This window comes from Bubalus kerabau, chromosome 17 (assembly GCF_029407905.1).
Source record: "Bubalus kerabau isolate K-KA32 ecotype Philippines breed swamp buffalo chromosome 17, PCC_UOA_SB_1v2, whole genome shotgun sequence".
Classification (NCBI taxonomy): domain Eukaryota; kingdom Metazoa; phylum Chordata; class Mammalia; order Artiodactyla; family Bovidae; genus Bubalus; species Bubalus kerabau.
The window spans coordinates 55,168,645-55,283,603 of record NC_073640.1 but is presented as its reverse complement, the minus strand read 5'-3'; the positions used below and the strand labels follow the sequence as shown (position 1 = coordinate 55,283,603).

Sequence of the window (114,959 nt, the reverse complement as noted above, 5' to 3'; positions counted from 1 at the left end):
CAGGATTTCTTTTTAAGATCTTCTCAAATCATATATCCAGGCTTCCCAGATGTCTCAGCAGTAAAGAAGCCACCTGCCAATACAGGAGACGCAAGAGACGAGGGTTTGATCCCTGCATCAGGAAGATCTGCAGTAGGAAATGGCAGCCTTCTACAGTATTCTTGCCTGGGAAATCCCATGGACAGAGAAGCCTGGTGGGCTACAGTCCATGGGGTTGCAAAGAGTTGGACATGACTGAGCACATTCACACACAAATCATATATCACCGTCATTGTGGTGGCCTAGAAGGATGGGGTCAATATCACCTCTCGGACTTCCCTGGTGATCCCGTGGTTAAGACTACATGCTCCCAATGCAGGGGACCCGGGTTTGATCCCAGCTCAGGTAACTAGATCTCACATGTTGCAACTAAGAGTTCGAATGTCACAACTAAGACCCAGCACAGTCAAATAATAATACATTTTACAAAACTAGAATGTGGTGGAAGTGGCACCATGGGAAGCCGATTGCCATGTCAAAGTCCTCCTGCTGCAAGACTGCCATGCTCTGAAGATACCCAAGCTACTCGTGCATGGATGCCACATGTAGAGAGAGCCCCAGAGGTTCCAGCCATCTCAGCCCAGGCACCAGCCAAGAGAACAAAGGAGCTACCCTGGACGTGGCAACCCAGCAGGTGCAAGGTGCAGGAGACCTGAGAAACCCAGCTGATTTCATTTCCTAGGACTGCCATGATAAGTGACTACGAACTTACCAACGAGGTGGCTTCAAACAACAGAAATTCTGGATGTTAGAAACAAAAAAAATAAGGTGTTAGCAGAATTATGCTCCTTCTAAAGCTCTGAGGAAGAATCCTTTGTGGCCTCTTCCTTGCTTCTGGGTTGTCACTCAGTCATGTCCAACTCTTTGAAACCCCATGGACTGCAGCACACCAGGCTTCCCTGTCCTTCACTATCTCCTGGAGTTTGCTCAAACTTGTGTCCATTGAGTCGATGATGCCATCCAACCATCTTATCCTCTGTCACTCCCTTCTCCTCCTGCCCTCAATCTTTCCCAGCATCAGGGTCTTTTCTAATTTTGGCTGCATTAGGCAGCCAAAATGTTGGAGCTTCAGCTTTAGCATCAGTCTTTCCAATGAATAGTCAGGGTTGATTCCTTTAGGATTGACAGGTTTGATCTCCTTGCAGTCCAAGGGACTCTCAAGAGTCTTCTCCAGCACCACAGTTTGAAAGCATCAACTCTTCAGCACTCAGCCTTCTTTTCCGGCAGTCCTCAACAGTCCTTGGCTTGTGGCTGCATCACTCCAGTCTCCGCCTGTCATCACATGACTTTCTTTCCTGTCAATATGGCTATGAGTCTCCAAATCTCTCTCTTTGTATGAGGACACCCTTCATTGGATTTAGGGGCTCACCCTAATCCAGTTTGACCTCATCTTAATATACCAATATACCTTTCTTTCCTTTATTTTTTTTTACTTTTTGTCTGTACCCCTCAGCATGTGGAATATTAGTTCCCCAACCAGGGATCAAACATGCACCCTATGCCTGGAAGTCCCCCTATTTCCATATAAGGTCACATTCATAGAATCTGGGAGTTAGGATTTCAACATATTTTGGGGGGACACAATTCAACCCACACAGAACCAAAGTTTCCAATATATGGCTCCAGATGAAGCAGCTCATCCATCTCTGGCTGTTGGCTCCAATCCATTGACGAGTCAATCCACACTGACCTCACCGTGCCTTGCTCAAATTCCTGACCCACAGAATCACAAAATAAAGAGGCTGTGGCTTTACATGGCTGAGTTTTGGGGTATTTTGTTATGCTGCAATGGTTGGCTAGAATAATCACTTGTTTGTCTGGTTTTTGCTAACTCTCCCCACAAGACTCTCCATAAAGAGTAAATCCTTTTATTTGCTCACTACTGTATTCCCAGTTTCTAGATTAGAGCCCAGGACATGAACAAAGGAGGAAGGGAGGGAAGGAAAGAGGACATCTTGGGTGGTACCCTACAACAAAACCTGGCCTAAGGCTATATTTCCCATGATACCCTTAAGCAGAGATGAGGCTAAGATGACATTTTCTGAGATGCTTCATAATTAAAATTGAGGCTACTTTCACCATTCTGCTGTGATTCTCTACAGCAGCAGAAACTTACTGAAAAGCAACCTCCACTTCCTGCTCCACCCCACCCCCCTACCCCCAATCCCCTCACCCTCCCACACCGGTGAATCCAGAAGTTTGTTGCAAGGCAGATTTTTATTCAGTGGTCCAGGAATGGAGAAGGGGTCAGTTCAGTTCAGTCGCTCAGTCATGTCTGACTCTTGGGGATCCAATGGACTGCAGCCCGCGAGGCTTCCCTGTCCATCACCAACTCCTGGAGCTTGCTTAAACTCATGTCCATCCAATCAGTGATGCCATCCAACCATCTCATCCTCTGTCATCCCCTTCTCCTCCTGCCTTCAATCTTTCCCAGTATCAGGGTTTTTTCTAATAAGTCAGTTCTTCGCATCAGGTGGCCAAAGTGTTGGAGTTTCAGCTTCAACATCAGTCCTTCCAATGAATATTCAGGACTGACTTCCTTTAGGATTGACTAGTTGGATATTCTATGCTCTAAAGATACCTTCTTCCAGATTACAAGTGGGGGACAAGCTTTTTATAGAAAAGGGTGAAAAAGAGCTATTGGGGGCGGGTCTCATGTCACCCTGATTTGTGGAAATAGGTACTGATTTCCTGGAATGAACTCCTCTTTTCTGCCCTTAAATGACTCTTTGGTGGCTGGACAGGAATTGGATTGTACCAATATGGCGCCGGGGGCAGAGATCTTAATATTACAATGAGATGGTAATGAGCTGCAGAGCAACCCTTGTCCCAATTTTGAAGTCCAGTCAGCTTATACCGGTGTCTTGTGGTTAAGGCTCTCTTGTTCCTGTCTTGTAAAAAAAAAAGAAAGAAAAGAAAAAGCAGCTAGAAGGTATAGTCAATTGTGGGGTGTTTTTTTTTTTTTTTTTTGCAAGTTTGCCCGGAGTGAGGTTTTTCTTAGAAATGAGGGGGAGGATGGCTTCCTTACCTTTTTGTCTAAGGGAGGTGTACTTGTTTTATTGAGACAGTTGAGGTGTGGGTTAGGGACCCTCAGGTTGCTCCCCTGTGTGATAACTGGAGACTAGGATTGCATTCATCATGATACCCCCACAGCAGAGACTGGAGGCTAGGAATACATTTCCCACGATGACTTAGAGCTGAAATTGAGGCTAGGACTGCATTTCCCATGAGACCCTGTGGCAGAGACTGGAGGGTAGGATTGAGTCTCCCATGATGCCCTACAGTGGGGATCAAAGGATAGAAATACATGTCCCATGGTGCAGCTATTGAGGCTAGAGATAAATTTCTCATAATGTTCTACACCAGACCTTGTGATCAGGACCTCATCATTAATGGCTCCCAAGTTTTTGTTCAGGGATCTCAGTTGCAAGAAATAAAATCTGTTAGAGCTGACTCAAGCAAAAAACGACAGCATTATTGGAAGTTTAGAATCCAGGCAAGAGCTAGGTCTCTGGGCTGCACCAGGGACAAGAAACAGAATTGAAAAGCTGGGCGAAATCAATGTTGTCTCCCTTTTGCAAAATCTGCCTCTCTGTGTCACTCTCTCTTACTCTGAGTGTGTGGCTTCCTTCATGGACTGGGCTTTCACCTTATTTTTGTCTCCTCACAGACTACCTCCAGCCTCAAACACAGTAGCCAAACATGCCCTTGAAATGTCAAGTACCAAGAACTACTGTGTCTGGTTATACTATTTTGATGAACAGACTCTTCTCACTCTTCTCTGGTGGAGTCCAGTTTGGGTCAGGACGCTGCCGACAACCTCCTCTGCTACGGCCAGGGAAGTTTATATCAAAGCCATGACATACAGTTGTGCACATTGAAAACAAGCATCTGCCACTCAGGCAGTTCTCATGGTAGGCAACCCACTCAGGCAGAGCTGAGAAAACCACCTCTATGAGAGAGATCTCATCACAAGGATGGGCGAGCAACTGAAAAAGAAAACTACCACTTAAAATGTTTTACTCTGTAAGCAGGGATGCCTCCATGTATTCTATCTGAATTGCAGGTAATATGGTGGTCAGGGCTGTATTTACAAGGATACCCAACTCAAAATGGTTGAAACAAAGAGGAAATTGATGATCTCACAGAAGAGATCATGAGTTAGGGCAGTTCCTGGCTTGACTTATTCAATGTTTCCATTATGCCCTAAAGGATCCATTCAAGCATATCTGCCTCATGGCCTCAAGAAGGCCACTGCAGTTCCAGGCATCACACCCACATTCAGAAGCAATAACAAAGGGCCATCTCTTCTCTTCTTTTTTAAAACAAAGAAAGCTTATCCCAAAACTTCCAGGGTGACTTGCCTTTCCCGCGTTTTATTTGCCTGATTTGTTTCTTGCCTCACCCCTTGCACTAGAAGGGGGCATGGAACCACAGTATTTAACAAAGTATAATCAGACCCTACTCCTAGGACTTCCCACACATCAGCTGACTATTAAAGAAAAGTTGATGCCTGAACAAAATCAGGATTCTCTTAGGAAAGAACAAAGGAGGAGGGAATGTGTGTTGGGGGAAAATGCCCACCCAGTCTTCTTTCTATAGAAGGAACAACTCAGTTTTTCCCTACTGTGTCTTTCTCCTGTGCGTCTCCTCTACTCTCACACTAGCATCACACTCATAACACTTCAGGTCATCAAATGTGGGGAGTGCTTCCCCACACCAGGCAATTTTCTGTGACCCTGGCTGGCTGTTCTGTGACTTAATTCTGACACTATCTACCCGGAAATAGCCTCAGATCCCACAGATTAAGGACTCAGGTCCATTCTTCCCACTTCCAATGACAATCAGAAGTCCAGATTGTGCTTCTGACCAATCGGCTACAAACCAGAGCTTCCCCCATGAGGATCCCCCTCTTCAGATCTGATTAACCCACCAGAGTGGCTCACAGAATTCAGGAAAACAGTGACTTCCTTTTGTTTTATTTTTTTTCTTTTTTTTTTTCTTCCTTTTATTTTAAAAGAATATGATAGAGAATACAGATGAACAGTCAGATGGAAGAGATGCACAGGGCAAGGTCTGTGCCCAGGGGCACACAATTTCCATTCTCTTTTCAGGCATGTCACTGTCCCAGCCCCTGCATGTGTTCGTTAGCCCACAAGCTCCCTGAACCCCATACTATTGGGATTTTTACAGAGGCTTCATCACAAAGGCATCATGGATCCTTCACTCCAATTTCAGCCCTTCTCCCTTCTCAAGAGAATGGGGAGTGCGGCTGAAAATCTCAAGTTTGTTATCATAGTTGGGTCTTTTTGGGGACCAGACCTCATCCAGGAGCCCACCAGAAGTCACCTATTAGAACAAAAGACACTCTTATCACCCAAGAAATGACAAGGACTTCCGGAGACCTGAGTTAGGAGCTAAGGTCAAAGACTAAATATTAGAACAAAGCTGTTCCTGGTGTTCTTATCACTTAGGTAATTACAAGGGTTTCAGGAGCTCTGTGTCAGGAACCAGGGGCAGAGACCAATATATTTTCTATTATCTTGCAGAACGATGCTGAGAAAACAAATAACAAACTCTAAACCATCCCAAGACTTCAAAAACCCAAGAATGGTCAGCCCACCCCGTCACCCAAAATAGCGGGGATAGCAACTGTCTCCCTAATATCTACTTCTGTTTGAGAAATCTAATTTCACCTCTGACCTGGGGGTAGAGGGAGCCTGTGGCTCATATCTAATTTAATCAGTTTCGTCTCATCTCCTGGCCATTGATGTTGGTTCAGTGATAGGCAGGTGGCATGATCTGGACCAATTTCAAGGAGGGTTCTAAGGAAAAAAAAGTATTTCCTCATTCTGCTGAAGGAGCTTCTTCAAGTCTCTTATCTCTGCTCAGGCTCCCACAGCCTGGCTTTCTCAGTTTGTCTGTCTTTTTCTCTCTCTGTGCTGTGTGCTATGCTAAGTCGCTTCAGTCATGTCCAACTCTTTGCAACCCTATGACCCATAGCCTGCCAGGCTCCTCTGTCCACGGGATTCTCCAGGCAAGAATACTGAAGAATACTGCTATTTCCTACTCCAGGGGATCTTCACAACCCAGGGATTGAACCCACATCTCTTGCATCTCCTGCATTGGCAGGCGGATTATTTACCACCAGCACCACCCAGGAAGCTCAGATATATACCTATGTGAGTGTATGTTAAGTGGTTTCATTTATGTCTGACTCTATGCAACCCCATGGACTGTAGCCTGCCAGGCTCAGAGATCCATGAGATTCTCCAGGCATAAATACTGGAGTGGGTTGCCATGCCCTCCTCCAGGGGATCTTCTTGACCCAGGGATCAAACAGGCATCTCTTGCATTGGCAGGTACTAGTGCCACCTGGGAAGCCCTTTTCTCTCTCTCTACGCCTCTGCAAATATGAAGCCCCAAATATGTGGTCTCAGGGGTATTGACCAGTCATACTACTACGTAAGGGGACCATTTATCCTTAGGACAGATAATGCTGGAGTCAGTCATACCCAAGACTTTTTTATACGTGAAACAATCCTCTTTTTCTTAAGCCAGTTGGGTTGGATTTTCCGTCACTTGCATGAAAATCCCAATGGATACAGTAACTTGGAGTAGGACTGGGACAGGACAACCTCATGTGGAAGAAAAAGTGGGGCCCAAAATAGATAGATGAGAGCCAAACCAACATCCTCCAGGGTGCCCTGGAGCTGGAGCAGGAGACACTGGTTAAAGCCATGAGTGGGGGACCTATAGATTCTTGAGAGGAAAGACAATCCTTAGCTACTCCCTAACCCAGTATCCCAAATCCAGGTTGGACACCTCTCTCCCACCTATCTCAATACACAGACTGTGAGCTCTAGGAGGACTGGAGATTATCCAACCCCACACCTCTCTCCAGTTTACAGAAAGATAAACTGAGAATTGAAAAGGGAAGAAGTCACTTGGAGCTGTGGTCCTGGGCACGTAGAGACTGATGGGAGCTTGGATCCCAAGGACAGAGAGGATGCTGGGAACTGAGAACAGAAAGGGTACCAGGAGCTGAAGTCCGATGGAGGACCTGAATGGAGGAGTTTTGGGTAGTGATGGAGATAAAGGATTTTCATAGTTGGCATATCCCAGTTTCCCTGATTGTCAAATGATGGTAGAAGAGGTTGAAGTCTCCTACCTTCCATGGTTTCTCACTCTTCCTGGCTCATAAAGGTGATAACCCTGCACCAGGTCTACAAAGTCCCACAGAAGGGGGCTCGGGGAGACTCACCTCCCAGGAGGGAAAAGGGACCCAAGTCTGGAGGAGTGAGTCAGCACCAACGATGGGAGAGAAGTGGGGAGAGCGCATAGACAGTCAGGGACGAAAAGAGAGGCTGGGGCCAGAAGAGTAGGGACGCAGGGTGGGGAGGCTAGACGCTTGGGCGTCCAACCAGAGCCTCTCCCACCCCAGGAATGATGCAGAAACACGGAGTTTCCGGGTGAGGACCGGGGGAAGGGTGAGACCTGACCCCAGTCCAGCCTAGCCCTGCCCTGGGAGGTCCTAGACCTGCCCAGATACCAGGCTGTTGCCTTCCCTCTCAAAGTGGCTCAGCTCACAGCCTGTCACATGACACTGTCAACCTCACACTCACCTGTCCACAGACTACCTCTCACTGTCACCTTTCCTATACCCCACTCCATGCTCACACCTTCACCTTCACTCCCCCTCTAGAATACGTTCACTTCTCCTCTGGAATATGTGCACCCCCCTTCACCTTCACCCACGGAATAACTCCACCTGTCCGGGGAACACTTCTCCCACTCACTTTCCCCACCAAACTCCCCCTCCCTGGACGCTCACAGCCTCACACACATCCTCACTCAACTCCCTCCCCTCCGCACCCACCCGCACCTTGGCGCATCCTTGCAACAGCACCCTCGCCTTTCCTATGACACGCTGCCCCTCACAGCACCTGCCCGCGCTTCCCTCCGCATCATAGCCCACCACTTCTGCCCTCACCCAGCGCCTGCACTCTCCGGCCGCGGGTCCCCCCGGCACACGCCCCCTGCTCGCCCCCGCCCCCGGGCCCCCAAGCTTTCGGGCACATCCCCTCCTCCGATTCCCCGCATCCTCTAGAGGTGCCCTCTCCCCGGTTGCCCGGGGCCTCCCCGCGTCTCCCCGCCCCTGCCCCCGCGCCGGCCCCGCCCCGGCCTCGGCGCCCCGCCCCCCGGGCGGGCAGGGGGCGGGGCGCGGGGGGCGGGGCGGGCGGCGCGGGCGGTGCAGGTGCCGGGCCGGGAGCGAGCGGCGGCGGCGGCGGCGGCGGCACCATGGGCCGGGCCCGGCGCTTCCAGTGGCCGCTGCTGCTGCTGTGGGCGGCCGCGGCGGGGCCAGGTAGGGTCGGGGGCCGGGGTCGGCCGGCTGGCCGGGGCGGGGCGGGGGGCGCGCCGCGGTGACAGCCGGGCGGTCGCGGGGCCGCAGAGGCCGAACAATGCGCGCGGGGCCGGGCCGGGCCCCCCTCCCCGGGACAAAGCGCAGCGCGGGCCGGGAGCCGCGAGCCGGGAGCCGCGAGCGGGGGAGGGGGCGCAGGCCCGGCCACCGTGCCGCAGCCCCCCCATCCCCGCACAGGCCCTGATCGCGGCAGGGACAAAGGGCCTGAGACCCCCCCTCCAGCCCCAAGTCGGCCTTCTCGAGGCGGCCCCTCTGTCCTGTCCGGTCCCTGCGCCCCTCTGTGCGCCCGCCTCTGAGTCCCTCAGTCTCTCTCCTTGTCCCCCTACCCTTGTCCTCTGTCCCTCTGTCTCCAAGACTGCCCGTCTCTCTGCCTGTCCCCCTTTCTCCTTGCCTCCCTGTCCCCCGGCTCTCTAGCCTGTCTTTGTCCCCCATCTCTGTCCCTTGGTCTCTGTCCCTTTTCACTGGGTCACTCTGCCCGCCCCCCAGCATGCTCTCCATTCCCTTCTCTGTACCCCTATATTTCTGCCCCGTCTCTCTGTCACCTCTGTTTCTCTGTCCCCCACCTGTCCCATTCCCTTGTCCCCTCTCTTTCTGTCATTCCTGGTTCTCTGGCCCTCCCTGTCATCTGTCTCCCCCATTCCCCACTCTCTCCTGTCTGTCTGTCTGTCCCACTGTGTCCCTGTCCCCCGTCTCTTTGCCTCCCCTATCTACTGTCACATCCTCCATCCTGGGCTTCCTCATTACCATCCTTCATTTCTGCATCTCTCTGTCCCTCTGTGCCCCTGGAGAGGAACTGAGTCGGGCAGGGCATCCTGAAGGGCCCTGGAGGGAAATGTGTGCGTGTGTGTGTGTGTGTGTGTGTGTGTGTGTGTGAAGTGTGTGGGGAACCTTGGCGTGTGGGCACACACGTGGATCCAACAGATGCCTTCCAAATGCTGCCCCTCCCCACCCATTCACACACCCAGGCCACTATCTACAGAGAAGCCCCCTCCAGGACATCCAGGGAGCCCTCCATGTTCCCTTATCACACACTGTGAAAAGCTGGAGTCCTCCAAGACAGGGTGACCCTGAGACCCAGGACAAGGTCAGGAAATGTCACCCCCACACTCACACTCTCACATTGTGTGTGCCTGGTACCTGCCACCAGTCACCCCCTCCCTGGCAGGGAAAGCCACTCAGGGTCAGGGGGAACAGATAACAGGGAGGTAGCTGAGCCGGAGTGGGAGGGCCGGATGTCCTGTAGAAATTTGGGAGCTGTGACCAGATGGCACAGGGTTGGGGACCTGCCTGTGTTTAAATTTTGGCTCGTGCCATTTGCCAGTGTAGCCAATGGCAAGCACCCTTCTCTCTCGAGGCCTCTGTTTCCCTTTCTGTAAAGTGAGGGTGTTGAACTCAGTGACCTGAAAGGAAAGGAACTCCAGCTTGGACACCTGAAGGGGTTTCTGGCTAGCTGGGTGCAGTGACACCTTCCCCACTCCAGAGCTGAAGCAAAGTGTGCTTCCTGTCTCCTCAGGGCAAAGTGACAGGCTGAGAGTGGGCCTGTCACCCTCCACCTTGCTTTAGTCTATAGTCTTCTGTCATCGCTTCAGAACTTTCACCATTACGTCCTTTCTTTGTGGCAGACAAGCCACAATTTCCCAGATGAGCGCTTTAGTACTTAAGCTACATCTCTATCCACTTTTGTTTCTCTTTCTTTGTTAGGCCAGCTCATAGACTCCTAGAACCAATGAATCCAGTGAACAGAGAACCTGAGGGTGTTTTAGAACCACTGGCTTCCAGAAGCCCAAAGTCTTTAGACTCTTGACACCTTTAAAATTCTAGAACCTCGCTGGCGTTTGCATTCTAGCCTCCTGACACCTTCAAAATTCTGAAACCTTTACCTCTCCAAGATTCCGAATCTTGACACCTCTGAGGTCTAGAATCGTGGGAGTTTGGATTCTCAGAATCAGAATACTGCCTAAGAGGACCAACTCCCCAGTTTGAGAATCTTTTCGCCAGCACTTCTGGGAAGGAGCTCTCCAGGCTTGTCCCTCCTGCGGTTTTAAAGTCTCTGCTCCCTGGTGCCCTAATCCCTTCTGTAAACTTTCTCTAGATGAAATGACGGGGGACTTTACCAGTTGGGAGAGAGCTAGGTGTCAAGGGAAGCACTCTGGAACCAGGGCTCTCAGGTGTAGTTCTGGGTCCGCCCCTTCCCCATCCCCTTCTGAGCCTCACTTCCCCTTCTGTAAGGTGTGGGCTAGGCAGCTGAAGTATCTGATCCCAGGGGGCCCTCCTTGCTTTCCTTTTCATTGGCTATTTCTGAATGGCTTTGGCCACCGGATTCTTGGAGTTGTCCATGGCCCCGCCTTCCACTCTTTGTCACTCCCCTTCCCCTCTCACCTTGCCCAGCCAGCAGGAGTAGGGACAGGAGCTGGGGTTCATTTACACCAGGAATATCAGAAAAGGATGATGAGATGTATGCCAACAGAAAGAAGGGTCCAGGGTGGGTGGGCGAAAGGGATTTAGAGAGGGATGGGTTGCCTGCCCAGAGATGCAGGCAGGCAGAAACAGACCCACAGGCCAGGCACTGAATGGCCCAGAAGGGAGCATGGAAAACAGACCTCCAGATCCAAAGAAAAGATGAAGAGGCTATTAAGAGTGGGGCTGGGGGGCCCTGAAGGAGGGAGAGTTTGTTAATCCAGAATAATGTTTCCCTCCCTAGGGACTGACTCTTCCTTCCTTCTAGAGTTTGGGCCGGCCACTCTGAGAAGCAGGGTTCTGCCTCTGGCCCTCACCCACCCATGAGCCAGATGCCTGCGTCCCCAGAGCAGGGGGTCAGGTTCCCCAAGGGATTCCAAGACCTTAGACGCAGCAGGGCTGGGGCCTGGGGTGGGTTAATGTCGTGCGAGCCTGGCCTGTCCCCATCTTGGGGAACACAAAGGCAGCTTTCTCTCTCTGGGTGGGGTGGGGGTGGGAGGCCCGGACTCGCCAGCGCCCAGTGGCCTGTGGCACCACGACCCGAGCACCCACTGGTTCCTGCCTGTGCAGACCCCAGGCCCCTAGGTCCTCTAGGAACCAGGCACGGAGGCGCCTCAGCAGACACCCAGTGGGGCAAGAGGGTGGCTGCAGAGCCCAGGTTCTTCTGGAAGGTGGTGAATATAGAGGACGCTGGGGGTGGAAGAGAAGACAGCAAGGGCTCAGTGCACCCTTCCCGGAGCAGGAGTTCTTTCCCTGACCCCACACCCAGGGGGAACCTCTGGAGGACTCCCCCACCCCCTGACTGGGCTCAAGGCCCGGAATCCAGGGAGTTTTGAATATCCCAGGAACGTGGGGGACACAGGGGGAACTTTGTATGCGAGGCTGCTGACTCACCCCGACGCCCCCACCTGATGCTTGCCTCACAGACAGGAGGGGGACAAGAGGGCTGGGGAGACAGGGCTGTGGTTCTGGGGGGCTGATGGCTGTGGCCCTGGAGCCAAAAGTTCCTGGGAGATCCTGGAGCCGGGGGGCCTAGAGTCCTGGGTCTGAGGGAGCAGAAGTCTAGGGGGTTCCGTGTTAGGGCTAGGAGGGGCTGGGGTCTTGGACTCTGGGTCTGAGGGAGGAGAGGGCTGGGGGGCTTGAACTCCTGGGTCCAGAGGGAGAAGGGCACTGGGATCCCAGACTCCTGGGTCTTGACGGAGGGTGGGGTGCAGGTGCAGACTCCTGAGTCCTGAGAGAGGAAGTCCTGGGCGGGGGTCCCACTCCAGGTTTCTGAGGGAGGAGGGGCTGGGACCCTGATGCCTAGGTCCTGCGAATACAGGCGCCTTCACAAGGCTGAGCTGGGGAAGAATTGATGCTTTGTGTGAGGATGTTCGGACTCCGCCATTGATGGGGGGCTGGGGGGGGGGATTCGGTCAGGATGCAGGGATGTACCACCTCCCTAGGGGAGGATAGGGGGGGAGGAGGCAGGATGCCATGAGCCCCCTGGAGAGAGGATATGGAGGGGGTGGCTGTGACCTTCCCGGAACTGTGACCTTGAGACTCCCTTGGGTATTCGCTGACTCAGGACCCAGGAAGTGCTCCCCCCACTCCCTTTAGTCTCCGTGGAAACATCCACCAGCTGTGTAGTCTGGACCCCTGGTTCCTGAAGGAAGAGGGGGGTGATGGCCCAGAATCCTGGATTTGAGGAGGGAGAAGGCTGGGGGCTTGCGACTTCTGGATTTGAGAGAAGATGCTGAGAACGTAGATTCCTGATCCTGATGGAGAAGGAAGCTAGGAACCGTTGCTCCTGGATCCTGGGATAGGAGGCAGCTGGGGGGCTGGATTCCTGGGTCTAAAGGAGGAGAGTGTTGGATTCTGGGTCTCTACACATCACCTGCTCAGCCACTCTTTCCCAAACCCTCCCTAGTCCCTTTTTCCAGGCAGTTTAAAGGGCCAGTGCCCCAGTCACCAAAGCTCAACCCCTCGCTGACCAGAAAGTCCTGCCTCACCACCCCCCAACCCCGAAACAAAAGCTCCTGGGACATTAATATTCCAGGCACAGACACTGTTGGTTACTGACTCCTCAGGAGGGGGAGGGAATAAAACAAAAGCCCCCCACCCTTACCCCATGTGCTCCCTCAAGCAGAGAGCAGGGGATATGTTTGGGGGCGGTGCAGACCCAGAGGTCCTGAGGGCACCCAAGAGATGTTGCGTTTCTGCCACTGACTGGCCTGGGACCCCTGAGCCTCATTCTCCACATCTGTAAAATGGGGGGCTAGCCCTTGGGCTTGTCGAGGACCAGGATCCACAGATAGCCTTCAAGATGTTTTTTTTTTTAAAAGTGCCCGGATGTGCAAACAGGCCAGTTCAGTTTTCACAGGAATAAGCATGTTTCTGGAGGTTGTAATAACAGCAGCGCAGAGGGCTCCCTGAGCCTCAGGTTCTGATTCTTGTGAATCAGGCCCTGGCATCATCCCCACTTTACAGACGGGGCATCTGAGGCTCAGGAAGGTTAAGCCATTTGTCCCAGGTCACACAGATGGCAAGTGGTCCAGCTGGGATCAACCCAAGTGTTTAAGATGAGAATAATGCCATGTCACAAAGTTGTCGTGAGGCTGAAATGCCTAGCACTTGAGATTCAGGCATCTGTCTCCCCAGACATTTATCAAGGGTCAAGCACACATCCACGCTCTAGAGTGCAGCAACAAACCCGAGAGATTGCAATCCTGCCTTCATGAGGTGTATATTTGAGTAATGGGGGACGGACAACCAACAAGTGTGCAAATGAATAAAATAATTTCAGTGAAAGTTCCATACAGGAAATAAAACAGTGGTGATGAAATAGAAAGAGTTCTGGGGACTTCCCTGGTGGTCCAGTGGCTAATGGTGGTCCACGCTCCCAGTGCAGGAGGTCTGGGTCTGAGCCCTGGTCTAAGTGAAGGTCCCACATGCCTCGGGGCAACTAAGCCCATGAGCTGTGACTACTGAGCCTGCGCACTATAGAGCCTGTGCTCCACCACAGGAAAAGCCCACGCACTGCAACTGTCCAGCTGATGTGTTAAGACTGGTCTTGTGGGGAGGCAGGTGTGGAAGTAGGGAGACTCACGAGTAGCTCTTGAAGGACCAAGTCAGAGATAGTGTCACTGGATGATGTGACAAAGGTGAACAGGTTTGGGATATATTTTAGAAGCAGAATGGATAGATCTTGCTGATGGAGTGGGTGTTAGAGGTGAGGGAAAGGGTGAAAACGTGGATGATTTTTAGGTGTTTTGGCCTGAGCAACCGGGTTGTGACATTTACTGAGACTGAGAAAACATGGGAAGGAAAATGTTTGGTGCCAGGATTGGACATATTAAGATTGCTATTCAGGAAAGTGCTAGATAAACCCCTAGTTCAGTTCAGTTCAGTCGCTCAGTTGTGTCCGACTCTGTGCGACCCTGTGAATCGCAGCACACCAGGCCTCCCTGTCCATCACCAACTCCCGGAGTTCACCCAAAATCATGTCCATCGAATCAGTGATGCCATCCAGCCATCTCATCCTCTGTCATCCCCTTCTCGAGATAAACCCCTAAGAGGGGCTTAAATTCACAAAACATTATATTCAAAGATAAAAGAAGCCAGAAGTTGGTGTCGAAGGCTTTTATGACAATTCCACATCATCACCAGAGACCCAGGCATCTTCCAGGTCTCAGTTCCCGAACTCCATCACATCCTAGTTTCAGGCAGCACAAAGGTGACCAGGTGGAAAAAGGACTTGTCCCCTTTCTTTAAGAAGTCCCCTTCGACTTCCATGGTGATCCAGTGGCTAGGACTCCGTGCTCCTGATGCAGGGAGCCTGGGTTTGATCCCTGGTCAGGGAACTAGATCCCACATGCCACAACTAAGAGTTGATGTGCTGCAACTAAGACTTGGCATAGCAAAATTTAAAAAAAGAAGTCCCCTCAGACGGTCACATGACACTTTTCCTGATATCTAGTCAGACAAAACTTTATCACGTGGCCTCACTTAGCTGCAAGGGAGTCTGGGGAATTTCTCTTTCTGCGGAATGTAGGGCAACCGTAAGGGCTACCCGGGTGGCTCAGTGGTAAAGAATCCACCGGCCAATGCAGGAGACACAGGAGATGTGGGTTCAATCCCTGGGTCGGGAATATCACCTGGAGGAGGAAATGGCAACCCACTCCAGTATTTCTAGTCTGGAAAATCCCATGGACTGAGGAGCCTGGTGGGCTGGACAGTCCATGGTGTGGGGCTGCAAGGAGTTCAACATGACTTAGCTGATGAGCACATCACAGGGCAACCATAAAACACAATCAGGATTCTTTTACTAAAGAGAAAAGGAAGAGTATATACTGAGTAGGAAGCTAGCTGTCTCTGCTTACCCCCCTCCTTCAGAATTAATCTTTTCCACCCTTCAGCCCCCAAATCAGGTTACCTATTCCTCTTAGAGGGACTGAAACACTTCTCATGGGATTTTACAATGATTTATGTCTACCTCCCCATAAATCTTGAAGGCCTTCCAGGACAGGGACCTCATCTGACTCATCCCTGGGCACCCAGCCCCTGAAAACCTCCCTGCAGCACAAATGAATGAATGAGACTGAATGTAAGAGATATGAAAAAATAGTTATCCAGAATTTAAAGGTGAATAACCAGGGACTTCCCTGGTGGTCTGGTGATTAAGACTCCCTGCTTCCAGTGCAGGGGGATATGAGTTTGATCCCTGGTCAAGGAACTAAGATCCCATGTGCTACATGGCATGGCCAAAAAAAAAAAAAAGTGAATAATCAAATCTGATCATGGCTCTTTCCTGCTTCAGTTCCTGGCCTTCAGGATAAAAGCTGATCTTGTACCTTGGCTGAGACCCTTCACAAGCACATGCCACAGTCCTCACCAATGCTGGACACCTTTCACCCAGACAACCAGGAGTGGATGTGGGTGTAGGATACAGAACTGGGAGACCTCGAGGCAGATCCTGCCTCTGCCACTCTCAGGCTGTGACCTTGGCCAAGTCATTTTCTTGCTGTGGAACAAATTTTCTCATCTAAAAAATGAGAACTGGAAAAAGAAAACTGGGGATTGATAATAGTGCCTCCCTTATTCAGGTATTGTGATGATTAAATGGAAATTATATGGGTAATGCCCTTAGCACAAAGCCTGGAATAGAAATTGCCTAATAAACAGTAGCTATGATGGTTATTGTTATTTTGAAGATGACAGTGACATTGATGAGGCTGATGATGATTAATCTCAGCTTTGAGCTTTACTCTGCACTGTTTACTTGGCTGGAAACGCCCCCTTACTAATCCCTTACTTCATTCCTCTGATGGATTAATCAGGGTAAGTTAACTGCTATAACAACAGCCCTGAAATCTCAATGGCTTAACCAAAAAATGTTTTTCTCACTCATGCTACAGTCCTGTGCAGGCAGGTAACCCGGGACAGAAAGTTAGGGCCCCAGACTCCTTCAAAATCCTGTTCTCCTCTGGGCTCCTAGGAGTCCTCTCCATTCTGCCAGCATGAAGGATTGCGGGTGAGATGAACCAGGCTGGAGGAGGTGTTTCTCTCTTCTGCCCACAGCCCATTGGCCAGAAATCAGTCATGGGGCCCCATGTAAGCACAAGGGATCCTCGGAAATGTAGCCTAATAGTGTGTTGTCCCTTGAGGGCTTCCCTGGTGGCTTAGCTGGAAAAGAATCTGCCTGCGATGCGGGAGACCTGAGTTTGATCCCTGGGTTGGGAAGATCCCCTGGAGTGAGTGGGTACGGCTACCCACTCCAGTATTCTGGCCTGGAGAATTCAATTCTGTACAGTTCATGGGGTCGCAAAGAGTCGGACATGACTGAGTGCCTTTCACTTCAGTGTGTTGTACCAGTTAACTTTAGCCGTGTTAAGACACCCTCCAAAGCATTGTGGCTTTGAACAGCAATTATGTTTTTTGCTCATGACTCTGGGAGTCAGCAGTTTGGATAGGATCAATTGGGCACTTCTCTTGGTCTCAACTGGGGTCACTCATGTGGCTGCAGTCACCTGGTGGTGCCACAGGGGCTGGATAGTCCAGAATGGTCTGATTCCCGTGGCTGGCATTTGGTGCTGGCTTTTGGCTGGGCTTCTCTCCCTCCGTGTGGTCTCATCCTCAAGGAGGCTGGCCCGGGCGTCTTCACCCAACTGTGTCAGAGCAGCAAAAGGGCATGAGTGGAAGCTGTGAGGTCTCTTGAGATCTAGGCTCCAGAACTCATTCAATATCACTTCTAGCAAATTCTGTTGATCAAAGCAAGTCACAAGCCCTCCCCAGATTCACAGGGTCAGAGTGCTCCATTAATGGGAAGAGCAGCAGGAATTTCCCTGGTGGTTCAATGGTTGTGGTGAAGACTCTGCACTTCCACTGCAGGGGGTAGGGGTTCAGTCCCTGTTTGGGGAACTAAGATCCCACAAGCTGTGCTACACAGCCTTAAAAAAACCCAACAACACCCAAAACAGGAAAAGCAGCAAACTCAACTCTACAGGGATGAGAAGAATATCTCGCCCATCTCTGCAGACAAGTTAAAACATGTGCTCAGGTGTGAAAGATGGGGTTTGGTGAACACACAACAGTTTCCCATACCCTGTGTATTGCTCACTCTTTAAAATATGGATCCAATGGAGCTTTCTTCTAGAATCTTCTCTGACCACTCATCTCCCTGGGTGGTCTTAGTCTCCACTTCCTCTGGGCTCCCAGTGTGACCTGTGCTGCCCCACCCACCCACTCCTTAGATCCACTGGATCTTGATTGCAGCTCCTCTAGAGCAGGGGTCAGGTTTTATCCATCTCCGGGATTCCAGCCCACAGGAAATGTTGGGTGTACTGAACTGCATGAAAGGGGAAGGAGAGGTATTGGAAGTTTGGATGGGTGAGGACCCGAGGGAGAGAGCAAAGACTGAATTGTACCCCTCAATGAGTCTCTTATCCTGTTTCTCTGTCTACTGGTCCAGGGGCAGGACAGGAAGTACAGACGGAGAATGTGACAGTGGCTGAGGGTGGGGTGGCCGAGATAACCTGCCGACTGCACCAGTATGATGGATCCATAGTTGTCATTCAGAACCCCGCCCGGCAGACCCTCTTCTTCAATGGTACCCGTGGTGCGTGCTGGGGGGTCCAGAGCCTGAGTCTTGGAAGAGGAGAGGGCCGGGGACTGACTGAAGACAGAGCTGAGGCTCTAGTCTCCTGCATCTGAGGGAGGAGGGGGCTGGGGCCTGGACTCCTGGTCGTGTGAGAGGCCCTGAAACATTCTGGGTACCCAGGAGAGTGACTAGGTGGGCACCTTAGACACCTGGGTGTGGTTGGAGAAAAGAGAGGGCCGAACTCTAAGCTCCTGGAAGAAAGGTGGGACTTCTGAGCTACGGATTCCCCAAGTTCACTCCCGCCTCTTCACTCTCTAGCCCTGAAGGATGAGCGTTTCCAGCTTGAGGAGTTCTCCCCGCGCCGGGTACGGATCCGGCTCTCAGATGCTCGCCTGGAGGATGAGGGGGGCTACTTCTGCCAGCTCTACACAGAGGACACCCACCACCAGATTGCCACGCTCACTGTACTGGGTAACAGCCTCCCCTTCCTCAGATCTATCCTGTCTCCTTTCTCCTTTGCTCATCCCTTATCCTGAGACTTGACCCTGGCTGTTTTTAACCTCCTGGACATCTGCTCCCAGTAAATATGGCCGGTTTCCCTGACCTCTTGCCTCTGTGTTTGACCCTTTGTTCCCCCGGTTCCCTGGAATCCTGCAGTTTGGTTACTCTGAGCCCACCTTGGTCCCTCTCTTGACCTCCCTCTTGTCCCCTTCTCCCTGTGGCAGTGGCCCCGGAGAATCCTATAGTGGAGGTCCGGGAACAGGCGGTGGAGGGCGGCGAGGTGGAGCTCAGCTGTCTTGTTCCACGGTCCCGCCCGGCTGCCGTCCTGCGCTGGTACCGGGACCGAAAGGAACTGAAAGGTATAACCTGGGGGCGGGGATGGGAGTGGGCTGGAGAGGTGCCTGCGAAGGGCCAGACTTAAGAGACGGGGCTCCAGGAGGTGTGGCTTGGGAAAGGCTGGTTTATATATGGATGGAGCTTGAGGAAGAGTGCATGGGTTTGGCGGACACTACTACTCAATATATTGGGCTTCCCTGGTGGCTCAGTCGGTAAAGAATTTGCCTGCAACACAGGAGACAATCTACAGCTCAGGAGACCCAGGTTCAGTCCCTGGGTTGGGAAGATCTCCTGGAGAAGGAGATGGCAACCTACTCCATTATTCTTGCCTGGAAAATCCCATGGACAGAGAAGTCTGGCGGGTTAACAGTCCATGGGGTCGCAAGAGTCGGACATGACTTAGCGACTAAACCACCACTCAGTATATACTTATTGAATGAATTGTTAGATGAGAGGACATGGGGTGAAAGATCGAGGAGCTTTGGGAAGAGACACGGGGTTGTGGGCCTGGTTTGGATAGGGGCGTGGTTTGGAGGACTAGAGGCGAGGCTGTGGGTAAGGGGTGGAGCTTGGCAAATAGCCTGCTTTGGGATTGGCCAGGTGGGAGGGTGTGCCTTCAGTGGGCGGAGCCATAGCCCTGCCTTGACAGTTTCTGGGCGGGGCTTGGCAGGAGTGACCAGCGGCCAGGAAAATGGCAAGGTCTGGAGCGTGGCAAGCACAGTGCGGTTTCGTGTAGACCGCAAGGACGATGGCGGTATCGTCACCTGCGAGGCGCAGAACCAGGCGCTACCCTCCGGACACAGCAAGCAGACGCAGTACGTGCTGGACGTGCAGTGTAAGTGCCTGGCAGGCCAGCGCCCGGCGGGGAAGGAGGGTTCCAATGCGCCTGCCACCTGCCCCCGGGAGAATTCCTAGTCCTGCATAACCCAGATAACCACTCTCCCATCTTACTCCTGCCCACAGACTCCCCCACGGCCCGGATCCATGCCTCCCAAGCTGTGGTGAGGGAGGGAGACACATTGGTGCTGACATGTGCTGTGACGGGGAACCCCAGGTGAGCTTTGGGGTCCTAGATTCCTGGGTCCTGGGGAGAATAGGTGACCCGGAAACCTGAAGCTGGAAGAACAGAGAGGGCTGAGACCCAGCCTTCTGAATCCTGAGAAAGAAGGGATCTGGGGCTAGATGATGAGGAAGGAGGCTGTGGGTCCCTGGTCTCCTGGATTCTGAGGAAGGGGCTGAGGGTGGGGGTGAGGGGCTAGGATTCCTGAGATCCTGCTGATGGGTGGAAGTTGGGCCCGGGACTCTTGGTTTTCAAGGAAGGAAAGGAAGGTCTAGTAAGGATTCTCTTATTTGGAGATGTCGCATATCTAGATTTCTGAGACGTCAGAATTGGGTGCTGACACCTGCGTCCCTAACTCTCATTATATCCCCGCCCAGGCCAAACCAGATCCGCTGGAACCGGGGTAATGAGTCTTTGCCAGAGCGGGCGGAAGCAGTCGGGGAGACGCTTACGCTGCCCGGCCTGGTATCCGCGGATAATGGCACCTACACCTGCGAGGCGTCGAACAAGCACGGCCACGCGAGGGCGCTCTATGTGCTCGTGGTCTACGGTGAGGACCTAGGGGCAGTCCTCCCCGTCCTGGGTGGAACTGGGCCTTGGGGACAGGAAGGAAGGATTGGAACGTGTTTGAGGCGTCGATCTATGCAAAGAATGATTCCGGGGGGTCAAAAGCCCACAGAGTTCTTATAGTTCTGGGACCAGACTGATTGTCTGGATTCAGATTCAGTTCTGCAGCGTCCTGTTGCAGGTAACTTTGTGCCTTAGTTTCCTCATCGGTAAAGTGGAAATAAACAACAGCACCTACCTCATAGGGTTGTTGTAAAAATTATGAGCTAAATATAGAAAGCAGTTGGAGGTCGCTAGCACAAAGAAGTGTTATGTGTTTAGCTCCTATGACGGTGGGGCAGGAATTTTGGAGTGGCTGGGCCCTAGATCAGCGGTTTAAATACCTGGAGCGTTTTAAACAAGATGGGAAGGGATTTAGGTCTGAAGTCAAAGAAAAAGGATGTGCTATTTCTGTTCTCTGGGGAATGAAGTGGGGGGGAGAAGGCAGGTAGGTATTAGCGAAATGACTGGGGGCCAAGTCAGGCAGTGTACAAACCAACAAGCGTTCCTTGAAGAAGTGGAACATCAAGAATGGCGCCAGGAGCTTTGCTCAGTGGCAGTGTCGTAGCCAATGAGGTTTTTCCAAGGCGCAATTATTGCTAATTGGGGGGGGGGGAGGCGCCAGGGGAAGGGCCCACCAGGTGGCGGTAATTTGCGAGGCGTGGAACGTTAAGGGGGCGCGATTGGACGTGGCTGCAGAATGGTTTAAGACATTGCCAGCTATGGGCCCGGGCTGGGACCGTCCTCTGATGACCTGGGCCTGCGCCCTGTCCCTCTGGCAGACCCTGGTGCGGTGGTAGAGGCTCAGACGTCGGTGCCCTACGCCATTGTGGGCGGCATCCTGGCGCTACTGGTGTTTCTGATCATCTGTGTGCTGGTGGGCATGGTCTGGTGCTCGGTACGGCAGAAGGGTGAGTGGGGGCGGGGTCAAATTCAGCGACGGGTGTGGTTGGTTGTGGCGTCCAGAAGAGGGTGGGGCCTAGAACCCGATTTGACAGAGGGCGGGCGTAGATCCAGGATTGGAAACTTGAGGCCCAGATCCCGAAAGGGGCGGGTCTTTCGGTCCAGTATCCTAAAAGGGGTTAAGGGTTGGAGCTGAATAAAGGACTTTTACGTTTGAATTCCTAATTGGCGAATTCGTTGGGAGCGGATCAAGGGGATACTACCTAGAGAACGGATAAGGGTTGATCTTTCAGTGAACTTGTGAAGTACTCCTAATTCTGCTTTTCTCTCTTTCTCTGCCCCTGTTTTGCTCTTCCCTGGACTTGACTCTCTCCCTGTATGTTCCATCTCTCCCTCTTCATCTGATGTGTTTTGTCTGCCTCCCCGTCCAACTCCTGGGTCCACACGTATCTGTGGCCTCTGCCGGGGGGGGGTCTGTCACCCCTCAGGCTCCTATCTGACCCATGAGGCCAGTGGCCTGGATGAGCAGGGAGAAGCGAGAGAAGCCTTTCTCAATGGCAGCGATGGACACAAGAGAAAAGAAGAATTCTTCATCTGACCCCACCTCCACCCCAGGCCTGGGCCTGGGCTGGGGTCCACCCCACTGCCAGCTGCAAAGACATTTACCAGAGTCTGGGATGGTGGGCTTCTCCCCCCACCACTAACACCTCAGACGCTTGGACAGGGATGGGGGTGTTGGCTGCCTGGGTCTCTACAAGGGCCAGAAGCAAGGGCCCAGAGCTCTGGGTCCCCCGATGGGGGGGCAAGGGCCAAAGGTCCAGACCCCCTAAGTCCAGGGAGGGCGGTAGGGATTGGGTTGGGGTAAGATAACTGGGGGAAGGCCAAGGCCCCTAGGCTGCAGTCCCAGGTCTTGTGGGGAGGGGTCAGATTCTGGGAAGGGTGGGGTGGGCAGGGAAGGGGAACAGAGATTTCTTTGGGGGTCCCAGACCCCATGCCAGCCATTGTAGGAGTTCCACAGAGCTCTGGGCACCTCTTTGCAAAGCCATGTTTGCACGGTGGGGGTAAGGGTGGGGGGAGGGCGTGGAAACAGGGATTCTGTGTCTTTGTGTCATAACTTTGATGGGGGCGGTGAGGGAGACAGCCCCAACTTTGCTCCAGTCCCCTTTCCCCAGCTCCTGGGCTCTCCTCCCCTCCCCCCTCCCCCCACATCTGTCCCATCCATCTTTGTCTCTCTGTCCACCCACTCCTGGGGGGGCCTTCCCCATCTCTCCTCCAGGCCCCCCGGGGAGGGGGAAAGGAGTCTGGGGGGAGGGTGCATTGCTCTCTATGGTTTTATATATAATATATTAAAAAAATAAAAAATCTGTATGAAAATATCAGATTGCACCCCCTCCCCCCCATTCCTGGCTTTTGCCCCCTTTTTCTTGTTTAAAAAACAAAACAAAACACATTTTGTACGGGGCGGGGAGGGGAATGGGGAGGGGGTTTGGCAATCCCACTAACCACCATTAAACTGAGGAGAGAACAAGTTTTTGGGGTGGCTGTGTGTCTGTCCCTCTGCCCAGACCTGCACCATGTTGGGAGGGGGAGGGAGGATGATGATTGCTGGTGGACTGTATAGGTCAGGAAAGGGTCCTTACATCGCCAAGGACACCTCCACCCTCCCAAGAAACCTGGGCTTTTTCTGGTCAGTCTTTAAGCCAAAAAGCACTGTCTTGTCCTTTCAGTAGCCACTGAGCTACCCTATCCCCACCCAGTAGCCTGGACACTTCCCCTGCCTTATCCCCAGCCCTGACATCAATCTCCAGAGGACCTTTCAATTACTCACATTTTGCATTGTCAAAACCTGTCCCTGCCAGCTGAAAAATCTTTCCCTTGCTCTCCGTTTACCTCTAGACCAAGTCAAAGCTCCTGAGCCTGGCATTCCTGGCCCCTCATTCATTCATCTAAATTTTAAGCAAGTGATTTTTATTTTCAAGTAAAAAATATATTAACCTTACTTTGTACAAGGTGCTGCTCAAAGGGCTGGAGATGCCATGGTGAATAAAACAGGCAAAAGCTAGGTATTCCAGACAGCTTAGTGCTGACCGCAGACTTGATCCTGTTCTAGGCACTGAGCATCCAAAGCGGAAAAGAGTGACTCCATTCTTGCCTTCTTTCCTTTTATGAGGAAAACATTACAGCAAGGAAGCAAAACAAACAAAACTCAAATTTCAGATTGCCATAAGTACTGCTGGGTTTCCTAGGTGGCGCAATGGTAAAGAATGCCTGCAGGAGATGCCAAGAGGTGGGGGTTAGATCTTTGGGTCGGGAAGATCCCCTGGAGTAGGAAATGGCAACCCACTCTAGTAGTCTTGCCTGGAAAATTCCATGGACAGAGAAGCCTGGTGGGGTTACAGTCAAAGGGGGTGGCAAAGAGTTGAACATGGCTGAGCGCGCGCGCGCGCGCGCACACACACGTACTATTAAGATAAAAAGCAGAGTAAGGGGATATGGGGTACTATTTTCTTTTAACTTCTTACTATAGAAAACATCAAACATACAAAAGTGGAAGAGGACAATAAAGCCCCGTGCATCTGTCAATCCCAGCTTCAACAATCATCTCACTGGCTCTAAGAGCCAATCCTGCTTTATTCATAAGCCATTCACTTCTCTAGAGTCAATCTGGAGGTGCTATCTCAGAAACATCAGAGAAAACCTCTCAGATTGACACCTCTGCCAGGATATGAATGGCAAGCAAACAGTTATTTGAAGATCAGAGAATAAAGCATTTTCAGGCAAAGGGAACAGCAACGGCAAGTGCCTAAGACGATAAGGCTCAGGTAGACAGCACCCCAGTGGATAGAGGAGGGGATGGGGGTGAAGTCAGAATGAGTGGGTTAGACCAGGTGTATAGCCCCTGAAAAGTGAAAACTGCTCAGTTCTGTCAGACTCTTTGCGACCCCACTCCATGGAATTCTCCAGCCATTTCTACTCCAGGGATTCTTCCCAACCCAGGGATCGAACCCAGGTCTCCCACATTGCAGGCAGATTCTTTACCAGCTGAGCCACCAGGGAAGCCCAAGAATATTGGAGTGGGTTGCCTATCCCTTCTCCAGGGGATCTTCCCGACCCAAAAATCGAACCGGGGTCTCCTGCAATGTAGGTGTATTCTTAAACAGCTGAGCTACCAGGGAAGTGAAAGTGTTTGTGGCTCAGTCCGTCCTACTGTTTGCGATGCTATGGACTGAAGCCCAAAAGGCTCCTCTGTCCATGGAATTCTCTAGGCACGAATACTGGAGTGGGTTTTCATTCCCTTCTCCAGGGGATCTTCCTGACCTTGGGATCGAACCCAGGTCTCCTGCATTACATGCAGATTCTTTACCGTCTGAGCCACTAGGGAAGCCCCAGGGACCTGATAAAGCCTTTGATTTTCTTTCCAGGTGTAATGGGATCTCATTGGAGAGTTTTCAATTGGAAAGTGAGTCATTTCCAGGAAGACTAAGAATGCTGCAATAGCTTCCTATACTCTCATCTTAAAGTCTGAGCTCTTAACTTCACCTGGAGGAACTTCCCCTCCCTTTGTTCCAGGCATACTAAACTGCTTTCACTTCCTCAAACCATTCAACTTTTTAAAAAATCTGCCTCGAGGCCTTTGTCCTTGCTCTTCCCGGTGCCAAAGACTCCCTGGGGCATGCGCCTCCTGTGACTCCCACAGCTTCCTCTGCTGTACTCATCCCAAGTCTAAGCACTCAGTTGTGGTCCTGATTATAAGTGAATCTCCTTCCTTTGATTGGGAGGCCAGCAGCATAGATGCTGGCTATGCTCGCTGCGGAAACCATAGTGCCCTCTAGCACAAGAGAACAATAAATGTTTATCCTGCTTGTGGGAAGGGAGGGTTGTGAGGGTTGGTAAGGGTCTCGTCCCTTGTGCCCAGACACCAAATGCAAACAGATCCCAATTACACCGAGGATGCCCGCTTCGCGCTAGTCCGCAGTCCCTCTGCGCACGCGCTAGTCAGTCGCCCCCCCCCCCCCCGCCCCCCTCGCCCCATGCCCACCCCAGTACGCCCCGCATATGCTAATCTCTGCGCTCTGGAGTATGGCCCCTCAGGGGAATATGCAAATCAACCCCTCCAGCGCCCTAGGCCTCCCATTGTCCCGCGCTAAGATTATGCAAATGAGCAGGCATCAGGTCCAGGATCCGGGCCGAGCTGACACCCCCACCCCACTCTCGGAGCAGCCTATTATCCGTTGGCGCGTTCATGCGAGCGCTCATGCACGCGCGAGCCTTGCCGTTTCTTGTTCGGTCCGGTTGCGGACTGTACCAAGTAAACCGGACAGCGAGGGGCAAAGCCCGGAACCCCCTGCGCGAGCCTCATCGATGGCCCGACCCAGAGAGCCCCTTTTCCCACTCCGCGACAGGAATGGTCTATCTCGTCGCGCAAGCGCCCTAGGCTCTTCACGCCCCTCGCACTCCCTCCTACCCTACTTGCAGCGCAGGCGCAGAGCCTGGGCGTGCAACCGCTGCCGCCGAGCCAGAACTGGGGCCGCCAGCGCCGGTGAGTGTCCGGGATGGAGGTGCGCGGGGCATGCTGGGAAGCGGGCACTACGGCAGCGCTGCATGATGGGAGTGACGGCTCCCGTCACCGAGGAGTCGGCAGCGGTCTTGGGCTGTGATGACTCGAAAGCGAGACCCAGGCTCCCTTTTCTCCCCCAACGCGGCTCTATGCCGCTCTGGGGGCATCCGGGGAAAACTGGACTCCCTGCCCTAAAGCATTGTGGGAGTCTGGCTACTAGTCGTTAATGGGTCTGGAGCATTCTGGGATTATCCTAGCTTCTTGCGGGGAACCGTCTCTTTTGTCACACACACCTTCCGCTCAGCGTCCTGGAAGCTTGGAGTGCTTTGACGAAGAGCGCCTTGGAAGGTGGTCGTTACAGGCCCAAGGCATCCTGGGAGAAATTGCAGTACCAGGGCACTGTGGGCACTGGTCCTTATAGTCCTAGGATTTTGCTCTTGCTTCTTCTCCCTAGCATTGTGGGAACGGGTGCCCATTATGTTCGCGCTTGGCGTCTTGGGAGTTGGACGTTGTGGGGTCTCCGGCACTGTGTTATGATAGAGGGAGTCTCATTTATTCCCCTCTAAGATCGTGGAAGCCAGTCTGGCCCCCATATTCACGTGGGAATGGGACTTGAGCACCGAGGAATGTTTCCATCTGACATCTGTAATACTCTGGGAGGGGCTTAGTGTGCTGTGGGCTTGGGGATGGGTAGGCAGGACTGCTGAGCAATGTCTCCTGGTAATCCCATAGGAAGTTCTGATTGTCCCTGGTGTATGGTTGCCAGTTAAAATATAGACCACCCGGTTAGATTTGAATTTCAGATAAACAACAAAGAATTGATTAATATACCTATGTTCCATGCAATATTTGAGATGTACATTTCTAAAAGACCATCTGTTTATCGCAAATTGAAATTTAACTGGGTGTTGTATATTTTTATTTACTAAATCTGGCAACCTATCCTGGCATGAAGTAGAATTCCCAAATTAAATGGGGCCCTATAGGCAATGGGCTTCCCTGGTGGCTCAGATGGTAAAAAAAAAATTTGCCTGCAATGCAGGAGATCCAGGTTCAATCCCTGGGTTGGGAAGATCACCTGGAGAAGGAAATGGCAATCCACTCCAGTATTCTTGCCTGGAGAATTCCATGGACAGAGGAGTATAGTGGGCTACAGTCCATGGGGTAGCAAAGAGTAGGACACGACTGAGTGGCTAACACTATAGGCAATAGCGTATTATAAGAACTCTTCTCTGCCATTTATGAATTCTTTCTGACTTAAAGCCCAATCCAGGTGTCTTTAGAAAGCTCACCTGCCGCTTTTAGTCCCCAGCATTAAACATGACCCCTTAGGCTTAGGATCATGTATTTTCCACCATATTACCCAATACCCAGCACGGGCCTTGGCATGTAAGAGGTGCAGCTGAGGCTGCCAGCCCCTTCATAATTTGCTCAGCCTGGCACTCTGCTGTCAAGAAGCACAGTGAGAGACAAAAGAAGTGCCATGTGTACGTGTGTAGTGTTGATGAAGAGGGAGAGAAAGTAGAGGAGTTGGAAGGCATCTTCAAAGAGGCAGAGGTGGTGTTTGGCTGGGGAGAAGCATAGAGGTTTTTGTATGTGAGGTGGGTTCAGAGAGAGATTAAGAGTTCTCCAAGCAGAGAGTAGGGAAGAAGCCCATTCTAGATAGCAATTGCAGGATTACTGAGCCTCACAGTTGTGAAGAAGGGGCTTCCCTGGTAGCTCAGCTGGTAAAGAATCCGCCTGCAATGCGGGAGACCTGGGTTCGATCCCTGGGTTGGGAAGATCCCCTGGAGGAGGGCATGGCAACCCACTCCAGTATTCTTGCCTGGAGAATCTCCATGGACAGAGGAGCCTGGCATGCTACAGTCCATGGGTCATAAAGAGCTGGACATAACTGAGCGACTAAGCGCACAGTTGTGAAAAATCTTGGTGTTCACAGGGAGAGGTGAGAGTCTGAAATGACTGAGGTTTATAGAGGGTTGGGGGTGGGGACACTAATAGCCACCATTAATGAAGTACCTGCCACATACCAGCATTTGATACACATGAATCTACTGAATTTTCAAAAAATCTTTTCAGCTGAAGGATCATTTTTTGAGAGGTAGGATGACATGGCTTTAAATCCTAGTTCACCCACCCACGATTTGGTACGACCTTGGGCTACTTGTTAATCCTCTTTGTGCTTCAGTTTCCTCATCTGTACAAAAGAGATAATAATCTGTCTCACTATGGTTACAAATACATAAATTAAGCTCTGGAAGACTTTTTTGTACCTAGGAGGAAATAGACTAGAGAACGTAGGCCCTTTGCTAGAAGCTGCACAATTAGAATGTGGCAGATTTAGGATTCAGACCTAGATATCCTCTTGCCAGGGTGTAAACTGATAAAGAATTAGGGCTAACAGTCACAAATTAAGTGCAGCCATGCTGCTGCTGCTGCTAAGTCACTTCAGTCGTGTCCGACTCTGTGCGACCCCATAGACGGCAGCCCACCAGGCTCCCCCGTCCCTGGGATTCTCCAGGCAAGAGCACTGGAGTGGGTTGCCATTTCCTTCTCCAATGCATGAAAGTGAAAAGTGAAAGGGAAGTCGCTCAGTTGTGTCCGACTCTTAGCGACCCCATGGACTGCAGCCCACCAGGCTCCTCCGTCCATGGGATTTGCCAGGCAAGAGTACTAGAGTGGGGTGCCATCGCCTTACTAGTTGTTAAAATACAGAATGACTTCTAGACTGGTTGGTGTATCACCAGTATACCAAGTAATCCCTACCCCTGCTTCCTAATTTGGAGTCTTCTCCCAACTCCAGGGCCCAGCAAGTAAGGATTAATGCCTGGCAAGAGGCCCACATTCCACTCTCAGTCCTGATTGGTGCTCATGTTAGTACTCCTTGTTAAATAATTTGGAATATTATCCTTTCACACCCCATTGAATGAGAACCAGATGGGGAAATTAAAGCCCACAAGAGGGACAGAGCCTGCAGTCAAGGCCCTGTAGACAGCTAGGACAGAGCTGGGATCATCTGCCTTACCCACACTGAGCACACTGAGTCCTGGGGAGGCAGATGCTATGTAAAAATTTATTGTCGCCACAGGTCTTTCCTTCCCCTGTCCAGCATCCCTCACTACGAGCCGACATCCACATTAGAAGACCTGTGGCCAAGGTGTGGCTGTGGAAAGCTGGCCAGGGAGGGACACTGCCCAGCTTCTGCTCTGCTCCTGTCTCCTGTCCCCTCCCCCGGCCATGACAGAGACCCGTGAGCCAGCTGAGACGGGGGGCTACGCCAGCTTGGAAGAAGATGACGAGGACCTTTCTCCAGGTGAGACGGCCTTAGAGGCGGTAGTGTCGGCTTGTGTATCATCCTGGTTTGGGACTGGGGCTCTGCTAAGAAATCTTGACCACGAGTGGTTCCTTGTCTCGCTAGGTGTTCTCTTCCCATTAGGACTCTGTGCTCTGCTGGGGGATCCCTTCCTGCTGAGACTGCTGTGGGTTGTAGATTGGCTGGAATTGCTCTCCTTGTTGGGGTCACTTTCTTGGTTGGATATTCTGGTTCGGCTGTGGTCTCTCTTCTTTCCAGGAGTTCTAGATCGGCTGTGATCTCTCCCCTTGCTGGAGGTTCGAGATCGTCTGTGATCTCTCTCTTTTCTGGAGGTTCTAGTTTGGCTGTGATCTCTCTCCTTGCTGGGGGTTCTAGGTTGGCTGTGATCTCTCCCCTTGCTGGAGGTTGGAGATCGTCTGTGATCTCTCTCTCTTCTAGGGGTTCTAGATCGGCTGTAATATCTTTCCTTGCTGAGGGTTCTAGTTTGGCTGTACTCTCTCTCCTTGCTGGGGGTTCTGGATCGACTGTGGTCTCTCTCTTCACTGGGGGTCCTAGATCGGCTGTGGTCTCTTTCTTTGCTGGGGGTTCTAGACCATATGCGACCTCTCTCCTTGCTGTGAGTTCTAGATCGCCTGTAACCGCTCTCCTTGCTGTGGCTTCTAGACTGGCTGTGACTTCTTTCCTTTCTGGGGGTTCTAGATTGGTTATAATTTTTCCCCTTGCTGCAGATTCTTGACTGACTTTGTCTTCCCGTCTGACTGGGAGTTCCCTTCCGGGTACGACTTCTTGCCCTGCTGTGATTTCTCTTCCAACTGTGACTTCTCACCCTGCTGTAGGTCCTCTCCTGACTGTGACTTCTTGCCCTTCTGGGTGTTCTCGACCGGCTGTGACTTTGGGGCCGGCTGGGGCTGCTAGACCTGCTGTGACTTTGGGGCCGGCTGGGCATACTCTCCTGGTTGTAACTCTCGACCTTGCTGAACGCTTCAGTCGGGCTGTAACTCCATTCCCTGCCGGGGGTAATCATCTGATTGTAACTCTTTACCCTCCGCGACGATGATGGAGACTGGCTGTAACCTGTCTCCTCGAAGGGAGTTCGAGTGGGGCTGTAACTCTTTGCCCTGCTGGAGGTTGCAGCCGGGCTGGAACTCTTTCCCATATCAGAGGCTCCTGGGGAGCTGTAGCTCTTCTTTCGGCTCACACTTCTAGGCTGGCTCTCACTCCTTTCCTGGTTGCTGGTTCTAGGCCGGCTGTAACTCTTCCCCATACCCTGTTTTTGCTGGGAAGTAGGAGTTCTCACCTTGCTGGGCATGCCTGGTCTGGCACCTTGAGTTTTTATCCTGCTTGGCGTGCTGGCCCTGTTGGCTGACTGCTTGGAGCTGCGGCTTCCCTTTCTGCCAGGAGTTCTGCCCCGGCTGCGGGTGCCTCGGTGCTGGGGGCATCTTACCCCGCTGGCCTTGCTGACCCTGGTGTCGGTGCTGGCCCGGGTGTTGGTGCTGGCTTTGCTGGGCGTGCGTGCCTGGCTGTGGACTCGCGACTTGTGGCTGGGCTGGTTAGAAGGGGCTGTCTTGGTCTTCGCCCATTTGGGAGATTTGGAACTGCTTGGGCTTGTAACTGAGGTGGGGGCTGTGGACGGTTTGGTGGATGCCGAGGGGCTGTTGGGCACTGCCGATTTGGGGGTCTTCAAGGAGGCGGGAGGCTTGGGAGATGCTGTGGGCATCGGGGGTCCAGTGGGTGCCGGAGATGTGCTGGGCTTTGGGGCTCTCGTAGGTGGAGAAGGCATGGTGGCCGTGAAAGGGCTCGTGGGCCTGGAAGTCACGGTGGACACAAAAGGCCTGGTAGCCACAGGTGACTACCTGATTGCCTTGCTCAAGTCAACTTCGTGAAGTCACAGTGGGCAGTGAAGACTCTGGAGGGGTGGTGTGAAGTCAGAGGTGGGAGGAGAAAGAGGGGTGGGGCCCAAGCTTTGGGCTGGGCCCAAAGCTGGAGGTGTGCTTCACAGCCCTTCAGCATATGCCTCCTCAGGCTGCCTTATGCTCAGGATAAGGAGAGGATGCAGAGAGGGGTGAGACCCAGGTCCTGCCCTCCAGGAGTTTCCAGTCTCCACACCCAGACATTCACTGCCCAGGCCAGGTGGTCAGGGTATGTTGGGGGTAGGGGGAACCCAGACAAGAGAGGCACTGACCACCTGGGCAGTTCGCGAGGACCTCACAGAGGAGGTGACATGGAGCTGGGGCCTTAAAGAGGAGCAGGAGTTTGCTAGTCAAGAAGGAAAGGGTCGTGGAGCAGGGCGGCCCTGCTCATCCCACCCACGCGGCCTGTTGAGGACCCCAGATGAGTCAGCCCTGCCCCGAGGGCTTCCTAGCCTGATGGGGGAGACATTCTGGGGCCCAGATGGCTGCAGCCCTTGGGACAGTGACGGGGAGGTGGAGCCAGGGTGGAGGGAAGAGGGCAGAAACCCCCCCACCTGAAGTCATCGGGGTGGTGACTTCAAGGAGGACGGAGCCTGTGCTGGGTCCTGAAGGATGAGTAGAAGGTCGCCAGGCAGACAGAGTGGGGAACAGCGTTCCAGGCCCAGGGACCAGCCCACGCCAAGGCTCTTTACATGACAGAGAGAGAGCAGGACAGAGGCAGGAACCAGTAAGAGACAGGGAGCCACAGAGAGGCACAGACATTTATAACCTGGGCTTCCAAGCTGGGTGATGCTGGGGACCCAGCAGTGAGTCAGCCCAGGCCTGTCCGCTGATCAGTGGGGAAGAACTTCGGATGGGCACCTCCCTGAAGGTTCAGGACTAGGACAGCCAGAGAGCAGAAGTGACTGGCTGCCTGGGGTCAGGAGATCTGGGATACCCTCAGCAAAGAGGAAGGTCTTAAAGGCTAACAGGAGACATTCCCAGCACATGGGAAAGCCACAGAAAAGGCTGTCAAATTGAATGCCAGGCACAAGGGAAGTGTTCTAGATGCTCGGGGCACAGCCATGAATGAGACAAAGCCCCTGCTCTCGGGGACAGGCAGTAAACACGTAGCAGGAGTTGCATACAGTAAACTGAGGAGACGGATAAAGCTGAGTGAGGGGCGTAGGGAGTGCTCAGGAGGGACTGCCAGTCAGACTTTCTGACCAGGTGTTCACCGAGATGACGCCTGAGCAGAAGTGTGATGGAAGGGAGGGATCAAGCCCAGCTCCATCTGCAGAAAGGGAGGCGAAGGCCCTGAGGTGGGGTCTGGCCTGGGTGTTGAGGGATGTGAGGAATGTGGCTGGCCCAGTTGTAACGGGGTCCCCATACGCTGCTGGGGGAGACTAAGGCGGAGGGCCATGGACGAAGGGCTGAGCGGTCGCAGTCTTAGGAGATGTTCTTGGCAGGCTCAGGCCACCATTCCTAAAGCAGCCAGTATTTCCCACACTGCCACTGCTACCACAGGAGGGGCTCCCTCTGACGGGCTGGGGTCCACAGCCCCGTACAGCTGTTGGTGTCGCCCTTCCCTGTATATCCACTTTACACTTTTTACTTTATTTAAACGTAAATTTGTCCTAGGCATGTCCTTCATACCCATGAAATCACAGTAATACACCTATTCTTACAAATATTTTAACTCACTTTACTAGATGTTTTTTGTATACATATATACATATATATATATATATATGTATGTGTATATAAAAGACATATATATATATTTATAAAGGGCTTCCTGGTGGCTCAGCAGTAAAGAGTCTGCCTGCAGTGCAGGAGATGTGGGTTCGATCCCTGGGTAGGGAAGATCCCCTGGAAAAGGGATAGGCTGCCTTCTCCAGTATTCTTGGGCTTCCCAGTGGCTCAGCGGTAAGGAATCTGCCTACAGTGCAGGAGATCTGATTCAATCCCTGGGTCAGGAAGATCCCCTGGAGAGGGCATGGCAACCTTCTCCAGTATTCTTGCCTAGAGAGCCCCATGGACAGAGGAGCCTGGCGGGCTACAGTCCACGGGGTTGCAAAGAGACAGACACAACTTAAGCAACTGAGTATGCACTCATGCATATATATTAATATAAAACCATGTATTTCAAAGTATGTATATATATGTGTTTTAATTTGCTGAAATATCTGCTCAAGTGTTTGCCTCCCTAAATAAGCTGTGCTAGGCCATCACCCACATTTAGCTTTCCCTTTTAGCTGTGTGACTGGAGGCCGGTGAGTCACCGCATCTCCATGCCTCGGTTTCCCCATTTGTCACTTAGGAATAATAACAGTAACTCTCTCAGGGTGGTTGTAAAGATTAGTTGAGTTAATATTTATAAAAAATAAGGTTCTTGGGAATACCCTGGTAGTATAGTGGTTAGGACTCAGTGCTTCCATCGCAGGGAGCATAGGTTCGATCCCTGGTTGAGGAACTAAGGTCCGGCATGCTGCACGGCATGGCCAAAAAAACCCCCAAAGTTCTTAAAATAGCAGTGGACACTATCACTGTTGCTTTTATTATTCCTATTTCTCCTACTTTGTTCTTTTTAACCCCCTAAGATGCAGTTCTTTAAAGATGTGCGTTTCCTTGACACACAGATTCCTAGCACTTCCTGCGTGCCGGGCTGTTCTGTGCGACGGGGGTTCGTCAGTGCAGAGAGCAGGGTTGGGCCCAGTACTGCAGTGAGTCTGCATGGGTCTCCTGGAGGGGACAGCCAGGCACAGCCCTCTGTCCTGTGACGCACTGTCTTCTTACCCACCACCCCCTGCAGGCCCCGAGCATTCCTCTGACTCCGAGTACACTCTCTCAGAGCCAGACTCAGAAGAGGAAGACGAGGAAGAAGAGGAGGAGGAGGAGACCACTGACGATCCTGAATATGACCCCGGCTACAAGGTGAAGCAGCGCCTGGGTGGGGGCCGTGGTGGTCCATCCCGCCGGGCCCCCCGTGCGGCCCAGCCTCCCGGCCCCCCAGCCCAGCCCTGCCAGCTCTGTGGCCGCTCACCCCTCGGGGAGGCCCCTCCGGGCACCCCACCTTGCCGGCTCTGCTGCCCTGCGGTAGCCCCCCAGGAAGCACCAGCCCCTGAAACGCGGGCCCTCGGGGAGGAAGAGGGGGGCGCGCCTCGGGCTGGGGAGGGCCAACCCACCGGGAGGGACGAGGAGGACGAGGAGGAGGAGGAGGAGGAGGGCACCTACCACTGCACCGAGTGCGAGGATTCCTTCGACAGCCTCGGCGAGCTGCACGGGCACTTCATGCTGCACGCCCGCGGGGAGGTGTAGGCAGAGCCCCACCCAGGGCGCCGGTAGAGGGGCGGGGGTGGGGGGGGGGGCGGGAGGGGTGGGAGGAGGGGGCTGAGGACACTGGGGTGGTCAAGGGGATGGGGTCCCTCCAATCTGTGTCGTCTTAGCAGTAGACATGTGAAGGCCAGAATAAAAGCCAAATTCTGTCGGTCCAGTGTGCCTTTGGGGTGTGTGTGTAAGCTCAAGTGTGTGAGGCGTGAGCCTGGGCATTTACCTCACCATCCCCGGGCTCCTTCTTGGGGAAACCTTAGGATCATTGTCACCACGATAATTAATGTTTACTAAGTGCATAGTTCAATGTGGTTTCTGTGTATTTAATCATAGACCCTATGATGTGCAGGCTCAGACACAAGAGGGTTTTGTTTCTCACTCACATGGTAGTCCAAGGTTGGCGAGTAACCTGCATATGGTGATTTGGAGATGCCCAGGCCATCCTTTTGTCATTCACATGGTCATGGCTGGATGTCCCTGGCTGGGGCTCTGTGGGTGGAAGAGGAGAAGCTCACATGCTTGCGGAGAAGCCCCAGCCTGGAAGGGGCACATACCGCTGCCACTTAGCGTTCTATGGCTGAGAGATGAATCACCTGACCGCAGCTCGCTGCAAGGGAGTGTGGGAAAGGCGGTCTCGCCAAGTGCCCAGAAAGCAGAAAACGTTTGTGGAAGACGGCGAGCACGCTCTGCCACTTCATCCAAGAACCTTCACAAAGAGGACTTTAATTATAATCATAGCTCTGCTTCCTGAGCGCTTCCTGAGTGCCAAACGCCAGTCCAAGAGCTTTATGTATTCAGTGTATTGACTCAGAAAAGTTGTGCATCTAGGAACACACAAAAATAGAACCTTAATTATAATTTCAGCTGCCGTTTCCCCAACACTTAACAGAGTGCTGCATTTTATTTGCATGAGATCATCAGGCCCTTAGAATAACTCTGCAAGGTAGGGACTGTGAGCCATTAATTCACTTAACAAATATCTTTTCAATTCTTGGCTGTGTGCTAAGCATTGAGAACACACCAGTGAATAAGATAAAATCCTTGTGTTCATGGAGCTTACCTGGAAGTGAGAAGGGGCCCCTGGTGGGGACAGATAGTAAACAAGAAATAGACGAGAAAGGTGTAACATGCTTGATGGTGCTAAGCACTGTGGAGGAGACTAGAGCAGAGCAGAGAACAGTTCTGAAAGAGAGTGCAGTTTTAAATAGTGGTGTCACCTCCCTGAGGTGAAGAGAGACCAGAGAAGGGGAGGGAGGGAGCCTGGCGCTGGGGTGGGAGGAGCCGTCTAGGTGAGGGCATGGGGCATCAAGGAGGCCAGAGTGGCTGGAGGGATGAGGTCAGAGTTGGGAGTAGAGGGCCAGCTCGTGACAGCCATGTGGAAACACCAGCTCTCGCTCTGAGACGGGAAATACTAATTCCCAGAAGCTTGGCATCAAAGCTTCTTTGAAAATAGAAGCTTAATTATAATAATAGCTACCATTTACTGTGTGCCAAGCTCTGTTCTAAGGCGCTTTACATGTGTTAACTCACAGAAGCTTGGCAACTAAGAACCCTCAAGAATAGAATCTGAATTACCATAATGGCTCATGGCTGACCAGACCCTGGGCTAAGCACTCTATAGGGATGTTCACATCGGATCCTTTATGAGGTAGGGACCGTTATTTATTCCCATTCATTCAACACTGATGTATTGAGCATGCAGGTGATACAGGTACTATTTGGGGAGCGGGGAACAGAGTGGTAAACACAATGAATAAAAATTTCTGCCTTTGTGGTGGTTATAACAGTGAAAACAGATACTTGAATATTTAAGCAAAATGTATAGAATGGGCATTTCCCTGATGGTCAAGTGGCTAAGACTGCACTCCCAACGGAGGGGGCCCAGTTTGAATCCCTGGTCAGGGGACTAGATCCTACATGCTGCAATGGAAAGAACCTGAAAGCCACAACTAAAACTGAGTATGGCCAAAACAAACAACAAAAAAGGTATAGAATGTTAGCAGGTTATAAGTGCTGTGGAGGAAAAAAGAGAAGAGGAATGGGAGGCTTTTGTGTGTGTGAAGCAGTTTCAAATGAGGTAGTCAGGGAAGGCTTCACTGAGAAGGTGACATCAGAGGAGACCTAGATGGGGAGGAGCAGGCCCTGTGGCTGTGGGGACAGCAGGTGCAAAGGCCCTGCTTGGGATGCTTATGGCAGGGCACCTGGGGCGAGAGGCTGTTGCTGAGGAAGGCAGTGGGGAGACTGGTGGGAGCGTAGGGGCGGAGGGCCACTTCACATAGGGCGTAATACCGGCTTTGACTTTCTCTCCATGTCTGTCTTCGTAATCCTTAGAACTACAGGGGCCATGATCATGACATTTTGCAGCTGGGGCACAGGGAGGTTGAGGAATCTGCTAGAGGTCACATAGCTAGAAAGAAGCAGAAGCTAGGTTTGAATCCAGACAACTGGCTGCAGGGCACACATTCTTAGCCACTAAGCCACACACCAGAAATGGCTGTCCATAGCCATCATCTGACTTGCAGGAGTGCATTTGGTCTCCAGAGTTACTGAGGTTTTTAAAATCATGTTGGTCAACAACATTGAAAAACTGGGCAGATCTGGAACAGAAATGGAAGTTTCCAGCATCCCTGTGAGATTGATGGCTGCACTCACAATCCCACGGGGTGAAAGTTTGCTAGAGCTGAGTGGGGGTCACCTCCTATCAACGGGGCATTCCTTCCTGCATGCCCAGACCCCACCATCTGGCATCTGGACCCCTCATACCCTGCTTGTGTCACCAATTTGTGGTACCTGCTTGGCCCCAAAAGATAATTTATGTTTTGATGTCTGTTACAGGATTATGACCAAAGCATCTTTCAAAACCCCATACTGTTATCCTGGAAGCTCCGAATCTGACATTTATCTACTCTTTGAAACTTTCATAACCACTCTAGCTTAACATCAATGAGTCTCAGAATCATCAAAGCATTGGGTTGGCCAAAGAGTTCATTCACGTTTTTCCATAAGATGTTACGAGGGCTTCCCTGGTGGCTCAGTGTTAAAGAAAGAACCTCTGGAGAAGGAAATGGCAACCCACTCCAGTATTCTTGCCTGGAGAATCTCATAGACAGAGGAGCCTGTGGGGTCCCCAAAGAGTCAGACACAACTTAGCAACTAAACCACCACCACACAACCACCTCAGAATCTCAGTAGCTGAGCCAAGATGTTATGGAAAAATCCTAATGACCTTTTTGGCCAACTCAGTAGAAACTCACAGCTCAATAAAACAACAGATGGATTTTATTTCCTGGGGCAGCATGCCTCAGCCCTATTCTACCTTAAGACGGGGCTTTCTAAACACAGAAGTAGAGAATTACCCCTTCGTCAGCAAAAGTTCCTAAGGATCGTGAGAGACTGAGAATCAGGAGAACTGGTCTGCTGCCAGTGGAGTCCTTCAGTTCTTCAGAGCCTAGAGGAAATAGAGGCCAAGTGAGGAATTCCGGAGGACTCTGTACTGGGAGATGGTCACACAGGTACTAGAAAGCTAAGAGCACAAACTTAGGTTCAAAGTATGGTAACTGAGAAATTAGTGTCTGCAGGAAGCTCCCACATCTAGGACTGCGATGCAGAAAGAGAAGTACAATGGCCAGTGGGAGCCACATGTGTGGCTGGTACAGGGATCAGTGACCCCATAGCTCCTGCTTAAACCCTAAGTGGGGCACAGCGCTCTGGCTGAGTGTGTGAGGAGATACTGGAGCTTGAACTGCTGCTGGAGGGGCTCCAGCAGGACCCCTTCTTCCCTCTTTGACCTTCTTTCTGCCCTTAGGTCTTATGGGATGAAGTTAAGGAAGCCAGCTCTCCAGGGAGTCTGGGAAGTACAGCTGCCAAAAGCCCAGGATGACAGAACAGCGTGGAAGGGTGGGCTGAGGCTGAGAGCAAAGTAAGCCAGTAGGCAGTCAAGGAGTTCTTTATGGAGCCGCCATGGTAAGCGCTATCCTAGGTGCTGAGGATGAAGCTGTGAGGAAGATGCAACACTCACCCTCAGGAGCTCGGATTCCAGAGGAAGGACACAGGTGATGATATAAACACAGGAGTTACAGTTCCAAGTGGTGAAGTGTGCTGGGAAGAAAGTGAATCAGGGCAAGGGTTGGAGGTGCTGTTGTAGCCAAGGAGGACCTCTCTGAGGTGGCAGGCATTGAGACCTGAGTAGCAAGGAGGCAGCCTGGCAAAGTTCTGGGTAAGATGAAGCAGAGAGTGCAGAGGCTCCGAGGCAGATGTCAGCCTGGCCAGTGTGCCTGGAGTGTAGGGAAGACGACAGCTCCATCCCTGGAGCTGAGACTGCTTTGGGGGCTGGGGCCTTGGCACTGTTGGGTTTTGTGGTCCTGGTTAAGGTCTTTCAATGTTACTTACAGGATGCCATTGGAGGGTGAGTCTTTTTTTTTCCGCTCCCAAACTACTACTCTTAGACCTGAGCATGCAGGCACTTTGCCCCAGGTCTGCACCTCAGAAAGTCTTTTTTTTTTTTTTTTTTCTTCTTATTTATTTATTTGACTGTGCTGGGTCTTAGCTGCAGCATGTGGGATCTAGTTCCACATTCAGGGATCAAACCCAGGCTCCCTGCATTGGGAGCATAGTCTTAGCCACTGGACCACCAGGGAAGTCCCCCATTGGAGGGTTTTTAATGAGTGATGTGAGCTGATTTCCATATACACAGGGGTGGTTTGTGGTAAACAGACTGGGAGGTGGGGGTGGGGGGAGCAGTAATAACAGGAGAACCTGCCTCCTTCTGTCTTCTTGCTCTGCCACCATGGGGTCCCCTCTCCTGGTCCAAGATGGCTGGAGACCATGTCCACATTCCAGGTGGGAAGGTGGAGGAAAAGTAGGCTCCTTTCTGAAGCTTGAAGACTCTACCCAGGAATTTAGTCAGAACTGTATCATATGGCCACATCTAGCTGCAAGGAAATGTGGGAGATGCTGTCTTTGTAGCCAGCATATGCCTAGCTAAAAACTGGGAGATGGCTCAGTCTCTGTGGGCTTTCAAAATATCCCTCAGTTCAAACAGAGTCTGTGATTATTTTGTGCAAAGCATTGACCATTGTTTCTGGGGCAGAACAGGTAATGTGAGGGAGTAACACTGGCCCAGTGGAACTCAGCCCAGAATGGGACCTTTTCAGAGCTGAAAATAGGATCTTAATGGAATATCTCCCAGTGCTGGCCAAATACAACAGGAAACAGAAGGTATCTCTGTTTGACTCCAAACCAGTTCCCCTACAGGGCCAGCTGTAGCACCCCACCCCCCTGTGCCCTTCTGTTCTCTGGGAATTCCTGCTTGAAAGCCAGAGTTCTGTGCTTAGACAGTTTAATGTGGACCTTTTGTTTTTTAATCTTTCGACTACATTGTGAGGCATGTGGGATCTTGGTTCCCCAACCAGGGATTGAAAACCCATGTCCCCTGCATTGAAAGTGCAGAGTCTTAACCACTGGGCCGCCAGGGAAGTCCCACGGATCTTTTGTTTTTAGATACTATTTCTGTTAGTTTATTCATGCCATGTCACCTACACATATAGAAAATAATCCATGACCAGAATGGTACATAAAATTATTTAAACAGTAAGTCAGCCGGAGAAGGCAATGGCACCCCACTCCAGTACTCGTGCCTGGAAAATCCCATGGACGGAGGAGCCTGGTAGGCTGCAGTCCATGGGGTCGCTAAGAGTCAGACACGACTGAGCAACTTCATTTTCACTTTTCACTTTCATGCACTGGAGAAGGAAATGGCAACCCACTCCAGTGTTCTTGCCTGGAGAATCCCAGGGACGGGGGCGCCTGGTGGGCTGCCCTCTATGGGGTCACACAGAGTTGGACACGACTGAAGTGACTTAGCAGCAGCAGCAGCATCTGGGGAGAAGGGGGGCAGAGCTGTCCAATGCCGTGGCCCCTCCTTGAGTGGGAAAGACTGGCAGGGGGGTGGGAAGAGACACTAGCTCAGATTGCAACCCCCACATGACTCAGTACAGACTCTGACTTTGCTGTCCCATCCCCAAAGGCCCAAGTCGCTCCATGTGTGGGACCTGTGCTGTGGTGGCGTTACAGGTGGGCAATGCCTCACTTTCCCTGCCCCCAGTCAGGCCCAAATCCAGTCACTCGGCTCCTACAGCCCCACAGCATCCATCTGGGATGAATTAAAGGTGGTTACACAATCTGCAGCTAGTTGCAATTTCAAACTATTTAATTGGGGATGAGGGAGATACAAATAACAGTTTTCCCTCTTTCCTGTTAATTTCTTTTTAAAACAATAGATCTCATTATTGTCTGATTTGACTGGTTTCCCTGAAGGCTTTTGTGTCCTCCAGAGACTGAAGCTCCAAATGAGCATCTTCTGGGTCCTGTTTATCAAGAGTCCTTTGCCTTTCCAGGGAGGAAAGTCCAAGGCTCCCATCCCATATCAGACGTGCATCCCACCAGCCACAGAGCTCCCATGGCCCTGGGGCGGGAGTAAGCTACTCTCAGAGCTCCCCGCGCGCGTGCCGGATATAGTGTTGGTGCAGCCCTGCTTCCTGGGCAAAGTCCTGACCACACTCGGTGCAGGCAAAGGGGCCAGGAAGGGTGCAGGCCTCGTGTGCCTGGCGATGCCGCCTCAGAGAAGCAGCCTGCCCGAAGGTCTTGCCACAGTCGGGACAGGGGAAGGTGGGCGGTGTGGTGATGGGTGCAGCCGGCTGGGAGGTCCTGGCCACTGGTCCGTGGCCTCGCTGGTGGGTGATCAGGGCCTTGGAGGAGGGGAAGGATCGGGCGCAGGTGAAGCAGATGAAGAGGACCCCCTGCAGCTTCTGGGCCACGAAGTCCGCTGGGTGCTCCCGCTTCATGTGGCGCTCCTGGAACTTGGAATCGGCGAAGGTGATGAGGCAGCGGGTGCACTGCAGGGCCCCCAGGTGGCCTGAGGACGTGGGGGAGAGGTTGGGAGAGGCCAGCAGGTGTGGCGAGGGCCTCTCCCAGCCCCAGAATCATGCCGACAACCAGCATGCAGGACTGGACTCACTCTGTGCCAGGTGCTATGCCAGGCCTGGACGGCAGCCTTACTGGACCTGTTTTGTGAATGAGCAGACCGAGGCTGCAAAAGGTTAGGCAACTTGCTGACTGTCATGAGGCTGGGAAGTGAAATGGTGGAGTTAGGGCTGGAACCCAGGCAGTCTGCCCTTCTGACAGCTGTATGATTAGGGCACAGCCTCTGGAGCCAGACTGCCTGGAACTGACTCCCCTGGCAAGTAAAAACTGTTTTCATCGGGAAAATGGGGTAATCACTATATTAGTATCCACCTCATAGGGTTGTTGGAAGGAATAAATGAATGAACTTATAAATAGTGTTTAGAATAGTGCTACACAATGGTTTGCAATCATTATTGTTGGGAAAGAAGAAACCCCACAGCCAGGGGCTGGCCTGGCACAGCTAGGCCTTGGCATTCTCCTGGCGAGCATAAACAGTTCCACAGAGCACTGTCAAACAAGGCCGTGCTGTGACTGGGGCGAATCAAGACCACGCCATGGTGCCGTTCTGAACACAGACAAAACGTGAACATTGTCTGGGCCACGAGAAATGGCCAGACAGCCCCTTGTCCTGGCTTACGTGAGTGCCTGCTGCTGCTTGGCCAGTCAGAGCTGGAGCGTTCCCTTGTTCCTCCCTCCTCCTAGGTCAGATTTATTAAGTGAGCCAGCCATCTAAGAACCCCTGCTTCCTGGCAGCCTCTATCCAGAGCAAAACCCTTCTTGAACCCTTCCCCAATGTACCTACCACAAGCCCAGATCCTATAATAAGTCCTTTCTTATGAGATGCCCCACAGTGTATGTGCTTCCTCAGCACAATGAGCAATAAGCCCGATTTGCTCAACTCCACGTGTGTTCCTGGTGGTCTCCAGCTAGAGTGCTGACACTGGCTTTCACTGTTATCAATACTTAACCTCTCTTTGCCTCAGTTCCCTCACTTCATATGAAAGTGATAATTATCAGTTTCATAGAGTCTGTTAGGAGGACGGACTGAGACAAGTGTTAAAATCTTAGAATGCACCTAACACATAATAAGCATTCAGTAGAAGCTGTTGCTGTTCTCTGTCAAATTGGCTATCTTCATTAATATTAAGCTTTCCCCTTTTCTGCCATTAATCCTCATACCAGCCAGCCCTGTGAGGTGAGGAGTGGCCACCCCTTTTGACAGACAGGGAAACTGAGGTCCAAGGCACACTGAAAGTCTGGGGCAGGGTTGGGACTGGGGCTCACTGCTCTTCCCAGTCATTTCTCCCACCCCAAGCCTCTCTGGATGCCACTCTGCCTCTGAAGTGCATCCCTTTCATATTTATGTGGACAGAGCAGAGAGCTCTGCTCCTTGTTACCTCTGAGGGTAACAAGGGTCGGGGTCCTGAGAGGCCAGATCAGGGACCATTAACAGTTCCTTCCTAACGAGTAAGTCCCCACAATGCTTTGAACACTGAGATGCTATAGAAATCCTTTTAGCATCACAGCTCCTGCAACCCACCCTCTGGTCAGCAGTACTCACAGATGTCACCTCCCGGACTTCGGGAACTTCTCTTCTTGGACGAATCCTGCTGCTCCATGGTCTGTTTGGAGTGCTGGTCCTCCATGGTGACTGGGACCCCTCTGGTCAAGAGAGGAGCACGCATGGCAGAATAGTAAATCAAGTGAAGTCGCTTATCTATAGCCAAATTTAGAGGGCCCGCTAATCCTGTGATCTTTGACAGGCTTACTTTGCCAGTCTTTGACTTCCATGACATAACATCTCTTTGAATTCTAACCTGACAGCTCTCACTAGAGAATTCAACCTTCCAAAAGATTCAACTCCTCAGCTTTGTGACTTCTCTTAGCGCCTTCTCACTTGCGTGAGACCTCTGACCTATGCCTGCTACATCAAACTAACTCCTTGAACACAGAGCCAGGGACCCCTGATCTTTGGACACCAGCCTCATCCCCTTCTCTCCCACCTGTCTTGAGGCAGGTAGTGGTACCCACTCTTTAGCCCGCCTCCTCCCGGGAGACATCTTTCTCTGACATCCCGAAACTCATTCCATCCTGAGACCCCGCTTCCCATGCGCGCTTTCAGCCGTTGTGACCCGCTGCCCCCAAGCACTGCCCTCGGCTCCCTCCCGAGGCCAGTAGCCCAGGTCTCTGCTTTTCTCCAAGACAGCAGAGGGGCTGCCTTTCGTTGCGCCTGTCAGTTGCTCGTCACAGCGCCGTCACCCGAAGGGAAACGGGGTAGGGCCCACCGAGTCTCAAAGTCCCGAGGCTTTCCACGGCCTTTCGCCTGATGAGCCTTTCGAAGCCCGGATCTTGGACTGCCATCCGACTGCAATGATGCAGTCCCACCAAGTCGGTCCTCAAAATAATGCGAGGGGTCCTTCCCTGCACTGGGGTGCGTAATGATGACGTTGCAAGCAACGCTTGCCTGACAGACCGGTGCTTACTGCGCAAGCGTGTTAGGCGCTTCTGGCGCGCACGCGCTTTGGCTCCCTCATTGTTCTAGGACCTGCGACCGCTGAGAGAGGGGGAGCGCCCATCGGTCGTTCTGCGCAGGCGCCGCACAGGGCCGTCTCCCCGAGGTCAGGCTTTCAAGGCACACCTCCTCCTAAAGGGAATGACGTCAGGTTAGAACCCCTGGAAAGCGTCTGGACGTCCCCGAATCCCGGCGCTCTAGCCTCTTAGGCCTCCGTCCCCGGACCCCAGAGCGGGGGCTTTTCAGGGGCAGACCAGCTGCTACCAACTGCGCCGTCCCTTGTGCTGGCTGTTGGCTCGGTTTGTGATTTGGAAGGGAGGAGTGAGGGGTTAAAAACATCTGTATCCCAGAGGGGGTTGGGAGCTGGAGGCCAATTTCTGAGTTTTTGAAGCGGAAAAGGAAAGCCATCCAGAAGGAGGGCGGACGGGACTCCCGGGTCCCTGGGGAATAGAGGCTGAGCGCCAGATTTCTGGCTGCCTGGGAGTGGTACCCGAGAACGAAAGAAAGGGACGGAATAATCGGCTGAAATGTGAGACCGAAGTAGGGAAGCTAGAAAAGAATAAGGTTGGGTGCTCCGTGACCCAGGTCTTCCTCTCTCCTTGCTTCCCAGCTATGCCTCCGCCGCGAGGTGACGTGACCGTCTTATTCCTGGGGCCTCCGGGCTCCGGAAAATCTGCGCTGATTGCAGCGCTGTGCGACAGAGATGTGGAGACGGTCGAGATCCCCGACGGCCGGCCGGATTCCGGGCTCCCCAGCCTGCGAGCTGCAGGCCCAGGCCTTTTCCTGGGCGAGCTGAGCTGCCCACCCGCAGAGCCGGGACCCTGGGCGGCGGAGGCCAACGTGCTGGTACTGGTGGTGCCAGGCCCGGAGGGCAATGAGGAGCCCTTGGCCCCGGCGCTGGGGGAGGCAGCACGGGCCGCCCTGGCCCGAGGGACCCCGCTGCTGGCTGTGCGGAATCTCCGACCCGAGGAGTCACAGAATGAAGCCCAGGCCCGGGATCAGACCGCGGCCCTGCTGGACAGCGCCGGGTTGGGCGCCGCGGCTCTCTTCCTGCCACGGACCGACTGCCTCAGCACCGACGGCTGCGAGGAGCTGGAGCGCCTGCGAGCGGCGCTGCGGAGCCAGGCCGAGGCGCTGCAGAGGTAAGCGCAGAGCTTCTGGGAGGGTGGAAGAGGCTGGAGCTTTATTTACTCTATGCCTCCACCCTAAGGTGTTCTTTGAGTCAGCCCGCAGCTTGGGACCAACCTTAAAGCGATATCTGCTGAAAGCCCTGCTCCAGATCCTGCCCTTGAGTGCAGGTCATGAGCTCCACGAAGCCCCACCTCAAGCTAGCGCTCTGTGCTTTTGTCATCTAGCCCCCATCCAAGGATCAGCTGGAAGTCCCAACCTGTCATCCAGCCTGCTCCTGCTAGCACTCTGAGGTCAAAAGTCCCGCTACCCTGCCAGAATTCTGGGAGGGGCCCGGACCTAAAGCCCAAACACTGCCCCCAAGCCAAGGTGTGAAGGAGGGCTGCATCCAAACGTGATCCCCGTGAAATTTGTACCCGAAGACTCCACTCTCCAGTCTTCACTTTCCTCCTCACCATCTGCTTGGTTCTCAAGGGATCGCAGTCTCCGGAGAGCCACACCCTCAGTGAGCTTTGTCGCTTAGGGGGCCCTCCCCCATTTCGTTTCTCTAATCCCCTCCCTTTTCTTTCTGTACCCACCCGCGGGCTATCTCCTGTCTTTTCTCTCCTCCCCCCTCCCCCCGCCCCACCCTAAGCGGCCTGGTCTCCTTTTGTAGAGGTTGAAAGAGCCTCGGGGAGGGGCAGCAGCTCCAAGCCCACCACCCTTCTTTTTTCCTTAGCCCCACGCCCTTGCTAAGGCCCCACTATTAAATGAGGCTTCTCCCCTCATTGGACTTTACACTCCTGCCAACACCTCTGTTCAAGAAAGAGCGCCCTTGGTGACCTTGCCCACCTAGAGCATTTAGTCCACGATTTTCTTTTAGTCCCTCAATCCATTCGGGATTCTTTTGCCCTAAGGCTCACTCTCTGTGAGTTTTGCCCCACTCAGCATGGCCTTTTCTTAATCCTGCAGGTCCTTTGGAAAGCCCAGCTCCCAAAGAGTGTAACCCCCGGGGAGACTTAGCCGGTTCCCCATTTTCAGCTCTGTTGGAAGCCAGATTTCAACCCAGCAGTCCCTCCCTTACTTTAGGCAATGATGGAGACCTGGGTTCCGTCCCTGGGTTGGAAAATCCCCTGGAGAAGGAAATGGCAACCCACTCCAGTATTCTTGCCTGGAAAATTCCATGGACGAAGGAGGCTGGTAGGCTACAGTCCATGGAATCGCAGAGTCCACACGACTTAGCCATTTTACTTTCCTTCCTAGCATCGGTGCCCCTCCCTTTCAAACTCCACCTTGTCATTTTAGCCTGGTCGGACCCCCTAGGCTAGCTCTCCAGCCCCTCTTCTGCCCTTGACCCCATCCCTCCCTGTCCCCGCAGGCTCCTTCCACCAGCTCAGGATGGCTTCGAGGTATTGGGCGCTGCAGAGTTGGAGGCTGTGCGGGAGGCCTTTGAGACTGGGGGCCTGGAGGCGGCCCTGTCGTGGGTTCGGGCCGGCCTGGAGCGACTGGGCAGCGCACGCCTGGACCTGGCCGTGGCCGGTAGGGCTGACGTGGGCCTTGTGTTGGACGTGCTCCTCGGGTTAGATCCTGAAGATCCGGGTGCAGTGCCTGCTGCAGCGCCTGCGGGGCCCACGCCCTACCCGACCCCAGAGCGCCCCAACGTGGTGCTCTGGAGCGTGCCTCTGAGCTCCGCGGACACCACCGTCGCCCCGTACCCGACCACCCACTACGACGCTCTCATCCTCGTCACCCCTGGGGCACCCACTGAGAAGGACTGGGCCCAGGTCCGGCCCTTGGTGCTACCGGATACACCATTGGTCTGTGTGCGAACAGATGGCGAGGGCGAGGACCCAGAGTCTCTGGAAGAAGAGGAAAAGGCAGAGAAGTCTGGCAGCGAGAGCTTAGAGAACGCAGACGGAGAGGGGTTTGAGAATGCCCGCAGTGATGGAAAGGAGAACCGCGGCCCCAGATTGCAAAAGGGAGGCGGTGGGGAAGGTTCAGAGGAAGCAGGCACGGAGAGTTTGCAGCCAGTGGGCGTCAGCACGAAGAAATCCGGCAGCGGGGACTCGGAGCGCGCGGCTGCCCTGAGCCCCGAGGACGAAACCTGGGAGGTGCTAGAGGAGGCGCCGCCGCCCGTGTTCCCGCTGAGGCCGGGCGGGCTCCCGGGGCTGTGCGAGTGGCTGCGGCGCGCGCTCCCCGCGGCCCAGGCGGGGGCGCTGCTGCTCGCGCTGCCGCCCGCATCTCCCCGCGCGGCCCGGACCAAGGCTGCTGCGCTGCGGGCCGGGGCGTGGCGGCCGGCCCTGCTGGCTAGCCTGGCGGCGGCGGCGGCCCCAGTCCCAGGTCTGGGCTGGGCGTGCGACGTGGCGCTCCTGCGGGGTCAGCTAGCAGAGTGGCGGCGGGCGCTGGGGCTCGAACCCGCGGCGCTGGCCCGACGCGAGCGCGCGCTGGGCCTGGCTCCCGGGGAGTTGGCCAAGCGGACGCGCTTCCCGGGCCCGGTGACGCGAGCCGAAGTGGAGGCGAGGCTGGGCTCATGGGCAGGCGAGGGCACCGCCGGGGGCGCTGCGCTGGGCGCGCTCTCTTTCCTGTGGCCGGCGGGCGGCGCTGCGGCCACCGGGGGCCTGGGCTACCGCGCGGCGCACGGCGTCCTGCTGCAGGCGCTGGACGAGATGCGCGCGGACGCCGAGGCAGTGCTGGCGCCGCAGGTGCCTGCGCAGTGAGAGCTGAGCTGAGGGCCGGGGCTTCCGGGTGTGCCCTGGGCCCCAGCTGCCTGGCTCTGCCAGGGCCGGAGGACTCAAGACCCGGTGAGAGGGAGAGGGCACGGGGTCCAGACTCTAGCATGGGATGTCTGGGCCTGAGATATCGCAGAGGGAGGGGTCCGCCAGTCAGAATTCTGGGTGCTTGAAGGGAATGAGGGCTCTGACTAGGGGTTGGAGTCTGGTCACCAGGATTCCTGGGTCCTGAAGGGAAATAGAGTTCTGAGGACGGGACTCCTGATTTCTCTGGGGACCATCAAACTATGGAACTCCTCAAAGGAGTTGAGGGTTTGGACTCCTGGAAGGGGGCTATCTTGGTCTCTCAAGAGTAGAAACTAGATCTAATAGGTGTCTAGTCCCCCTGCGGAGGAGGAGGTGGACGCCCTGATTGCTGATGAAGGCGGTCTCCTTCACACTAGGGATTCTGACACGGAGGAGGGGTGGTCTGGGTTCCCCAGGGAGCTGAAATCTTGGGCTTCTGAGCCACAAAGGTATATAAGATCTAGGTTTCTGGGGGTGGGGGAAGGACGGTTCTCTGGACTCTCAGAATGCCTAGCTCCCCAGAGGGCTGAGGTCTTTGCTTTCTAATTCATGGGTGGTGGAAGATATCCATGTAGAGGAGGGAATCGGGTGCTGTGTGAGAGAGCTGGAGACCCTGTGGTCTTGGGAAACGGAGGGGTGTAATATTTGCCCCTCCAGAAGTTTGGGGGCGCAGATTTCTTTCCCCACTGTTGGGAGGAGGATGGTACCACAAAACACGAGAGGAAGCAAGAGTGTTCTGGGCATGGTTGGGCTGGGGAGTAGCCAGAGACCAGGAATGAGGCTTTCTGACTGTGGAAGGGCGGGAACCCATCCCTCAGAGGGAACTCCCCAGAATCCCTAATGGATTTGGATTCTGGTGGCTCCCCTCCTCTGAGTTTGACTGGAAGGGGATGTGACTGACCCCATTTTCAGGTGCTGGGCAATTATGGGGCTCTCTGGGGACTCTATCCCGCTCTCCCTTAGGGGTTTCTATCGTTCTTGGGTCTTGGTTTCTTCTGTCATTAAGCCTGAACCATTTCTGGCCTTGCTATTTTGTATACCCGCCTTTTAGGAAACACAGCTGTACTGCTGGACTAATCCAAACACTTCCGTGTGGCTACCTCAGGTGTCCCCAAGAGAGACACAGAGAAGGCCTCAGTGAGCCAGGGGCCCACAGAACATCCGGGCAGGTGTTCCAGCCCATGGGAATGTGTCGCAGGGAGGCAAAGGCAGAAACCACAGTGCCTGGGATGTTCTAGGCTGCCAGCTACCAGTAGAGGAGAAGCGACAAGTCACAGAACTCTTTAATGCCAAAAAGAGAGAGAATGGGGCGGGGTGGTGGTTGGGGGGTTGGGGGGAGCACAGCTGAGAGGCCATCCAGCAGAATCTCTGTTACGTTAGATGGGGAAAGCAAAGCACAGAGAGGGCAGGCTCTAGGCCCAACAGCACACGGCAAGGTTCCTCCCTGCCTCTTTTCATTTCCTGCCCCCTCTCATCCTCATCTTCCTTCTGATGCTTGAGTGGGCCACCTGGGGTCATGCCTCAGGACCTTTATAGTTTCCGTTATTTCTGCCCAGAATGCTCTGCTCCCAGATCTACTTGCCAATCAGATCTCAGCACAAATGTCCCCTCAAGAGGGACCTTTCCTGACCATTATAACCGAAGTAGCTCACATCCAACCCTTATTATTCATCTCCACTGAGGTTTTTTTTCTTTTCCTTGCAGCAATTATGATTTTAGAAAATTATTTATTTACCTGTGTATTGGCTGTTATCCCCATGCGGTACCCTCAGCCCCTCAAATAGTGCCTGACATACAGAAGGGGCTTAGTAAATATTTAATTCATTAATCAGTGGCAGAACTAGGGCTGGGATTTAGGTCGTCAGCCTCTTGCCCCGAGACAGGGAAAAGGTGGGAGATGGAGGAGAAACAAGCATCTCCTAGGAGAGGAGACACCTGTCAGAGGTCAGGGGGCCCGGGCAGCCAGCACGGCTTTGCCATGTCACTCTGGGTGACCTGAGCCAGTGCCTTGTGTTCCCATCCGTGAAAGGAAAGGGCTGGAGAATGAGCATAAACACTTGCGAGACCCCATTTCCTTTGACAGCTGAAGACAAGCGTAACCAGTCTGAGGGGCAGGTAGCTAAGGGGTGGTACCCCCAGGTCTAACTAGAATTCCCACCACTGGCACAATTTGTCCCATCGAAGTTGAGGTAGCCCAGATAGGGGGAAAGCACTTCGCACTATACTGAATGGCTCCAGGCACTGTGCTCAAAGCTCTTTCAGCCTTAGGAAAATGTTCCTCATCCATCTCTATGATACCCAGCACAACACTGTCTCCCCACCTCAACTGTGGTTCAAGCCTCTGCATCAAGCCTGCATGCCATGGGCAGAAGCAGGAACACACAGAACAGCCAGTCCAGTAGAAACAGAACATCAGCCACATGTTTCATCACTCAGTTGTCTGACTCTGCAACCCCAGGGACTGCGGCCAACCAGGCCCCTCTGTCCATGGAATTTTCCAGACAAGAATACTGGAGTGGGTCTCCATTTCCTTCTCCAGGGGATCTTCCCGACCCAGGGATTGAACCTGCGTCTCATGCATTGGCAGGTAGATTCTTGGCCCCTAAGCCACCTGGGAAGCTCATGAGCCACACAGGTAGCTTCAAGTATTCTAGTAGCCACATTGAAAAAGGAAAAGGGAACAGATACAGATGACACCAATTCTAACATCTCACGTCAATATATCCAAAATATTATTTCAACATGTAATCAATATAGGAAAACACTTTTTTATGCTACGTCTTTGAAATCTGGTGTGTATTTCTGTAGCACATCTCAATTCAGATCAGAAATACTCGACCTCTATTTAGATTTCATGAAACTTACATTTGAAGAAGTCGATTCCTATACCCACGCTGTCCCAGTGATGTTGAATAGTTTTCCAATAATGAAGATGAGAAGCATTTTCTAAATTAATGAGAAGTAAGTTGCAGGTAAACTTTTCCCCCGTTGCACCACAAACATGGTGAGTAGACACAGCACTGGAGAAAAAAAACAACAACCTTAGTATCACCAGGAATTCTGTCTGCATTGCCCAAGGGCCAGACAGCCCTTTGACTATAAGGGTGGCCTTTTGCAAGTGAGTCATCAAGTGGAATCTACCCGCAGGGTTGTCCTGAGCATTCCATGTAGACACGTTTGTACCCTGTTCTCTCTTGTGTACAGTAATAGACTTGCAGCCCCTCCTGGAAGCCCTCAAACATTAGTCTCATCCCTGTGCCTTTGCTCAGGGTGCCCACCTCTCTGACACCATCTCTGACTTGGCCCTGTCTGACATCTCTACCCTATGCTTCTCTGCCCTCCCGCCAAGAGGACTCCTGCCTGAGATTGACTCTGAGAAAGCAAGACCCAGTTTTGTTTTCTTGTGTCACTGTCCCTCGTAGAGTGTGCTGATTGTGTTTAAGTAGTTGTGTTTTGGCACCCTTGGGGGTCAACGACTGTCTTTTGGGAGTGGTTGCCTTTTAAATCATGACCTTTAAAGGGATTGAACTTTAGGCTCTGGAAGCAGTAAGCTGCCAGCGAGGCATCGGTCTCTGGGCGCATCCAAACAGAAAAGACTGAAGACTCACTTGTGGAAGGACAACTGGCTGCCTTCAGGGTGAGCCTACATGGCATCTGCAGGCTGGAAGGCCCTTGAAGGCAGAAATTCTAGGAAACCTATGATGAATCTTGGTGTTGCCATCGCCAGAAGCAGAGGAGGAACAGAGCCTCATCAACTTAGATGAATTTCCTACTTGTCTGGATAATGATAGACTTGTGTCCATTGAGATGAGGAGCCATGAAGCCGGGAGACTCAAGGGTGGGTTGACCTGTGTGTGGTGCTTTTTGGAGGCGTGAATAAAAAAGTAGAAATTCCATTGTGTGTCTGTTCATTGCTGGTTTCAGAGGAGGGGGAAGATGCTTGGGATTCTGACTGTCAACTGGAAGCCTAGACCCCTGTGTCTGATGGAGGAGGGGTCCAACGGTGAGGCCTCCTGGGTCCCTGGAGAGGAGGGATGGTGGGGATGTGTGCAGGACAGAATTCCCTGGGCTGCAGTCCAGTGACTTTAAGAGTTTTGCCACCCTGGAGGAGGTGGGGTGGCCTAATAATTGTTTAACCTTGGGGGCTGTGATAGTAAACTTCTTAACTCTAGAACTAGCGTGGCCCATTAATGCCCCCAGTCTGTTCAGCATTTCTGCAGCCATGGCCTTGGATAGACCCTTCTGACTTTAGACCTGGTCTTTGGATCTGCTTGACTACTGGACTCACAGCAAATGTGATGCAAGCAGAAGCTTGACAAGTGCTCATGGATTGGGATGATCTCTCTTGCTGCCCTGGGGACCCCTGCCACCATGACCACATGGGGAAGTCCAGGCTAACCTGCACGGCGATTAGATAACATGTGGCCCAGTCAGCCAGGACACCCCAATTAGTGTTGGCCCTCTGAAAGAGAGCTGCCTAGCTGACCGGCAGCTGAGCCATCCTCCAGCTGATCCTAGACCAAATTGCCTACCCATGGAATGAGGTAAATACAAGACAGTTATTCTAGAGGCTTCTCTGGTGGTCCAGTGGTTATGAATCTGCCTTGCGATGCAGAGGATTGAAGTTCAATCCCTGGGGGGTAACAAGTTCCCAGATGCCACTGATCATCTGATCCTGGGAGCTACAACTAGAGCGTCCATGTGCCACAAAAGGGGTCCTGCATGGCTGCGCTGCCAGTGCAGGGGGCCCAGATTTGATCCCTGGTCAAAACTAGATCCTACAATCCACAACTGAGGGTTCACATGCTACAGCTAAAGGTTTCCAATACCATCACTAAAGACTCCACATGCCAGAACTAACACCTGGTACAGCCAAACAAATTTTCTTTAAAAAGTAATCAAATTTATGTAAACCAAATAAATAAGTTTTCTTTTAAAAAAAAAAAAGAAAAAGAATCTGCCTTGCAATGCAGGGAATTCAAGTTCAGTCCCTAGTGGGGGAACTAAGATCCCACATGGCGCAGAGCAACTGAGCCTGTGAGCTGCAGCTACAGAGTCCATGCTCTGCAAGGAAGATCCTGCAAGAGTCGATGGAGGCCTTGTGAGCTGCAACTAAGACCCAATACAACCAAGTAAATAAAACTATATAAATATGTTTATATAGGCAATTATTCTAAGTGAGGTTTGGAGGGGCTTGTTATATAGCAAAGGATGGATAACTGATACAGGCGTGTCCCCTCTCTGAGATGTGGTCTCTTTCTCCCTCTCAACAGGACCCAGTGATTAAAATCTTAACCTCTGTCACTTTTTAGCTGCATGGTGATGTCCAATGTGATGTTCCTTCTCTGAACCTCAGGTTTTTCTGAAAACAGGGTTGAGAATAATAGTGCCTATCACAAGGAGTGGTTGTGAAGATAAAGTGGATCATTTTCAGTTCATGACCCTAAGAGATCATGTTGGTTACGAAACTTGTCTGGCAGGGGTGGGGGTGGGGCCAAAGGGGGCCAGACTGCTCTTCTTCCGCCTCTCCCCCTGGGGTTCACTAGGGCCATGGAAGGAGGAGCATCCTTCCCTACTCTACTGAGGTTGGCTTTAAACCATATGATTTACTTTACTCCATGGAATGTTAGCATCCCCAACCTCCTCAGGGACCTTTGGTGCACTTGGGCTTTCTGTCCCTGTCATCTGCCATGAGAAAGATATTAGCCAGGGAGCCACAGATCCCAGAAGACTGAAACCCCATGGAGGAGAACTAGAGTCCCTCTCCCAAACTGGAGCGAAACCCACAAGTTCATAACCTGAAACAGAGCCGCCCTAGATACCTACAAACCAGAAGAAGCAGAACGCATTTTGTTACAAGTCTCAGTTTGGGGATGGTTTGTTATACAACATTATCATAGCGTTAATTGACTAATGTTCTTGTTCAGTCACTCAGTTGTGTCCAACTCTTTGCATCATCGTGGACTGCAGCACTCCAGACATCCCTGTCCTTCACCATCTCCAGGAGCTTGCTCAACTCATGTCCATTGAGTCATTGATGCCATCAAACCATCTCAGCCACTGTTGTCCCTTTCTCATCATGCCTTCAATCTTTCCCTGCATCAGTCTTTTCTAGTGAGTCAGTTCTTCACATCAGGTGACCAGTGTATTGGAACTTCAGCATCAGTACTTCCAATGAATATTCAGGGTTGATTACCTTTAGGATTGACCGGTCTGATCTCCTTGCAGTCAAGAGACTCTGAAGAGATTTTTCCAATCAGATCAGATCAGATCAGTCGCTCAGTCGTGTCCGACTCTTTGCGACCCCATGAATCACAGCACTCCAGGCCTCCCTGTCCATCACCAACTCCCGGAGTTCACTCAGACTCACGTCCATCGAGTCAGTGATGCCATCCAGCCATCTCATCCTCTGTCGTCCCCTTCTCCTCCAGCCCCCAATCCCTTCCAGCATCAGAGTCTTTTCCAATGAGTCAACTCTTCAAATGAGGTGGCCAAAGTACTGGAGTTTCAGCTTTAGCATCATTCCTTCCAAAGAAATCCCAGGGCTGATCTCCTTCAGAATGGACTGGTTGGATCTCTTTGCAGTCCAAGGGACTCTCAAGAGTCTTCTCCAACACCACAGTTCAAAAGCATCAATTCTTCGGCACTCAGCCTTCTTCACAGTCCAACTCTCACATCCATACATGACCACAGGAAAAACCACAGCCTTGACTAGACGAACCTTTGTTGGCAAAGTAATGTCTCTGCTTTTGAATATACTATCTAGGTTGGTCATAACTTTCCTTCCAAGGAGTAAGCATCTTTTAATTTCATGGCTGCAGTCACCATCTGTAGTGATTTTGGAGCCCAGAAAAATAAAGTCTGACACTGTTTCCACTGTTTCCACATCTATTTCCCATGAAGTGATGGGACCGGATGCCATGATCTTCATTTTCTGAATGTTGAGCTTTAAGCCAACTTTTTCACTCTCCACTTTCACTTTCATCAAGAGGCTTTTTAGTTCCTCTTCACTTTCTGCCATAAGGGTGGTGTCATCTGCATATCTGAGGTTATTGATATTTCTCCCGGCAATCTTGATTCCAGCTTGTGTTTCTTCCAATAGCACACTCCAAAAGGATCAGTTCTTTGGCGCTCAGCATTCTTTGTGATCCAATTCTCACATCCATACATGGCTACTGGAAAAACCATAGCTTTGACTATATAGACCTTTGTCAGTAACACAACATTGTTGTTTTAAACCACTGAGTTTGGGGACTTCTTTGTTACCTTAGCATAATTCAGTCTATCCTGATAGATGCCAAGGTCTGCTGCTGCTGCTGCTGCTAAGTCGCTTCAGTCGTGTCTGATTCTGTGCGACCCCATAGATGGCAGCCCACCAGGCTTCCCTGTACCCGGGATTCTCCAGGCAAGAACACTGGAGTGGGTTGCCACCTCCTTCTCCAATGCATGAAAGTGAGAAGTAAAAGTGAAGTTGCTCAGTCATGTCCGACTCTTAGCGACCCCATGGACTGCAGCCCACCAGGCTCCTCCATCCATGGGATTTTCTAGGCAAAAGTACTGGAGTGGGGTGCCATTGCCTTCTCCGCCAAGGTCTAGCACCTGCCAACTAATGCCTACTCAGCTATTAAGTAAGTAAGTGGCAGCTATTAGGATAGTAGCTTTTGGCCAGACACATTGTCTCCAGAACCAACACTGTCTTAAAGGTGCTAGTGCCTCTACTCAGTCACTCAGTTGTGTTCAACTCTTTGTGACCCCATGGACTGCAGCCCGCGAGGCTCCTCTGCCCATGGGATTCTCCAGGCAAGAATGCTGGGGCCGCCATGCCCTCCTCCAGGGATCATCCCAACCCAGGGATCAAACCTGCCTCTCCTGCATTATTAGGCAGATTCTTTCCCATCTGAGCAACCAGGAGAGCCCCCTTTAAGGTGCTAGGCACTGCACTAAGTCCTTTTTTAGTTTTCTTTCATTTGACCATTCAAATAGCTCTGTGAGGTTATAAATATTAATATCCACCACTTACAAACATGAAACTGAGGCAAAAAGAGGTTAACCGGGAGAGGTGATCATGCACTCTGGAGTCTGACGCTCCCAACTGTTTGACCAAAGGCAAGTGACACCACAATCCGTGCCTCAGTTTGTTCCTCTGTAAAATGGGGACAATACTTTCAACCTCACAGAGTTGTGATTATGAAATGAGCTCTCTCGTGGAAAACACTTAGCACAGGGACCCAGCAGGAAGTAATCCCTTAACAAAAGGTAGCATCTTCCCTCTCCTCATTCCAAAGAGGGGGTTCGACAGGGTTGAGACCCCTGCTTTTTGCATCCCATCTCCCTGAAATGCATCACAGCACAAAGACTCAGCCTTGTTCTGTTGATTCGTTTAATTTATAGACACGTGGGAAGCTATAGCTGAGAAGGAATGGAGACCAAACACTACATGGGCCTCAGTTCTTCACTCAGCTTTGCCAGAAGCCTGGGGGCTTGGAAGACAGCTGATCTTGTTGATGGTCAGCAAATGAGAGCCTGAGGGCACCAGGGTCCCAGGCTTGATGTGGCAGGCGTTCTCCATAGCACATCCCTGGGAAGCAAATTTGACACCTGCTGGAGAGGATTTCAGACTAGAATCAGGATCTCCAATGCCTCCCCGCTCCCAATCCAGGGGTCATGCCCCAGCCACCTTCCTCCATTTCTCTGGAGCCACTTTCTCCCTAAGAATCTGGAATAATGAGGCTCCAGTTCTGGGACCCTCTGGGAACCCTGTGCCCTCCTCCTGAAATCCAGGTGCCCCTCACCAGGGTGCCTGAGGCCAGTCATGGTGACACAGCGGGTTTCTTCACCCAAACAGAACGTTTCCTCAGTCGGGGTACATGTTTCCTTGAGGAAGGTGGAGCAGGAAGGACACCGAAGGCCATTCTCTGTCAGATTTCTCCTGAATGCTGGGGAGGAGGGTGGAGGGTAAGGTGCACGGGGACATTAAGTCCTTTCCAACTTCACAACCAGCACGGGGACACCGGTCACTAACTGGCACTGCATTTTTAGAAAATAATATTTATTTGACTGGATCTTAGTTGCGCCCTGTGGAATCGAGTTCCCTGACCAGGGATCCAACCCCTGCATAGGGAGCATGGAGTCTTAGTCACTGCAGTTTACGGGAGAAGAAACCAAGGCTCAGCGCAAGGAAGACGCTTGCCTGGTGACAGCGCAGGTCAGTGACAGGTGCTCACAGATGGCTCTGGTGGGGGAGGGGTGGGCAGGGAGGGACTCTAGCCGTGGGGCTCAGCTGGGGCTTACCAGGCAGGGGATTGTGGTTGCAGCCATCGCTCTGGCAGCAGCACGTGTTGGACCCCATGTGTTCTCCGGAGCCACAGTGATGGAGAGGAATCCCGGGTCACACTCGCTGGATTTTGAGCACCCCTTGTAGCTGGTCACGTCCACGGAGCCCTCTGCATCATGAGGGTGGACAGAGGACTCAGGAGTCCTGGTCTGGACCCTGGTCCTGGGGTATTTCCATCACCTTACAGCTTCCCCAGCCCACTGCTGTCTAGAGAGGCCTCTTCCATCTCCCCAAAGTCATATACCCTTATCTGTCTGGGGCAAGGCCTGGAGGGTTGAGTATTGAACCCAACCCTTCCTCCCTTCGCCCCTGGCTGTGTTGGTCTCTCCTGAGTGGTCCCTTCAGCTCCACAGCCACCTCACTGCCATTCTCTAAAGGTCACACCTGGAGAGGTCTTTTCTAGGTAGGTCACCTATGACTACCCCCAGACCTGTGTGAAATGGTCTCTTCCAGCCTTCAGCCCTTCCCTGCCCCCTGGAATTCCTTCCACCATATCCTAGGATGCAGCCCTCAGCCACCACCCTGTAACACCCGTCTCCTTCTTCGTCTAAGATTTCCCAGGGTCACTCCCCAGACTTCCTACTTATGATCTCTTGCTGCCTTTCTTGGCTACTCTCAGGTCTTGCCTGAAATGGTCTCTTCCAGTCTCCCTGGCCTTCCCCCTCCCACCAAAGTTGGTCTCCTCCAGCCCTAGGGTTTCTGCTCTGTACCCCAAGAGCTTGGGTGGGTGGGTGCTCAGTCCTGTCTGTCTCTTTGCAAACTCATGGACTGAGTCCTTGGATTATCTGTCCTTATCTCTCTCTGTCTCTCTCTCTGTTCCAATACTGGGGCTTCCCAGGTGGTGCAGTGGTAAAAACCCCCACTGCCAATGTAGGAGACACAAAATACTGGTTCAATCCCTGGGTTGGAAAGATCCCCTGGAGGAGGAAATGGCAAGCCACTCCAGTATTCTTGCCTGGAAAATCCCACGGACAGAGGAGCCTGGTGGGCTATGCCTGATTACAGAGTCAACCTAATCACATTCTTTGCAACTCACCCGTCTTCTCTACACCCACCCCTACACCTTTTGCATATTAGATTCCCGCCCCCCACCAGGGATTTCACTCTTCCCCTGTGTCCTTTCCTAATCCCTTCTTGCCTAAGAAATTCTCTATATCTGCCCCTCCCCCATCATGTCTTTGGAGTCTCATTTTCAGAAATCCTTGGCAACAGTGGTTTCTGTCATTCCACTGGATTCTCTTTCCTCCTTTCCCTCTTTCTCGCCCCTTCTTCACTCAAAGGTTCCTCCCAGAGCATGGTAGTATCTGATACCCTGAAAGCACCCCCCACCTCCCCAGGATCTGACGCTATTCCCTACCCTCTTACTATTGTTAGTCTCAGTTGTGATGACGATGCAGGTGTCCTCGTCCTGGGCGCATGTCTTCGTTTCTCCAATGCATATGGCTCCATCCCTGATACACACCTCACGGCTTAGTGGGTACCCTGAGGTATAGAGAGAGAGGCTCTAGTCCAAGTGGTGTGGTCCCTGGGCCATGACTTCTGAGTCCAGAAGGGGATGGGGTGGAGGGTCTGAAGGAAGAGGGAAAGGTGTCTCCCTGGTTATTCACAAGAGGGACATTAGCCGCTGAACAGGGAACTATCTGAAGTTCCATCAGATACACTAGATTGCCGCCAGCAAGGCTGCTTCAAGGGGTGGACAGCAACTCCATCAAGGAGCAAGTTTACCTACTTACAGGGTTGGGGAATTTGGACACTAGGGCCCTCTGAGAAAGCTGGAGAATAGTAAGGAGTCCTGCTGAAGGTTTCCATGCGTTTTTTTTTTTTTTATCCTTTAATTTTCTTTTTTCTATTTTAGGCTATTTTGGGTTGTCCTTGCTTCCTGTGGGTGTTTCTCCAGTTGTAGTGAGTGGGGGCTACTCTCTCATTGCGGTGCTTGGGCTTCTCATTTGTGGTGGCTCCTCCTGTTGCAGAGCACAGGCTCTAGAGCATGGGCTCAGTAGCTGTGGCACGAGGGCTTAGTTTGCCCAAGGCATGTGGAATATTCCTGGACCAGGGATCGAACCCATGTCACCTGCATTGGCAGGCAGATTCTCAACCACTGGACCACTGAGGAAGTCCTTCATGGACTTCTGTGAACCTTCAGGTCCAGCTGATTCTCAGAAGTGGGACCCTCTTCCTTGTGGGTACATTTAAGTCTGGTAGACAGCATAGTCACTCAGGCAGGGGTACCTGAGGCTGGGATCTGCAACCCAGGTCAAGAAGGAAGATCGAGGACTAGGAGGACAAGGGCCTGGCTCCTTGGTCCTGAGAGAGGAGGCAACTGGGGCCCAGACACAGGGGAACTGGGTCCTGGGGAAAGTGGAGTTGCCTGAATTGCATCTAAGGAAAGAAGACACTGGGGACCTGAACTCCTGAGAGTCCTGGGAGAAAGGAAATCTCTCCCCCTCACCTCACTTTTCTTTTTTCTAATCATACTCTTATCTGAATTCCTAGAATTCAGGTATTTTATTTTGAGACACTGTCAGAGGGGAGGGGAGCAGAGCCCATCCAAACCCTTCCTTTCTCAGAGATTTAAACCCACATGTTTTTGAACTCTTCCTCCCATGGGAACCCAGGCTTTCTCTTTTACCCTCTGCCTTTTCCATGAATCTGAATTCCCAGGACACCTCCTCTTTCCCCCTCACCCTCAAGGACCTGGCTAAATGCTCTCCCATTAGTCTTCATTTCAGGATTCCAGGAGTCCAGACCCCTAGTCACTTACCCAGACTCAGGAGGGTGCAGAGCAGCATGGGGGCTAGCAGGAAAGTCTCAGGTTTTGTGTAAGGCTTCATGATGGTTGGATGAGTGAAGATGCAGTCCCAGGTCCCGAGCTCATCTTATAAGAAGGTGAGAAGGGGAGGGTCTGGATTTACCTTGCCCCCTGGCTAAGAAAGATGATGTAAGATCTGAGGGTAGGTCTCTGTAGCTCTGAGTGGGGGAGGTGGAACAAGAATCCAAAAGGAACATGGGCATCTTGTGCTCAGCCCCCTTCTCCATGGGGACCCCAGGAGTCTGGGCTTCCAAGCCTCTCTCCATCTTGTCTCATCCCCTTCATCCCCCTGTGCCCCCCCTCCCTCCTTTTTTTTTCTTACCTGAAGCCCAAGATCAGAATCAGGTCATTTTGTTTCCTGCAGGATAGAACAGTGCTAGGACTCAGATTCCCTCTCCCTTGTCTCTCTTCCCAAGGAGGTGCCCAGTGTGGTTGAGGCCTTACCGGGGAGCGCCCAGCAAGTCCAGGCTTGTTCTGCCGCAGCATGCTTGGCTCAATACCCCCTTTTCTGTGTTTGTTCTGTCTGCAGCTCCAACCCCACCCCAAGATGCATTTCTGGGTCTCTCAGAGACTGAACAGAGGGGTGCTTGTCAATGGGCCAGGATGCACAAGGTACCAGAGGCCCAGAAACCGCATTGGAAAGCTGAGGCACAGTTGGAAGCACTCAAGGTTGGGTGTGTGTCTGTTTTGGAAACATACTTTGTGTTTTATTGAGATCCTTTACCTCAGGCACATGATCTTGAGACATCAGAGATTTTGTGTCGGTGTGTGTATTTTTTCATGTGTGTATGTATATTTTTTCGTGTGTGTGTGTGTATTTTTGGGGGTGTAATTTTATGTGTGTGGGGGGGGATGGGGGTGGCTGTGGGGAGGGTAGCCAGCCATAGGTAGAGGGGATCCTGTTGCGGTAGGCCCCTCAGTTCAGTTCAGTCACTCAGTCGTGTCCGACTCTTTGCGACCCCATGAATCGCAGCACGCCAAGCCTCCCTGTCCATCACCAACTCCCGGAGTTCACTCAAACTCACGTCCATTGAGTCAATGATGCCATCCAGCCATCTCATCCTTTGTCGTCCCCTTCTCCTCCTGCCCCCAATCCCTCCCAGCAGCAGAGTCTTTTCCAATGAGTCAACTCTTCACATGAGGTGGCCAAAGTACTGGAGTTTCAGCTTTAGCATCATTCCTTCCAAAGAAATCCCAGAGCTGATCTCCTTCAGAATGGACTGGTTGGATCTCCTTGCAGTCCAAGGGAACTCTCGAGTCTTTTCAAACACCACAGTTCAAAAGCATCAATTCTTTGTTGCTCAGCTTTCTTCACAGTCCAACTCTCACATCCATACATGACCACTGGAAAAACCATAGCCTCGACTAGACGGACCTTTGTTGGCAAAGTAATGTCTCTGCTTTTCAATATGCTATCTGCTGCTAAGTCACTTCAGTCGTGTCCGACTCTGTGCGACCCCATAGATGGCAGCCCACCAGGCTCCCCGTCCCTGGGATTCTCCAGGCAAGAACACTGGAGTGGGTTGCCATTTCCTTCTCCAATGCATGCAAGTGAAAAATGAAAGTGAAGTCGCTCAGTCGTGTCCTACCCTCAGCGACCCCATGGACTGCAGCCCACCTGGGATTTTCTAGGCAAGAGTACTGGAGTGGGGTGCCACTGCATTCTCCAATATTCTATCTAGGTTGGTCATAACTTTTCTTCCAAGGAGTAAGTGTCTTTTAATTTTATGGCTGTAGTCACCATCTGCAGTGATTTTGGAGCCCCAAAAAAGAAAGTCTGACACTGTTTCCACTGTTTCCCCATCTATTTCCCAGGAAGTGATGGGGCCGGATGCCATGATCTTTGTTTTCTGAATGTTGGGTTTTAAGCCAACTTTTTCACTCTCCTCTTTCACTTTCATCAAGAGGCTTTTTAGTTCCTCTTCACTTTCTGCCATAAGGGTGGTGTTATCTGCATATCTGAGGTTACTGATATTTCTCCCGGCAATCTTGATTCCAGCTTGTGCTTCTTCCAGCTCAGCATTTCTCATAATGTACTCTGCATATAAGTTAAATAAGCAGGGTGACAATATACAGCCTTGACGTACTCCTTTTCCTATTTGGACCCAGTCTGTTGTTCCATGTCCAGTTCTAACTGTTGCTTCCTGACCTGCATACAAATTTCTCAAGAGGCACCTTGCAAAAATCCACTCAAGTTTTCTGTCCTCTTGCTTTCCAGGCTTCATTTGGGGCGCTGAGGTTGGCGAATTTCTTCTGGGGACCAATCTTGAAGGCCGCATGGGTTGCTAGGATACCCTGGTGTGAAAGTTATCAGGAGAAAGGGGTAGAGAGCTGTTCGGAGAGAGGGAGGCGGGAAAAGATCATTGCTAGGGAACTCCGCGCCTCTCGCAGCTCTCCGGAGAGACACACTAGGCATGCGCAGTGGTGATGTGGCCCCTTGTGCGCTGCGGTTCGAAAGGCCTGGGCCTCGTGCGCTTGCGCAGTGAAGGCCTCCTAGGGCGCACCCGCTCTGAGCACCCTAAACTCAGCCCTTCTTGCGTCTTGGTCAGGCGAAGCCCACACGACGGTGACATGCCCGAGATCGGCCTCTGCAATGTGGTGTCCGGCAGTAGCCAGGACTTAGTGAGAGACTGGCGTGGAGGAGATTGGAAGAAGTGAAGGAGGTCGTGAAGGGGCTCTGTGAAAACTTTTGGAATCTCAAAGGTGTTGAAAAAGAATCCGTATCTGGGCTGCCAAGAAAAAAAGAGTTTATTGGGGTTCTTAGGAATTAGACTTTGGGAGACACAAATTCCCGTAAAATTTAACAGTGTTGGCAGAGGGAGTCAGGGGCTTATGAGTACTGTGGTCAGCAGGTTGTTAAAATTGTGTGGAGAGAATTATAATTGACAGTGATACATGTAATATTTGATACAAAGAAATGTTTGGCTTTAAAGAAGCTGTCATGAGTTACTGGAGGGTAAGGGTCTGATAGGCATCTTGAGTTTCTGGCATATAGTCCGGATGCCTGTGTGAATACAGTAAGTAGTCAAAAGGTCAGATTCCTTTGTGGCAGAGACCTGATTGGTCAGAAATGGCTACTCAGTAAGTGTCAGCTATTACAAATGTAAATATTTGGCCAAACACATCCTCTCTGGAACCACCACTGTCTTAATAGTGTGTTTGCTCAGTCACTCAGTTGGCTTTGATTCTTTGTGACCCCATGGACTGTAGCCCACCAGGCTCCTCTGTCCATGGGATTCTCCAGGCAAAAATAGAGTGGGTTGCCATGACCTACTCCAGGGGCTCTTCCCCAGCCCAGGGATTGAACCCCCATCTCCCGCATTGGCAGGCAGATTCTTTCCCATCTGAGCCACCAGGGAAGCCCCCTTCAAAATGCAAGTTACACCACAATCTGGGCCTCAGTTTGTTCCTCTGTAAAACGGGGGCAATACTTTCATCCTCACAGAGTTGTGATTATGAAATGAGGTACTGCATGGAAAACACTTAGCATGGGGACCAGGGAGGAAGTAACCCCTTAACAAAAGGTAGCATCTTCCCTCTTTTCCTTCCAAAGAGGGGGTTCCCCAGGGTGGAGATCCCAGCTTTTTCCATTCCATCTCCCAGAAATGCATCACATCATGAGGACTTACACTTGTTGTTTTAACTGGTTTAATTTATAGACACCTGGGAACCTGTCTGAGAACGAATGGAGACCAAACACCACATGGGCCTCAGTTCTTCACTCAGCCTTGCCAGAAGCCTGGGGGCTTCAAAGACAGCTGGTCTTCTTGATGGTAAACAAACGAGAGCCTGAGGGCACCAGGGTCCCAGGCTTGGTGTGGCAGGCGGTCTTGGTACCACAGCCCTGGACTGCAAGTTTGTCACTTGCTGGAGGGGATTTTAGACTACAGTCAGGATCGCCAGTGCCTCCCTCCTCCTAGTCCAGGGTCATATGCCCCAGCCACCTTCTCCCCCAGATCTTTGGAGCCACTGTCTCCCTTAGAATCTGGAAGCATGAGGCTCCAGTTCTGGGCCTGTCTGGAACCCCTGTGCCCTCCCCCTGAATTCCAGGTGCCCCTTACCAGGCCGCACGAGGCCAGACACGGCGACACAGTGGGTTTCCTCGCCAACGCAGAGCGCTTCCGCAGTCGCAGTGCATGTTTCCGTAAAGGCAGCGATGCAGGAAGGACACCGAAGGCCATTCTCTGTATGGTTTCTCACGAACGCTGAAGAGGAGGGTGGAGGGTAAGGCAGTCGGAGACGAGAGTCCCTTTCCCAACCTCCCAACCACTCAGGGGACAGCAGTTGGTAACGGACACTGCATTTTCAGAAAACAATCTTTATTTGGCTGTGTTGGATCTTAATTGCGGCCTGTGGACTCGAGTTCCCTGACCAGGGATCCAACCCCTGCATAGGAACCATGGAGGCTTAGTCAGTGGACCACCAGGGAAGTCCCTGGACGCTGCAGTTTACAGGAGAAGAAACCGAGGCTCAGCGCAAGGAAGACGCTTGCCCCGGTGACAGCGCAGGTCAGTGACAGGTGCTCACAGTTGGCTCTGGCGGAGGAGGGGTGGGCAGGGAGGGACTCCAGCTGTGGGGCTCAGCTGGGGCTTACCGGGCAGGGGGTCCTGGTTGCAGCCATCCTTCTGGCAGCAGCGCCTCTTGGAGCCCATGTAGTTCTCAGGGTTCATGGTGATGCCGAAGAATCCGGACTCATACTGGCTGGATTTCGCACACCCCTTGTAGCTGGTCACCACCAAGGAGGCCTCTGCAGGATGGCCGTGGGCCGGGGGCTCAGTGGCCCCGGGGCTCAGTGGCCCCTGGTCTGGACCCTTGCCCTGCGGTGTCTCCCCCACCTTAGAGTTTCCCCAGCCCACTGCTGTCTAGAGCGGTCTCTTCCAGCTCCCCAATGTCAGACCCCCTTATTTGCCTGGGGTGTCGTCTAAATGGTTTATTAAGTACAGAACCCCTTTTCACACTGCCCCCGGCTGTGTTGGTCTCTCCTAAGTGGCCCCTTCAGCCCCATGGCCACCCCACTGCCATCCTGCAGGGGTTGCACCTGGAGTGGTCTTTTCCAGACCACCTATGATTAACCCCATGCCTGTGCGAAATGGTCATTTCCAGCTTTCAGCCCTCCCCAGACCCCTGGAATTCCTGCCACCAAATGCTGGGATGCGGCTGCCATCCCCACCCCCTGTAACACCTATTTCCTTCTGCATCTAAAGTGGTCTCTTCCAGGTTTCCCAGGGTCACTCCCCAGACCTCCTACAAATGGTCTCTTGTTGCCCTCCTTCGCTACTCTCAGGTCTTGCCTGAAGTGGTCTCTTCTGGTCTCGCTGGACTTCCCCCTCCCCAGCACAGAGTGATATCTTCCAGCCCTAGGGTTTCCACTCTTCACCCCACACTCGTGTGGGTGCAAGTGTGCTCAGTCGTGTCTGACTCTTTGGGACCTCATAGATTGAGTCCAGGGGTCATCTGTCCTTATATACTCTCTCTGTATGCCAATATTGGGGCTTCCCAGGTGGTGCAGTGGTAAAGAACCCTCCTGCCAATGCAGGAGATGAAAGAGACGTGGGTCCATCCCTGGGTGGGAAGATGCCCTGGAGGAGGAAATTGTAAGCCATTCCAGTATTCTTGCCTGGAAAATCCCATGGACAGAGGAGCCTGGCAGGCTATAGTATATGGGGTTGCAAAGAGTCAGACATGACTGAGCATACACCCAACTCAACCAGCCCCTGTATCTCCCTCTTTCTCCTGTCAGGAAAGGTCTGTTGCAGCCTGCATTCCTTGGAGATCACTTGTGCCCCCAGAGAGTCAAATTGATCACCTTCCTTGCAACTCACCCTAGCCTCTTAGAGGGGTAGCCTCTACACCTACCCCTCCACCTTTTGGATATTAGATTTCCCCCCTCTCTGAATTTCTCTCTTCCCCCGTGTGCTTTCCTAATTCCTTCTTTTGTAAGAAAGTCTCTATATCTGCCCCTCCCCTATCCTCTCTTGGCGTTTCATCTTCAGAAATCCTTGGTAACAGTGGTTTCTGTCATTCCATCGGATTCTCTGTCCACCATCCACCTTGAGATTGCCTTTCCCTCTTTCCCGACGTATCATCACTCAAAGGTCCCTCCCAGCGCCTGGCGATACCTGCCACCCTGAAGGCACCCCCCCACCCCGCCCCGCCACCTCCCCAGGATCTGATACCAGCCCCTGCCCTCTTCTGTTGGTCTCAGTCACGACAACTATGCAGGAGTCCTCATCCGGGGCGCAAGTCTGCAGTTTTCCTCTGCAACTGGGACGGTCGCCGACACACACCTCACAGCTTAGTGAGTACCCTGTGGTATAGAGAGCAGGGGTCTAGTGAAAGCTATAGTCTTTGGGCCACAGCTTCCTGGTCCAGAGGGGAATGGGGCGGAGGGGGGATGTGAAGGAAGAGGGACAGCTGTCTCCCTGCCTATTCATGGGCAGGACATTGGTTGCTGAACAGGGATCTGTCTGAAGCTTGGCAGGGATGCCATGGTGCTGTGAGCAAAGCTGCTTTCGGGTTGGGGGCGGAAGCAGTTCCAACCAGGGAGCAAATTTACCTAATTACAAGGCTGGGGACTTTGGATGCTAGACCCCCTGAGCAAGCTTGGGGACAGTGAGGGGTCCTGCTGAAGATTACCATGGACTTAAAACACTTTTCTCATCTTTTAATTTTTTTTCTATTTTTGATTTGCTGGATCTTCTTGCTTCCTGTGGGTTTTTCTCTAATTGTAGCGATTATGGTCTAATTAGACTAGGCATTAGTGTATATTTGCTGAGCTTTGGCTTCTCATTGGTGGTGGTTTCTGCTGCAGAGCATGGGCTCAGCAGTTGTGGTAAAACGTCTTAGTTGCCCCAGGGCATGGGGAATCTTCCTGGACCAGGGATCGAACCCATGTCCCCCATTTTGGCAGGCAGATTCTCAACCACTGGACCACTGGGGAAGTCCTTCATGGAGTTTTGTGAACCTTTAGGTCCAGCTGGTTCTCAGAAGCAGAACCCACTTCCTAGTGGGTACCACGCTTGAGCCTTGTAGACAGTGGAAATTCAGGCAGGAGTACCTGAGGCTGAGATCTGCATCCCAGATAAAAAAAGATCAATGACGAAGAGGAGACGGGCCTGGCTCCTTAGTCCTGAGAGAGGAGGAAACTGGGGACGCAGACGCAAGGCAACTGGGTCCTGCGGAAAATGGAGTTGCCTGAAATGCATCTAAGGGAGGACACTGGGAAGCTGAACTGCTTAGAGTTCTGGAAGCAAGGAAACTTCTCCCCCTCGCCTCACTTTTCTTTTCTCTAATCATACTCTCATCTGATATTCTAGAATAAAGGTGTCTTATTTTGAGACACTGCTGGAGAGGAGAGGAGCAGAGCCCATCCAAACCCATCCGGTTTCAAAGATTCAAAACCACACATTTTTTAGCTCTTCCTCCCTTGTGGACTTAGGCTTTGTCTCCTCCTTTACCCTCTGCCTTTCTCCAAGAATCTAAGTTCCTGGGACACCTCCTCTTTCCCTTCTTCCTCGAGGATCTGGCACAGTGCTCTATCAATTCAGTTCAGTTCAGTCACTCAGTCGTGTCCGACTCTTTGTGACCCCATGAATCGCAGCACGCCAGGCCTCCCTGTCCATCACCAACTCCTGGAGTTCACTCAAACTCACATCCATTGAGTCAGTAATGCCATCCAGCCATCTCATCTTCTGTTGTCCCCTTCTCCTCCTGCCCCCAATCCCTCCCAGCATCAGAGTCTTTTCCAATGAGTCAACTCTTCTCATGAGGTGGCCAAAGTACTGGAGTTTCAGCTTTAGCATCATTCCTTCCAAAGAATACCCAGAGAGTCTTCTCCAACACCACAGTTCAAAAGCATCAATTCTTTGGCGCTCAGCTTTCTTCACAGTCCAACTCTCACATCCATACATGACTACTGGAAAAACCAGTACTCTATAACAGTGTCAGAAAACAGTGCTCTATAATAGTCCTCATATCGAGTGTCCCAGGAGTCCAGACCCCTAGTCACTTACCCAGACCCAGGAGGGTGCAGAGCAGCGCCATGGCCAGCAGGAAGGTCTCAGGTTTTGCAGATGGCTTCATGATGGATTGGTGAGTGACCCTTCAGTTCTAGGTCTCCAGCACTTCTTATAGGAAGCTGAGAAGGGGCAGGTCTGGACCCACCTTACCCCTAGGCTAAGAAATTGTGTTTGAAGACGTAGGGGTTGGTCTCTACGGTCCTGAGTGGGGGAGGCAGAACCAGAATCCAAAAGGAACATGGGCATCTTGCGCCCAGCCCCCTCCTCCATGGGAACCCCAGGAGTCTGGGCTTCCAACCCTCTGTCAGGTCTCACCCACTGTGTCCCCTTTTTTTCTGACCTAAAGCCCAAGATCAGAATCAAGTCATTTTGTTTCCTGTAGGTAGAGTAGCTGCTGGGACTCAGATACGGTCTCCCTTCTCTCCCTTCCCAAGGAGATGCCCAGTGTGGTTGAGGCCCTACCCCTATAGGAGTGCCCAGAAAGTCCAGGCTTGTTCTGCGGGGGCATGCTTGGCTCATACTCCCTTTTCTGTCTATAGCTTCGCCTCCACTCCAGGATGCACCTGGGTCTTTCGGAGACTGAACAGAGAGGGGTTCTTGTCATTAGACCAGGATGGGCGTGGTAGGAGACAGATGCCCAGAAGTCTCATTGGAAAAGTGAGACATGGTTGAAAGCAGTCAAGGCTGGGTGTGTGTCTGGTTCAGGCACATACTTTTGTGTTTTATTGAGGTCCTTTACACACTCTATCTCAGGCATGATCTCCAGAGGTCAAAGATTTTTTTCGTGTGTTTGTGTGTGTTTGTGTCTGCGTGTGTGGTAGACATGTGTGGTAGTTATGAGAGTAGCCAGCCATCGGTGGAGGGGATCCTGTTGTGATAGGCTCCCGGCTTCCTGAAAAAATCCACTCAAGTTTGCTGGCCTCTTGCTTTCCAGGCTTCAGCTGGGGCGCTGAGGATGGTGAACTTCTGCTGGGGACCAATCCTGCAGGCCAAGCCCGCTGCTAGGAAAGCCTGCTGTGAAAGTGACCGGAAGGAGGGGCTAGAGAGCGGTTTGGCCACAGCGAGGTGGGAAAAGCTCGTTGCTAGGGAATTCAGTGCCTCTAGCTCTCCCTTGGACTGCAAGGAGATCCAACCAGTCCATTCTGAAGGATATCAGTCCTGGGTGTTCTTTGGAAGGAATGATACTAAAGCAGAAACTCCAGTACTTTGGCCACCTCATGCAGAGTTGACTCATTGGAAAAGACTCTGATGCTGGGAGGGATTGGGGGCAGGAGGAGAAGAGGACAACAGAGGATGAGATGGCTGGATGGCATCACCGACTCAATGGATGTGAATTTGAGTGAACTCCGGGAGATGGTGATGGACAGGGAGGCCTGGTGTGCTGCGATTCATGGGGTCGCAGAGAGTCGGACACGACTGAGCGACTGAACTGAACTGAAGTGAGCAGTTCTCTGGAGAGACGCACTAGGCATGCGCAGTGGTGACATAACCGCAGGTGTGCCGCAGTTTGAGAGGCCCAGCCTCCTGCGCTTGCGCAGTGAAGCCCGCGTGGGGCGCACCAGCTGAGCCTCCTAAACTCACGCTTTCCTGCGTCGTCTTTGTCAGGCGAAGCCCAAACGATGTTGACATGCCAGAGATCCGCCTCCGCCATGTGGTGTCCTGCAGTAGCCAAGACTCCTTAAGTGACTGGCGTGGGGGAGGGTGGAAAAATAAAGGAACTCATGAGGGGGCTCTAGGAGAACTTTTGGAGTCTCAAAACTAAAATAATCCGTATCCGGGGTGCCAAGAAGAAAGAGCTTGATTGGGGTTTTTGAGAATTGCGGTTCGGGAGACACAGATTCCGGTAAACTCTTTTGAGTGTTGGCAGAGCCAGTCAGGGGCTTATGAGGACATAGGTCAGCACGTTGTTAAAGTCGTGTGGAGAGAATTCCAATTGACTGTGATACACGTAAAGGAATATTTGGCTTTAAAGAAGGAGCTGTCATGAATTTCTGTAGTGTAAAGGTCTGATCAGTATCTTGAGTTTCTGGCACATATTCTGGATGCCTGTGTGAATACAGTGAGTGGTCAAATGATCAGATCCCATTGTGGCCTAGACCTCCAAGGTCAGAATTCCTCATCCCGCCCGCCCCCCCACCCCCAACCCCTGCCGGTCCATCTTAGAGAACACTTTTAGCAATGCAGACTTCATTTTGGTTTTCCTTTCATGAAGGAGACTGTGGAATTCTAAGGAGGGTCATGGGAGAATTTCTGGGAGGCCATAAGAGTACTCTGGAGAGATGTGGAATAGAGGATTTTCCAGAGAGAAAAGGAGGGAGGGAGCGCTTCCTGGGAAGGATCAGAGGTGAATTTCCAGAGGAAAATGTTGTAGGGGACTCCAGACAGAGTGTGGGGGGATTTATTTTTTTTTTCATGAAAAAAAATTGTTTATTTAGCTTAATTAAACTGAAAGAAAATTAAAAGTTCAGTTCCAGTTAATTAGCGACATTTCAAGTGTCCAGGAGCCACATGTGCTTAGAGGTTACCATATGGAACAGTGCAGCTTTAAAAAATTTGTTCGTAAGGTAGAGAAACTCCACATAATGGAAAGAGTTTTAAAGTGTTCCCAATATATTGTTTATGCTCTATGAACCCACTATTTATGCATCCCCTTTACACTTTTCAAAGCATAATAGTAATGGTGAGGGTGAGGTGAGTGTTAAGCACTCAGTCATTTCAGTCATGTCCCACTCTCTGTGACCCCATGGATTGGGGCCCACCAGGCTCCTCTGTTCATGGGATTTTCCAGGCAAGAATACTGGAATGGGTTGCCATTTCCTTCTCCAATTATTATTTTAACACTAAAAACATTTTGTGTTCGGGTACAGTCAATTAACAATGCTGTGATAATTTCTGATGCGTAGCGAAGGAACGTAGCTATTGTATACATATATACAAGTATCCATTCTTCCTCAAACCCCAGAGTGTGTGGGGATTAATAGGGAAACTTAAACCTGGGGAATATCAGAGGGTTTGAGAGCACTCTTAGATTAATCTGAGAGCTGGGGACCTAGCTCTCATCTCTGAACCCTAACATTCCCTTTCCCACTCTTTCCTCCAGACTTCTGTGTAGAAAACCTGAAGGCAGACACTTACTGTAAATGGCGGGCAGCCAAGGCAGGCAAGAAGACCGTCTCTATGGTGCTCCAGGTGATTCTGCGCACCTCCCCCCCCATCTTTTTTTTTTGGCCTCTCTGCTATGTGGCTTGCAGGGTGTTAGTTCTCCAACCAGGTACGGCACCCGTACCCCAAGCAGTGGAAGCTCCGAGTCTTAATCACTGGACCTGCCCAGAGCAGTCTCCCTGCCCCCATTCCTTAATAGAAGTCTGAAAGTCCAGGGTCCAGACTCTGCTCTGGAGTTAACTGGAAGTGAGCTGAGGCAGTTTTCCCTTTGGGCCTCAGCATACTCAGTGAGCAGTGTGGTCCCTATACCCTTCAGTTCAGTTCAGTTCAGTCGCTCAGTCGTGTCTGACTCTTTGTGACCCCATGAATCGCAGCACGCCAGGCCTCCCTGTCCAGCACCAACTCCCGGAGTTCATTCAGACTCACATCCATCGAGTCAGTGATGCCATCCAGCCATCTCATCCTCTGTCGTCCCCTTCTCCTCCTGCCCCCAGTCCCTCTCAGCATCAGAGTCTTTTCCAATGAGTCAACTCTTCGCATGAGTTGGCCAAAGTACTGGAGTTTCAGCTTTAGCATCATTCCTTCCAAAGAAATCCCAGGGCTCATCTCCTTTAGAATGGACTGGTTGGATCCCCTTGCAGTCCAAGGGACTCTCGAGTCTTCTCCAACACCACAGTTCAAAAGCATCAATTCTTCAGCGCTCAGCCTTCTTCTGTACCCTTAGCAGAGGAGAAAGGTGATGCAAGGCTAGGCCAGGGATGAATCGGTGTGTGGCCTGTGTAGGTTGCTGCTCCTTTCAGGGCCTTAGTATCCTCAGTTGGAACAGAGTAAATCATTGGCACGCATCCTGCTTTCTGAAGTCCCTGGGCTTAGTACTGGAAGGTCCTTATCATGTAAACCAATCAAGCTCATTTTAAAGATGGGGAAACAGGCCTAGGAAGGGCCAAAGTGAAGTGGCCAGTCTTAGTGACCATTGTGGAATGCAGAGTGCTTTGGTACATGCTTGGTGAAGTTGGAGGGAGCAAAGGGAAAAGGGGAGCTTGACCCAGGAGGGTGACAGACTTCCCAACAGGCTGTTCTCCTCAGGCATGAGGAAGTGGTGGGAGAAGCGAGCTGGCGTGTTCCCAGGGGCTGCCTGGGTGTTGCCCTGCGGGATCTGCGCTCCAGGGAGTCGGGCGGTGGTGGGGCTGTAATCACCCCTCATACACAGCGGTGCTGAGAGCTGAACCCAGTGTGGGCGCTCTAGCCACCTTTTTCTTGCTTTGTTGTGTTCCTATGTTGACTTTCTTTCCTTTTTATATTTATTTACATTTGGCTGTGTTGGGTCTTAAATTGTGGCAGGTGGGACCTGGTTTTCTAGCCAGGGATTGGATCCCGGGGCCCCTTTCATTGGGAGCATGGAGTCTTAACTACTGGACCACCTGGGAAGTGTCTGTCTAAAAAAAAAAAAATAAGTTATTTACAATTTTTTGTCACACCACATGACATGTTGGGACCTTCATTCCTTGTCCAGGGAGTGATCCTGGGCCCCTCTTCCCTCCTGTGCCCACTGCCCCCCACTGTCCAGTCCCCTATTGGCAACATGGATTCTGAACCACTGGACTACCAAAGAAGGCCTGTCTTTCTCAATTTTGGTCACATTCCTCCCTTCTGAATGTTTGGGTGTTTGGGGAGGGATGCTGGATGCAAGGCTTACGGAATTGGGCTAAATATATTACTGTCTGTCTTACCCAGTGGTTCTGAAAACGTTTTGGTTCATAGACCATTTTGAGAATTAGAAAGAAGCTGAGAATTCTCCTACCAGGAATAATACACAAGCCCACAAGATTTACTGAATGACCTTAGGTGTTTAAATATCTCATAGTTCCCTAACATGGTACAGTAAGAATAATGAGAGATAATTTATTCAGCATTACAACTATCTGGGAATACCCTAGTTGTCCATTGGTTAGGACTCTATTCTCCAAGGGCCCAGGTGGGAAACTGCAACTAAAAAAAAAACCTGCCAGTCACCATTCTAAGCACCTCCTATGGGTTAATTCATTGAATTCTCATAAAAATCCCATAGCCTCAATTCTATTCATTATCCCCTTACATGATGAAGAAACTAGACCCAGAGAGGCTATACAATTTGCTTAGAGCCAGTATTTTAAACCGAGAGAGATCCAGGTGGCTGACAAGTTAATCTCCCATACCTGGATTCAAGTCCACATCTCTCCCTCTTACTCACTCTGTGACCTCAGGCAAATGGATTCGTCTTGCAGAACCTGTCTTCTCATCTGTCCATTGGGAGTAACGTGATCTGAGCCCAGGGTTATCGTGAAAATCCGGTGACATAATGTTTGCAATAGTGTGCTGTCACCACGCAAGTGTTTGTGTAAAGAGAGGGATTCACATGTGTATTGCTGGATGATCCTGCTGGGCTCTTTTATGACCAAGAACTTCCCATTTAATTGCTCACTGTAGCTGCAGTGGGAGCAAGAAGACACAGAATGTGGGGAGTGAGGGAGCCAGAGGACTGAAGCGACTTAGCAGCAGCAGCATACAGGGTGACTCCACACTCTCTGAATCTAGTCTTGGTTCTTTTCAAGTAAGTGATAAGCGGTAAATTCAGGACACATAGACTGATCTGTAGGTTTTCCTTCTACTCTGCATTTTTTGCCTCAAATAATATCTCACAGCATCTGTGTATTACCATCTGGGTTTCAGCTCGTGAAAGCCCCACACAGGTTTTTGGTTTGCAGTGACCAAAAGAGTCTCTATCGCCAACCCATCACCTTCTCCCTGGCTGGCAGTTCCAGCCTCTTGGCTAACCGCTCATGGGCCAGAGGGGTGGCTCGAGTCTCCTGCTGGAGGTACATTCTTAGAGGAATTGTTCAGTAGCAAGTGAACATGTTCCATTTATGTATTTCAGTGTTTTCTCATCACCCTTTTTCCCATCGTGGTGTTTGAAATTTCTTGCCTGCTTCTGACATGACACGTGTGTACAGCAGGCACACAGTCCAGTAAATCAACACACGCGCAGCCCACGTCCTCTGCACCGGATCAAGGAACGGAACACACCTCCCCCACCCACGTCTCCTTGGGCTCCTTCCTGTCACTGCCCCCCACAAGGGGAACCGCAACCCCGATTTCTAACAGCTCCAATTAACTTGGCCTGTGTGTAAATAGAGTCACACAGTTTCTAGTGGGCATCTAGTACTTTCGCCCCCGGCTGGTCTGCTCTTTTCCAGCATTGTGTGTTGGGTTCATTCTGGTAGTTCTTCTTCCTCGCTGGGTGTGGCTCCAGAGGGTTCATTCTCATTTCTGCATAGGAGTACATTGTCGGAGATAAGTACTGTGGTTTTATTAGCTTTACTTTTCAAATGGGTGTTATGCGAATATAGTGCTTAACTCAGAAAGGCACAGAAGGGAGGGCATACACTGAACAGGAAGTCCTTATCTCAGGCCACCTGCTTCAGTCCCCTCCTGCCCTTCCCCTCCCTTCCCTGCGACCCAGGTCCTCACAGTGGCGATCACTGTGAGCAGCTTCTCAGCTGGTTCCTCAAGTCACTCTGTCCACAGGGAAGCATATATATTCACCCCTACCGCACTTTGGAAAGTACGTTGTACGTACATGGTCCTCTCCCTTGCTTTTTCCCAAGTAACCTTATCTTAGAGGTCTATTGTTATGGCATCAGGGTCTACCTTATTCTTTCAAATGATTCATATCATTGCCTTTCATGGATGTGGAACCTTTTTATATTGTTTTAATTTTTTGGCTGTGCTGCAAGGCATGTAGGATCTTAGTTGCCCGACCAGGGATCGAACCTGTGCCCACCCCAGTGGAAGCTCAGAGTTTTAACTGCTGGACCGCCAGGGAGGTCCCTTTAATTTTTATTTTGTGTTGGAGTAGAGTTGATTCAACAGTGTTGTGTTCATTTCAAGTGTACAGCAGTGATTCGTTTATGTATACCTTATATGTGTTTATATGTATTCTTTTTCAGATTCTCTTCCCAAACAGGTTAGTACAAAATATTGAGTATACTTTGTAAGGTGAGCACAGAGAAAAAGAGAGTGAGCTGGGCATTCAGGAAGAGAAAGATTTATTATAGGAAGAGAGAAAATGACTGGCTTTAGAGAGAAACCAGTGCTCTCCCTTTACAGCCAACACTTCTTACACCCTATTGTTGGGAAATTGTGCCCTGAAGTGGGGGGGGGGGTGTCTTAGTTTATCTTTACCTGCAACTGGAGTCTTGTGATCCTGTAGTCGGAGGGGTCTCATGGTCAGGTAGTCAGGTGGTCTTGACAAACTGGCACCAGCAGGGAAAAACAGGATGCTACCTGGGCAATGTGGCCACTGTGACTTCATCCCTTGTTTGCCAGGTCACCACGATGGGACATTTGTAAGTAATACGCTCTGAGCCCTTGTGGACCCTAACAAGTTCCCTGCGCTATACAGCAGTTCCTTTTGATTGTCTACTTTGTATACTAGTGTGTGTATGGACCACTGATGGACTTTTTTGTCTTCTCTATGAATTTGTCTGTCCTGGACATTTCATATAAATAAGATCATACAGGAGCTTCCCTGGTGGTTCAGAGGGTAAAGCGTCTGCCTGCAATGCAGGAGACCCGGGTTCGATTCCTGGGTTGGGAAGATCCCCTGGAGAAGGAAATGGCAACCCACTCCAGTACCCTTGCCTGGAAAATCCCACGGATGGAGAAGCCTGGTAGGCTACAGTCCATGGGGTCACAAAGAGTCGGACACGACTGAGCGACTTCACTCAAGATCATGCAATATGCCGTCTTTTGTGTCTGGCTCCTTTCATTTAGCATCGGGTTTTCAGGGTTCCTCCACATTGAAACTTGAATCAGTCTTTCATTGCTTTTTACAGCTGACTACTGTTCCATTGTCTCAGATGGGAAAGGATGTGCCTGCAGTGGGGGAGACCTGGGTTCTGTCCCTAGGTCTGGAAGATCCCCTGGAGAATGGAATAGCAACCCACTCCAGCATTGTTGTTGGGAGAATTCCATGGACAGAGCAGCCTGGCTGGCTACAGTCCATGGGGTCACAAAGAGTTGGACAGGCCTGAGCAACTAGCACTTTCACCGTTCCACTGTAGTATAAATATCATACAATATGTATCCATTCGTATGGACATTTGGGCTGTTTCCATGTTTTTAATCAGAAATTTTCTGTTTATCAAAAAGGAAGACAAGGGAGCCCATATGTGAAATAAGAAACAGTCATTAAAATATAAATGTGTACATCCTACTGGATGAAGGGCCCCATGCTTTCTAATGTGGGAGAGGCAGAGGTGTTGAGTCTTGTTTTTTTTTTTAGGCCATGCCACGTAGCAGTGAGATCTTAGTACCCTATCCAGGGATTCAACCTGGGCCCCCACAGTAGAAGCTCGGAGTCCTAAGCATTGTACCACCGGGAAAGTTCCAAAATGTTGAGATTTTACCAAAGGATTGAAATTGTGGAGTTAGAAAGCAGTGTTGGTTTGTACTCAAGCAGTTGGGTCTGAACTCCTCTGCCAGTCATTAGCTGTGTGTGACGTGCGAGCCATTGATTTTCCTGTCTTGGCCTTAGTTTCCCCATCTGTAAAGCCGGGAGGGTTACTGAGCCTTCCTCCCAGTGTGGTCGTGAGGATTGAGTGATGCCTATCTGAGGAAGAACTTGCAAAGCATGGTAGACAGAATAAAGAAGGCAATAGCACCCCACTCCAGTACTCTTGCCTGGAAAATTCCATGGATGGAGGAGCCTGGTGGGCTGCAGTCCATGGGGTCGCTAAGAGTCGGACACGACTGAGTGACTTCACTTTGACTTTTCACTTTCATGCATTGGAGAAGGAAATGGCAACCCACTCCAGTGTTCTTGCCTAGAGAATCCCAGGGATGGGGGAGCCTGGTGGGCTGCCGTCTATGGGGTCGCACAGAGTCGGACATGACTGAAGCGACTTAGCAGCAGCAGCAGCAAAGGTGTCACAGGCTTCCCTTGTGGCTCAACAGTAAGGAATCCACTTACCATTGCAGGAGACAGTGGACTCGATCTCTGGGTTGGGAAGATCCCCTGGAGTAGTAGGAAATGGCAACCCATCCAGTAGTCTTGCCTCAGAAATCCCATGGACGGAGGAGGCTGGTGGACTACAGTCCGAGGGGTCGCAAACAGTTGGACACAACTGAGCCACCACAACATACACACACACACAAAAGTTGTCCACATCCCCAGAACCTGTACATGTGTCCTTTACATGCAGAAAAGGACTTTTGAGGATTTTTTTTTAAATACTTATTTATTTTTATTTATTTATTTCACCACACTGAGTCCTAGTGGTGGCATGTGGGATCTTTTGTTGTTGCGTGCAGACTCTTAGGTGCAGATTGTGGGATCTAGTTCCCCGACCAGGGATCGAACTCAGACTGCTTCCACTGGGATGGCGGAGTCTTAGCCACTGCACCACCAGGGAAGTCCCTGGAAGGGTCTCGAGGAGGGGGATGGGCCTGGATGAACTGGGGGAAGCAGTGTCCTCACAAGGGTCCTTATCAGGGAAGGAGGGCGACAGGAGAACCGGAGAGGAGCTGTGGGGATGGAAGCAGAGGCTGGAGCGATGCCACTGCTGGCTCTGGAGCTGGAGGAAGGGGCCGCCACCGAGGAGGGCAGGGGGCTCTAGAAGCTCAGACAAGATGAGGAAACGATTCTGCCCCAGAACGTCTAGAAGGAACGCAGCCCAGCTGTCACTGGCTTTAGCCCAGCCTCGTGACCTCTGGGAAGTTACACAGCTGCCTCCTGTCTCAGTGGCTCGCCTATGAAGTGGAGATAAAGATAGATCCTGGCTCCAGAGGTGTCGGCGGTCTTACAGGTACTGCAGGGCTGCCACACTGTTTACACTTAGGTGCCGCCACGGTGGCTGTGCGTTGTGATGGTTAGCATTCCGTGTCCTGTCAACTCCTTTCAGAAGTGGGGAGCCCCCCCTTCACTCATGAGGAAACTGCAGCTCAGAGAGGTTTTATGTTACCCAGGGCTGCACAGCTTGGCAGTGGCAGGGCTAGATTTGAACTCGGGCTGGCTTCCCCACAAGCCCAGGCTGCTTGCTCCAATATAGGGACGTTCCTGTCTGTAGCAGGGTGCCAGCAGAGTCTCCAGGCCACCTCCCAGCTGGGAGGTGACATTGCAGATTGGGTCATCGGATGTTCCTGCTGTGTAGGGTGGCAGACTAGGAGGAACCTTTGGAGGTCACAGTCACTTGTCATTCTGTGAGCCAAATAAAAGAGTCCTAGAGAATTTCCCGGGTGGTCCAGTGGTTAAGAATCCTTCTTGCAATGCAGGGGACATGGATTTGATCCCTGGTCAGGGAAATAAGATCCCACATGCCTGGGATCAACTAAGCCCAATCACCCAAATGAAAGATTCTGCAACAAAGATCCCGAGTATTGCAACTGAGATCCAAGGCAGCCAAATAAATAAATTTAGAAAAAGAGCCCCAGAGTGCTTCGGGCCCTGTAACTGGCTTCCACCCCCATGTGGCCTTCTGTGCCTTTATTCAGGCAGAATGCGGAAGCTTGGGCAGAAGCCTTCCTACAGTCATCCCTTTACTTACTTTTGTCTGTGCTGGGTCTTCATTGCTTTTACATCTGCTTTCTCTGGTTGCCGGGAGTGGGGGCTACTCTCTAGTTACATGCATAGGCTTCTCTTGTTGCAGAGCATGGGACATGGTCTTCAGTAGATATGGCACGTGCACTAAGTCGTTGCAGCTCAAGGGCTCTGGAGAACAAGCGTAGTAGTTTTGGCTCATGGGCTGAGTTGCTCTGTAGCATGTGAAATCTTCCCAGACCAGGGATCAAACCATTGTCCCCTGCACTGGCAGGTAGATTCTAATCCACCTCTCCATCAGGGGAGTCCAGCTCTTTTCTTCTTTCAACACATATATTGAGCAGTGACCTCCTGACTGGCAGTGACAGGATGCCCTCCATGAGCTGTGCCCTGTGGCCCTGGTATTTATGTGCATAAATCTTACATAGGGTGATCATCCCCAATTTACAGATGAGGAAACTGAGGCTCCAAAAGCTGAGCCGATAAGGTGCTAAAGCTAATGTGGAGCAGAGCTGGGCACAAGCTCAGGAACCGGTACTGAACAAAACCAAACCAGGCCCACCCTCAGGAAGCATCCACAGAGTCCTATGTGATTGCAGGCAGGGGTGACAGATAGGCAATTTGTCACAGCGCCATCAAGGAGAGCTTGTGGGGCCAGGTTAGAAGCCCATCCAGCAGAGTCTGGTGGAGCCAGGAACACGGGGTCTAACATATTGTGTGTACGTTAGCGGTCTGTTCCACCTTATTGCTGAGAAGTTTCACTGGAAGCGGAGATCTCAACGTGTTCCTCCATTCTCTTGTTGATGGGCCTCTGGACTGTGGCCACTTTTTTGTGGCTGTTTTTGTCCACACCTCGCCGCTTTCAGGATCTTAGTTCTCCAAGCAAGGACTGAACCCAGACCCCAGCAATGAAAGGGAAAAGCTCTCACCACTAGACTGCCAGAGAACTGCCCACCACTTTTTGACTATTACGAACATAACTGCTATGAACCTTCTTGTACAAGCCTCTGTATAGAGCTCTCTTTGGGGTAACTATCTAAAAGAGTCAAATTGCAGGATCTTCAGTCCTTAGATCTAGGACTTGCCTGTTGGCTCAGTGGTAAAGAATCTGCCTGCATTGCAGGAGACACAGGAGAGGCGGGTTCACTCCCTGGGTTGGAAAGATGCCCTGACAGAGGGCATGGCAACCCACTCCAGTATTACTGCCTTGAGAGCCCCATGGACAGAGGAGCCTGGTGGGCTACAGTCCATAGGGTCACAAAGAGCTGGACACCACTGAAGTGACTTAGCATGCAGGCAGATTTGTTTTACCTATTAGAAATGGACTGGTTTCCAAAGTGGTTGTTCCTCTTTACGTTTCCTTCAGCAGCATGTGCGCTTCACACCTCCACTGATGCTTGACATCGCCAGTCTTCATTTATTCATTTCGCGGGGCCAGGCCTTAGTTGCAGCTGCACACGGCAGCAGGGTCTAGTTCACTGACCAGGGATCGGACCCGGGCCCCCTACACTGGAAGTGCGGAGTCCTAGCCACTGGACCGCCATGGAAGATCTGCGAGTCTTTTAACTGACGTGCACTGAATTTTAAATGGTGCTTGTTCCACCTTACAAAGTACATTCTAACCAATGAGGTTTTCCTTGAACACACATTCTTATTCTAAAGGTCCTAGGGAATTCCCTGGCGGTGCAGTAGTTAGGATGCCACTCTCTTATTGCCAGGGGCCCAGATTCAATCAGTCCCTGGTTGGGGAACTAAAATCCCACAAGCTGTGCAGTGTAACCAAAAAGATTGATAATAATCATAAAATAAAGGTCCTATCAGTTTTAAAAGGTAAACTGCAGCACGTTATAGTTTGAAGAATTTATGTAAGCAGACAATTCAAATCAGACAGCCAAAACTGAAAAATGATTAGAGGTGCTTTGTGGGTAGGCTAGGACAGAGGATTTTAGGAGAAAACACGGAAGCAGAGCAATTATCTAATTGGCTTGAGTGTGAACTTTTTAAATTAATCAGTTTTATTGGGCTATATAGTTCCTTTACAATGTTGTGTTAATCTCCACTGTGCAGCAAAGTGAATCAGCTGCACGTACACACAGATCCCCTCCCTCCTGGATTTCCTCCCCATTGAGGTCAGCACAGAGCCCTGAGTGCAGCGCCCCGCGCTGTACAGAAGGATCTCATCAGCCATCTCTGCTGGACAGGGTATCAGGCATATCCACGTGTCAGTCCCAATGTCCCAGTCCACCTCACCTCCCTGGAGCTTAATGGGTTTTCTTACTTGGGAAAATCGAGGGGCTTGGCTGTTCATGATAGTTGATTTCATTTTCTTAGATTGGAGTTCATCAACTCTGGCTTAAATTTTGATTGGTTTACTGCAGCTACCTAAGGCGTTAGAGTCACCCAGTCTAATGGCCTCCTTGATTAAAATTTTACATAAAATCAACCATCTTGGGAAAATTAAAAAGAAAAAAACTTCTTGGCAAACAGATTCAGATCAAAATTCCACCTTTAAATTATGAGAAGAGTCAATGCATTTTTCACTAAAACTGTATCTAATCTGGTATGTGGATCTTTATTATTCACCTCTTATCTACCTAGAAAAGTGGAATGGTCAGCTCAGGACTTTATGTTTGCAGAAGCTGGAAATGCTTATGTCAGTAGTCTCCCATTCCCTTGAGGTTTTTTAAAATTATTATTCAGTTCCGTTCAGTTCAGTCGCTCAGTCGTGTCCGACTCTTTGCGACCCCATGAATCACAGCACGCCAGGCCTCCCTGTCCATCACCAACTCCCAGAGTTCACTCAAACTCACATCCATCGAGTCGGTGATGCCATCCAGCCATCTCATCCTCTGTCGTCCCCTTCTCCTCCTGCCCCCAGTCCCTCTCAGCATCAGAGTCTTTTCCAGTGAGTCAACTCTTCGCATGAGGTGGCCAAAGTACTGGAGCTTCAGCTTTAGCATCATTCCCTCCAAAGAACACCCAGGGCTGATCTCCTTCAGAATGGACTGGTTGGATCTCCTTACAGTCCAAGGGACTCTCAGGAGTCTTCTCCAACACCACAGTTCAAAAGCATCAGTTCTTTGTCGCTCAGCTTTCTTCACAGTCCAACTAGAGCCACCCTAGATATCTACAAACCCTTAGGAAGAAGAATGTTTCTTTTTACAAGTCTCAATTTGGGCATGGTTTGTTACACAACATTACTACAGCCTGAACAGACTAATATGTCAGGGAGTGTTTAACAGGAGGATTCGCATGTGCTGTTTCTCACAAGTCCTTTGTTTCTTTTTAAGCGGAACAGCTGCTCCAAGGCACTGAGGTCATCATGTGAGACAGGCTTGAATCTCCTTTAGTAAACATTCTCTTTACAACAAAACCGCTTAGTCTCGATCCCCTTTCTTGAGATATGGATTGTCTCCTGACCTTGTGACCATTATTAATCCCTTGTTCCCTTGGTGGCAGTTGCTGTACTTTTGGTTTTCTGACTTTATAATTGTCGAAAGAAACTTCCTGTACCACAGCCTCTATATACTCACAGAGAAATGATTAAAGCACCTTTGCTCCATCAGAGCTTGGGTCCCCATGTCTTTCTTTCTTTCTCTCTCTCTCTCACTCTCCTAGGCTGATTCCTTGGAGCGCAGAGACCATTAAGGCTCACTCTCCTGCCAGGGCTTCTAAGACTCTCTCCACTGTTCCTTCATCCCCCCTCGAGAGGGCGCCTGGTGCCTTCATGAGAGATGCAAGTCCCGTGTCAAGGATTTTATTGGTTTTCTTTGTAAACCAGGGAGTATCAGCCTCCTTCTCTCTTTAACTTTTTTATCATCGTCTCCAGACTGCCAGGTCCTGGTCCATTAAAGGCCCCAACACTAATACAACTTTGTTGTTTTCAACCACTGAGTTTAGGGATTTGTTTGTTACTGTAGCATAATCCAGACTATCCTGATAGATGCCAAAGTCTAGCATCTGCCAAACATGGAAACTGAGTAAGTAGTAGCTACTAGGATGGTAAGTATTGGCCAGACACATTGTGTGCAGAGCCCACAGTGTCTTAAAGGTGCTAGTGCAGCGTGCTCAGCCACCCAGTGGGGTCTGACTCTTTCTGACTCCATAGACTGTAGGCTGTCAGACTCCTCTGTCCGTGGGATTCTCCAGGCAAAAATAATGGAGTGGGTTGCCAGGCCCTTCTCCAGAGGACTTACAGAACCAGGCATTGAACCCACGTCTCCCACATTCGCAGGCAGATTCTTTCCCATCTGAGCCACCAGGGAAGCCCCTGAAAGGAGCCAGGCACTGAAATAAGTCCTTTTTGCGTTTTCTTTCATTTGGCTCTTAAGACAGCCCTTTGAGGTTATAGCTATTAAATCCATATTTTACAAACATGAACTCGGGGGCAAAAACAGGTTAACTAGGAGAGGTGGTCATGGACTCTGGAGTCTGACCCTCCCAGCTCTGACTGAAGGCAAGTGACACCACAGTCCGTGCCTCAGTGTGTTCCTCTGTAAAATGGGGGCAATACTTTCAGTGTCACTGAGCTGTGATTATGAAATGAGGTACTGCATGGAAAGCACTTAGCATAGGGACCAGGCAGAAAGTAATCCCTTAAAAAAGGTAGCATCTTCCCTTTCTTTCTTCCAAAGAGAGGGTTCCCAAGCGTTCAGACCCCTGCTTTTTGCATCCCATCTCCCCAAACCATAGCACATCACAGACTCAGGATTGATATGTTAACTTGTTTAATTTACAGACACATGGGAACCGTAGGAATTTCTAGAACCATAGCTGAGAAGGAATGGAGGCCAAACACCACATGGGCCTCAGTTCTTCACTCAGCCTTGCCAGAAGCCTGGGGGCTTCAAAGACAGCTGGTCTTCTTGATGGTGAACAAACGAGCGCCTGAGGGCACCAGGGTCCCGGGCTTGGTGTGGCAGGCGGTCTTCATACCACAGCCCCAGGCAGCAAATTTGATACCTACTGGAGGGGATTTTAGACTACAGTCAGGATCCCCAGCCTCCCTCCTCCTAGACCAGGGTCATATGGCCCAGCCACCTTCTCCCCCAGATCTTTGGAGCCACTCTCTCCCTTAGAATCTGGAAGCATGAGGCTCCAGTTCTGGGCCTGTCTGGAACCCATGTGCCCTCCCCCCGAATTCCAGATGCCCCTTACCAGGCCGCACGAGGCCAGACACGGCGACACAGTGGGTTTCCTCGCCAACGCAGAGCGCTTCCGCAGTCGCAGTGCATGTTTCCGTAAAGGCAGCGATGCAGGAAGGACACCGAAGGCCATTCTCTGTATGGTTTCTCACGAACGCTGAAGAGGAGGGTGGAGGGTAAGGCAGTCGGAGACGAGAGTCCCTTTCCCAATCTCCCAACCACTCAGGGGACAGCAGTTGGTAACGGACACTGCATTTTCAGAAAACAATCTTTATTTGGCTGTGTTGGATCTTAATTGTGGCCTGTGGAATCGAGTTCCCTGACCAGGGATCCAACTCCTGCACAGGAACCATGGAGGCTTAGTCAGTGGACCACCAGGGAAGTCCCTGGATGCTGCAGTTTACAGGAGAAGAACCCAAGGCTCAGCGCAAGGAAGACGCTTGCCCTGGTGACAGCGCAGGTCAGTGACAGGTGCTCACAGCTGGCTCTGGCAGAGGAGGGGTGGGCAGGGAGGGACTCTAGCCGTGGGGCTCAGCTGGGGCTTACCGGGCAGGGGGTCCTGGTTGCAGCCATCCTTCTGGCAGCAGCGCCTCTTGGAACCCATGTAGTTCTCATGGTTCACAGTGAAGCTGAAGAGTCCTGATTCACACTGGCTGGATTTCACACACCCCTTGTAGCTGGTCACCGCCAAGGAGGCCTCTGCAGGATGGCCGTGGGCCGGGGGCTCAGTGGCCCCTGGTCTGGACCCTTGCCCTGGGGTGTCTCCCCCACCTTAGAGTTTCCCCAGCCCACTGCTGTCTAGAGAGGTCTCTTCCAGCTCCCCAAATTCAGACCCCTTTTCTGCCTGGGGCATCGTCTGAATGGTTCATTCGGTATGCAACCCATCCTCCCCCAGCCCCCAGGCTGTGCTGGACTCTCCAGGGTAGCCCTTTCAGCCCCAAGGCCACCCCAGTGTCATCCTGCAGGGGTCGCACCTGGAGTGGTCTTTTCCAGACCACCTGTGACTACCCCCATGCCTGTGTGAATGGTCTCTTCGAGTCTTCAGCCTTCCCCTGACCCCTGGAATTCCTTCCACCAAATGCTGGGATGGGGCTGCCATCCCCACCTGCTGTAACACCCATTTCCTTCTCCATCTAAGGTAGACGCTTCTAGATTTCCCAGGGTCACTCCACAGACTTCCTATCTATGGTCTCTTGCTGCCCTTCTTGGCTACTCTCAGGTCTTGCCTGAAGTGGTTTCTTCCAGTCTCCCTGGCCTTCCTCTTCCCCACCATAGACGGGGTGGGCTCCTCCAGGCCTAGGGTTTCTGCTCTACCCCCCATGCTTGGGTGTGTGGGTACTCAGTTGTGCCTGATTCTTTGCGACTTCATGGACTGCGCCCAGGGATCATCTGTCTTTATACGTATCTCTCCCTATGACAATATTGGGACTTCCCTGGTGGTGCAGTGGTAAAGAACCCCCCTTGCCAATGTAGGAGATGCGAGAGACACGGCTTCCATCCCCGGGTGGGGAAGATCCCCTGGAGAAGGAAATGGCAAGCTTCTCCAGTATTCTTGCCTGGAAAATCCCAAGGACAGAGGAGCCTGGCGGGTTACACTCCATGGGGTCACAAAGAGTCAGACACAACTGAGCTTGCATCCGCTTTCTCTTGTCAGAAACAGTCTCTTCCAGCCCGCATCTCTGGGAGACCCCTTGCAGCCCCAGAGAATCAACCTGATCACATTCTTTCCAACTCACCCAAGTCTCTTTTACATCTATCCCTTTACCTTTTACATATTAGACTTCCCCCTTCTCTGGATTTCACTCTTCCCCCATGTCCTTTGCTTTCCTAATTCCTTCTTTGGTAAGAAAGTCTGTATCTGCCCTTTCCCATCCTCTCTTTGGAGTCTCATCTTCAGAAATCCTTGGCAACAGTAGTCTCTGTCATTCCACCGGATTCTCTGTCCACCACCCACCTCGAGATTGCCTTTCCTTCTTTCCTGATAATCATCACTCAAAGGTCCCTCCCAGCCCATGGCGGTATCTGCCACCGTAAAGGCAGCCCCCAACCCCCCAGCATGTGATAGCAGCCCCTGCCCTCTTACTTCTGTTGGTCTCAGTCACAACAACTATGCAGGAGTCCTCATCCGGGGCGCAAGTCTGCAGTTTTCCTCTGCAATTGGGACTGTCACCAACACACACCTCACAGCTCAGTGGGTACCCTGCAATTAGAGAGCAGGGCTCTAGTGAAAGGTGCCGTAGTCTGTGGGCCATGACTCCCGAATCCAGACGGGGATGGGGTGGAGGGGTCTGAAGGAAGAAGGACCTGTGTCTCCCTGGTTTTCATGGTCCGACACTGGCCACTGAACTGGGATGTGTCTGAAGCTCTGCACGGATGCCATGGTGCTGGGACCAAAGCTGCTCTCTGGCGCAGGGCGGAAAGCAACTCCCCTCATGGAGCAAGTTTATCTAATTACAAGGCTGGGGACTTTGGATGCTAGACCCCCTGATAAAGCTTTGGACCTTGAGTGGTCCTGCTGAAGCTTTCCATGGATCTTAAAAAGTTTTTTATAGTTATAATTTTCTTTTTTCTATTGTTGGGTCTGCTGGGTGCCGGCTTCCTGTTGGTTTTTCTCTAGCTGTAGTGAGTAGACGCTACTCCCTCGTTGCAGTTTGGGGTTTCTCATTTGTGCTGGTTTCTCCGGTTGCAGAGCAAAGGCTCTAGAGCATGAGCTCAGGAGTTGTGGTGAAGAGTCTTATTTGCCCCAGTGCACGTGGAAGCTTCCTGGACCAGGGATCGCACCCCTGTCCCCCACTTTGGCAGGCAGATTGTGCCCTGAACCAGTGGGCAAGTCCTTCATGGACTTTTGTGAACCTTCAGGTGCAGCTGGTTCTCGGAAGTGGGATCACCTTCCTTGTGGGGACCAGGCTGTCTACGTCTGGTAGGCAGTGGGCGCTCAGGCAGGGGTACCTGAGAGGAGATCTGCATCCCAGGTCAAGAAGAAAGATCGAGGATTACAGGGATAAGGGCCTGGACTCCTTGGTCCTGAGACAGGAGGCAACTGGGGGCCCAGACACAAGGCATCTGGGTCCTGGGGAAAGTGGAGCTGCCTGAACTCCTAGAGCTAAGGGAGGACGACACTGGGGACCTGAACTGCTTAGAGTCCTGGGAGAAAGGAAATCTCTCGACCTCGCCTCATTTTTTTTCATACTAGTGAAAAATACTAATCATACTTTCATATGATTTTCTAGAATTCAGGTGTCTTATTTTGAGACACTACCTGGGAGACAGGGAGCAGAGCCCATCCAAACCCCTCCTTTCTCCAAGATTTAAACCCACACATTTTTTAGCTCTTCCTCCCTTGGGGACCCAGGCTTTCTCTCGTTTACCCTTTGCTTTCTCCATGAATTTCAATTCCCAGCACACCTCCTCTTTCGCTTCTCCCTTGAGGACCTGGCAGAATGTTCTCTCATACTCCTTGTTTTGAGGGTCCCAGGATTCCAGAGCCCTAGTCACTTACCCAGACCCAGGAGGGTGCAGAGCAGCGTGGTGGCCAGCAAGAAGGTCTCGGGTTTCATGGAAGGCTTCATGATGGCTAGATGAGTGACCCTGCAGGCCCGGGTCCCCAGCTGTTCTTATAGGAAGCTGAGAAGGGGCGGGTCTGGACCTCCCTTACCCCTAGGCTAAGAAAGGATGATGTAAGACCTGGGGTAGGTCTCTGCAGCTCTGAGTGGGGGAGACGGAACCAGAATCCAAAAGGAGTAGTGGCATCTTGTGCCCAGCCCCTCCTCCATGCAGCCCCAGGCGTCTGGGCTTCCTAAACTCTCTTCCATCCGGTCGCACCGCCCTGGACCTCATCCCCTTTTTTTTCTAAGGTGAAGCCCAAGATCAGAATCAGGTCATTTTGTTTTCTGTAGAGTAGAGCAGCTGTTAGGACTCAGGTACGCTCCCCCTTCTCTCCTTCCCCAAGGAGGTGCCCAGTGTGGGTGAGGCCCTACCTGTGAGTACCCAGCAAATCCAGGCTTGTTTTCCGGGCATGCTTGGCTCATACTCCTTTTTCTGTGTTTGGTCTGTCTCCATCTCCGACCCCACCCCACGATTCACTTGGGTCTCTCGGAGACTGAACAGAGGGGTGCTTGTTCAGGGCATGGGAATGGTAGGGGACAGATGCCCAGAGTTCACATTGGAAAAGGAAGGCTGGGTGTGTGTCTGGTTCGGGCACATACTTTGTGTGTTTTATTGAGGTCCTTTACATACTCTCTTGGAGAAGGCAATGGCAAGCCACTCCAGTACTCTTGCCTAGAAAATCCCATGGATGGAAGAGCCTGGTGGGCTACAGTCCATGGGGTCGCCACGAGTTGGTCACGACTGAGCGACTTCACTTTCACTTTTCACTTTCACGCAATGGAGAAGGAAATGGCAACCCACTCCAGTGTTCTTGCCTGGAGAATTCCAGGGACGGCAGAGCCTGGTGGGCTGCCGTCTATGGGGTCGCACAGAGTCGGACACGACTGAAGCGACTTAGCAGCACATACTCTCTCTGCCTCAGGCTTGATCTTCAGGGATCAGAGATTTTGTCGTGTGTGTGTGTCAGTGTGTGTATCTGTGTATGTCTGTGTGTTGGGCGTGGGGAGGGTAGCCAGCCAGCCAGTCATGGAGGGGATCCTGTTGCGGTAGGCTCCCGGCTTCCTGGAAAAATCCACTCAAGATTACTGGTCTCTTGTTTTCCAGGCTTCAGTTGAGGCGCTGAGGATGGTGAATTTCTGCTGGGGACCAATTCTGCAGGCCTAGCCCGTTGTTAGGAGAGCCTGGTGTGAAAGTGACCGGGAGGAGGGGCGAGAGAGTGGTTGCCTAGAGCGAGGCGGGAAAAGCTCGTTGCTAGGGAACTCGGGGGCCTCTGGCCACTCTCCGGAGAGACGCACTAGGCATGCGCAGTCGGGACGTAACTGTCGGCGCGCCGCGGTTGGAAAGGCCCGAGCCTCGTGCGCTTGCGCAGTAAAGGCCTCCCGGGGCGCACCCCCTGTGAGCTCCCCAAACTCAGCCCGTCGTGCATCTTTTGGGTCAGGCGAAGCCCACACGACGTTGACAGGCCGGAGATCCGCCTCCGTCATGTGGTGTCCTGCAGTAGACAGGACTCGGTGAGGGACTGGCGTGGGGGAGGGTGGAAGAAGTAAAGGAATTCGTCAGCGGGCTCTAGAACTTCTGGAGTCTCAAAGGTGTTGAAGGATAATCCGTATGCGGGGTGCCAAGAAAGAGCTTTATTAGTGTTATTATGAATTGCAGTTTGGGAGACACAGATTTCGGTAAACGGAGTGTTGGCAGAGGGAATCAGGAGTTTATAAGAGGACAGAGGTCGCAGGATGTTACAGTTGTGTGGAGAGAATTCTAATTGACTGTGATACACGGAAAGAAATACTTGGCTTTAAAGAAGAAGCTGTCCTGAGTTACCAGAGGGTAAGGGTCTGTTAAGTACCTTGAGTTTCTGGCACATATTCTGGATGCCTGTGTGGATACAATATGTGGTCAAAAGGTCAGATTCCACTGTCAGAATTCCTCAGTGGCCCCCCGGTCAATCTTAGAGCACACTTTTAGCAATGCGGACTTCATTTTGGTTTTCCTTTCACAAAGGGGACTTTGTGGAATTCTAAGGAGGTTCATGGGAGAATTTCTGGGAGGCCATAGGTTATTCTGGAGAGATGTAAGATAGAGGAATTTGCTTTGAGAAAAGGAGGATGTTTTGCTTCCTGGGAAGGAGCAGAGGTGAATTTCCAGGGGAGAATGTTGGAGGGGACTCCAGGTAGAGTGGGGGAATTTATTATTTTAAAACTAGAAGGTTTTTGAATTGGGTTATAGTCAGATAGGAGAAGGCAATGGCAACCCACTCCAGTGTTCTTGCCTTGAGAATCCCAAGGACGGGGGAGCCTGATGGGCTGCCGTCTATGGGGTCACACAGAGTTGGACACGACTGAAGGGACTTAGCAGCAGCAGCAGCATAGCCAGATTAACAACGTTGGGAAAGTTTCAGGTGAACAGCAAAGGGACTCAGACATACCTATACATGTATCCATTCTTCCCCACACCCCAGAGTTTGGGGGGATTATAAGGAAACTGAAACCGGGTGATGTCAGAGGGCTTGAGAGAACTCTCAGACTAATCTGAGAGCTGGGGACATAGCTCTCATCTCTGAACCCTAACGTTCCCTTTTCTACTCTTCTCTCCAGACCTACTGTGCAGAAAACCTTCTCAAGGCAGACACTTACCGTAAATGGCGGGCAGCCTCTAAGACCATCTCTGTGGTGCTCCAGGTGATTCTGCCAGCCGCCCCACCATCTTTCTTTTTTTTCCCCTCTGGGTGGCATGAGGGATCTTAGTTCTCTCACCAGGAATGGAACTGGAGCCCCCTGCCCTGGAAGCTCAGAATCTTAACTACTGGACCCCCAGAGAAGTCTCCCTCCCTCCATCTCCTTAATAGAAATCTGTAGGTCCAGGGTCCAGACTCTACTCTGGAGTTAACTGGCAGTGAGCTGAGGCACTTTCTCTTTGGTCCCCACCACCTCACCTGGACAATGAGCAGTGTGGTCCCTGTGCCCTTAGCAGAGGAGATGGGTGATGCAAGGACTAGGCCAGGAATGAATCCGTGTGGTCCAGGTAGGTTGCTGCTCTTTTCAAAGCCTTATCATCCTCAGTTGGAAGAGAGTAAACCATTGCCACACATTCTGCCTTCTCACGGCCCTGGGCTTAGGACTGGAAGGTGTCTCATATCATCTAAGGCAATCAACCTCATTTTAAAGATGGGGAAACTGAGGCCTAGTAAGGGCCAAAGTGAAGTGGCCAGTCTTAGTGACCATTGTGGAATGCAGAGTGCTTTGCTACGAGCTTGGTGAAGTTGGAAGGAGCAAAGGGAAAAGGGCAGCTTGACCCAGGATGGTGACAGACTTCCCAACAGGCTGTTCCCATCAGGCATGAGGAAGTGGTGGGAGAAGTGAGCTGGCGTGTTCCCAGGGGCTGCCTGGGTGTTGCCCTGCGTGATCTGCGCTCCAGGGAGTCGGGCGGTGGTGGGGCTGTCATCACCCCTCATACATGGCGGTGCTGAAAGCTGAACCCAGTGTGGGCGCTCTAGCCACCTTTTTCTTCTTTCTTTGTGTCCGAATGTTGAATTCTTTTCTTTTTTAAATTTATTCGTATTTGGCTGCATTGGGTCTTAGTTACAGCATGTGGGATCTAGTTAGCTGGCCAGGGTTGGGAACCTGGGCGCCCTGCATTGGGAGCATGGTGTTGTAGCTCCTGGATCTCCTGAGAAGTCTGTGTCTTTTTTTTTTTCTTAATTTTTGGCCACACCACATGACAGTCTGGGGTATTAGTTCCTCAGTCACAGATTGAACCTGCCCCCAGCCCCCAGCGCCGTTGAAGGCACGGATTCTTAAGCACTGGATCACCTGGGAAGTCCTCCACTTCTTGATTTTGGCCACATTCATCCCTCCAATGTAAGGGTGTTTGGGGAAGGATTCTGGGGTCAAGGCCTACCGGATTGTGTTGAATATATTATTGTCTGTCTTATCCAGTGGTTCTGAAAATGTTTTGGTTCATAGAACTTTTTGCAAATGAGAGAAGCTGAGAATTCTCCCCGCAGGAATTATACACAAAGCCACAAGGTTTTGTGAATGATTTTTGGACTTTACATATCTCATAGTTCCCTAAGGTAGTACAGTCAGAATAATGAGAGCTAACAGTTTATTCAGAGTTACTACTGTTTGGGAATAGCCTGGTGGCCAGTGCTTAGGACTCCACTCCATGCCACGAGGCCCAGGTTCAATGCCCAACTTGGGAAAATGCCCCCCACCCCAGAATAAAAAACCCTGCCAGTTACCATTCCAAATGCCTCCTATGGGTTAGTTCATTGAATCCTTAGAAAAATCCCATCACCTCCAATGTGTTATTATCCCCTTGTATGATGAAGAAGCTAGGCCCAGAGAGATTATACAATTTGCCTAGAGCCAGTATTTTCGACTGAGAGAGATGCAGGTGGCTGACAAATTAATCTCAGGTGGAATTCAAGTCCCCATCTCTCCCTCTTACTCTCCCTGTGACCTCAGGCAAATAGTTTCATTTCTCAGAAGCTGTTTTCTCATCTGTCCATGGAAGATAATGTGATGGGAGCCCAGGTTTACCATGAAAATCCGGTGACATAATGTTTGCAAAAGTGCCGTGTCACCACGCAGGTGTTTGTGTAAAGGGGGGGATTCACATGTGTGTATTCCTGGATGATCTTGCTGAGCTCATTTATGATGAGGAGCATCCCGTTTAATTCTGCACCGCTGTTGGAGTGGGAGCAAGAAGAGACCGGAAGTGGGGAGTGAGAGAGCCAGAGGAGCCAGCTGGGGCTCATGTGGTCCATAACTGAAAAAAGCACAAGAGGGAGGCTATACACTGAAAAGGAGTCCTCATCACAGGCCACCTGCTTCAGTCCCCTCCTGCCCCATCACCCCGTTCCTGCTGCCCAGGTCTTCCTTCCTGGGCAGTCATTGTGAGCAGCTTCTGATGTGGTTCCCCAGGTCCCTCTGTCCACATACAAGCATGTATATTCACCCGAACCCCCTTTTTTAAAGTAGAAAATATGTACATGTACCCTTGCTTTTTCCAAGAAACCGTATCTTAGAGGTCCACTGTCATGGCATCAGGTTCTCCCTTATTCTTTTGAATGGTGCATAACATTGCCTTTCATGGATGTGGAACCTTGTTTTAAAATTTTAATTCAATTTTTAAATTTTTTGGCCACAGTGGGCAGCATGCAGTATCTTAGTTCCCCAACCAGGGATCGAACCTGTGCCTCCGGCACTGGAAGCTCAGAGTCTTAACCACTGGATCACCCGGGAAGTCCCTTTAATTTTTATTTTATGTTGAAGTAGAGTTAGAGTTGATTAACAATGTTGTGTTAATTTCAAATGTACAGCAAAGTCTTTCAGCTGTGCATATACATGTATCTATGCTTTGTCAAAGTTATTTCCCACTCAGGTTCTCACAGAGTACTGAGTAGAGTTCCCTGTGTTGTACAGTAGGTTCTTGTTGGTTATCTATTTTAAATATAACTGTGTTCATGTCAATCCTAAGCTCCTTATCTGTCCCTCCCCCTCCTCTACATTTGCCCTGATAACCATGAATTCATTCTCTTGAGTCCGTGTGTCTGTTTCTGTTTTGTAGATAAGGTTTTTTGAATTTTTTTTTTTAGATTTCGCATAGAGACAATATCATATGATATTTATCTTGGAACAGTTTTTTTTAACAAGATGTCTCAGTGTTTGCAGACCTTCCATGTCTCATTTATGCCACTGTCATGAATCCTGTCTTCCTGAGACAGGTGCATGCAGACCTGGGCCCCAGATGAGTCAGGGTGCGCTTAAGCCTTTCTCCTAACGACTGATACGTACCGAATACTCTCTTCTTTCTTCTTGAGATAAAATTCATGTAACGTAAGTTCATTACGTTAACCATTGAAAGTGTGTAATTCAGGGGATTTGGTATATTAACAGCGTGCAGCATTCATTGCAGCGACTAATCCAGAACATTTTCATCACCCCTGCCCCCCAAAAAACCCCAGAACCATTAAGTGGTCATTCCCTATTACCGTCTTCCCACAGTTTCCCTTAGCAACTGCTGATGTACGTTTTTAAAAAAGTATAAAACATGAAATTCAGTTGTTAATTTTTTATTTTTTACTCAAACGAATTTATTGAATTAATCTGAATTTAGCTTTGCTGCTGTATATTTAAATCAACATTTGATATTAACCTTTTTAATATTTAAATCCTAATATTTACATCCTATATGTAAAAAACTATATGATTAGTTTAGTCTAGACTTCTTTTTCTGATTTTTTTAAAAGCTTGAGGTAGGGTTGATTTACAGTGTCGTGGTACTTTCAGGTGTATAGCAGTGATTCATTTATTTATACATGTGTGTGTATATATGTTGTTTTTCCAATTCTCTCCCCTTATACGTTATTACAAAATATTGAGTGTCATTCTCTGTGCTATACAGCTGGTCCTTTTGGTTATTTACTTTATACTAGTGTGTATATGTCGGAGAAGGCGGTGGCACCCCACTCCAGTACTCTTGCCTGGAAAATCCCAAGGACGGAGGAGCCTGGTAGGCTGCAGTCCATGGGGTCGCGAAGAGTCGGACATGACTGAGCGACTTCACTCTCACTTTTCACTTTCATGCATTGGAGAAGGAAATGGCAACCCACTCCAATGTTCTTGCCTGGAGAATCCCAGGAACCGGGGAGCCTGGTGGGCTGCTGTCTCTGGGGTCGCACAGAGTCGGACACGACTGAAGCGACTTAGCAGCAGCAGCAGTCTGTATATGTACCACTGATGTACTTTCTGTCTCTCCCAATTTCTCTGTCCTGAACGTTTCCTATAAATAAGATTGTGCAATATGCCACCTTTCGTGTATGGTTCCTTTCATGTAGTTTTCAGGTTTCCTCCATGTTGCAACTTGCATCAGACCTTCATTCCTGTTTACAGCAGAATACTGTTCCATTAGCTCATATGGTTGGAGAAGGCAATGGCACCCCACTCCAGTACTCTTGCCTGGAAAATCCCATGGATGGAGGGGCCTGGTGGGCTGCAGTCCATGGGGTCGCTAAGAGTCGGACATGACTGAGTGACTTCAGTTTCACTTTTTCACTTTCATGCATTGGAGACGAAATGGCAACCCACTCCAGTGTTCTTGCCTGGATAATCCCAGGGACGGGGAGCCTGATGGGCTGCCGTCTATGGGGTCACACAGAGTCGGACACGACTGAAGTGACTTAGCAGCAGCTCATATGGTGCCTGGAGAATCCCAGGGACGGTGGAGCCTGATGGGCTGCCGTCTATGGGGTCGCACAGAGTCGGACACAACTGAAGCGACTTAGCAGCAGCAGCAGCAGCAGCAGCAGCAGCTCATATGGTGACGAATCTGCCTGCAATGCAGGAGACCAGGGTTCATTCCCTGGGTCAGGAAGATTCCCTGGGCAAGGGAATAGCACCCCATTCCAGTATTCTTGCCTGGAGAATCCCATGAATGGAGGAGCCTGGCAGGCTACAGTCCCTGGGGGTCACAAAGCTTGGGACCTGACTGAGTGACTGATACTTACCTTTTCACTGTTCCATTGTAGGGAATCATACACTGTATGTCCATTGATATGGACATTTGGGTTGTTACCATATTTTTTAATCAGAAATTTTTTGTTTGTCATAAGAAAGACAAGACAAGGGAGTATCAGTGTGTGTTAAAAGTAGAAGTAGCTGTATGTGAAATCAGAATTAGTCATTAAAATACAAAGGAATATGTCCTACTGGATGGAGGGTCCCATGCTTTTAATGTGGCCGAGGCAGACGTGTTGAGTCTTGTTTTTTTTTTTTTGGATGTGCCATGTGGCAGTGGGATCTTAGTCCCCTGACCAGGGATTGAACGCAGACCCCCTGCGGTGGAAGCTGGGAGTCCTAACCCCTGGACCGCCAGGGAAGTGCCAAGATGTTGAGGTTATACCACAAGGATTGAAATTGTGGAGTTGGAGAGCGCTCTTGGCTTGTAGTCCGGCAGTTGGTCTGAATTTCTCTGCCAGTCCTTAACTGTGTGTGACACGTGAGCCATTGATTTTCCTGTCTACATCTCGGTTCCCCATCTGTAAAGCATAAATCCTATATAGGGTGATCATCCCCAATTTACAGACAAAGAAACTGAGGCTCCAAAAGCTGAGCCGACAAGGTGCTATAGCTAGTGTGCAGCAGAGCTGGGCCCAAGCTCAGGAATCAGTAGTGAACAAAACCAAACCAGGCCTCGACCCTCAGGGAGCATCCATAGAGTCATATGTGATTGCAGGCAGGCGTGACAGATAGGCAATTTGTCACAGCGCCATCAAGGAGAGCTTGTGGGGCCAGATTAGAAGCCCATCCAGCAGAGTCTGGTGGAGCCAGGAACACGGGTCTAACATATTGTGTGTAGGTTAGCGGTCTGTTCCACCTTATTGCTGAGAAGTTTCACTGGAAGCGGAGATCTCAACGTGTTCCTCCATTCTCTTGTTGACGGGCCTCTGGACTGTGGCCACTTTTTGGTGGCTGTTTTTTCCGCACCTCGTGGCTTTCAGAATGTTAGTTCTCCAGGCAGGGATTGAACCCAGACCCCAGCAGTGAAAGTGAAAAGCCCTCACCACTAGACTGCCAGGGAACTCCCCACCACTTTTTGACTACTATGAACACAGCTGTTGTGAACCTTCTTATAAAGGCTCTGTACAGAGGTCTCTTGGGGTAACTATCTAAAAGAGTCAAATTGCAGGATCTTCAGTCCTTAGATCCAGGACTTGCCTGTTGGCTCAGTGATAAAGAATCTGCCTGCAATGCAGGAGACACAGGATAGGCAGGTTCGATCCCTGGGTTGGGAAGATGCAGATGCCCTGGAGGAGGGTATGACAACCCACTCCAGTATTCTTGCCTTGAGAGCCCCATGGACAGAGGAGCCTGGCAGGCTATAGTTCATAGGGTCACAAAGAGCTGGACACGACTGAACTGACTTAGCATGCAGGCAGATTTGTTTTACCTATTAGAAATGGACTGGTTTCCAAAGTGGTTGTTCCTCTTTACGTTTCCTTCAGCAGCATGTGCACTTCACACCTCCACTGATGCTTGACATCGCCAGTCTTCATTTATTCATTTCACTGGGCCAGGTCTTAGTTGCAGCTGCACATGGCAGCAGGGTCTAGTTCACTGACCAGGGATCGGACCCGGGCCCCCTACATTGGAAGTGCGGAGTCCTAGCCACTGGACCGCCATGGAAGATCCATGAGTCTTTTAACTGACGTGCATTGAATTTTAAACAGTGCTTGTTCCACCTTACAAAGTACATTCTAACCAATGAGGTTTTCCTTGAACGCACATTCTTATTCTAAAGGTCTTACGGAATTCCCTGGCGGTGCAGTGGTTAGGATGCCACTCTCTTATTGCCAGGGCCCAGATTCAATCAGTCCCCGGTTAGGGAACTAAAATCCCACAAGCTGTGCAGTGTGACCAAAAAGATTGATGATAATCATAAAACAAAGGTCCTATCAGTGTAAAAGGTAAACTGAGGCACATTATAGTTTGAAGACTTCATTTAAGCAGACACTTCAAATCAGACAGCCAAAACTGAAAAATGATTAGAGGTACTTTGTGGGTAGGCTAGGACAGAGGATTTTAGAGAGGAAACATGGAAGCAAAGCAATTATTTAATTGGCTTGAGTGTGAACTTTTTAAATTAGTTTTATTGGGCTATAGTTCCTTTACAATGTTGTGTTCGTCTCCACTGTGCAGCAAAGTAAATCAGCTGCACATACACACAGATCCCCTCACTCCTGGATTTCCTCCCCATTGAGGTCAGCACAGAGCCCTGAGTGCAGTGCCCTGTGCTGTACAGAAGGATCTCATCAGCCGTCTCTGCTGGACAGGGTATCGGGAGGATACCCATGTCAGTCCCAGTGTCCCAGTCCACCCCACCTCCCTGGAGCTTAAACGATTTTCTTACTTGGGAAAATCGAGGGGCTTGGCTGTTCACGATTAGTTGATTTCATTTTCTTAGATTGGAGTTCCAACTCTGGCTTAAATTTTGATTGGTTTACTGCAGCTACCTAAGGCGTTAGAGTCACCCAGTCTAATGGCCTCCTTGATTAAAATTTTACATAAAATCAACCATCTTGGGAAAATTAAAAAGAAAAAAACTTCTTGGCAAACAGATTCAGATCAAAATTCCACCTTTAAATTATGAGAAGAGTCAATGCATTTTTCGCTAAAACTATCTAATCTGGTATGTGGATCTTTATTATTCACCTCTTATCTACCTAGAAAACTGGAATGGTCAGCTCAGGACTTTATGTTTGCAGAGGCTGGAAATGCTTATGTCAGTAGTCTCCCATTCCCTTGAGGTTTTTTAAAATTATTTTTCATTTCAGTTCAGTTCAGTTCAGTCGCTTAGTCGCAAGCCCATGAATCGCAGCACGCCAGGCCTCCCTGTCGATCACCAACTCCCAGAGTTCACTCAAACTCACGTCCATCGAGTCAGTGGTGCCATCCAGCCATCTCATCCTCTGTCGTCCGCTTTTCCTCCTGCCCCCAATCCCTCCCAGCATCAGAGTCTTTTCCAATGAGTCAACTCTTTGCATGAGGTGGCCAAAGATCGGGGTTTCAGCTTTAGCATCATTCCCTCCAATTACTACAATTTATTTATCAGTTTTGCTGCACCAGGTCTTCACTGCTGAGCGTGCGCTTTCTCTAGTGTCAGCGAGTGGAATTTACTCTTGTTGCAGTGTGCGGGCTTCTCATACAAAGGCTTTGCTTACTGCGGAGCACAGGCTTTGGTGCCTGGAGTCTGTAGTTGTGGTGCTCGGTCTCAGTTGCCCTGAGGCATGTGGGATCTTCCCAGACCTGGGGTGGAAACTGAGAGCCCCGCACTGGCAGGTGGGTTCTTACCCACTTACTTGTATACTGTGTGTTTCCTAATAGCAGTTTGTTGTAGTTCAGTTTCTTAGTCGTGCCCGGCTCTTTGCAACCCCATGGAGCGCAGCACGACAGGCTTCCCTGTCCTTCATCGGCTCCTGGAGTTTGCTCAGACTCGTGCCCATTGAGTCAGTGAGTCCACGATGCCACCTAAACTCTCACCCTCTGCTGCCCTGTTCGCGTTTTGCCATCACTCTTTCCCAGCATCAGTGAAAGTGGAAGTCACTCAGTTGTGTCTGACGCTTTCCAAGCCTATTGACTGTTTGTGGAATTCTCCAGGCTGGAATACTGGAGTGGGCAGCCATTCCCTTCTGCAGGTGATCTTCCCACCCCAGGGATCAAACCCAGGTCTCCCGCATTGCAGGTGGATACTTTATCATCTGACCACCAAGGAAACCTTCCTAACATCAGAGTCTTCTCCAATGAGTCAGCTCTTCACATCAAGTGGCCACAGTATTGGGGCTTCAGCATTAGTCCTTCCAATGAATATTCAGGGTTGATTGACTTTAGGATTGACTGGACTGATCTCCTTACAGTCCAAGGGACTCTCAAGAGTCTTCCCCAGCACGACAGTTTGAAAGCATCAGCTCCTTGGTGCTCAGCTTTCTTTATGGTCAAAACCTCAAGTCCGTACATGACTACTGGAAAACCCATAGCTTTCACTATATGGACCTTTGTCAGCAAAGTGATGTCTCTGCTTTTGAGTATGATGTGTAGGTTTGTCATAGCTTTTCTTCCAAGGAGCAAGCGTCTTTTAATTTCATGGCTGCAGTCACCATCCCCGCAATTTTGAAGTCCAATAAAATACAGTCTGTCACACTTTACAGTTTTTCACAATCAATATATACAATCTTTGTGTGTCTGAGTCTGCAGTTTGTGGTTTCTACCAACCCTTAAACATGGCAGCCTATTTCCTGATGCCTAATGGTGTGTGTGTGTGTCTGTGTGTGTTAATTCCACTTTGGGTAATACATTGGTGGAAATTCTTTGAGGGGCTGGTTTGAAGTACATTCCTCCAAAGACGATCTGCCCCGGCACCAGGTGATACTACATATATGGCACCACTTAAGAGTTTTCAACTTGGGTCTTTCCGCACTGACAACTAGTTAGGATTTTTGCTCCAAATCGTTGACAGTAGAGATCATGGATGAGAATACTGCAGTGGGTTGCTATTCCCTTCTCCAGGGGGGTCTTCTGGACCTAGGGATCAAATCCAGGTCTCCTGCATTGCAGGCAGATTCTTTACCATCAGAGCCCCGAGGGAAGGCATTATTGGCTAGGAGTCTGCAGAGAGGCAGAGAGAAGTTTTCATGTTTTGTCTCTTGTCCCCGCAGAGCTAAGGCCGCCCACGGACTCCCCCCACAAGGCACATTTCTCCTTCATTTACCCACAGCAGGAGAGCTCAGCTCTCTGCACTCCTGAGAGTTCAGGGGTGTCTCCTGAGAGGCCTGTCTTCCTGAGTGGGCGCTCAGGCTTTGTTTCCCGTCCTCTCCTGCTCCCGCCACATTGTCGTTCAGTTGCTAAGTCCTATCCGCCTCTTTGAGACCCCATGGACTGGAGTGCGCCATGCTTCCCTCTTCTTCACTATATCCCAGAGACTGGTCAAATTCATGTCTGTTGAGTCGGTGATTCCATCTAACCATCTCATCCTCTGTCACCCCCTTTTCCTCCTGCCCTCAACCTTTCCCAGCATCAGGGACTCTCCCAGTGAGTCAGCTCTTCACATCCGATGGCCAAAGTATTCCCACCACCTAGAGCCCTTTGAAAATCAAGCTCTGTGCCACTTGAATCAGTGACAAGGCAGACACCAACTCAGTGCCACCCATTGTATCAGTCAGGGTCCCAGCAGGAGGCTGAAACCACAGCAGTTAGTTTACCAGAGAATTAATATAAAGAATTAGTCAGGAGGTGGCTCAGTCAGTGAGAATCTGCCTTCAATGTAGGGGACACAAGTTGGATTCCTGGTGTGGGAAGATCTCCTGGAGGAGGAAAGGGCAGCCCAGTCCAGTATAAGTGTGTGGAGAATTCCATGGACTGAGGAGCCTGGCGGGCTACATTCCATGGGGTCGCAAAGAGTCGGACACGACTTCGTGACTAAAGCACCACCATTGACTAAAGAGGACAGAAGACGCAGGTAGAACACAGAAGCAAGTGCTGGGAGCAGCCACCACTCTCAGGGTTGGAGGAAGAAAAGGAAGAGGCTGCCATTACAGAAATGTGGGTGTTTTGAAGCTTGGAGGTGAACCCCTGGGGCTGAAACTCAGATCCTGAGGAGAGGGTGATCCCCAGCTGATTCTGGTCTTACCCTGAGAACGTGCGGTGAGGCTAGTTCTGCAGGTCCTGGGACACTGCAAACTGGATTCACCTGCGCGACCCCGCCCCGACCCTTCCCCCCCGCCCCCCCGCTGCCCCCACTACCAAAGTGGCCTCAAGCACACCTGGGGTGCTGAACACGTGACCTGCATGATCCTGCCTCACTCCACCAGCCTCGCAGCAGCTGAGGCTCTCTCTCTCTGGCTCCCCCTGCTGGCCGAGCCTGTCGAGGGGCAGCTGGAGATTAGAGTTGTGCCAGCATCCCAAGCATCCAGGGCGCGCGGCGCTCGCTGTCCTGGTGCAGGCTGGTCGAGATGCACGCGGACGCCAAGGCAGTGCTGGCGCTGCAGGTGCCCGTGCAGTGAGAGGTGGGCTGAGGGCCTGGGCTTCCGTGTGTGCCCAGGGCCCTAGGTGCCTGGCTCTGCCAGGGGCTGAGGACTCAAAATCCGGTGAGAGGGAGAGGGCACGGGGTCCAGACTCTAGCATGGGAAGTTTGGGCCTGAGAAATCGCAGAGTGAAGGCTTGGCTGTCAGAATCCTGGGTGCTTGAAGGGAATGAGGGCTCTGACTAGGGGCTGGAGTGCGTGACATCTGGTCACCAGGGTTCCTGGGTCCTGAAGGGAAATAGAGTTTTACGGACAGGATTCCTTATTTCTCTGGGGACCACCATCAGACTATGGAACTCCTCAAGGGAGTTGAGGGTTTGGACTCCTGGAAGGGGGCTATCTTGGTCTCTCAAGAGTAGAAAGTATATCTAATAGGTGTCTAGTCCCCCTGAGGAGGAGGAGGTGGACGCCCTAATTGCTGATGAAGGCGGTCTCCTTCACACTGGGGATTCTGACATGAAGGAGGGGGCTCTGGGTTCCCCAGGGAGCTGGAATCCTTGGGCTTCTGAGCCACAAAGGGTATACGATGTAGGTTTCTGGGGTTGGGGGATAGGCCTGTATCCAAAGAGGGCTTTAAGTCTTCTTTAGGGGAAGGACAGTTCTCAGAACTCCTGGCTCCCCAGAAGGCTGTGGTCCTTGCTTCGTAATTCATGGCTGGTGAAAGGTCTCCATGGATAGGAGGGAATTGGGATCTGTGTGAGAGAAATGGGGACCCTTTGGTCCCTCTTGGGGAATAGGAATTCCATCTGCAAGTTGGTAGCGAGGCATCTCTCTCTGGGAGCACCCAAACAGAAAAGACTGAAGACTCCCTTGTGGAGGGATCACTAGCTGACCTCAGGGTGAGTCTACGCGGCACCTGCAGGCTGGCAGGCCCTTGAAGGCAGAAATTCAAGGAAAGAAATTCAGCGTTGCCACTGGCAGAAGCAGAGGAGGTCCAAAAGCCTCATCAGCTTAGCTGAATTTCCTCCTTCTCTGGATAACGATAAATGTGTGTCCATTGAGGTAGGGAACCATGAAGCCCGGAGAATCAAGGGGGTGCTTTGCCTGTGGTGTTTGAAGGAGTGAATAAAAAAGTAGAAATTCTGTTGTGGGTCTGTCTTTGGGGTTTCAGGGGGTGGAAGATACTTGGGATTCTGTGAGCTAGAAGCCTAGACTTCTGGGTCTGAGGGAGGAGGGATCCAGGGTGAGGACTCCTGAGTCCCTGGAGAGGAGGGATGCTGGGGTTGTGTGCAGGATAGAACTCCTGTTCACCCCCAACCTCCGCAGGGACCTTTGGTGCACTTGGGTTCTGTGCCCCTGTCATCTGCCATGAGAAGGACGTTAACCAGGGAGTCACAATCCCAGAGGGCTCTGGAACCCACGGAGGAGAACTAGAGTCTCCCTCCCAAACTGAAGCCAAACCCACCAGCCCACAGCCAGAAACAGAGCCACCCCAGATACCTACAAACCCTTAGGAAGAAGAATGTTTCTTTTTACAAGTCTCAGTTTGGGCATGGTTTGTTACACACATTAGTACAGCATGACCAGACTAATAGAACTTTGTTGTTTGAAACCACTGAGTTTAGGGACTTGTTTGTTCCTGTAGCATAATCCAGACTATCCTGATAGATGCCAAGATCTAGCAGCTGCCAAACATGGCTACTGAGTAAGTAGTGGCTATTAGGGTCGTTAAGTATTAGGCCAGACACATTGTCTCCAGAGCCCACAGTGTCTTAAAGGTGCTAGTGCAGCGTGCTCAGCCACTCAGTGGGGTCTGACTCTTTGTGACTTCACGGACTTGAGCCCGTCAGACTCCACTGTCCATGGGATTCTCCAGGCAAAAATAATGGAGTGGGTTGCCAGGCCCTCCTCCAGAGGATCTTATAGACCCAGGCATCGAACCCACGTCTCCCACATTAGCAGGCAGAAACTTTCCTGTCTGAGCCACCAGGGAAGCCCCTGAAAGGTGCTAGGCACTGAACTAGTCCTTTTTGCGTTTTCTTTCATTTGACTCTTAAGACAGCCCTTTGAGGTTATAGCTATTATATCCATATTTTACGAACGAGAACTCTGGGGCAAAAACAGGTTAACTAGGAGAGGTGATTGTGGACTCCGGAGTCTGACCCTCCCAGCTCTTTGACCGAAGGCAAGTGACACCACAATCCGTGCCTCAGTGTGTTCCTCTGTAAAATGGGGGCAATACTTTCAGTGTCATAGAGTTGTGATTATGAAATGAGGTACCGCATGGAAAACACTTATCAGGGGACCAGGCAGGAAGTAACCCCTTAAGAAAAGGCAGCATCTTCCCTTTCTTTCTTCCAAAGAGAGGGTTCCCAAGGGTTCAGACTCCTGCTTTTTGCATCCCATATCCCCGAAACACAGCACATCACAAAGACAGGATTGTTCTGTTAACTTGTTTAGTTTATAGACACATGGGAACCGTAGGAATTTCTAGAACCGTAGCTGAGAAGGAATGGAGGCCAAACAACGCATGGGCCTCAGTTCTTCACTCAGCCTTGCCAGAAGCCTGGGGGCTTCAAAGACAGCTGGTCTTCTTGATGGTGAACAAACGAGTGCCTGAGGGCACCAGGGTCCCGGCCTTGGTGTGGCAGGCGGTCTTGGTACCACAGCCCTGGATGGCAAATTTGTCACCTGCTGGAGGGGATTTTAGACTACAGTCAGGATCGCCAATGCCTCCCCACTCCTAGTCCAGGGTCATATGGCCCAGCCACCTTCTCCCCCAGATCTTTGGAGCCACTCTCTCCCTTAGAATCTGGAAGCATGAGGCTCCAGTTCTGGGCCTGTCTGGAACTCCTGTGCCCTCCCCCCGAATTCCAGGTGCCCCTTACCAGGCCGCACGAGGCCAGACACGGCGACACAGTGGGTTTCCTCGCCAACGCAGAGCGCTTCCGCAGTCGCAGTGCATGTTTCCGTAAAGGCAGCGATGCAGGAAGGACATCGAAGGCCATTCTCTGTATGGTTTCTCACGAACGCTGAAGAGGAGGGTGGAGGGTAAGGTAATCGGAGACAAGAGTCCCTTTCCCAACCTCCCAACCACTCAGGGGACAGCAGTTGGTAAAGGACACTGCATTTTCAGAAAACAATCTTTATTTGGCTGTGTTGGATCTTAATTGCGGCCTGTGGAATCGAGTTCCCTGACCAGGGATCCAACCCCTGCATAGGGACCATGGAGGCTTAGTCAGTGGACCACCAGGGAAGTCCCTGGACACTGCAGTTTACAGGAGAAGAACCCGAGGCTCAGCGCAAGGAAGACGCTTGCCCCGGTGACAGCGCAGGTCAGTGACAGGTGCTCACAGCTGGCTCTGGCAGAGGAGGGGTGGGCAGGGAGGGACTCCAGCCGTGGGGCTCAGCTGGGGCTTACCGGGCAGGGGGTCCTGGTTGCAGCCATCCTTCTGGCAGCAGCGCCTCTTGGAGCCCATGTAGTTCTCAGGGTTCATGGTGATGCCAAAGAATCCGGACTCACACTGGCTGGATTTCGCACACCCCTTGTAGCTGGTCACCGCCAAGGTGGCCTCTGCAGGATGGCCGTGGGCCGGGGGCTCAGTGGCCCCTGGTCTGGACCCTTGCTCTGGGGTGTCTCCCCCACCTTAGAATTGCCCCAGCCCACTGCTGTCTAGAGAAGTCTCTTCCACCTCCCCAAATTCAAGCCCCTTTTCTGCCTGGGGCATCATCTGAATGGTTCATTACGTATGTAGCCTATCCTCCCCCTTCCAGGCTGTGCTGGAGTCTCCAGGGTGGCCCTTTCAGCCCCAGGGCCACCCCACTGCCATCCTGCAGAGGTCACACCTGGAGTGGTCTTTTCCAGACCACCTGTGACTACCCCCATGCCTGTGTGAATGGTCTCTTCGAGTCTTCAGCCTTCCCCTGACCCCTGGAAATCCTTCCACCAAATCCTGGGATGGGGCTGCCATCCCCACCTGCTGTAACACCCATTTCCTTCTCCATCTAAGGTAGACACTTCCAGATTTCCCAGGGTCACTCCCCAGACTTCCTGGCTATGATCTCTTGCTGCCCTCATTGGCTACTCTCAGGTCTTCCTAAAGTGGTCTCTTCCAGTCTCCCTGGCCTTCCCCTTCCCCACCATAGACAGGATCGGCTCCTCCAGGCCTAGGGTTTCTGCTCTTTAGCCCCCGTGCTTGGGTGTGTGGGTGCTCAGTTGTGCCTGATTCTTTGAGACTTCATGAAGTGCGCCCAGGGATGATCTGTCCTTATACATCTCTCTCTCTATGACAATATTGGGACTTCCCTGGTGGTGCAGTGGTAAAGAACACCCCTTGCCAATGTAGGAGATGCGAGAGACACAGGTTCCATCCCCGGGTGGGGAAGATCCCCTGGAGAAGGAAATGGCAAGCCTCTCCAGTATTCTTGCCTGGAAAATCCCAAGGACAGAGGAGCCTGGCAGGTTACACTCCATGGGGTCACAAAGAGTCAGACACAACTGAGCTTGCACCCAACTCAACCAGCCCCAGTAGCACCCGCTTTCTCTTGTCAGGAACAGTCTCTTCCAGCCTGCATCTCTGGGAGACCCCTCGCAGCCCCAGAGAATCAACCTGTCGCATTCTTTGTAACTCACCCAAGTCTCTTTTACACCCATCCCTTCACCTTTGACGTATTAGATTTCCCCCTTCTCTGGATTTCACTCTTCTCCCATGTCCTTTGCTTTCCTAATTCCTTCTTTGGTAAGAAAGTCTGTATCTGCACTTCCCTATCCTCTCTTTGGAGTCTCATCTTCAGAAATCCTTGGCAACAGTGGTTTCTGTCATTCCACCGGATTCTCTGTCCACCACCCACCTCGAGATTGCCTTTCCCTCTTTCCTGATAATTATCACTCAAGGTTCCTCTCAGCGCAAGGTGATATCTGCCACTGTGAAGGCACCCCCCCCCACACACACACACCTCCCCAGCATGTGATACCAGCCCCTGCCCTCTTACTTCTGTTGGTCTCAGTCTGGAAAACTATGCAGGAGTCCTCATCCGGGGCGCAAGTCTGCAGTTTTCCTCTGCAATTGGGACTGTCACCGACACACACCTCACAGCTCAGTGGGTACCCTGCGATTAGAGAGCGGGGCTCTAGTGAAAGGTGCCGTAGTCTGTGGGACATGACTCCCGGATCCGGATTGGGATGGGGTGGAGGGGTCTGAAGGAAGAAGGACTGCTGTCTCCCTGGTTTTCATGGGTGGGACACTGGCCGCTGAACAGGGATCTGTCTGAAGCTCGGCAGGGATGTCCAGCTGCTGGGAGCAAAGCTGCTTTCTGGCACAGGGCAGAAAGCAACTCCGATCAGGGAGCAAGTTTATCTAATTACAAGGCTGGGGACTTTGGATGCTAGACCCCCTGATAAAGCTTTGGGACCTTGAGTGGTCCTGCTGAAGCTTTCCATGGATCTTAAAAAGTTTTTTTATAGTTATAATTTTCTTTTTTCTATTGTTGGGTCTACTGGGTGCCGGTTCCTGTTGGTTTATCTCTAGCTGTAGTGAGTAGACGCTACTCCCTCGTTGCAGTTTGGGGTTTCTCATTTGTGCTGGTTTCTCCGGTTGCAGAGCACAGGCTCTAGAGCATGAGCTCAGGAGTTGTGGTGAAGGGTCTTAGTGCACTGTGGAAGCTTCCTGGACCAGGAATTGCCCCAGTGCACGTGGAAGCTTCCTGGACCAGGGATCGCACCCCTGTCCCCCGCGTTGGCAGGCAGATTGTGCCCTGAACCAGTGGGCAAGTCCTTCATGGACTTTTGTGAACCTTCAGGTGCAGCTGGTTCTCGGAAGTGGGATCACCTTCCTTGTGGGGACCAGGCTGTCTACGTTGGTAGGCAGTGGGCGCTCAGGAAAGGGTACCTGAGAGGAGATCTGCATCCCAGGTCAAGAAGAAAGATCGAGGATTACAGGGATAAGGGCCTGGACTCCTTGGTCCTGAGACAGGAGGCAACTGGGGGCCCAGACACAAGGCATCTGGGTCCTGGGGAAAGTGGAGCTGCCTGAACTCCTAGAGCTAAGGGAGGAGGACACCGGGGACCTGAACTTCTTAGAGTCCTGGGAGAAAGGAAATCTCTCGACCTCGCCTCATTTTTTTTCATACTAATTAAAAATCCTAATCATACTCTCATGTGATTTTCTAGAATTCAGTATCTTATTTTGAGACACTGCCTGGGATACAGGGAGCAGAGCCCATCCAAACCCCTCCTTTCTCCGAGATTTAAACCCATACGTTTTTTAGCTCTTCCTCCCTTGGGGACCCAGGCTTTCTCTCCTTTACCCTCTGCCTTCTCCATGAACTTCAATTCCCAGGACACCTCCTCTTTTGCTTTTCCCTTGAGAAAAGGCATTTTCCCTGGCAGAATATTCTCTCATACTCCTTGTATTGAGGGTCCCAGGAGTCTAGAGCCCTAGTCACTTACCCAGACCCAGGAGGGTGCAGAGCAGCGTGGAGGCCAGCAGGAAGGTCTCAGGTTTCATGGAAGGCTTCATGATGGATGGATGAGTGACCCTGCAGGCCTGGGTCCCCAGCTGTTCTTATAGGAAGCTGAGAAGGGGCGGGTCTGGACCTACCTTACCCCTAGGCTAAGAAATGATGATGTAAGCCCTGGGGGGTAGGTCTCTGCAGCTCTGAGTGGGGGAGAGGGAACCAGAATCCAAAAGGAGTAGTGGCATCTTGTGCCCAGCCCCCTCCTCCATGCAGCCCCAGGCTTCTGGGCTTCCAACCCTGTCTTCCATTAGGTCCCACCGCCCCGGCCCTCACCCTCTTTTTTTCTAAGGTGATGCCCAAGATGAGAATCAGGTCATTTTTTTTTCTGTAGGGTACAGCAGCTGCTAGGACTCAGGTACCCTCCCCCTTCGCTCCTTCCCCAAGAGGTGCCCAGTGCGGTGAGGCCCTACCTGTGAGCGCCCAGCAAATCCAGGCTTGTTTTGCTGGGGCATGCTTGGCTCATACTCCCTTTTCTGTGTTTGGTCTTTCTCCATCTCTGACCCCACCCCAGGATGCACTTGGGTCTCACGGAGACTGAACAGAGGGGTGTTTGTTCAGGGTAGGGGGATGGTAGGGGACAGATGCCCAGAGTTCACATTGGAAAAGGAAGGATGGGTGTGTGTCTGGTTCGGGCACATACTCTGTGTTTTATTGAGGTCCTTTACATACTCTCTCTGCTTCAGGCCTGATCTTCAGGGATCAGTGATTTTCTCGTGTGTGTGTGTCCGTGTGTCTGTGTGTGTTGGGAGTGGGGAGAGTAGCCAGCCAGTCAGCCATGGAGGGGATCCTGTTGCGTTAGGCTCCCGGCTTCCTGAAAAAATCCACTCAAGTTTGCTGGTCTCTTGCTTTCCAGGCTTCAGTTGGGGCGCTGAGGAAGGCGAATTTCTGCTGGGGACCAATCCTGCAGGCCAAGCCGGTTGCTAGGAGAGCCTGGTGTGAAAGTAACCGGGAGGAGGGTTAGAGAGCCGTTTGGCCAGAGCCAGGCGGGAAAAGCTCCTTGCTACAGAACTGGGTGCCTCTCGCAGCTCTTAGGAGAGACGCACCAGGCATGCGCAGTGGCTTCCTGAGCTTGCGCAGTAAAGGCCTCCCGGGGCGCACCCCCTCTGAGCCCCCCGAACTCAACCCGTCGTGCATCTTTTGGGTCGGGCGAAGCGCACACGACGTTGACATGCCGGAGATCCGCCACCGCCATGTGGTGTCCTGCAGTAGACAGGACTCGGTGAGGGACTGGCGTGGGGGAGGGTGGAAGAAGTAAAGGAATTCGCAGCGGGCTCCAGGAGAACTTTTGGAGTCTCAAAGCTGTTGAAGGATAATCCGTATGCGGGGTGCAAAGAAAGATCTTTATTGGGGTTCTTACGAATTGCAGTTTGGGAGACACAGATTCCGGTAAACGGAGTGTTGTCAGAGGGAATCATGGGCTTATAAGAGGACAGAGGTCAGCAGGTTGTTAAAGTCTTGTGGAAAGAATTCTAATTGACTGTGATACACGGAAAGAAATATTTGGCTTTAAAGTAGAAGCTGTCCTGAGTTACCAGAGGGTAAGGGTCTGTTAAGTACCTTGAGTTTCTGGCACATATTCTGGATGCCTGTGTGAATACAATATGTGGTCAAAAGGTCAGATTCCACTGCAGCTGTGACCCGCTTGGTCAGAATTCCTCAGTGGCCCCCTGGTCAATCTTCGAGAACACTTTTAGCAATACGGCCTTCATTTTGGTTTTCCTTTCACAAAGGGGACTTGGTGGAATTCGAAGGAGGGTCATTGGAGAAGGCAATAGCAACCCACTCCAGTACTCTTGCCTGGAAAATCCCATGGATGGAGGAGCCTGGTGGGCTGCCGTCCATGGGGTCTCGAAGAGTGGAACAGGACTGAGCGACTTCACTTTTGACTTTCATACACTGGAGAGGGAAATGGCAACCCACTCCAGTGTTCTTGCCTGGAGAATTCCAGGGACGGCGGAGCCTGGTGGGCTGCCGTCTATGGGGTCGCACAGAGTCGGACACTACTGAAGTGACTAAGCAGCAGCAGCAAGGAGGGTCATGGGAGAATTTCAGGGAGTCCATAGGGAATTCTGGAGAGATGTGAGATAGAGGAATTTGCTGAGAGAAAAGGAGGGTGTTTTGCCTCCTGGGAAGGAGCAGAGGTGAATTTCCCAGGGGAGAATGTTGGAGGGGACTCGAGGTAGAGTGTGGGGGGATTTATTATTTTAACACTAGAAGGTGTTTGTATTGCAGTATAGCCAGATAGGAGAAGGCAATGGCATCCCACTCCAGTATTCTTGCCTGGAAAATCCCATCGTCGGAGAAACCTGGTGGACTACAGTCCACGAAGTCGCTAAGAGTCGGACACGACTGAGCAACATCAGTTTCACTTTTCACTTTCATGCATTGGAGAAGGCAATGGCAACGCACTCCAGTGTTCTTGCCCGGAGAATCCCAGGGACAGGGGAGCCTGTTGGGCTGCCGTCTATGGGGTCGCACAGAGTCGGACACGACTGAACGCCAAATAACAACGTTGGGAAAGTTTCAGGTGAACAGCAAAGGGACTCAGACATACCTATACATGTATCCATTCTTCCCCACACCCCAGAGTGTGGGGGATTAATAAGGAAACTGAAACCTGGGTGATTTCAGAGGGCTTGGAGAACTCTCAGACTAATGTGAGAGCTATGGACATAGCTCTCATCTCTGAACCCTAACGTTCCCTTTTCTACTCTTCTCTCTAGACCTACTGTGCAGAAAACCTTCTCAAGGCAGACGCTTAACGTAAATGGCGGGCAGCCTCTAAGACCATCTCTGTGGTGCTCCAGGTGATTCTGCCAGCCGCCCCGCCATCTTTTTCTTTTTCCCCTCTCTGGGTGGCATGAGGGATCTTTGTTCTCTGACCAGGAACGGAACTGGAGCCCCCTGCCCTGGAAGCTCAGAATCTTAACCACTGGATCCCCAGAGAAGTCTCCCTCCCTCCATCTCCTTAATAGAAATCTGTAGGTCCAGGGTCCAGACTCTACTCTGGAGTTAACTGGCAGTGAGCTGAGGCACTTTCTCTTTGGTCCCCACCCCTTCACCAGGACAATGAGCAGTGTCCCTGTGCCCTTAGCAGAGGAGATGGGTGATGCAAGGACTAGGCCAGGAATGAATCCGTGTGTGGTCCAGGCAGGTTGCTGCTCTTTTCAGACCCTTATCATCCTCAGTTGGAAGAGAGTAAACCATTGCCATGCATTCTGCCTTCTCAAGGTCCTGAGCTTAGGACTGGAAGGTGTTTCATATCATCTAAGGCAATCAACCTCATGTTAAAGATGGGGAAACTGAGGCCTAGGAAGGGCCAAAGTGAAGTGGCCAGTCTTAGTGACCATTGTGGAATGCAGAGTGCTTTGGTACATGCTTGGTGAAGTTGGAAGGAGCAAATGGAAAAGGGCAGCTTGACCCAGGATGGTGCCAGACTTCCCAACAGGCTGTTCCCATCAGGCATGAGGAAGTGGTGGGAGAAGCGAGCTGGCGTGTTCCCAGGGGCTGCCTGGGTGTTGCCCTGCGTGATCTGCGCTCCAGGGAGTCGGAAGGTGGTGGGGCTGTTATCACCCCTCATACATGGTGGTGCTGAGAGCTGAACCCAGTGTGGGCGCTCTAGCCACCTTTTTCTTGCTTCTTTGTTTCCATATGTTGACTTCCTTTCTTTTTTAAATTTATTCATATTTGGCTGCATTTGGTCTTAATTACAGAATGTGGGATCTAGTTAGCTGGCCAGGGTTGGGAACCTGGGCGCCCTGCATTGGGAGCATGAAGTTGTAGCTCCTAGATCTCCTGAGAAGTCTCTGTCTTTTTTTTTTTTTTTTTTTTTTAATTTTTGGCCACACCACATGACACTTTGGGGCACTAGTTCCTCAGCCGTGGATTGAACCTGCCCCCAGCCCCCTGCCCCGTTGGAGGCATGGATTCTTAAGCACTGGACCACCAGGGAAGTCCTCCACTTCTTGATTTTGGCTACATTCATCCCTCCAATGTAAGAGTGTTTGGGGAGGGATGCTGGGGGCAAGGCCTGACGGATTGTGTTAAATATATTATTGTCTGTCTTACCCAGTGGTTCTGAAAATGTTTTGGTTCATAGACCTTTTTGCAAATTAGAGAGTAGATGAGAATTCTCCTCCCAGGAATTATACACAAAGCCACAAGGTTTTGTGAATGATATTTGGACTTTACATATCTCATAGTTCCCTAAGGTAGTACAGTCAGAATAATGAGAGCTAACAGTTTATTCAGAGTTACTACTGTTTGGGAATACCCTGGTGGCCAGTGCTTAGGATTCCACTCCATGCCACGAGGCCCAGGTTCAATGCCCAACTTGGGAAAATGCCCCCCACCCCAGAATAAAAAACCCTGCCAGTTACCATTCCAAATGCCTCCTATGGGTTAGTTCATTGAATCCTTAGAAAAATCCCATCACCTCCAATGTATTATTATCCCCTTGTATGATGAAGAAACTAGGCCCAGAGAGCTTATACAATTTGCCTACAGCCAGTATTTTCAACTGAGAGAGAGATGCAGGTGGCTGACAAGTTAATCTCAGGTGGAATTCAAGTCCCCATCTCTCCCTCTTACTCTCCCTGTGACCTCAGGCAAATAGTTTCATTTCTCAGAAGCTGTTTTCTCATCTGTCCATGGAAGATAATGTGATGGGAGCCCAGGGTTACCGTGAAAATCCGGTGACATAATGTTTGCAAAAGTGCCGTGTCACCACGCAGGTGTTTATGTAAAGGGGGGGGATTCATGTGTGTATTCCTGGATGATCTTGCTGAGCCCATTTATGATGAGGAGCATCCTGTTTAATTCTGCTGTTGGAGTGGGAGCAAGAAGAGACAGGAAGTGGAGAGTGAGAGAGCCAGAGGAGCCAGCCGGGGCTCATGTGGTCCATAACTGAAAAAAGCACAAGAGGGAGGCTATACACTGAAAAGGAGTCCTCATCACTGGCCACCTGCCTCAGTCCCCTCCTGCCCCATCGCCCCGTTCCTGCTGCCCAGGTCTTCCTTCCTGGGCAGTCATTATGAGCAGCTTCTGATGTGGTTCCCCAGGTCCCTCTGTCCACATACAAGCATGTATATTCACCTGAACCTCCCTTTTTAAAGTACGTAATAGGTACATGCTCATCACCCTTGCTTTTTCCAAGAAACCATATCTTAGAGGTCCAGTGTAATGGCATCAAGTTCTCCCTTATTCTTTTGAATGGTGCATAACATTGCCTTTCATGGATGTGGAACCTTGTTTTAAAATTTTAATTCCAAGCATCTTTTCTGACCACAATGCAGTAAGATTAGATCTCAATTACAGGAGAAAAACTATGAAAAATTCCAGCATATGGAGGCTGAACAACACGCTGCTGAATAACCAACAAATCACAGAAGAAATCAAAAAAATCAAAATATGCATAGAAACAAGTGAAAATGAAAACGCGAGAACCCAAAACCTGTGGGACACTGTAAAAGCAGTGCTGAGGGGGAAGTTCCTAGCAATACAGGCATACCTCAAGAAACAAGAAAAAAGTCAAATAAATAACCTAACTCTACACCTAAAGCAACTAGAAAAGGAAGAAATGAACAACCCCAGGGTTAGTAGAAGGAAAGAAATCTTAAAAATTAGGGCAGAAATAAATGCAAAAAAATTAAAGAGACCATAGCAAAAATCAACAAAGCCAAAAGCTGGTTCTTTGAAAGGATAAATAAAATTGACAAACCATTAGCCAGACTCATCAAGAAACAAAGGGAGAAAATCAAATCAATAAAATTAGAAATGAAAATGGAGAGATCACAACAGACAACACAAATACAAAGGATCATAAGAGACTACTATCAGCAATTATATGCCAATAAAATGGACAACGTGGAAGAAATGGACAAATTCTTAGAAAAGTACAACTTTCCAAAATTGAACCAAGAAGAAATAGAAAATCTTAACAGACCCATCACAAGCATGGAAATTGAAACTGTAATCAGAAATCTTCCAGCAAACAAAAGCCCAGGTCCGGACGGCTTCACAGCTGAGTTCTACCAAAAATTTAGAGAAGAGCTAACACCTATCCTACTCAAACTCTTCCAGAAAATTGCAGAGGAAGGTAAACTTCCAAACTCATTCTATGAGGCCAACATTACCCTAATACCAAAACCTGACAAAGATGGCACAAAACAAGAAAACTATAGGCCAATATCACTGATGAACATAGATACAAAAATCCTTAACAAAATTCTAGCAATCAGAATCCAACAACACATTAAAAAGATTATACACCATGACCAAGTGGGCTTTATCCCAGGGATGCAAGGATTCTTCAGTTCAGTTCAGTCGCTCAGTCGTGTCCGACTCTTTGCGACCCCATGAATCGCAGCATGCCAGGCCTCCCTGTCCATCACCAACTCCCAGAGTTCACCCAGACTCACATCCATCGAGTCAGTGATGCCATCCAGCCATCTCATCCTCTGTCGTCCCCTTCTCCTCTGGCCCCCAATCCCTCCCAGCATCAGAGACTTTTCCAATGAGTGAACTCTTCTCATGAGATGGCCAAAGTACTGGAGTTTCAGCTTTAGCATCATTCCTTCCAAAGAAATCCCAGGGCTGATCTCCTTCAGAATGGACTGGTTGGATGTCCTTGCAGTCCAAGGGACTCTCAAGAGTCTTCAACACCACAGTTCAAAAGCATCAATTCTTCAGCGCTCAGCCTTCTTCACAGTCCAACTCTCACATCCATACATGACCACAGGAAAAACCATAGCCTTGACTAGACGAACCTTTGTTGGCAAAGTAATGTCTCTGCTTTTGAATATGCTATCTAGGTTGGTCATAACTTTCCTTCCAAGGAGTAAGCATCTTTTAATTTCATGGCTGCAGTCACCATCTGCAGTGATTTTGGCGCCCCCAAAAATAAGGTCTGACACTGTTTCCACTGTTTCCCCATCTATTTCCCATGAAATGATGGGACCAGATGCCATGATCTTCGTTTTCTGAATGTTGAGCTTTAAGCCAACTTTTTCACTCTCCACTTTCACTTTCATCAAGAGGCTTTTTAGTTCCTCTTCACTTTCTGCCATAAGGGTGGTGTCATCTGCATATCTGAGGTTATTGATATTTCTCCCGGCAATCTTGATTCCAGCTTGTGTTTCTTCCAGCCCAGCATTTCTCATGATGTACTCTGCCTATAAGTTAAATAAGCAGGTTGACAATATACAGCCTTGACGTACTCCTTTTCCTATTTGGACCCAGTCTGTTGTTCCATGTCCAGTTCTAACTGTTGCTTCCTGACCTGCATACAAATTTCTCAAGAGGCAGATCAGGTGGTCTGGTATTCCCATCTCTTTCAGAATTTTCCACAGTTTATTGTGATCCATGCAGTAAAAGGCTTTGGCATAGTCAATAAAGGAGAGATAG

The 114,959-nt window shown here is 51.1% G+C and overlaps 8 protein-coding genes and 1 long non-coding RNA gene across 28 annotated transcripts; 4 read left to right on the top strand and 5 right to left on the bottom strand.

Moving 5' to 3' along the window:
- The first annotated feature begins 8,297 nt into the window (after nt 1–8,297).
- Nucleotides 8,298–22,303, top strand: CADM4 (cell adhesion molecule 4). The gene is made up of 9 exons (XM_055553039.1): nt 8,298–8,404; nt 17,868–18,014; nt 18,315–18,467; nt 18,722–18,856; nt 19,504–19,668; nt 19,797–19,887; nt 20,271–20,443; nt 21,282–21,410; nt 21,891–22,303. Exons 1-9 carry the CDS (start codon nt 8,341–8,343, stop codon nt 21,998–22,000), a joined length of 1,167 nt encoding a protein of 388 aa, XP_055409014.1. The 5' UTR covers nt 8,298–8,340; the 3' UTR covers nt 22,001–22,303.
- Nucleotides 22,304–25,784: 3,481 nt separating this feature from the next.
- On the top strand, nt 25,785–34,501 carry ZNF428 (zinc finger protein 428). Of its 2 annotated transcripts, none has more exons than XM_055553041.1 (3): nt 25,785–25,942; nt 29,070–29,273; nt 33,978–34,501. In XM_055553041.1, the coding sequence occupies exons 2-3, from the start codon at nt 29,198–29,200 to the stop codon at nt 34,481–34,483; spliced, it is 582 nt and encodes a 193-aa protein (XP_055409016.1). In that variant the 5' UTR covers nt 25,785–25,942; nt 29,070–29,197; the 3' UTR covers nt 34,484–34,501. The 2 variants fall into 2 exon arrangements, with proteins under 2 accessions (XP_055409016.1, XP_055409015.1); XM_055553040.1 differs by having other exon boundaries at nt 29,049–29,273.
- A 6,182-nt stretch (nt 34,502–40,683) lies between these two features.
- On the bottom strand, nt 40,684–45,604 carry ZNF576 (zinc finger protein 576). Of its 8 annotated transcripts, none has more exons than XM_055551505.1 (4): nt 45,515–45,604; nt 43,942–44,102; nt 43,020–43,120; nt 40,684–41,408 (listed from the first exon to the last, which is right to left on the bottom strand). In XM_055551505.1, the coding sequence occupies exons 3-4, from the start codon at nt 43,102–43,104 to the stop codon at nt 40,981–40,983; spliced, it is 513 nt and encodes a 170-aa protein (XP_055407480.1). In that variant the 5' UTR covers nt 43,105–43,120; nt 43,942–44,102; nt 45,515–45,604; the 3' UTR covers nt 40,684–40,980. The 8 variants fall into 8 exon arrangements, with proteins under 8 accessions (XP_055407480.1, XP_055407481.1, XP_055407484.1 ...); XM_055551506.1 differs by lacking the exon at nt 45,515–45,604 and adding an exon at nt 45,032–45,114; XM_055551509.1 differs by lacking the exon at nt 45,515–45,604 and having other exon boundaries at nt 44,097–44,115.
- IRGQ (immunity related GTPase Q) lies at nt 43,935–51,770 on the top strand. Of its 3 annotated transcripts, none has more exons than XM_055551501.1 (3): nt 43,935–44,076; nt 44,581–45,112; nt 46,456–51,770. In XM_055551501.1, exons 2-3 carry the CDS (start codon nt 44,583–44,585, stop codon nt 47,792–47,794), a joined length of 1,869 nt encoding a protein of 622 aa, XP_055407476.1. In that variant the 5' UTR covers nt 43,935–44,076; nt 44,581–44,582; the 3' UTR covers nt 47,795–51,770. The 3 variants fall into 3 exon arrangements, with proteins under 3 accessions (XP_055407476.1, XP_055407474.1, XP_055407475.1); XM_055551499.1 differs by having other exon boundaries at nt 43,935–44,121; XM_055551500.1 differs by lacking the exon at nt 43,935–44,076 and adding an exon at nt 44,137–44,269.
- Nucleotides 50,668–60,094, bottom strand: LOC129630913 (phospholipase A2 inhibitor and Ly6/PLAUR domain-containing protein-like). 8 transcript variants are annotated; one of them, XR_008703812.1, is made up of 5 exons: nt 59,968–60,094; nt 58,564–58,688; nt 57,164–57,315; nt 56,665–56,808; nt 56,235–56,470 (listed from the first exon to the last, which is right to left on the bottom strand). XR_008703812.1 is itself a non-coding variant. In XM_055551515.1 (4 exons), exons 1-4 carry the CDS (start codon nt 60,035–60,037, stop codon nt 50,824–50,826), a joined length of 408 nt encoding a protein of 135 aa, XP_055407490.1. In that variant the 5' UTR covers nt 60,038–60,094; the 3' UTR covers nt 50,668–50,823. The 8 variants fall into 8 exon arrangements, 4 of the variants coding, with proteins under 4 accessions (XP_055407490.1, XP_055407488.1, XP_055407489.1 ...); XR_008703810.1 differs by having other exon boundaries at nt 56,235–56,473; nt 58,572–58,688; XR_008703809.1 differs by having other exon boundaries at nt 58,572–58,688.
- A 3,563-nt stretch (nt 60,095–63,657) lies between these two features.
- On the bottom strand, nt 63,658–68,112 carry LOC129630912 (phospholipase A2 inhibitor and Ly6/PLAUR domain-containing protein-like). Its single transcript, XM_055551511.1, has 4 exons — nt 68,028–68,112; nt 64,610–64,762; nt 64,077–64,220; nt 63,658–63,882 (listed from the first exon to the last, which is right to left on the bottom strand). The coding sequence occupies exons 1-4, from the start codon at nt 68,095–68,097 to the stop codon at nt 63,764–63,766; spliced, it is 486 nt and encodes a 161-aa protein (XP_055407486.1). The 5' UTR covers nt 68,098–68,112; the 3' UTR covers nt 63,658–63,763.
- A 15,369-nt stretch (nt 68,113–83,481) lies between these two features.
- On the bottom strand, nt 83,482–87,523 carry LOC129631894 (phospholipase A2 inhibitor and Ly6/PLAUR domain-containing protein-like). Of its 2 annotated transcripts, none has more exons than XM_055553181.1 (5): nt 87,415–87,523; nt 85,999–86,115; nt 84,462–84,614; nt 83,929–84,072; nt 83,482–83,736 (listed from the first exon to the last, which is right to left on the bottom strand). In XM_055553181.1, exons 1-5 carry the CDS (start codon nt 87,482–87,484, stop codon nt 83,618–83,620), a joined length of 603 nt encoding a protein of 200 aa, XP_055409156.1. In that variant the 5' UTR covers nt 87,485–87,523; the 3' UTR covers nt 83,482–83,617. The 2 variants fall into 2 exon arrangements, with proteins under 2 accessions (XP_055409156.1, XP_055409158.1); XM_055553183.1 differs by having other exon boundaries at nt 83,482–83,733.
- A 15,955-nt stretch (nt 87,524–103,478) lies between these two features.
- Nucleotides 103,479–107,635, bottom strand: LOC129631295 (phospholipase A2 inhibitor and Ly6/PLAUR domain-containing protein-like). Of its 2 annotated transcripts, none has more exons than XM_055552226.1 (5): nt 107,488–107,635; nt 106,032–106,148; nt 104,461–104,613; nt 103,928–104,071; nt 103,479–103,733 (listed from the first exon to the last, which is right to left on the bottom strand). In XM_055552226.1, exons 1-5 carry the CDS (start codon nt 107,555–107,557, stop codon nt 103,615–103,617), a joined length of 603 nt encoding a protein of 200 aa, XP_055408201.1. In that variant the 5' UTR covers nt 107,558–107,635; the 3' UTR covers nt 103,479–103,614. The 2 variants fall into 2 exon arrangements, with proteins under 2 accessions (XP_055408201.1, XP_055408202.1); XM_055552227.1 differs by having other exon boundaries at nt 103,479–103,730.
- A 119-nt stretch (nt 107,636–107,754) lies between these two features.
- LOC129631297 (uncharacterized) lies at nt 107,755–113,348 on the top strand. Its single transcript, XR_008703977.1, has 3 exons — nt 107,755–108,774; nt 110,279–110,362; nt 112,872–113,348. It is a non-coding gene; the product is annotated as an uncharacterized LOC129631297 (long non-coding RNA).
- The last annotated feature ends 1,611 nt before the right edge of the window (nt 113,349–114,959 follow it).

What these genes read in the sequence shown, in the direction of transcription:
- LOC129631295 (XM_055552226.1), bottom strand. Translation starts at nt 107,557, where the DNA reads ATGAAGCCTTCCATGAAACCTGAGACCTTCCTGCTGGCCTCCACGCTG. An exon ending in CCAGACTGAGACCAACAGAA is followed by an intron (nt 104,614 to 106,031) that starts GTAAGAGGGCAG and finishes GCCATCCTGCAG; the next exon opens with AGGCCACCTTGGCGGTGACC. An exon ending in GTCTGGCCTCGTGCGGCCTG is followed by an intron (nt 103,734 to 103,927) that starts GTAAGGGGCACC and finishes AATCCCCTCCAG; the next exon opens with CAGGTGACAAATTTGCCATC.
- LOC129631894 (XM_055553181.1), bottom strand. Translation starts at nt 87,484, where the DNA reads ATGAAGCCTTCCATGAAACCCGAGACCTTCTTGCTGGCCACCACGCTG. An exon ending in CTGCACCCTCCTGGGTCTGG is followed by an intron (nt 86,116 to 87,414) that starts GTAAGTGACTAG and finishes CTCTAATTGCAG; the next exon opens with GGTACCCACTGAGCTGTGAG. An exon ending in TGTGACTGAGACCAACAGAA is followed by an intron (nt 84,615 to 85,998) that starts GTAAGAGGGCAG and finishes GCCATCCTGCAG; the next exon opens with AGGCCTCCTTGGCGGTGACC.
- ZNF428 (XM_055553041.1), top strand. Translation starts at nt 29,198, where the DNA reads ATGACAGAGACCCGTGAGCCAGCTGAGACGGGGGGCTACGCCAGCTTG. An exon ending in TGACGAGGACCTTTCTCCAG is followed by an intron (nt 29,274 to 33,977) that starts GTGAGACGGCCT and finishes CACCCCCTGCAG; the next exon opens with GCCCCGAGCATTCCTCTGAC.
- ZNF576 (XM_055551502.1), bottom strand. Translation starts at nt 43,254, where the DNA reads ATGTCATGGAAGTCAAAGACTGGCAAAGTAAGCCTGTCAAAGATCACA. An exon ending in AAGTCCGGGAGGTGACATCT is followed by an intron (nt 41,409 to 43,019) that starts GTGAGTACTGCT and finishes CCACGTCCTCAG; the next exon opens with GCCACCTGGGGGCCCTGCAG.
- CADM4 (XM_055553039.1), top strand. Translation starts at nt 8,341, where the DNA reads ATGGGCCGGGCCCGGCGCTTCCAGTGGCCGCTGCTGCTGCTGTGGGCG. An exon ending in CTTCTTCAATGGTACCCGTG is followed by an intron (nt 18,015 to 18,314) that starts GTGCGTGCTGGG and finishes TTCACTCTCTAG; the next exon opens with CCCTGAAGGATGAGCGTTTC. An exon ending in GCTGTGACGGGGAACCCCAG is followed by an intron (nt 19,888 to 20,270) that starts GTGAGCTTTGGG and finishes ATCCCCGCCCAG; the next exon opens with GCCAAACCAGATCCGCTGGA.
- IRGQ (XM_055551499.1), top strand. An exon ending in CAGGCCGAGGCGCTGCAGAG is followed by an intron (nt 45,113 to 46,455) that starts GTAAGCGCAGAG and finishes CTGTCCCCGCAG; the next exon opens with GCTCCTTCCACCAGCTCAGG.
- LOC129630913 (XM_055551512.1), bottom strand. Translation starts at nt 60,037, where the DNA reads ATGAAGCCTTACACAAAACCTGAGACTTTCCTGCTAGCCCCCATGCTG. An exon ending in CTGCACCCTCCTGAGTCTGG is followed by an intron (nt 58,689 to 59,967) that starts GTAAGTGACTAG and finishes TCTATACCTCAG; the next exon opens with GGTACCCACTAAGCCGTGAG. An exon ending in CACAACTGAGACTAACAATA is followed by an intron (nt 57,316 to 58,571) that starts GTAAGAGGGTAG and finishes CTCATGATGCAG; the next exon opens with AGGGCTCCGTGGACGTGACC.
- LOC129630912 (XM_055551511.1), bottom strand. Translation starts at nt 68,097, where the DNA reads ATGAAGCCATCTGCAAAACCTGAGACCTTCCTGCTGGCCATGGCGCTG. An exon ending in CTGCACCCTCCTGGGTCTGG is followed by an intron (nt 64,763 to 68,027) that starts GTAAGTGACTAG and finishes GCCATCCTGCAG; the next exon opens with AGGCCTCCTTGGTGGTGACC. An exon ending in GTCTGGCCTCGTGCGGCCTG is followed by an intron (nt 63,883 to 64,076) that starts GTAAGGGGCACC and finishes AATCCCCTCCAG; the next exon opens with CAAGTGACAAACTTGCAGTC.